Genomic DNA, 135,665 nt, shown 5'->3' with positions numbered 1-135,665 from the left:
TGGCCTGGACATTGGGGGAATCGGTGCTGGAGGCTCTGGGGTTTGTGAGTGCACTAATTGTAAATATTGTGAAAATAAACGTGTGTTGGGTGGGAACTATGTTGTCCGTCTGTGTGTGTCCGGGCCAGCGTTCACAATATATAAGACTTTACACTGTACCCAGTGAAGGGCACAGACAAGTAGTGTGTACGGGTAGAATAATTTCAGAGAGAGTATAGAGAAGTATTGAGGTGCCAGCCAGGTCGTCCGTTTTAATCCTTTTAGAAGGTCAAACCAAACAAGTGAATGAAGCGATTAAATATCAGAAATAATAGTAACCTCCTCAGGCTTCAAAAGCTATTGGCTTGTAAGAGCAGGTATAGAATGTGGATCTATTGGTCTCCAACCTGAAGGGGCAGAATCAGTTGCACTCAATGGGTGTCTTCTTGGTGGTGTGAGGAAGAGAACAGATGGTACCGTTTGTGACAGCCCCCTCTCAACCTGCCCACCTTAAATAAGCCTGGAAAGCGATCCTTTGATGCGCATGTGTGACAGTAGATAGATATGAAAGACATTTTAATGTAAAAGATGAAAGGTACAGATATATGGAAAGAGTAGAATGATATGAAAGGCACTATATAACATGAAGAGTGTAGGTAGATAAAAACGAAAGGTTTCATATAGTTTAAAATGAAGAGTACAGATACATAGATTCATACTGTAGACAGATACAACAGATATGAAGGGCACTATATAGTATAACAAAAAGGTTACAGATACTGTATAAAGAGTAAAATATAAATGGGATGATAAAGTATACATTGAAGGGATAGATAGATCCTAAATCCTTCCCCTTTGTAACATTCAAATTAGTCCCAGTAAAAGGCACACTGTGCTTAAACATCTTAAGAATTGCATTGTTCCAAGCTATCAGCAGCTAGAATTAAATCTTTCAAAGTAGCATCAGCAACCAAACAAACCACCACCCGGTTAACGAGAGCAATTAAAAGCAGTCCCTGTTTTGAGTTGTCCTCGGTGTCATTGAAGTTTCTCATTATGTCATCAGCGGGCCCCTCTGGCCAGATGTTGACTCTTTTGTCTCGATCTTTTAATGAGGTGCGGCTTTCTAATTTAAGCTGTTTGCTACATCAGATGCCAGCTGGTCTGAGGCACAGAAATGTTATAGAAGTTTCTGTACTTGAGGTCTCAATAACAGCAAATGTTCATTCAGTGGATTCAAAAAGTATTCAAAAATAGATACATTTGCCACTTTTATACCTCAATCTACACTCAACAACCCATAGTCACAAAATGAAAAAAAACATTTTTTCAGGAAGGTTTGCAAATTTGTTACAAAATCAAAAATGGATGTTTCTCATTCCTAGAAGTAATCAGACTCTCTGCACTCCAAATTGTACTCAGGTGCCTCTTGTTTGCTTTAATTCTCCTTGAGATGTTTCTAGAACTGGATTGGAGTCCACCTGTGACTGCACATCCTTTAGAAAGGCACACACGTACCTGTATATAGAAGGTTGCACACCTCACCTGGCATGTGTGGGACAAAAACCAAGCAATGAAGTCCAAGGAACTCTCTGTAGACCTCCGTGATCACGGTATGGGAAGACAAAGATCAGGGCAAGGCGATCAAAACAATTTGTGAAGTTTTGGGTGTTCCTAGGAGCACAGTGGCCCCTAGAAGTGAGACACGAAAGACGTTTGGAGCCACCAGGACTCTTCCTAGAGTTGGTAGTTGGGACAAACTGAGTAACTGGTCAGGAACAGCCATGGTTAGGAAGGTTACCGAGAACTGAATGGTCTCTCTAAAAGAACTTCAAAAAGTCCTCTGCTGAGATGGGAGAGCACACCTCATGAGAAGGATTTAGGAGTCGTAGTGGACTCTAAGATATCGACTTCCAGACAGTGTTCAGAAACCATTAAGACGGCTAACAGAATGTCAGGTTATATAGCGCCTTGATGTGTGGAGTACAAGTCACAGGAGGTTCTGCTCAAGCTTTATAACACACTGTTGAGGCCTCATCTGGAGTCCTGTTTGGGTCTCCAGGCTACAAAAAGGACATATCAGCACTACAGAAGATCCAGAGAAGAGAAACTAGGTTGATTCAGGGCTCCAGCTATACCCTGGAGAAGTGGGTACAGAAAGTGGATGGATGGACATTTTTCAGGTTCATGGCAAAATTTGAGCTCCCTGTCCGTTTGCCACCATTGGGCCAGTGTTTTGGAGCCAAAGTTGCCCCGATATGCAAATCACAATTGGGTGATTGTTGGTTGCCCACATACAGGGCCACTACATTTGCCCATACTGGGTACACACTTTGTTTCTTGGGACTGTCTTCCCCAGTCCATCTTTTATTCTTTCACCCTGACTCGCATAAGAGATGAAAACAATCCTGGCTGGGTTGGCATCCTTCCGTTTCAGCACTCCCTGGTTGGGATGCCAGTCCAACCGTTATGTCATTCACATACGTGGTATTGACATCAAAGACTGAAGGATGAGTGGCGTAACTGTTGAAAGAGCCAAAGTTAGAAAGTTAATGCTAGGGTGTTGTACTGTGTTAGCCATTATGAATGTAGTGAGAAGTCAAGCAAAATGGCTCCTTTTATTGGCTAACCAGTGATGGCGCACTGCATGATAATGTGCAGTGAATAAACTTAACTTTTAGTTTTCATGCTCTTTCTCTGTACGTTTACCATTCGTTTGCTCAGAGGTTGATGAGCTTGCTGCTTCTTGAGCAGCTCTTCTTTTCTCCAACCTAGCAGCCTGCTTCTTCTCTTCTCTCGTTGGCATCTTTTCGCGTTTAAACTGATTAAGTCCGTGCTTGTGTTGCAATTACTTAGTACGTTTTCCTTTATTTTTCACTTAAGCTGGCACTTAAGTCTTCAATCTGCCTCAAGAGTGATTTAAGATAAGAGGCGGTAGGGGAAGTGACGGTGAAGGTGGTAGGGATGAGAACAGCACCCATACGCATGTGCCACACGGCCACCCTGCTGGCCCCTGCCAAGAGTTGATTCTACAATAAAATAAAATAAAAAGAGGAATAACCTTGGAGGTCAATCATCACCCAAAAAGCATACAGTCGACGTCACGTAGTATATCTGTACCACATTTCAGGTCAATCAGTCAAACGGTTTGAGAGCTACAGGTGATTTCAAATTCTGGACAGACAAACGAACAGCCATGTTAGCGTATTATATGAGAAGACTAGAAAGATTTCAACATGCCAGCTTTTGAGGCACCTCAGGCCCCTACAGAAACTGGAGTTCTCTGTGTTTATATACAGGTTGTGACAGATAAGGGGCGCTATCGCTCCCTTGAACCCTCGGACAATATGTCAGACACCAGATAAAAGTCCAAATATAAGTTATTTTTGAACTATACAGTGCAAAAAGCACCCTCCTCTCCACAATACTCATAAATAATAAACAATACACTACAATAAACCAATCCACCACTCCCAGACGCGTTGCCACCCTTCCACCCAGCTCAGCTCAACTCTGGGATCTCCCACGGTCCTTTTATAGTCCGGGACCTGGAAGTGCTTCTGAACCTGCAGTCCTTGTGACTTCCTAGCACTTCCGGGTCAAATCAAAACTCTTTTTTTCTTCGTCAGCCCGGAAGCACTTTATTTCTTCCGTCCGGGCTGTATGAAAACCAAACGTCTCTGTGTCTCCCTGCAGCGTCCCCTGGTGGCCCCGACATTATCCAGATTTTGGGGCATCTCCACGTTGCAGGGAGGGCTCCATCTGGCGACTTGGGGGTCTTGGCCGGGATAAGCAGCCGGCCATAGTCCACAAGGTAGACACTAGGACAGGTACAGCACTGGAAAACGTTTAAGTCAGACATCTTAACAGGGAACTCCAGTTTCTGTATTACATCTTCCCTGAAAAAGGGGGTGGAGTTGCCTCGAAAGCTGGCATATTGTAATCTTTTCTTTCAATAAAAGGTGTTGTTCTGCTTGACTTGTCACTAAAGTTAATGCTTTAAGTTAAACTCATAATAGTTATTTGCTTAATTTGAATAGAATACAATTATCCCTCCTAGCTATAGATTATGGTATAGCCTTTTACCCCCCTGTAAATTAACATAAGATTGAATCTTCTCAGCCATATCAATGATTACAGTGTGTTAAGTCAGTTTTTTAGTATTAGTCTCATTGCTAGCCTGAAAGACCCGGTAGTGGTTTGTAAGTGGGACAGGCAAACAGTTTTTGGACCGTTTAGAAAGGGTTTAGCTGAATTAGAAGAGGGGTCACCAACCCCAGTCCTAGAGGACCACCGCGGCTGCAGGTTTTCATTCTAACCCTTTTCTCAATAAGTGCCCTATTTGTTCTGCTAATTAACTTCTTGCAAATTCATTTTAATTGAATTGCTTTCATCAAATTTGTTCCCCTGAATTTCTTCATTTCTTTCTTTACATGGCACCCAAACAGAAATGAAATGTGAAGTGAGCGAGCCAACAGAAGACCAACTAAGTCAGAGTCTCAATCTCCAACCAATTTCACTCCAACCAGCTGCTTAATGAGGTGTTGATTCCTGCCATTAGTTAAACCCGTTCTTTAATTCCATGGTTTGTTGCTGCTCTCGTGGTGCTTCAGCAGAAATTGTTGATTTTCTCTTTTCTGTTAAAATGTTTTGGGGGACCTGAGCAGATCCACATTCCTGAGAACTTCATCTTTCCTTATTTTCAGATATTGTATGATAAACACAGTTTGCTGGTCCTGTTTTGGCTCATTTTGTATCACATCATTGCTTTGCAGCTAATTAAGGAAAAAGAAACATTAAGGAGTCAAATTCTTCAAGAGCAAGTCAGATAAAATCAGTTCAAAAGAAGTTAATTAGCAGCAAAAACAGGTCACTCATTAAGAAAAGGGTTAGAATGAAAACCTGCAGCCAAGGTGGTCCTCCAAGACTGGAGTTGGCGACCCCTATATTAGAAAACTTCTAGAAACAAACAAGATATATAAGCCTTAAACAGAACTTTTCTTTACTTTGCAATATCATCCATCCATCCTCTTCCTCATCCGAGATCGGGTTGCGGGGGCAGCAACTTGTGCAGAGATGCCCACACTTCCCTCTCCCTGGCCACTTCTTCTAGCTCTTCCGGGGGAATCCCGAGGCATCCCCAGGCCAGCCAAGAGACATAGCCCCTCCAACGTGTCCTGGGTCTTCCCTGGGGCCTCCTCCCGGTTGGACGTGCCCGGAACACCTCACCAGGAAGGCATCCTGATCAGATGCCCGCGCCACCTCATCTGACTCCTCTCGATGCGGAGGAGCAGCGGCTCTACTCTGAGCTCCTCCCGGATGACTGAGCTCCTCACCCTATCTTTAAGGGATAGCCCAGACACCCTGCGGAGGAAACTCATTTCGGCCACTTGTATTTGCGATCTCGTTCTTTCGGTCACTACCCATAGCTCATGACCATAGGTGAGGGTATGAACGTAGATCGACTGGTAAATTGAAAGCTTTGCTTTACGGCTCAGCTCCTTTTTCACCACAACAGACTGATGCAGAGCCCGCTTCACTGAGGATGCCGCACCGATCCGCCTGTCGATCTCCCTCTCCATTCTTCCCTCACTCGTGAACAAGACCCCGAGATACTTGAACTCCTCTACTTGGGGCAGGATCTCTCCCCCAACCCTGAGAGGGCACTCCACCCTTTTCCGGCTGAGGACCATGGTCTCGGATTTGGAGGTGCTGATTCCCATCCCAGCCGTGAACCGTTCCAGAGAGAGCTGAAGATCACAGCATGATGAAGCAAACAGGACAACATCATCTACAAAAAGCAGTGACCCAATTTTGTGCCCACCAAACCGGACCCCCTCAACACCCTGGCTGTGCCTAGAAATTCTGTCCATAAAAGTTATGAATGCAATATCAATTTTTTCTCTATTTTTCTGTGAACTATTTTACCTTGACTTTTTTACTAAAGCTTTTAAAAACAAAAATATTTTGCCTGTGAAATCATTTCAACGTGTCAAGCTATTGCTAGAATCTCACAAAGCAAACTAAAGCAGCAGAACTTTGATCATTTTCGGTAAACGCAGCTACAACTGTAATACGAGCTCAGCGCTCTGTTAAGTTTCGGCACAACCAACAGAATAACTTAAATGTAATCCGACAGTAGCATGAGAGGTAAATCTGAGCTGAAGCACTCGCTCTTCATATCTCTGCATGGGTCAGACCTCCTCACCGTCTCACGTTGTTTCGTGTTTATTGAAAACTGTCACGAACAAGCAACCCAGAATCTGACTGTTGAAAAAATTAAAAAGACTTTACCACAGAAACTAAAAGGGTAAATTAGGTAACAAAAAACAGGAAATGTTTTTAGGCTTCAAAGTGGGACAGAGCAGGAACCAGATGAGGGAGACGGGTTCAATCAGTGAAGAAAAAATAAAAAACAACAACAAGAAAAAAGTCATCTGCTCCGCATAGCTAACAAAAAAAAAAAAAAAATAATAAAGTGCCGGTCATTCCATTGAGGAATTTTGTGCAGCCGCGGTCATCAAAATTGGACCAGTCTGGAGTGAATGGCAGAGACGTCTGAGCACAGCAAGAACAAGAGGCCTAATAATTAATAATGGAGGGAGGTGGGCTCACTCACCGAAATAAATCACGTTTTGCACTCTCCTTCAGATGAGCTTATCACAGAAATCTCTATTACAAAAAAAAAAATCTTGGGACGAGACTTTTTTTCCTACGACGAGATGTGATCTTTTGAAGAGAGACACTTTCACGTCCTGCAAGACAGTCAAGTCACGTCACACTTACAACCATTTTCAAACAAAGACCACAGTCATCTAACCTCTCGGTCCTGTGAATGCTTTTTGGCAGGCACACTTCCTCTGTGCTCTCAGCTCTTGAATATTTTATAAAGCAGAACGTCGTAAAGAATTTAAAAAACGTTGGCATGATACACATGCGGAGCAGGTTAGAGATAATGGAAGCAGGAAAATTCCTAAGTCTCAAAAAAATTACAGTAAAGATCGCATTAGCGCAGGAGTCTCCAACCTTTTTCCCCCCATGAGAGCTACTTTTACAAAATGAAAATGGCCGAGAGCTACTCATGTTTTCTAACGTTTCTTCTCATAGCTTATTTCAAACCAAACACAAACTGAATAAGTTTCTTTTGCCTAAACATTTACAAAATATTGGGTGTCCACAACTCACATTTTGCATTAAAACATCACAGAAAATATTGTGTTCACCTGCAAGTGCATTTTGTACGTCTGTATGCATTTTCTAGTGTATCTCACACTATAGGATTAAAACACGAAGGCTGTCAAAACAAAACAATATAATTCCAAATCCATAGATCTGACTTATTCATTTGTCATTGTGTTCCATGTCACTGTGTCACTTTATTCACAGGTCCAGTCGCATGTGTGAAGTGCTTTAGTTAGTCAGTTGACTGGCACCAAGGTGTATGGTGGAGTGGAGCCACTGAGGTTCACTCTCATGGAGTCATTTCAATGTCTGTCTGTCAGTCCTGTTCTGAGCTTTGATTTCACGCCATTCACGTCACAGACTCACTGAGGTGTGGAGACCCAAACAAAGCAGACATTTTCAGAGCTGCTTGGTGAAGATTCTTATAGTTATCAGGCTCTACTAAACTCGAGAGATGCTAAAAATGCTGTTGAGACTTTAACTGCACATTATTTTGAAGGTTTACTAATATATATGTGTATTTAATAATAATAATAATTATAATATATATGTGTATACTAATATATTATGTGAATTTCCCCTTGGGATTAATAAAGTATCTATCTATCTATCTATCTATATAATACTAGCCAACCCGCAGCGTACCATACGACGCATAATTAGGCCGGTTTTTTGATGATTTTTAAGCACAGGGAGAAAATTAACATTAGAAAAATCGGTAATGTAATAAATCAGCAAGGAAAGCAACATTGTAACAATGCATGGAACGAACCAACACACAATCAGGCGCGGAGGGTGGAACTGGAGGAGAATAGAAGGACGTCCACTCCGCTCCCTCCGTCATGCTAGTCTGCCGATTTCTCGTTCAGTATGCACTGCCTGCTCATGTGCCCACCTCCAACTCGTCACTCGAGTCGTTGTCGTCTTGGCACAGTCCAGATGCACCTGTGACACACGTAGACTTTTCATTGCTCTGCGCGGTCTTGGCTGCCTTTCTATATATAATCCACCATGACACCCGACCACGGTAGTAGTGAGGTGGGAGGTGGGTGTGTACAAAGTGCAGGAGTATCTAAGAAGACGCATGTTTGTCGCGGATGCGAATTTCTGTATGTAGCATGTAAAATGTTTGATCACAGTAACCCACTCTCACCTCGGAGTACTGCATCCTCCTGCTGATACCAGCATAGGTGAGACATCCCCACCCACAATTACAGCAGCCCATGTGAGCAGAGAGCTGAAAAGACTTCGTGCCAGCAAAGCAGTGGTCCAGATGGTGTATCGCCACGAGTGCTGAAGACCTGTGCGTTGGAACTGGGGAGTCCTCTACAGCGCATCTTCAACCTGAGCCTGGAACAGGGGAGAGTCCCAAGGCTTTGGAAAACATCTTGTATCACCCCTGTCCCAAAGGTATCATGTCCTAGTGAGCTGAATGACTTCCGACCTGTTGCTCTGACGTCACATCTGATGAAGACCATGGAGGGCTGCTGCTTCACCACCTGAGGCCACAGGTCCGCCATGCCCTCGACCCTCTGCAGTTCGCATACCAGGAGAAGGTGGGAGCGGAGGATGCCATCATCTATATGCTACACCGATCCCTCTCCCACCTGGACAGAGGCAGTGGTGCTGTAAGAATTATGTTTTTGGACTTCTCTACCGCCTTCAACACCATCCAACCTCTGCTCCTTAGAGACAAGCTGACTGAGAAGGGAGTAGACTCACACCTGGTGGCATGGATTGTGGACTATCTTACAGACAGACCTCAATATGTGCGTCTTGGGAACTGCAGGTCTGACATTGTGTTCAGCAATACAGGGGCGCTGCAGGGGACTGTACTTTCTCCGGTCCTGTTCAATCTATATACATCAGACTTCCAATATGACTCGGAGTCCTGCCACGTGCAAAAGTTCGCTGAGGACACTGCTATGGTGGGCTGCATCAGGTGTGGGCAGGAGGAGTACAGAAAGTTAATCAAAGACTTTGTTAAATGGTGCGACTCAAACCACTTACATCTTAACACCAGCAAGACCAAGGAGCTGGTGGTGGATTTTAGGAGGCCCAGGCCCCTCATGGACCCCGTGATCATCAGAGGTGACTGTGCAGAGGGTGCAGTCCTATACATATCTGGGAGTGCAGCTGGATGACAAATTGGACTGGACTGCCAATACTGATGCTCTATGTAAGAAAGGTCAGAGCAGACTATACTTTCTGAGAAAGTTGGCATCCTTCAACATCTGCAGTAAGATGCTGCAGATGTTCTACCAGACGGTTGTGGTGAGTGCCCTCTTCTACGCAGTGGTGTGCTGGGGTGGATGAAGGACGCCTCACGCCTGGACAAACTTGTTAGGAAGGCAGGCTCTATTGTAGGAGTAAAGTTGGACAGTTTAACATCTGTGGCAAAGCGACGGGCATTAAGCAAATTCCTCTCAATCATGAAGAATCCACTGCATCCACTTAACAGTGTCATCTCCAGGCAGAGGAGTAGCTTCAGTGACAGACTTTTCTCACTGTCCTGCTCCACTGACAGACTGAGCAGATCGTTCCTCCCCCACATTATGCGACTCTTCAATTCCACCCGGGGGAGTAAATGCTAACATTAATTTTATTTTTATTTTTTTTCATTTTTCATTTTATTACTATTTAATTTAATATTGTTTCTTTGTATCAGTATACTGCTGCTGGATTATGTGAATTTCCCCTTGGGATTAATAAAGTATCTATCTATCTATCTATCTAAAACAGTTTGCTATGGTGCACGCGGTCGTGCGTCGTAACCGACAACTCGTTTTTTAAAGACTGCTCACTTCATTGTGTTTTAACCTCAGTTGTAAAGGAATGTTTTAAGGATCCCATGAGATACCCCTCGCAAACTGTTTTACACGCTGCATATGGCGACTCACCTCCGCGAGAAACATGCCTCTATGAAACAGTCAAGGTGGCTCGGAGGTACATGAGGCCTCTACGACAGACGAATATAAATGACAGAGTCCTCTGCTGAAATGGGAGAACCGGTCAGAAGATGATCATCTCAGTAGCCCTACATCAATCAGGCATTAATAGCAGAGTGTCGAGATGGAAGTCATTCTCAAGTGAAAGGCAAATGACAGATTAAAGGACTCTTAAAGCGTGAGGGAAATACTGAACTCTTTGGGCAGAACTCCAAGCACTGTGTCTGGCAAAGACCAGGCACCACTCATCACCTGCCTAATACGATGAAGCATGGTGGTGGGAACATCATGCCACAGGGAGCAGGGTCTGTGAGACTGATCGGAAACATGGGAAGGATGAATGAGGCCAAATAAATAGAGGTCCCTGATGAAAACCTGCTCCAGAGTGCACACCATCTCAGACGGCGGGACTGGGTGACAGTTCACTTTTCAGTACAAGACAACACTGGATGTCTCTGAATGTCCTTGACTGGCCCAGTAAATGCTCAGACTTAAATGGCATAGAACATGTGTGGAGAGACCTGACAGACACCAATCTAATGGGGCTTGAGCGAATTTGCTAGGAAGAATGGGATCACCTGCCCAAATCCAGGTGTGCAAAGCATACCATATACAGTATCTTCTAGTAGTGGCCGGCTTCTTATTGATGCCCGTTTCCAATAAACGCTGGGTTTGAAGAGATGTTGCGACAAATAGACGCCGATCTCTAATAGTAGCCGGTCTCTAGTAAACACCGATTTCCAATGACCCACTGCCTTTTTCGTGCGCTAATCCTCTTTTCGTACCACCTGGGCTACCGTCCTCCTGCAGTGAATCATACAGTAAGTACCTTATCGTGTCAGAAATGTTTTGTCGTCGGATGCTATTGAGGAAGGGAGAAGGTCAAAAAGAAATTTCTTTGTGTACATTTTGGCCTCTCGTCTCCACGTCAATCATAACCCCACAGGGAGGGCAGAGGTGGCGGGAAGAACATTAAAATGCCATCTTCGACACGTTAATCCTCTCCTTTGACCAGGGAAGAAGAGGCTGTATTGTGGCCGGACAGACAGTACAAGATCACGTGAAAAACTCTGCGCCCTCTTCCTCGGTGACCTGTTAACCTTTACCTCCACTGACACTTTTGCCTTCGGAAGGGTCGTGTGGGTGTCTGTTCGTGTCACTGTGTTCTTGTGGCCCGTGTTTGTAGTGTGAGCGATGGGAAGGAAATGGTCATTTGATTTAGCATTCAAACTCCATATACATATACATAACATATGCAAAAGAACATTCAGGCGAAGAAGCTGCACAACATTTTGGGGTGGATCCAAAACGTATCCGAGAATGGCGCAAGCAGATGACTGATATTGAGAAAATGGCGGCAGAAAAAGGTGCCGGAAGTAAATGATTGCCTGGTGGAGGAGCTAAGAAAGTGAGCGAAGAATTAGATGAACTGGTGTTAACATGGATTATTGAACAAAGACTGAAAGGAGCTTATTGCATTTCCTCATGTTCCGCAGGAGACTTGTCGGGTTAATGAGCGCTTTCGTGCGAAATTTGGACTGGTGCAGGCCAGTACTGGTGGCATCATTGGCAAGAAAGTTAACGTCTACCGTACCTGTTTTTCATGCTTACGGTAATACCATATACTGCTTAATAAGACCGTACTGCTGTACTGATAATTTCATTAAATCCTGAAATGTTCATCCGGTGTTGTTGCCTACATTCTGTGGCCGTAAATACGGTACCATACCGTATTCTACTGCCAAATGAACCCTGTTTACCCATCACTATTCCGTCTGCGAGGAGAATAATAGCCGGTCTCCAACAACCGCCGGTCTCTTTTAAACGCCCGGCCGTCCGAATAATTTTTTGAATAAACGCCGGGGCTACTATTGGAAGATATACGGTATATGGATTTACTAAGAAAACTCAAAGCTGGAACTGTTGAGAAAGAAGCTTCTACAAAGTAACTGAATGAAGGGTCTGAATACGTCTACGGAATGAGAGATTTCATTTTTTTGATTTGTAATACATTTGCAAAACCTTTTTGAAAAACAAGTCTTCACTTTGTCATTTTGGTTCAGAGGTGGGCAACGCCGATCCTGGAGAGCCACCCTGGATCCAGATTTTCATTCTAACCATTTTCTTAATTGGCGACTAGTTTTTTGCTAATTAACTACATTTATTTGCTATTTAAGACTCAGACCCTTTAAATCGGGACAGAGCAACGTCTGTCCTTGAATTAAAGCTGAAAGATAACACTTCAATCACGTAATTATGTCTTCATTTCAAATCCACCGCAGTGACATTTAGAGCCGACATTGTGAAAATTGTGTCACTGTCTAAATACTTATGGACAGGACTGTAAGGGCAGCCTAGCAGTTATTTTGAGATGCTTCATAAATACGGGATTTCACACATGTGACATTTTTAACAGACATTCCCAAATAAGATTTAAAATCTCTGTTAAAGTCTCAAGGAAAATGTGACATTTTCTAAATTTCTTTCCTTTTGGATTCATTTTGAGACTCCTGGACTATTTTTTTTTTCTTTTAATGTTATGGTTAACAATATTTCAAGCAGCAGGAGATGCTTGACTCACTCATATGGTGGATTCAGTATAATAAGAACATTAGAATATAAGAACTTCTACAAACGAGAGGAGACCATTCACCATCAATCTCATTTGTTTAGATAACAGCTAAGCTGTCCCAATATTTTATCCAGATGCACCATATAGCCAGCATTTTGTGCACTCCTGACCATTTAACCAATATGAGCTTGTTGGACATCCCATTCTCAAATTGTGGGCATTAATTTGAAGTTGACCTCCCCTTTGATGCTATAACACCCTCCACTAGCCTTTCCACATGGTTTTGGAGAGTCTGCGGGAACTTGCAGCCATTCAGCCAATTTGTGTGGCGAAGTACTGATGTTGGACGAGAAGATGGGTGTTCCGATTCATCCCAAAAGTGTTCAATATGATTTAGGTCAAGACTCTGTAAAGGCCAATTAAGCTCCTTTAACTTTTTGAGGCCTGAATATTTTTTATAAAAATCTCAGTTCTCTACAAAGCACAAAAAGCAAAGGTTTCACACATAAAATGTCTGTTACTGCACTTGTTTTGGCATCTCTGCCAGCAGCAGCGGCTGTGTGGGGCAGCTTGATGGTCAGCAGGAATACGCAGTGTGACACAATCTGGTTTGTACCTCTTGTCATCTGTTTTGTCTTGGTAGAGTATTATATTCCTCTACTTTCCCCTATTGTGTTATGAATATGTAGCAGAACACCTCCAATCTCACAGACGTACCACTGTTTATAAGGTACTATAGTAAATAACTTCTCTCCACCTTCCCTTCTACATGTAACTTTGGGCATTTAGGTGTACTAAAAGACAAGCAGGAGTTAAGTTACACATAAAACAATGTTTATTGATAATATTCATAAATAATAACAATATGCAAAGTACATTCAAATACTGGAAACCATACAACCTGATAAATGGCGATGTGTAGTTTCAGATGGCACACAGACTTGTTGGTTACTTAAAATGTCTCCAGTTAAGGCCTCATTTGTGGTCAGCTTTCTTCAGAACAGGCCGCATGCCTGTCTCAATATGGCTGCCGAGCTGTGCCCTCCATTGTGTTGTCCTTTTCAGTTCATGCTGGGTGTGAGATACTTCATCAGTTTGGTAAGAGAGGAAGTATGAGGTTAAGCAAGCAAATTTATAGATTCTCTGTCCAACCCCTAGAGCCAATAGGACGTTATGGTACTTAAAGGCTTCTGATACAAGCCAATTCCAAGCAGCCATACTTCAGACCAATGGGGGAATAGAACATCTTCACATCTGCTGTCTCCCAAAACCATATGTTAAGGTAAAGCTTGGCAGTTAGGCATCCTGGCTTTCCTGCGGGGGGGTTGAGAGAGACTTTAGCAGAGACACACTTGCCAAACTGGTTTAAGGCACGCCCCCCAAATCCTGTTGTAAAATTCAAAAAGAGACCATTCCCAAAAGGCAGGGGCAAACATGAATGCTTCTCACTAATGTAACACTAATATTACATTGCTTTGCCTAAATTACAAATAAAGACATACAAAATATGTATCAACTTGAATGCAAAATCTCACATCTCAACATCATCGTAAGTGGTGGTCCTCCTAGTTGCATCAGCTACACGAGCGTGTTCAGCACTTCGATCAGTTGATGCTGGTACCTCACTTTCGTTTTCGATCTCCAGATCACTTGTAGCGATATCTGAGTCTGACAAATCCGAGTCTGATTCAGCGATAATACGCAAAACGTCATCCACAGAGTACTTCACTCTGCGCATTAGTTTTGGTCTCTCACCAGATCTCGATGCCACTTTAGAGGTTACTTCACTACTCACTCACGCACGCACATGGAATCGAGGTCAAATCAACGAAAACTAACTTTCCTTCTAGCAAAGAGAGTCGAACTAAAACGTAAGGCGTGTTTTGTCTCAGCTGATTACCCTCCTCTACCCCCTGAATTTCGACAAAAGTCGACATCCGCCCTGAAAGTGTTAAGTCTTTAAGGACCAGAAGGGCAAAACCATGCTGGAATAGAAGAGGGCCTTCCACAAAGTTGGAAACAAGTTGTCTAAAATGTCTATTATAGCATTCACAGTACCCTTCACTAGAACCAAGCCTGAAACCCTGTCATTTTCCTTTCTCCACTAAAGTTTATCACACAGTCCAGAATGTAGCACTCTCCTGGTATTCACCAAACAAAGCTTGGTCCATCAGACTGCCATGCATTGAAGAGTGATTCAGGGCAGTGTCGCACCGTGGTTAAGGCTTTGGACTTCAAACTCTGAGGTTGCGAGTTCAAATCCCACCACTGACACCATTGTGTAACCCTGAGCAAGTCACTTGACCTGTGTGTGTGTTCCAACTGGAAAAAAGAAAAGAAATGGAACCAGTTGTGTCTCAAATGTTGAAAGTCACTTTGGATAAAGGCGTCAGCCAAATAAACAAATGGAAATGGAATTCATCACTTCATGTTTGCACTGTTTCACAGTTTAATGGTGGTGTGCTTTACGCCACTTCAGCTAAGCTTGGCATTGCTCATCGTGATCTTATGCTCAGTCCTGGAAACCCATTTCATGAAGCACTCGACACTCCTTTCTTATGCTGATGTTGCTCTCAGAGGCAGTTTGGACCTCTGTTTTGAGTGATAAATAATACATTTATACAAGGTGCCTTACTAAGAACTCAAGGACACCGAACAAACAATTAAAAAAAAAAAAACATTCTAAACAGCAGAAAATATAAAAATTAAAACCAAACAAAGCCACTGTAATCATAGAGAAACAGCCATTTTAAACAGACGGGTTTTAAGTTTAACATTTGAAGGTTGAGAACAACCACTGATGCGACTTCCTTCTTGCGCACGCAGTCTGCTGGAGTTTCATTGACTTGCACGGGGAATCTTTTTGCCGGCTCTAGCGGCTATCAGATGACAAATACACAGGGTAATTATGCAGATCCAGAACGTCTTGATGACTTTGATTTATGCGGGGACTATTCCAGTTCGGCGCGAAGACAATTCTTCATGTCATCATTTCGCACACTTCTCGATGGTCCGAGATTTTTGGGGTGATTTTTCTAAGCTCAGTAGGCAATAAGTTCCAGAATGGCTGAATGCTCTGCTCCTCATGGTGGTTAGACGGGTGACAGGGACGGTCAGATAGATGAAGGAAGAGGATCTAAGGTTACGGGAGGGAATGGCAACATGGACAGATATGGAGGGGAGAGGTTATGAATGGCCTTAAATGTTAACAGCAGAATTTTAAAATTAATTTGAAACTTAATCGGGAGCCAATGAAGCTGCTGCAAGACCCGAGTAATATGGTGAATAGATGGGGTTCGAGTAATGATGCAAGCAGCAGAATTCTGGACTAGCTGAAGCTTATGGAGAGATTTATTAGAGAGGAGTCCAGACGAGAAGTCACAAGACTGTGAGAAAGAATGGCGGTGGTATGGGGAGTGAGGGAGAAGCGGATTAATATTACGTAGGTGGAAGTAAGCAGACCGGGTGACATTATTAGTGTGAGCCAGGAAAGATAAGGAATATTGTCAAAGATGACACCCAGACTCTTGACCTGAGGTGAAGTGGAAACAAAGGAGTTATCAATACCAACAACAACATTTATTTATATAGCACATTTTCATAGAAAAAAAATGTAGCTCAAAGTGCTTTACATAATGAAGAATAGAAAAATAAGAGACACAGTAAGAAAATAAAATAAGTCAACATTAATTAACATAAAATAAGAGTAAGGTCCAATGGCCAGGGGGGACAGAAAAACAAAAAAACTCCAGACAGCCGGAGAAAAAAAATAAAATCTGCAGAGATTCCAGGCCATGAGACCACAGTCCCTCTGGGCAATCTACCTAACATAAATGAAACAGTCCTCTTTGTATTTATGGTTTTCACGGAAGGATTTGATGATGATGATGATGATACGTGGACTTCTGGCTTTTAGTCCATCAATGCTGGGGCATCATGGTGCTTTGAGTAGGTTGGTGGTGGCGCAGGTCGCCACCACAGAGAAACCGGAAAAAGAAACAGAAGAGAGAGTAGGGGTCAGTACGGATTTTAGAGCCACCATGAGTAATTATTATGATGCATTGAACATATAGAGTATCAGGATTAAGATAAAGTGAAGTTATAAAAAGGCCATGTTACAGTAATGTGTTTTCAGCAGTGTTTTAAACTGCTCCACTGTATCAGCCTGGTGAATTCCTACTGCCAGGCTATTCCAGATTTGAGGTGCATAACAGCAGAAGGCCGCCTCACCACTTCTTTTAAGTTTAGCTTTTGGAATTCTAAGGAGACACTCATTTGAAGATCTAAGGTTACGATTTGGAATATAAGGTGTCAGACATTCCGATATATAAGATGGAGCGAGATTATTTAAGGCTTTGGTACCATGTGAAAGATTATTAGCTTTGGATAATGAGGATCTTGTACTAATGAGGAGAACCTCCGTTTTGTCACTCACTGTTTAAGAAAATTTGAAGAAAATCAGGATTTAATTTCAGCAATGCAGTCAATAAGTGAAGATGGTGGAAAAGAAGAGATGGGTTTACCAGCAAGGTAGAGCTGGGTGTCATCAGCAAAAGAGTGAAAATAAATGTTATATATACAAAAGATATCGCCAAGGGTAAGAAGGTAAATAATAAAAAGAAGGGACCCCGGGACAGAGACCACTTGAAGTAACAGCGGTGGGTTGGGATGTGAGTTTTAAGCTGAATGAGCCGAGTGCGGCCTGAGAGGTCAGATCTTAACCAATCTAGTGGTGCGTGGGTAATGCAAATCAAAGATAATCTATTAAGGAGAGCAGTATGACAAATAGTATCAAAGGCCGCACTCAGATCAAGGAGGATGAGAAATAGAGGTTAGACCAGATTTTCAGCTATGCAGTTATAACAAATGTTAGGGAATAACAAAAGCAAAACGCAAACTACTACAGTGAGTGTCCATTTTAGATATCAGCTGAATGAGGCACTATGATGGTAAATTACAGGGTGACCAGATTTTCAAAGTGCAAAACCGGGACACTTGTGTAGCTTGTAAGCCCACACATAAAACATTTGTTCAATGCATGATTTACTGTATCTCATCATCATTAGATAGAAATGATCAAGGCACAGAAGAACAAAACACTTTCACAAATAAACACAAATATTTCCACACGGTGCTTGAAGCAGAAACAAATACATGACAGCGCTGCCTGTCTTTATCTGCTTCTTGGTCGTCTTGGTGATGCTCCTCAAATTTAACACAAGTTGTTAATTAAGCTTTTCCCGAGTTTTGACCTCGGTATCACTCATATTGTGACATAGTATGAAATTATGGAAAAAACATATTATGAAATAAAAAACAAAAACACTTCTACTTTTTTTCTTTACAACAAGTAGCATCATGCATCCAAATAAGTCAGACAACCAATACAAACAGCCATATTTACATTAGGCCTACCTTCTTTTGTCACTAGATCAGGACACACGCAGCAGGCGTCATCAGTTAGTGGAGGCAGGCAAATTCAACAACCTCCACGCCCCCCAAACAACATACACAAACTTCAATAGAACACTCTCATTGCCAAAACTTCAACACAACATACTGTTTAATTTAAATTATAATTAAAAGCCTAGTTTTAGGTGCAGCGCTGCAGAGCGTCCTGGGATGTCAAAGCCTTCCATCACTACAGTATATTACATCACTTTGGGAGCTGGGGCATGAGGCAGACCCATTTGGAATTTCATATGCAAGGTCCTAAATATATGGGGAGGATATTTGTTTCAACAGAGTAATTATTTTATTAAATACTCAGCCTGTTAAAATGGGGATTTTGATATTTCTCTTCGTTTAGCCTGAAATCGAGACAGTCCCTTTGACCTGGTCATCTGGCCACACTAGTAAATTACACTGACAATGAAATAGTTAAGTTATTATACAGGGGTGGACAAAAGTAGGTTTATAGGTTTGAGTATGTGAAGTACGGAGTTTATTTTTGTGTTATTATTATTTATTAGTTATTGTATAATTTGTCTTCTTCTTAAACCTACTGAATTAATAAAGCTATAATAATAACCTGTATGTCTTTTCCCATACGAACAACCGTAAACCTACTTTTGCCCACCCCTGTAATCTGCAGATAATGGCGCTGTGAGGTTGGCTTAGTGTTAGGTAAACGGTCAAACAGGCCAGTCAATCCACTACACCAGAGATCCCCAACTCCGGTCCTGGAGGGCCACAGTGGCTGCAGGTTTCCATTTTAACCCTTTTCTTAATTAGTGACCTGTGTTTGCTGCTAATGAACTTCTTTTGTATTCATTTTACTTGACTTGCTCTTGAAGACTCAGACCCCTCAATTGTTTCTTTTTCCTTACTTAGCTTCCAAACAATAATAAGATACAAAATGAGCCAAAACAGGACCATCATACAGTATCTGAAAATAAAGAAAGATGAAGGTCTCGGAAATGTCGATCTGCTCAGATCCCCAAAACTTTTTAACTGAGCTGCACTTGGAAAAGACAACATCAATAATTTCAGAAATGTCTGCTCTGGTATAATGAGAGCAGCAACAAGCCATGGAATTAAAGAACAGGTTTAATTAACAACAAGAATCAGAGCCTAAGTAATAAGCTGGTTGGAGTTTGAGGTGCTGACTTAGTTGGTCTTCACTCACTTCACATTTCATTTCTGTTTGGGTGCCATTTAAGGAAAGAAATGAAGCAATTCAGAGGAACCATGAAGACATTCAGGGGATCAATTTTTTAAAAAGCAAGTCAATTTAAAATGAATTCAAAAGAAGTTAATTAGCAGCAAAAACAGGTCACTAATTAAGAAATGGGTTAGAATGAAAACCTGCAGCCACTGTGCTCCTCCAGGACCAGAACTGGGGACCTGCTATTTGAGTCAGTGGCGTTTATGAAACTCAACCTGCGCACGCTGTGTAATCCTCCTCAAAATGTCCCGTCCCATCCCATTTTCGTAAAGTGTATATCGGGAACAAAGGGAAGTTTTTCTAATAGTTAATTAAAGTCTAATGATATTGAATGCGCGATGACGACACCGTTTTGGTAACTCAAAGAGACGGGCGCTCCGGACGCCGCCTACAGAGCTCCATACGCACTTTAAATAGCACTAACTACGAGTTTATTTGCTCTGCGCACAGCGACTTTCTCGCCACAAGGCACATCATTAATATCCAGATAGAATTTTGTTCTCCTTGCATGTATTTTATACTTTTTACGGTTAGTAAGATCATCCCACTTACCTTTTTACGACTTGAAACAACAGACGGGCGGAAATGAATACAGAGGTTCGTGCCATCCCGCGCGCGCGTAAACAACCACTGACGCGACTTCCTTCTTGCGCACGTAGACGGCTGGAGTTTCCAAGAGCATCTGGCATCAGCCACTGTAGGTGTTGAGCGCCACAGCAAGCGGAAACGCGTGACCTGCATAGGTACATTGGAAACCGCGCAAGTGGATCGTAAAGGTTGGGATAGAGTCATTCATATACAAATGTGCTGTTAGTAATTAGTAATCAACTAGTCCGCTTACACTGATCATGTTGGCACTTTGTATGCGTTACAACATGGAAATATTTAAAACAAAGGCCTTTTTTAAACTTTTTTTTTTTTTTTATCATGCTCCATCAACAACAACAACAACAACAACATTTATTTCTATAGCACATTTTCATACAAACAGTAGCTCAAAGTGCTTTACATATTAAAGAATAGAAAAATGAAAGACACAATAAGAAAACAAAATAAATCAACATTAATTAACATCGAATAAGAGTAAGGTTCAATGGCCAGGGGGGACAGAAAAAACAAAAAAAAGTCCAGACGGTTGGAGAAAAAATAAAATCTGTAGGGATTCCAGACCATGAGACCACCCAGTCCCCTCTGGGCATTCTACCTAACATAAATGAAACAGTCCTCTTTGGATTTAGGATTCTCACGGAAGGGCTTGATGATGATGATGGTCACGTAGACTTCTGCCTTTTAATCCGTCCATCATTGTTAGAGCATCATGAAGCTTTGAGTAGGTGGTGGTGGCGCCACCACCACAAAGAAACCAGAGAAAGAAACAGAAAAGAGAGTAGGGGTCAGTACCGATTTTAGAGCCACCTTGAATAGTTATTTTGAGGAAATTGAACATATAGAGTATCAGGATTAAGGAAAATTAAGATTAAAATGAAGTTATAAAGAGGCCATGTTAAAGTAATGTGTTTTCAGCAGTGTTTTAAAGTGCTCCACCGTATCATCCTGGTGAATTCCTATTGGCAGGCTATTCCAGATTTTAGGTGCATAACAGCAGAAGGCCGCCTCACCACTTCTTTTAAGTTTTGTTCTTGGAATTCTAAGGAGACACTCATTTGAGGATCTGAGGTTACGATTTGGAATATAAGGTGTCAGACATTCCGATATATAAGATGGAGCAGATTATTTAAGGCTTTATAAACCATAAGCAGAATTTTAAAGTCAATTCTGAATGACACAGGTAACCAGTGTAGTGACATCAAAACTGGAGAAATGTGTTCGGATTTTCTTTTCCTAGTTAGGATTCTAGCAGCTGCCTCGTTGCAAACGATTTATATCTTTTTTGGGTAGTCCAGAGAGGAGTGCATTACAGTAATCTAGTCGACTGAAAACAAATGCGTGAACTAATTTCTCAGCATCTTTCAGTGATATAAGAGGTCTAACTTTACTTATGTTTCTTAAGTGAAAAATGCTGTCCTAGTGATCTGATTAATATGTGATTTAAAATTCAGATTACAGTCAACAATCACCCTAAGCTTTTTACCTCCGTCTTGACTTTTAATCCTAATGTATCCAGTTTATTTCTAATAGCCTCATTGTATCCATTATTGCCAATCACTAAGATTTCAGTTTTCTCTTTATTTAACTTGAGAAAGTTACTATTCATCCATTCTGAGATACAAGTCAGACATTGCGTTAGTGAATCAAGAGAATCAGGGTCATCAGGTGCTATTGATAAGTACAGCTGTGTGTCATCAGCATAGCTGTGGTAGCTCACGTTGTAACCTGAGATAATCTGACCTAACGGAAGCATGTAGATTGAGAAGAGCAGCGGACCCAGGATAGAGCCTTGTGGACCACCATATTGGATATCATGTGTCTTCGAGTTGTAATTCCCACAACTAACAAAATATTTTCTCCCTGTCAGGTAGGATTCAAGCCAATTTAAGACCCTGCCAGAGAGGCCCACCCATTGACTAAGGTGATTTCTAAGAATGTTGTGATCAATGGTGTCAAATGCAGCACTCAGATCTAAGAGGATGAGAACAGATAAATGGCCTCTGTCTGCATTTACCCGCAAATCATTTACTACTTTAACAAGTGCAGTTTCTGTGCTGTGATTTGTTCTAAAACCCGACTGAAATTTATCAAACAGATATGTTTGTTTCCTGGCCCAGGTTTAAGTAAGAGAGCTGGATTAAGGGCTTCTGTGGGACAAAAATAGTCTCTAAACCACATTTTGCATTAGAATATGATTTATTGTTGGCATATAGTGGTCAGTTTTAAATGTATTTGTTTTTTGCTTCTTATTGAACAAATTCACTTCACTACTTTTCACTATCTGTAACATCAGTGTACATTGTTCCATTTACTGCATATTGCACTTTATTTATGTCTCTCATTCCACCTGCATCAACATTGTAAAGTTCTTCACAAAGAGATTTATGTATTTATAAATACTTCTATTCTCTGTTCTATTCTCTACTGCTTTTTTATTGCCCAGTTTTTAGCTAGCCTTTGTTAAATTGTATGTCAATACGTACAGTACTGTGCAAAAGTTTCAGGCAGGTGTGAAAAAATGCTCAGTCTCTCTCCCACTGCACTCTTTTATTCCAATATATTGCAATACGGGATACAACACAAAAACAACATTCTGTGTGCAACGTAACTGTGTTCAGATTTGATGTCACGTGTTCATGTGTTTCTGCCTACTGTGGAGGTCACGTGTTTTCGCTTACTGTGGAGCTCAACACCTTACAGTTTCATTGACTTGCATGGGGAATCTTTTTGCCGGCGCTAGCGGCTATCGGATGACAAATATACAGGGTGGTCCCGATCTAATTATGCAGATCCAGATCGTCTGGATGACTTTGATTTATGCAGGGACTATTCCAGTTTGGCGCGAAGACGATTCTTCTCGATGGTCCGGGATTTTTCGGGTGATTTTTCTATGTAATAAACTTAATAAGTCACAGCGTAATAAAAATTGCATAATTAGACCACCCTATACAAGTTGGCGTAACCTGCTGCGAAGGTAAAATTGAAACCGTAAACTAACGTGTAGTTGCAGTCATACAGAATGTTTCTCTGTTTTAAGTCAGGCGAGTTCACAAACTTTACTGATGCTTTTCAACGGGGGATTTTGACATTTTAAAACTGTGTACAGCGCGATCTGTTTAAGGTACGTCTACGGAAATTAAATTGTCTCGACAGATTACCTTGAAGAATAAGTGGGCCACATTTCAGCAAAACTGGTCCAAGGGGGGGGCCAAGTTGTTTCATGGGGACTGACAGACTGATGGACGGACAGACATCATTAACGGAATGCACCAAAAAAAAATAAAAAAGAACCTGTGAGGTTAGCTGGTACCTATCATGTTAGGTGAATGTCACCAGTGGTCTGATAACACAAACAGGAGGGATTAACACAGGGAAACTTACACAAGGTGAGTATAGGCCAGAGTGGTGGCTCAGAGGCTAAGGATCCGGGGTGGTATCTGGAAGGTTGCCGGTTCAAAACCTGTTTCTGAAGTGATCCTACTCCGTTGGGCCCTTGACAAAACTCTTGACGTTCTGAACTCCAAGGTCATGTGGAAAATGGACAATTTCCCCCCATTGATTAATAAAGTACACTGCTCAGAAAAATCAAGTGGAAACTTAAATCACACATCCGATCCTGAATGAATGAAATATTCAAGTGGAAAATCTTTACTGAGCAATTCTGTGTAATTCATTGAGAACAAAATAATGCAACAATAGTCAATGGAAATCGAAATCACCAACCCGTTAAGGGTTGATTCAACATCACACCGAAAATCAAAGTCAAAAATTGAAATCACATGCTGATCCAACTTGTGTGAATTTCATCATGGCAACTCAGTAGTGTGTGTGGCCCCCGAGTGACAGTATGCACTCCTGATGAGACTGCAGGTCTGGTGTCCTGGGGGATCTCCTCCCAGACCGGAATCAGGGAATCAGTGAGCTCTTGGATAGTCGGTGGCGCTACTTGGTGTCATTGGATGCACCGATACATAGCATCCCAGAGATTCTCAATCAGATTCAGGTTTGGGGAATTTGTGGGCCAGTTATTGGCATCAATGCTTTTGTCATCCAGGAACTTCCATACTCACTCTGACTACATGAGACCAGACATTGTCCTGCACCAGGAGGTACCCAGGGCCCACTGCACTGGCGTAAGGTCTGACAATGGCTCTGAGGATTTCATCCTGGTACTTAACAGCAATCAGGGTATCGTTGCCTAGCATGTGGACCCACCAAGGATATGCCTACCCAGACCATCACTGACCTGCCGCCAAACCGGTAATGCTGGTGATGTTGTGGGCTGCATAGTATTCACCATGGCTTCTTCCGGACTCTTTCACGTCTGTCACATGTGCTCAGTGTGAACCTGCTCTGTGAAAAGAATGGGGCACCAATTGCAGAGCTGCCAATTGTGATGGGCTGTGAGCACAGGTCCCACAAGAGGACATGAGGCCCTCATGTCACCCTCATGGAGTCTGTTTCTGATAGTTGGGTCAGAAACATGCACACCAGTAGCTATCTCGGGGGTCAATTTGTGGGGCTTTGGCAGTGCTCTTCCTGTTCCTCCTCACACAAAGGAGCAGATACCAGTCCTGCTGCTGTGTTGATGTCCTTCTATGGCCCTGTCCAGCTGTCTTCATGTAATGGTCCATCTCCTGGTATCTTCTCAGTGCACTTGAGACTGTGCTGGAAGACACAGCAAACCTTGTGATGATCCTGGAGGAGTGGGACTACCTGTGCAACCTGCAAAACTAGGGAAAAAGTAACAAAGGATTAGGAGAGAGCAATTGTCTGTGGCCATCATTCCTTTTATGGGGGTGTCTTGCTGTTGCCGCTCCAGGTCACCTATTGTCACTTTCATTTTGCACCAAAACAGGTGAAGTTGATTCACATTCACTTGTGCTTCCTAACTCGTCATATCGATATCCCAGAAGCTTCACTGACTTGCTGTTAGACTGGATTGTTTAAGTGTTCCCTTCATTTTTTTGAGCAGTGTATATCAAAAATAAAGTCATAACTCCAACTATTTCAAACAGGAATACGCAAGAAAAAAATAAGAAACCACAAATCTGTTACATCACAGCCAGAGGTTGGCACCACTTACAGCAGCGTATGACATTTTGGAAAGTGGAAGGTAACAAAGGGCGGGGTCGAGTTCAGCTATTGGCTAGAAGGATAACGAGGCACCTCCCATTAAAGCTGAACGGCATCATCTGGATCAAATCCAGTGGGCTGAAAAAGTATTTGACCCCCTAGACAAAGTTTAAATCTCCTGTAATACTTTTCTTTGAAAATGCATGTTTAGTTTCATACTGTTCATATAAATGAGGGCCTCTTGGACAATAAATTTTCACTAAACAAATCCTGACAATCAAATTATGCTGCAACGATAAAGAACATATCAGTGAAATCTGCTGTTGAATAAGTATTCGACCCCTAATAGAGATTCCGAAGGGTTAGAAAATGGCAAATATCATCCCATTATATAAAAAGAGTGACAGGGCAGATCTAAGCAACTATAGGCCAGTAAGCTTAATGTTCATCGCAGGGAAATTAATGGAAGGAATTATTAAGGATAAGACTGAGCAACACATGGCAAGGACAGGAGTTTAACTGAACAGTCAGCGTGGGTTCAGAAGAGGGAGGTCGTGTTTTACTAACATGCTGGAATTCTATGAGGAGGCAACAAAAGGATGCGACCAGAGTGGAGCAGATGAGATGATTGATCTGGACTTCCAGAAAGCATTTGATGAGGTGCCACATGAGAGGGTGGGCATAAACTAAAAGAAGTGGGCATTCAGGGTGATGTTTTTAATTGGCTCAGACGCAGAAAACAGAGGGTGATGGTGCCAGGAACCTCATCAGAATTGACTGATGTTAAGAGTGGTGACCAGCAGGGGGCAGTGCGGGGGCCGTGCTATTGTTCATATCTATAAATGATTTAGATAGGCGTATAAATAACAAGTTGGTTAAGTTTGCAGATGATACCAAGATAGGTGAATTAGCAGATAATTTGGAATCCATTATATCATCAGAGAAGGACTTGGATGGTTGACAGGCTCGGGCAGATTTGTGGCAGATGAAATTTAATGTCAATAAATGTAAAGAAATACAGATAGGAAGTAATAATGTGAGATTTGAATACACAATGGACGGTCTGAAAATTGAGATTCCACCTTATGAGAAGGTTTTAGGAGTCATAGTGGACTCTAAGCTATTGATTGCCAGATGGTGTGCAGAAGCCAGAAGTAGATCCAGATTTTGGAAGCAAACCTTCAAAACATTCATCCATCCATTTTCCAACCCATTGAATCTGAACACAGGGTCACGGGGGTCTGCTGGAGCCAATCCCAGCCAACACAGGGCGCAAGGCAGGAACCAATCCCGGGCAGGGCGCCAACCCACCGCAGGACACCCACACACCAAGCACACATTAGGGACAATTCAGAATCACCAATCCACCTAACCTGCATGTCTTTGGAGGTGGGAGGAAATCGGAGTACCTGGAGGAAACCCACACAGACACGGGGAGAACATGCAAACTCCACGCAGGGAGGACCCGGAAAGCAAACCCTGGCCTTCAAAACATCAGCCATGAAATTGGGACTTGGACGACGCTGCCACTTACAGCAAGACAATGACCCGAATCACGGTGCAAAAGTAACCAAAGCAGGGTTTGACAAAACGAAGATTTGGGTTTTGCAGTGGCCTAGCCAGAGTCTGGTTGAAAATCTGTGGCATGATCTCAAAGTTGCAGTTCCCAAACAAAAGCCTTCAAACTTTGCCCAGTTTGAGCAGTTCTGCAAGGAAGAATGGGGAAAAATGGCCTCCACCCAGGTGTGCTAAGCTACCCAAAGTGATTTGCACGCAGTTATCAGGTACTGCTGCCATGTATTGACAGGGTGTCATGTGAAGGGGCCCGTTACTTTTTCAACAGCATTTTTCACAACATCAATGTCAATTTGCATTTCTTTAGTTCACCAAGCTCTAAATGTGTCAAAATATGGACACAGAGAAATAAAAGATCACTGTGATACTCTGCATGTGTGATTTTTATAGGTTGTAATGATGTAAGATAGAAATCCGGTGGCTTTCTTGGTCGAGTACTTTTTCAACCCACTGTAAAGGGAGGTAGCCAGCACGGAATTTGGACAAGAAGTTGAAAGGAGTGGCGGAAAAGTAGAAGATGGCCAGGTAAGGGTTAAAGGGAGCAGTACGAAAAGCGCTATATAAATGCAAAGAATTATTATTATTTTTAAAGGGACCTGCTTGTCTTACTTGTTAGTTGCATTTTCTTTTCTTATCGAAGTGACTTGCTCATGGTCACACAGGGTCAGTAGTGGGATCAGAACACACAATCCACAAGCCTTAAGCACTACAGCAGCCATTGTATGCTATGTGTCAACATAGAGGAGGAAAAAAGTAACTCGGTGGCAGTTTTTAATTTTTCAACAAATTGCGCCATTTTGGTGACTCAAAGAGACGGGCACTCCGGACGCCGCCTACAGAGCTCTGTATGCACTTTAAACGGCACTAACTTACAGTGACCAGATTTTTCTGGGGGCAACCTGGGACACCAGGCGGGGGGCCCGGGGGGCAGAACCCCCCAGAAGCCAGATAGACTTTAATAATGGAAATGCTTATTCTGTACAAGTTTCTTCCATTTGAAACAATCATATTATTAAACCACAAACATATACCCATTTTCAAAGTAGGGTTCTATACCATTGTATGCTATTTTTCGTGAAATTACAGGCTAGATCTTGCCAAAAACAGTTTGTGAAAATTGACTGAAAGACACGCTTTCCTGAAGAGCAAATAAACTCATTAGTGTACATTATTAGGTCAGTTACACTTGCACGATAAACGTGCTTCATTCACAATATTGCATCCCAAGTACATGTGCTACTGCTAGTGCAGGTCCCGACTTCAAAAGAAGAAACAGCAAACCAAATTCCAAGGAGGCAAGGGAAGAAGCAATGTCACTCTGCACGTTAAACTAAAGGAAAACAAAGTAAAATACAGCTGTAAGTGTAAGGAACGGGCAAGCATCCGCAAATGGTGTTGTGACTTGTGTCAAATATTCATTCATTATTAATACAGCATATAAATTAATATCAGATTCACAACTATGACGAAATGTACAGAGTACAGTCTGCAGACTTGAGACTATACAGTAAAGTGTGTACAGCAGTACTTACTTAAAGAATAAAGAGCTAAAATTAAAGTTAAAAAAAAAAAAACTGTCAGCACTTTCAATTTTGTCCTACAAAATAAATTGGCAATTTTAACTCTTTTAAGTTTAAGCTTTAACTTCAGTGAAAACGGCTCACCTCAAACGCTGTATTGACGAGTGAATGACTGAATCAGGCATCAGCTCTTATATAAGGCTCAGAGCAGGAGAAATAAGATAATTCCTGGCTGAGTGTAGCATAACCAAAAAATGTGTCGTATCACAAGGCACGGCCGATATCATCCGACGATGCGTCCGCTTCCGCCTTCTCGCCTTCCGTGCGTTTCCATACTGCAAACAATGGCCACTCAGAAGAAGGTCGACTAACTGTCTGACGTCATGATGGGTAGAAAGTCCATCCATCCATTTCCTAACCCGCTGAATCCGAATACAGGGTCACGGGGGTCTGCTGGAGCCAATCCCAGCCAACACAGGGCACAAGGCAGGAACCAATCCTGGGCAGGGTGCCAACCCACCGCAGGACACACACAAACACACCCAGCGGCCAATTTAGGAACGCCAATTCACCCAACCTGCATGTCTTTGGATTGTGGGAGGAAACCGGAGTGCCCGGAGGAAACCCACACAGACACGGGGAGACCATGCAAACTCCACGCAGGGAGCGAGGTCCCCTAACTGCGAGGCAGCAGCGCTACCACTGCGCCACTGCGCCACCGTGCCGCCCCCTGGGTAGAAAGTATGATTTGTAATCAAAAAGACTGAAAGGGGTCTAGACTTCTAGGGAAAAGTACGCATTTTGTTGGAAAACGCCACAGGCCGGGACATTTCCTGATCTTTCGGGGTGATCCAAAAAATAGGGACTGTCCCGGGTAAACCGGGACTTCTGGTCACTGTAAGCCTAACTACAAGTTTATTTGCTCTGTGAACAACGACTTACACGCCACAAGGTACATCATTTATATCCAGATAAAGCTTTGTTCCTTCGTGTATTTTGTACTTTTTACAGTTAGTAAGATCCCACTTAACCTTTAACGACTTGAAGCAGTGGACGAGTGGAAATGAATACAGAGGTTTCCGGCACGCATTAGCGGGTCCTGCCGTTCCACGTGTGCAAACAGCCAGTGAGGCGACTTCCTTCTCGCGCACGCAGTCTGCTGGAGTTTTCATTGACTTCCATATGGGGATCTTTTTGCCGGCACTAGCGGATCTCGGATGGGAAAAGAACAAAATATACAAGTTGGCGTAACCCGCTGCGAAGGCAAAATTGAAACCGTAAAGTAATGTGTAGTTGCAGTCCTACAGAATGTTTCTCTGTTTTAAGTCAGTCGAGTTGACAAACTCACCAATGCTTTTCAATGGGAGATTGTGACATTTTAAAACTGCGTACAGCACGATCTGTTTAAGATATTTCTACAGAAATTAACTTGTCTCGTCGAATTACCTCAAAGGGCTACATTTCAGCAAATCTGGTCCAAAGGGGGGCCAAATTGTTTCATGTGGACTGACCGACTGATGGACAGATGGACATCACTAACGCAAAGGGGTTAACCTCTTAGGTTCTTATCATGTTAGTTGAATGTCACCGGTGATCTGATAACAGAATTGAACAAGAGGGATGAACACAGGGTGACATACATAAGGATGACAGTAAGGTGGACTGGTGGCTCTGAGGTTAAGGATCAGGGGTGGTATCTGGAAGGTTCAAAACCCGTTACTGAAGGGATCCTACTCCGTTAGGCACTTGAACAAGGCCCTTAACCAGAAAATCACTCCAGGGTGTAAATTTAAATTTTCTAAAGCTTCTTCCATGGCTTTCTGTCTCTATGTAAGACACAACCATCCATCCAAGACTGAGCTAAACTTACCCAGTTCAGGGTCCCCAGGGTGGGGATGATTGTATTGCGGTCGAATGACTTGTTGAGCTCTATCCATCCTCCAGCAGGGGGTGGTGTGCTCCACCCCTTTTAGTCCCACCAGCCCCTGCTGACTGTGGAATTCAGTGAGTAATAGCTGGAAAACATTTTCATTGTGAAAAAAACACAATTCCCCATTCGAATAGGAATGCTTTTTCGAAAGTGCTTGTCATTCTTGATGCATTTGTCTTTGTGGTGAATCATCCAACACTGTATTATCGATGTCACATTCTTTTGGGCCAACTAGAAGACCTATGAACACTTTAAAATGTATTTTTTTTACTAGTAAACAGTTACTGGAAAACTGATTTTAAAAACCACCCCAGACGTACTTCAGGAGCTAAGCCAGTTGGCTGTGTGGAGCGCCGTGGGACAGAAATGATCTACGGGGTGTCACACGCCTTCTGTGTGAATGGGCGTGAGGCTGAAGGAGATCAAAAAAATGACCACTAAATACTCAAGGGCCGTGAGTGCAGGCAAGCCCCTCAAGACTGAATGTTCTGAAGATGAGGACGGGGAGCAGCGGCCTTAACATGCTTGTCTGTCTGCCAGGGCTGGATTAACCATTAAGCACTAGAAGCAAGTGCCTAGGGTGTCCAAGGGTACCACAGAAATTTTACATTGCTGGATTTAATGTGGACTATATGGTGCAAAACTGCAAACGGTGCAGCTGAACCAGGTTCCACAAAAAAGGGGCTCCCACATTAAATGAAAAAAATATATTCATATATCTATATATACTGTATATATACAGTATACACATATAAAATCCAACATCCGTCCATCTGTCTCTCTGTCTGCTTTTCACTAGAGAACTACTTCACGGATTTAGATCGGGTTTTTCTCTAGAATTTGCTTGAACGTTCCGGTTGATTTTACGACTCTGTCATCGTGCTAAGAATTAGAGTTTGCTTGCAGGAGCGAGTTATTCACGCAAATCCGAGAGAGAGGCTGCGGGCCGAGGGGATTGGGAAGCATGACATCAGGAGTGGGGAGCCTGGCAGGGGCCTCCTCACTGTCCTGTCTCACAACTACGTGGGCAAAGCCGCAGGGGACGGCTAGTGTACAATAATAATAATAATTGAGGTTAATGATATATATTAATCTTGGGGACACAACAAAGTTAGAATCTGGTAACTGCCACGCGGTCCATCAAGGTTCACGTGATCATTCTTGTCTTGGTCATGTCGGCTGTCCAGTTCAGTCATCTGCTGAGAGTGAGTGCAGCTCATATACAGTATATTGGGGGCACCAAAATCTTTTAAGTGCTTAGGGCTTCTAAAGGTCTTAATCTGGATCTGCTGTTACTGACATCCAGTGTAGACCTTTGGGAACTGTCTGTGGCTTAACATCTGCAGTACCGAGGAACTGCTTAATGGCCCACATGTCCGATCACTACACACAGTTACTTCACATCTTCTACAACTCTGTGAGGACCAGTGAGTGAGGTGTGTAGGGCTAAGAGAGGCCCACTGAAGCAAAAGCCTGATTAAATGTGCAGGTTCAGTTATGGGACACCCTCTGGCACTAAGAGTAGAGAATGAGAGAATAAAGACAATAGTGAGAGGCATTAGAAACAACGCTGCACATCCTCTCTGTGACACACCAACAACTGAGGACTTTCAGCCAACTATTCATTCAGCAGAGTGTGTCAGGAAAATCCACAGGGTCTCCTTTATACCAACGGCGATACGCCTGATCGATCTATCTATTATATAGTGCCTTATCTATCTATCTATCTATCTATCTATCTATCTATCTATCTATCTATCTATCTATCTATCTATCTATATATTGTCACACACGTGCGAATGGGAGGCAGCTAAAGGGCTTGAATAACAACAATTCCACCCTAGTCCAGGGGTGGCGAGGTGCACTGACTGTTTCTCTCAATTCACTGCAGACCATTTCTGGGAACTCCCACAGGGTTCTGGTGCCTACGAAGACATCACTTCTGGTCCAGGTGTCCATGAAAACATCACTTCTGGTTCTGGCGCCTATGATGACGTCATTTCCGGTAGCAGCTTTGAAAGCCACTGTCTTAACTCACTCAAATCAGTTCTGTTTTCGACTTGAACCTGAACACAACTCGGCAAATAATATCCATTTTGCAGCCAAGGCATAACAAATGGGTGGCTGCCTCAAACCTTTTTTGATGTCTCGTGTCAATCCTTGTCACATTGACATAGTCATAGGTGCCAGAATCCTGTGGGATTTCCCGGGAATGGTCTGCAGAGGATCAAGAGAAACAGTCAGCGCACCTTGCCAACCATTGGACTGGTGTGTAATTGTTGTTATTCCACCTTGCTTTTTTTTAACTTGCACTGCACTGTTATCACTCTTTAATTTAGTATTGTTTTTTATCAGTATGCTTCTGCTGGAGTATGGGAATTTCCCCTTGGGATTAATAAAGTATCTATCTATCTATCTATCTATCTATCTATCTATCTATCTATCTATCTATCTATCTATCCATTAGTGCCTTTCATATCTATCTGTCCATCTTTATATAGTGCCTTTCATATCTATCTATCTATCTATCTATCTATCCATTTTATATAGTGCCTTTCATATCTATCTATCTATCTATCTATCAATTATATAGTGCCTTTCTCTATCTATCTATCTATCTATTATATAGTGCCTTTCAAATCTATCTATCTATCTATCTATCTATCTATCTATCTATCTATCCATTCATTAGTGCCTTTCATATCTATCTATCTTTATATAGTGCCTTTAATATCTATCTATCTATCTATCAATCGTTGGACACTATACCTCCACACAAGGAATCACACAGAAATATTTCCCTCTTAATATTTGAGATTTTATTTCAATAAGAACATTTTATTCAGTGACCATTAATATACAGGCCATTTGTTTAAAAATCCCCAAGAGCTGCCCCAGTCAGCAATTACCATTGAACAATCCATGTTAGGCCCACATGTTGTCCATCCTTCATTTAAAACTTAAATCTAATGGCAGACACAATCTGTCCCATACTGAGTTGGCCTTTTGTCCCCTTAATGTCTGGTTGTGGGGTGGCCTGCCATCACTGACATCGCTTGAGCCTCATCAGGGCATCCCTTCACTGTAGTATCGTCATCTTTATCTGCACCGTCCAATCATTAACAGTCTCCGCCTCTGTTCCGGGTCTTTCTTCACTCCTCACACTTAATTCCAGAGTGCTAAGGTGACCCACCAATCGTTTTGCACTTATTTTCGTTGGCCACTACCACCAACTGGATGGAGGCGCCTTGTGTTTGACTGGCATATTTCAATGTCACCAGTTCTTCTGCCTTTTAAAGTATTCTCACACAAGGTGATGGTGTGGAGGGTGAAGTCCGTCTCCTCCCAGCTTCCAACTCAACTCCTCTGCTCCTACTTCACCATCCATTGACTGAGCTGATTCATAAATTCATAAGTCATATGGTGATATAAGCTGGCAGAGTGGGGTGCAATGCAGAAACTAATCCTTAAGGAGGCACTGTTGGCTCCTCAGTTTGGTTTGGAGTTATCACTTAATCCGTAGTGACACCTTTTGGATGTGGAGAATTAAAACCAGTCAGCCGAAGATGTCAAGCAGCAGAGCTAACCACTTTGTCATGCTGTCACCTCTCCACAATGCTTCTGTTGATTTCCATTGCTCACATTTTCAAGATTCTATTGTAGTAAATCTTTCCATTCAGTATATTGGCCATTTTTGGGTAAAAAAATCCCTCCAGAGTTTGACCCCCATCTGCTTAGGCAGCCATTAACCGGTCCTACATGCCATCCAGCCTGCTGCATTACTAAAATGCTTGAAACTGATTTAGTAATGATACATAAAATCTTTCCCAGACGGAAACTTCCTGTCATTAAAAATACAGCTGGTGAGTCTGGTCCCATGGGAGACTGGCGCCAATCGGGGTGTCAACCTGTGAACAAGACTTGGCATGACGGGTCCACTGAGGGCAACAGGATTGTAATTCTCATAATATCTGTCTGCCCCTTACATTTCCACCACTCTGTACTGGAATAATTGCCATTTGAGCCAACTTCATGCCAACACATACAAACAGAGTGACTGATGGCATCTCAGCTATGATGAACCTTTGCCCCGGTGCAGTGAGAGGGACAACTCTAAACTCCTCTAAGTAACTGCTGAATATACAAATACCAGCAAATCTATAAATAGGCTTCATTTTATACATTGTCATGCTCAGTGAGTGCCTTCTAAAATATCAAACCGTACGTAATAATTCAGATAAAAGAGAACAGGGCTGTTCAGCATGGAAGGAGTTAAACACCCTTTAGATATTCATCACGCAACATTCACGTTTTTTCCTTTCTCACTTCCGGATTATGTAACTTGGAGTAAATTTCTCCTTAAGTACATCAAAATGAATTTTGCCCAAAGAAATCAGAATTCATTTTCATTTGAAAACTGGATATGTGTATGTACAATTTCACATTTTGGTCACTTTATACGTGACAAAAGCGTACAGGTAAACTTTTCACTTCCTAAATGGAAGTCCAATTTTTTGAAGTGTTTGTGTGTTTTTTTTTAATACAATGAAGAAATGACCTCCTTTTATGTAATAATTTCACAGTTTAGCTCTCGTTTTTTGATATCATTTTACCATAAATTGATGCACAATGAAGAAGAATTTTTCTCCAACAAAGTTTTTGCCCAAAAAAAATGTGAATTTACCGTCACTTAAAAATAATTACCAATCCCCTTTTTTTTTTACTGGTATTAACCTTCCTTTCTGCAATAAAGGAAAGACATATGTTTGTGTAACAATTTTTCAGGATAATGCCAATTTTGTCCAATCCTTATATATAATCTGATACTATCCGTATGTATGGTGTTCACATCAATACCTCGACTCAATACAAGTTAGAACCACGCAATCGGACTCTGCCTCTGTAGTTAGAACATCACGTGGCAAACGTGGACGCAGTATTGCATGATTGGCTAAGAATGTTCGAATGCTTCAGTGACGCCACTGGACGGCTGAGTATAGCAAGTCGCTGTTGGTTCGAGCAGATAACAGTAAGTTCGGTTGGTTTATGGGACGTTGGTTTGGTGGGGCGCACTTTCCAGGACTAACATCGTCGACTGACTTAAACCCTTCGACAGCCGTAAGTAATTTAGAACGTATCGCCATTTGCTTGGTATGTCGAAATCTATCTTTGGGCAGTTCGGTTTTGGCATCCGTCCTTCTGACATCTATTGGCAAACTGAGTAAATAGTATTTTTAAATAGTATTTCTTAAATATATATATATCTCCACACATACCGCTTAGAATTAAGGCCAAAAAGTTCTATCTTGGTCTCATCAGACCAGAGAATCTTATTTCTCACCATCTCAGATTCCTACAGGTGTCTTTTAGCAAACTCCATGTGGGTTGTCATGTGTCTTGCCTCTCCTCAGTGTGTGGAGACAACCAGGCACTGCTCATCACTTGTCCAATACAGTCCCCACAGTGAAGCATGGCGGTGGCAGCATCGTGCTGTGGGGGTGTTTTTCAGCTGCAGGGACAGGACGACTGGTTGCAATCGAGGGAAAGATGAATGCGGCCAAGTACAGGGATATCCTGGACAAAAACCTTCTCCAGAGTGCTAAGGACCTCAGACTGGGCGAAGGTTTACCTTCCAATGAGACAATGACCCTAAAAACACAGCTAAAATAACGAAGGAGTGGCTTCACAACAACTCTGTGACTGTTCTTGAATGGCCCAGCCAGAGCCCTGACTTAAACCCAATTGAGCACCTCTGGAGAGACCTAAAAATGGCCGTCCACCAACGTTTACCATCCAACCTGACAGAACTGGAGAGGATCTGCAAGGAGGAATGGCAGAGGATCCCCAAATCCAGGTGTGAAAAACTTGTTGCATCTTTCCCAAGAAGACTCCTGGCTGTATGAGCTCAAAAGGGGGCTTCTACTAAATACTGAGGGTTCAAAGGGTCTGAATACTTAGGACCAGGTGATATTTCATCCATTCATCCATCCATTTTCTAACCCGCTGAATCCGAATACAGGGTCATGGGGGTTCAGTTTTTCTTTTTTAATAAATCTGCAACAATTTAAAAAATTCTTTTTTTTGTCTGTCAATATGGGGTGCTGTGTGTACATTAATGAGGAAAAAATTAATTTAAATGATTTTAGCAAATGGCTGCAATATAACAAAGAGTGAAAAATTGAAGGGGGTCTGAATACTTTCTGTACCCACTGTGTATATATATATATATATATATATATATATATATATATATATATATATATATATATATATATATACTCAGCAAAAAGAAACGTCCCTTTTCAGGACTGTGTATTTCAACAATAATGTTTTAAAATCCAAATAACTTTACAGATCTTCATTGTAAAGGGTTTAAACAATGTTTTCCATGCATGTTCAATTAACCATAATAAATGAATTAACATGCACCTGTGGAATGGTCGTTAAGACCTTCACAGCTTACAGAAAGTAGGCATTTAAGGTGACAGTTCTATAAACGCAGGACACTAAAGAGACTTGTCTACCGACTGTGAAAGATGCCCAGGGTCCCTGCTCATCTGCGTGAACGTGCATTAGGACTGCTGATGTGGCTAGGACAATAAATTGCCATGTCCGCACTGTGAGACGCCTAAGACAGCGCTACAGGGAGACAGGAAGGACAGCTGATCATCCTCGCAGTGGAAGACCACGTGTAACAACACCTGCACAGGATCGGTACATCCGAATATCACACCTGCGTGACAGGTACAGGATGGCCACAACAACTGCCCGAGTCACACCAGGAACACACAATCCCTCCATCGGTGCTCAGACTGTCCACAATAGGCTGAGAGAGGCTGGACTGAGAGGGCTTGTAGGCCTGTTGTAAGGCAGGTCCTTACCAGACATCACCAGCAACAACGCCTATGGGCACAAACCCACCTTCGCTGGACCAGACAGGAGTGGCAAAAAGTGCTCTTCACTGATGAGTCACGGTTTTGTCTCACCAGAGGTGATGGATGGATTTGTGTTTATCGTCGAAGGAATTGAGCACGTCTGGGACCTGTTGGATCGCAGGGTGAGGGCTAGGGCCATTCCCCGAGAAATGTCCAGGAACTTGCAGGTGCCTTGGTGGAAGAGTGGGGTAACATCTCACAGCAAGAACTGACAAATCTGGTCCAGTCCATGAGGAGGAGATGCACTGCAGTACTTCAAGCAGCTGGTGGCCACACCACATACTGACTGGTACTTTTGATTTTGAGCCTCCTTCATTCAGGGACACATTGTGAAACATTTTTAGTTCATGTCTTATGGTGTTGACTCTTTTAGTGTTCATACAAATATTTACACATTAAGTTTACTGAAAGTAAAACAGTTGAAAGTCAGAGGACGTGTCTTTTTTGCTGAGTATATATATATATATATATATATATATATATATATATATATTTAAGAAATACTATTTAAAACTACGCTTATATTAAGTTAAAAAGTGTACTAAAAAAGTAAAAATAAGTCTCTCTATGCATCACTTGTAAAATAAAAGTGTGGGTGCTTTTCATCAATTGACATTCAAAAAACACTTCTTAAAATCTTAACAAAAGCGCCCACCTTTCATTTGTTTTATGAGTGATGTATGAGAGACTTATTTTTACTTTTTAGTGCACTTTTTAATGTAATATAAGTGTGGTTTTTTAAAAAAAGTATTTTTTATATGTGTATTTAATACTGAAGGAATAGCTAGTGACCTTGCATATTCATTTCACACCGCAGTGGGCATTTTTTTTACTTCTACCGTAAATTGAGGCATCACAAGGGTGTGAGTCTGATTAAGTGAATTTTGCCTAAAATACTGTATTAGAAATCATTTCCAATTGAAAACCTTCTGAGATGGGATTTGTGTCTTATTACAATAAAAGAATGGCATTCTTTTATGGACTAATTTCACAGTATTAAAGCAGTTTTCATTGCCTGCTACCCTAGATTGCTGCATACCGAAGACTAAGCTGTATCCTTGAATCTAACAAAATGACTTTTGTTCAAAAATTCAAAATTTGTTTTCACTTGAAAATCTGTAACCTTTATGCCCAATTTCACATTCTGGGTATGTTATACGTGACAGTGGCGTACAAATAGACTTTTGTATTCTAAAATGGAAATCCGAACTCCTAGAAGTTTCCTGTCCTTTATTTTTACACCGAAAGAGTGGCTACCTTGATACTCATTTCACACCGTACTGGTAATTTCTTTGCTTTCTGATGACTAAAAGGGGGTTTGAGTCCGATGAAATGACTTTTGCCCAGAAATACCAGAAATCATTTCCACTTGAAAATGTGAAATTCCAGTTCTAGAAGGGGTTTGTGTCCTTCCTTTCTGCAATAAAAAAATTGCCTCCTTTTAGGTAATATTTTCATAGTATAAAAATCAATTTTGGGCCAACTGTTACCGTAAATTGATGCATAACAACGACTAAAACCTATTCTCATGAAATAACTTTTGCTCAAAAATTCAGAATAGTTTCTTTTCACTTGAAAATTAGGAACATGTATGCACAATTTTCCATTCTGGGTATGTTATATGTGACAGTGATGCAGAAGGAAATCTGTGTGTTTCAAGGCTTGGTTTCCTTTCTTTTCAAGATGAAGTGGCTTTGTTTTACACAATAATTTCACAGTATATTGCCAATTTTTTGCATAGTTTTTCTGTCGGTTGAAGCGTTGCCTTCCCTCTTCATGGTAGACAGAGCCGACAGCTCACAAGTATTCTCTTTTTGGCTCACCAGTATCCTCTTTTTTTTCCTCTAAGAACCCACCAGAACTCGTTCCCCTCTGGCTTGACTTCCATTCCCGACCCGTCGTTCAGTTCATGCCAGCACGGACTCTTGGGTCAGTTTCCTCCGTAGTGACGTGGTGAGGGTCGGATATAACGTCATGATGGAGGAACGTGAAATTCCGATTTTGGGGTAAATCCTTTTGAGGACTGATCTTCTGAAAAGAATGTACACCCAGGGGTCCAAGATTTGGTTCCAGGTGGCAATTCGAAGGTAGATGAGAAGGAAACGGATCTGTACAGGCCTGTTAGATAGGACAGTCTGTGCAATAAAGATCTAAAGAGATAGAAATGGGAGATTACATTAGTGCTGACGATTTCAATTATTGTCACCAAATCTCAACACAATGTATTTCACTTTCATTTCCTTAATCAGACAAAAATGTGTTTATTGGGAGCCTTTCCCTTTTGTGCTAACTAAACAATTCCCAAAACACACATGTTCAGGATTATTCAGCTGGCAAAGTCAAACGAACTTTATTGTTATCTCGACCATATAAAAGTAGACAGATAGACGAAACTGCGAAGCTCAGGGTCCACAGTGTAACAACATGAAGTGCAAATAAAAAATTTAAAAAAACAGAATTAAAATTAAAACACAAACAACACAAGACATTGTGCAAAGACAAGACAAAGAAGTAGCAGCAATATTAACGTGTAGTACGCAATATGAACATTGATGCAATGTATGGTACTTGCAATCTAGAAACATAACGATAATCAATAAATATTAAATATCATCTTCTTCTTTCAGCTGCTCCTGTTAGGGTCACCATAGCGGATCATCTTCTTCCATATCTTTCTGTCCTCGTCATCTTGTTCTGTCACACCCATCGCCTGCATGTCCTCTCTCACCACATCCATAAACCTTCTCTCAGTCCTTCCTCTTCTCCTCTTCCCTGGCAGCTCTATCCTTAGCACCTTTCTCTCATTATACCCAGCATCTCTCCTCTGCACACGTCTAAACCAACACAATCTCTCCTCTCTGACTTTGTCTCCCAACCGTTCCACTTGAGCTGACCCTCCAATGTCCTCATTTCTAATCCTGTCCATCCTCGTCACACCCAATGCAAATCTCTGCCACCTCCAGCTCTGTCTCCTGCTTTCTTGTGAGTGCCACCGTCTCCAGCCCATATAACATAGCTGGTCTCACTACCGTCCTGTAGACCTTCCCTGTCACACTTGCTGATACCCGTCTATCACAAATCACTCCTGACACTCTTCTCCACCCACTCCACCCTGCCTGCACTCTCTTCTTCACTTCTCTTCCACAATCCCTGTTACTCTGTACTGTTGATCCCAAGTATTTAAACTCATCCACCTTTGCCAACTCTACTCCCCTCATCCTGACCATTCCACTGACCTCCCTCTCATTCACACACACGTATTCTGTCTTGGTGGTCCTGATCTTCATTCCTCTCCTCTCTTCTCATATCTCCACCTCTCCAGGGTCTCCTCAACCTGCTCACTACTCTCTCTACAGATCACAATGTCATCAGCAAACATCACAGTCCACGGGGACTCCTGTCTAATCTCGTCTGTCAGCCTGTCCATCACCATTGCCAATAAGAAAGGGCTCAGAGCCGATCCCTGATGTAATCCCACCTCCGTCACTCCTACCGCAGACCTCACCACGGTCACACTTCCCTCGTACATATCCTGGACCACTCTCACATACTTCCCTGCCACTCCCGATTTCCTCATCCAATACCACAGCTCCTCTCAGTCACCCTGTCATATGCTTTCTCCAGGTCCACAAAGACGCAATGCAACTCCTTAATGAGTAAATAATAGATATAGATAATACAGAAATGATCAGTGTATGATAATAGTTGTTTGAGACGTGTGTACACAATGACAAGTCCTCTGTTTGTTTAGGGGTTTTATTCTAACTGACACCTTCCATTGTATTATTCCAGGTGGGATGGGACGCCATGATCACACCCTTAACTGTTAAAATGATGTTTTCCTCTTTTCACCAATGCCAGGCTCAGTAATTAGCAACCCTCCCTCACACCTCCAGGGACCTGGGGTTCAGATGTCAGCCTGGGTGTGATTCTTCTGAAGGTCTCATTCATCAAGTAAGAAATATTCTTGTGTGCACTCAGAACAATGAAATTTGAATGTGTGTGTGTCTGTGTGTGTGTCTGCTCAGGATCACTAACAAAAATACAATGCAAAAAAAAAAGAAAAACAAAACCTTCTGAAAGTCTTCATACCCTGTTCTGTTTAGATTAAATTTGAATTATTTTGCTCAAATGAATCAGGATGAACTGAATTTACGGGACTTCAGTTACCGACATTGCAAGCATCCTTTCCTGTATATTCTTCTTGTATTGTAAAAGTAATTTATCCATTGTCACAAGAACGAGACATGGACAGATAAAGAGTTGGGGCAGCCACCGTATAATGTAGTATCCTGGCTGCTAAAGGTTGTTTTGTCAAAATAATCAGCACTGAAGTGCATTCAACCGAGTCCAGTACAAGACTGAGGAAACAAAGGAAAAGGGGCAGGTTTTAAAGGGGGAGACAGGAAGTGAGGTCATATGGATCTGGCACGTGGTCTTCCACCATTGGTTCGTAGCCGGAGGTGACATCAGAGGGACTGGAGCTGGTGTGGCCGACTTCCATTGGCTCAGTCCCGGAAGTGATGTCAGGAGAGCCAGGTGAAATCCCCCGGGGATGGTCTACAGGCAAGGGAGAAAAAGAGTCAGTGCACTCTGCCACACCCGGCATGCCTCCGAACTGCTTTCACTCAAGCCCTTTAGCTGCCTCCCATGCACACGTGTGTGACACCATCTATTCCAGTCTGTTTCTTTGTCAATTAGTTTATGACCCTAGAATGGGAAATAAGCACAGAGGCCAACAAAACCTGTTATTATGAACTCTTTGAAGGCGGATGTCGACTTTTGTTGACACGAGTTGTTCAGGGCGGATGTCAAGTTGTGGTCAGTCCTCACAAGGCAGGTGGATAAACAAAAACCCACCAATTCTGACCAACTCCAAGCATTGATGATGCAAGAATGGGCTGCCATCAGTTAGGACTGAGCCCAGAAGTTGATTGCCAGCCAGCCTGCCAGGGCGAATTGCCGAGGTCTTGAAAAAGAAAGAAGGGACAACACTGAAAATATGGCCTCTGTGCATAAACTTCATGTCATTGCCAATAAAAGCCTTTGAAACTTCTGAAATGCTTGTAATTCTACTTCAGTACACCAGAGGAACATCTGACACAAAGATCTAAAAAGACTGAAGCAGCAAACTTTATCAAAATTCATATTTGTGTCTCAAAACTTTTGGCCACTGCTGTAATTTTGGAAAAATGAAGTCAATAGGACTGGTGAGTATTGTTGGGCTGAATGGCCTGTTCTCGTCCAGATTGTCCTAATGGTCTAATGTTCAATTCTGATAAGGCTCCTCGCACCATCACCTTCTGTTTCCTGTGTTTTATCCAATTCTGCATGCACCTTCACACTCACACTCTGAATTCCCACGTCTTTTAGTTTGATGCCCAACCTGCAGAGGTGGGTAAGAGTAGCCAAAAATTGTACTTGAGTAAGAGTAGCGTTACTTCAAAACAATATGTAGAAGTAAAAGAAGTAGAAGTAAAAAGTAGTCATCCAAAAAAATGACTCAAGTAAGAGTAGAAAAGTATTTGGTGAAAAGACTGAGTAACTGATTGATCATAGCAAATGATTTATTTTTTAAAAATGTTGTAATAAGACAGACAAAAATATAAAATAATGTGCACATTCTGCTATTTCCAAATAACAAAATAAAAAATCAGTAAAAATAAATAACATCTTTACAAAATAAAGATGCACAAATAACACAAAGTTCCAAATCTCAGTTTTTCACAACAAAGCTTTTGAAGTTGATACCTACAGTAGGTGACACGTGTGTCTGAACAGTGCAAACTACTTACAGTGACGAGATCTCCTGTAAACTGACCGTATAATACTGCAGATTCACTCGCCCTCCAAACAGCACAGCTGATAGAAAATAACATCAGAACAAGGCAGCTTCCGCACGTCCAAGAAGTCTCACTTTACCAGGACTGTCTGTGTCTGCGCATGTTTGGCTAAAACGTGCGCGTTCTTCACTCAGCGAAGTGATGGTTAAGCTTCAGGAGGAGTTGGCTCTCAATTTTCATGTATTTCTTCTTTCCCTGTTCGCTGTTTGTGGGGAGTATTGTATCTCTATGCCGCCACAGTTCGTGTGTGGTCATGTGACTGCATGGCTACGTCTGATTGGTGAAACGGAGTCTTGTGATTATCGTTACTTCGTCCGATTGGTGAAATGGAGTCTTGTGATTATTGTTACTATGTCTGATTGGTGAAACGGAGTCTTGTGATTATTGTTACTGCGTCTGATTGGTGAAACGGAGTCTTGTGATTATCGTTGCTACGTCCGATTGGTGAAACGGAGTCTTGTGATTATTGTTACTACATTTGATTGGTGAAACGGAGTCTTGTGATTATCGTTGTTTTGTCTGATTGGTGAAACGGAGTCTTGTGATTATTATTACTACATCTGCTTGGTGAAACAGTCATACAGTAGATCCACTGGCGGCTTGTCTCTGGCAAAAATATAGCGTATCTAATGTGTAAATGGGAAAAAAAGTAACGATTCGAGTGTTGCCCAATGTAGCGGAGTAAGAGTAGCGTTTCTTCTTCACAAATGTACTCAAGTAAAAGTAAAACGTATGGTGCAATAAAACTACTCTTAGAAGTACATTTTTTTTAAAAAGTTACTCAAGTAAATGTAATGAAGTAAATGTAACTCGTTACTACCCACCTCTGCCAACCTGTCAGGTGTGATCTTATCAAATGATTTCTGAACTTGCCTTAACTTGATATAGGAGACCTCAGAAGAATTACACAGAGGCAGTGACCAGGCTGAGATTTGAACCCAGGTCTTTGGTGCTGTGCGGGAGGGTTGCTAACTACTGAGCCAGATATTTATGAATATAATAAAGCAATACTCTTATGGTGTGAGGAAATGGGGAAAAATACTCCTTTGTTGCTAATGGCTCATTAGCGTGTGTGCATTATTTATGACTTCCTAATTACGAGTCGGCATCTTGTAGCCGGCAGACGCTCAGGTTGAGGTTCCTCACTCAACATAACAGGCTGTGGGTGCAAAAGAGGTCATTGACGTAATTGCTCTGGAAACCTCTTAACATAAAAGACAAACATCAACTCAATTATGTTGGCAATTAAAGGTAGGAACAGCGGAGGGATTAAGGCTGATAATGAGCAGCGGGTCAGCCTCCAGACGACTCCTGATGTGCTGTGCCTCCTAAAAGCCTAAAAGCCAAAATATCAGAAATTGATCTCTAACCTCCCCAGAGTCTGGCGCATTGTTTGGAGGATGAAAATCTTTGAGTGCGTTTGCGCGATTCCAAAATTGCGTGTGTGTAACCTGAGTTGAAAAATGAAAATTGATTTGTGAGCACGGTTTTTGTTACTTATCTTTAGCATATGTGCATTTCTTAAACTGAAAGAACATTTCTTTTGTAGCAAACTACAACATGGGCTGTAAATGAAGGCTAGTGATCAAAACAGGTGCACTGCTCCAATCTGACAGGAAAAGGCAGAATGTTCTCAGAGAGCCTAATCCATACGTGGCCATCAACCTTCAACTAGATCAATGAACTGTGCTAAATTAGACCCCCAATTGGTACAGCGTGGAAAGCGTGTGTATAAAAAGTGTGCCAGGCAGCCTCAGAAGCCCCACTGGCACAGATGCTTTTGTGCTCCTGCTGAACGATGGAACTTCACTCGTCCAAATACCCCACTGAAGAACTTCAAGACAATTGCACCGATTCCAGTGGCTTCTCTTTGGTTGTATTTGAATGTATGGATATACTGCAAGGTATATTAGGAGATTCTTCTTCTTTTTCTTCTTCTATGTAATCTTTTCCCACTTCTACGTGGAGGTCGATGTGCTTGTTCAACCTTCTCCAAGTAGCTCGGTCCTACACCTCCTCCTCCTTACTAGTCAGACCCTTTTCCTTCAGATCATCTTTTACTTTATCCATCCACCTCCTCTTTGGCCTCCCTCACTTTCTCTTTTCCTGGACTTCCATTCCCATCACTCTTTTGCCCTCACATTCCTTGTCTCTCATCATCACATGTCTATACCACCTCAACCTTCTTTCCTGTACTATCTTAGACATCTCTGCCACTTTTGTTGTACCTCTGGTGGTCTCATTTCTTGTTCTTGTCCTTTTTTGTAACTCCACACATCCATCTCAACATTCTCATTTCTGCCACCTCCACCTTCTTCTTCTGTGCCCCTTAACTGCCTGTGCCTCAGCTCCATACATCATTGCTGGTCTTTAAAAACTTTGCCTTTAAACATTCCTTTTAATTCTTTAATCACACAATACTCCTGATACCTTCTTCCAATTGTTCCATCCACACTGCACTCTATGGGTTATCTCTACAAGTAGTTTTCCATCCCGCGCTATTACTGATCCGAGGTATTTAAATTTATCCAGTCTTTCCAGTTACTCTCCCTGAAGACTAACTTCTGAATCCTGATCATCATTAAACCTCATCTCTTCTGTCATGTTCTTCCTATTTATCTTCAACTCTCTATCTTCCAAAGCCCTTCTCCATTCTTCTAACTTATTCTCTACCTTCTCCTTTCTTGTGCTACACAATGCAAAAAGCCTGCACTATGTGGGGACTGGTCTATCATCTCATTACTCAACACATCCATTAGCAGATCAAAGGCAGACAGGGACTACAAGAAGATCCCCGGTGCAGACCTCCTCTAACTGGGATCTTGTCTGTTACCCCAACACTGCATTTAACCCAAGTCCTCACTCCCTCATACACATCCTGGACAAATCTTCACATTCTTCTCTGGTCCTCCTTTGTCCCTCTTGTACCTTCAGATCTCTTGACATGGCAGTCTAGCATAAGTGTTCTCCACATCGATAAACACCACGTGCAATCCTTTCTCTTTTTCTCGAAGCTTCTTTAATGGGCTGTCTAAATGCGAACACTGCTCCCTTATGGTGGTCTCTTTCCTAAGCCTTGTCTCTAAAACCCATACCCAGATTTTCATTGTGTGTATCGTCAGCTTTATCCCACTATAGTTTCCACAATCCTGACGATCTCCCTTCTCCTTATAAATGGGTACAATTCCACTGTTCCTCCACTCCTTTGGTATTCTCTCCTGTTCATAGATCTTCTGCATTAGATCCTTCAACACATCTTCTCCTTCTTCTCCTAAACTCTTCCCCGCTTCTGCTGGTCATGTTAGCTTTTCACTTTTCATTCTTTTTAGTGCCCCCTTTATTTCCTCCCTCTTTATTCTCAGTACTAGCCCTTCATGTGGGTCTCCATTCCCAAATGCAATCCTTGGATTTTCTTCATTCAACAGCTTTTCAAAGTACTCCTTCCATCTCTTCTTGGTCCTATCATACTCACTCATGACCACACCTTGCTCATTTGCTCAACTTTCATCTGCTTGATCGGTTCCCCGCCAATAAAAGTTCAGGGAAGGGGGTTTGGGGGGGGACGAACCTTCACCCCGATCCCAAAGAACATCCAAAGGGGCTTGCGGGGAATGGGAAACTTACCTGCTTCGGGCTGCATGGGAGTTAGAGGGTATCCATCTACCCCTGCAGTCCCTCTTTCAGGTTTTTCAGGCTCTGCAGGAGGCCAAGGAAAGGCAGGAGAAGAAACTCGGCGCAGCGTTAGAGCTCATTCATGAGTGGCTGAAGCGGTGCGGCGCTGAATTCTCTAGCCTGCAGGATATGGCGGTACAGGTGAGTGACGCCTGTGCCGTACAGGAAAAGGGAGGGCTGACCAAAGGGAATGCGGTATTGATTGGATCCGCGAGCCAAGTAGCCACGCCTCCAACACAGGACGGCGCGGTGATGACTGAGTATGCGGCTGGGGCGGGGCTGACAGAGGAGCGTGCAGGATGCTGGCTGTCAAACCGAGTCAGTCCGCATGCCGGCATCGGTCTTGTGGGCGTCCATAAGGAGATCCAGACCGTCGGTACGTCCCAGAGCAAGAGGAGGACCCAGAAAAAGAAACGTGAGACTCCTATCAGTGTGCAGCTTGAGGCCATCTGCTTGAAGGCAGTGGAGTGCTGCGCTGCGACAAGGGAGCAGGACTTTCCATCCTTCTTCTGATCCCGCAGAGGTCGACTTGGAGTGGGGCGGCGTTGCTATAACTGCGGCAGCTGTGGTCACGGCTGGCGATATTGTCCAGAGAGGACATTCGAAGTGTGTGGACATCGGGGCAACACCCCCAGACCTGTTGCTTCTGTTTCCACAGGGCAAAGCCCCAGACTCAAAGACACCAACTCCCCAACCTGGAGAAGACCAGCCCTCGCGGGACAAGCCGCTGACCCCTATGGGGCTCATCTGAGGGAAGAGCACTGTGATGGATGGCTGGGGCCAATGCCCAGCCTGGACACCCCTGCAGCATATGTTCCACAATATCTCCCCCTGGACGCCAGATGGTAGCCTCCCTGGGTTGCAGTGGTGCCTCTGACTGCCGCAGGGCTTCATGGGAGTTGGAGTTTGGTGCAGCCCTGTTGGGTTCTGCAGGTGCGCTGCTAGCCCCTTTTGGGCACTAGTTTCACCACACCCAGAAGTACAGCAGAATGTCGGCAATCCTGGTGCCTAATAACAGGAGTCAGCAACCACCATTCTTTGGCCAGAGTCGTGTGGGTGAGGACGAAGCTTACAGGAGGAGTAGTGCTACCGGAAGAGAGGAGTGTGCTGTGTTTGTACACTTAGGACTGTGTTGTGCCTGTGGGGATTACGGGGAAGACGTACCCCACAGGTGGAGAACAAAAAAAGTTTCTGGGTTTTTATACATGCCTCCATGTCCATCTGTGTCGGGTCAGGTGCCTATATAGCGCCTTTGTTACACCTTCAATTCTTTATCTCTTACAAATGAGATTTTCTACACATCAAAATGTCTATTTGGCTTTCCCTCCCCACACTACTCTAAGTCACAAGCTGATTTACCTTTTCAAAAAATGTCTCAACTTTTGCCAAATTAAATGCTAGGGCAAAATCTGCCAACCTCTCCCCTTCACTATCTCTCTTCCCCTGCTCCCCATTCTCCATGTCCTCTCTTTGTCATCTCTCTACTCTTTTCCACATTCCAATTTAGATCTCCACCAACAATAATCTAATGTCCCTCTTGTAACTCACTAAGTTCTTCACCCATTTGTGACCCGAAAACGTCCTTCTCTTCTTCCTCATGGCCCACTTCAGGAGCAGAACTGTGCCAAGAAATACGACCACGATGGCGGATCTTTCATACCAACAGCAATACGCCGCATAGCACCTCATTGTGACTGGGAGAGCCAAGTCAGAAGTTTACTTTCTTTTAAATTTTCTTCCTTCTTAGTCATTCTGGTGTGTTTTCAGACCAAAGTGTGAGGGTGAATATCTATCTATCTATCTATCATATAGTGTCTTTCTATCTATCTATCTATCTATTATATAGTGCCTTTCATATCTATCTATCTATCTATCTATCTATCTATCTATCTATTATATAGTGCCTTTCATATCTATTTATCTATCTATCTATTATATAGTGCCTTTCATATCTATCTATCTATCTATTATATAGTGCCTTTCATATCTATCTATCTATCTATTATATAGTGCCTTTCATATCTATGTATCTATCTATCTATCTATCTATCTATCATATAGTGCCTTTCATATCTATCTATCTATCAGGTGAGGGGACACCAGAAGCAGAGATGGCATCGCCTATCATTATCGTGAAGCCAAATGTCACAGACCACACAGACAGACCTAGACGCCTTCTCAAGTTTGGTACTCTGGTTGAGAAAGACTTTGAACTGTTTGATAAAAAAGAGCTGTATAAACTGTGTGTCAAAGTGACATTTTATAATCAGTTAAAAGAGTTGCCAGATACACAGTGGAGGAAAGAACTGCAGGTCTCCGAGAACGTCACACCATCATGAAGAGCTTTCTATAAACTCCCATTGCAGAAAAGACTTGGGGATCTGCAGTGGAGGATAATGCACTCGGCCTTAGCCACAAACTCATTTTTGAATATAATTAAAGCTTCAGAGACTGACCAGTGCCCATTCTGCTACACGAGGGAAACCATCTTTCACCTCTTTATTCAATGTGAAAAGCTGAGTCCACTGTTTATGTCCTTAGCAGATCTTATTAGTGGTTTTGGGTTTGAGTTCTCAAAAAATTGCTTTGTCTTTGGTATTAAATATGATCAAAAAAATAGGAATAAATGTGTTATTGGGAATTACCTCTTAGGACAGGCCAAGTTGGCAATCTTAAAAAAGAGGAGAAATAAAGAGAAAAACCTCATGGGGACTAACGCTCTGCTGCTCTTCAAAATTTTAATTAAAAGTCGACGGAAACTTGAATTCATGTACCACAAGCTAACAAACAATTTAGAAATGTTCAGCGACATGTGGGGGAAACGACAGGTACTGTGTGCTGTGGAGGGGGGTGAACTGGTGCTCAACTGGGAATGAAAAGTAGTTGGTGGGCATCAACAATATGTTCTTATTAATGTGCGGAGTAGGAGGAGTGGAAAGGGGGAGTAGTGGGGGTCTGATATATGGCTCTTTTGTTTTATGCTGAACATTAGGCTTGTTTGTCATTTGACTGTGTATATTGTTAATATTTTCTTTTATGTTCACAATAAAAGTCATTTTAAAAATGGTCTATCTATCTATCTACTCCTGCCAGCTACAATATCTATCTATCTATCTATCTATTGTGGTGTACAGCCTGGACACAGACAGGTAGACATGTTCTTTCTCCACACACACGTTTATTTACAGCTATTATTTACAATAGTTCAGTGCACATTCCCAGTGCCTCAGCACCAACCACCCCATTAAGTCCTGGCCAACACAATGCCTTGCTCAGTTCTCAGACCGCCTCCACTCCTCTCCTCCGAGCTCTGTCCTCTTCCACCCGAATCCAGCCTTAGAATGGAGGGAGGCGGCCCCTTTTATACACCCCTGGATGGGCTCCAGGTGCTTCCTGAGGAGCCTCCACCGACACACCCTGTCTGTCAGAAGCACCAGCTGTGTAGCCAGAAGCCCTCTGGGTGTCCCTGATCCTCTTCCCCCCAGCATTTCCTGATGTGGCGGAAGTGCTGAGGTCCAAAGCTCCCAGGGGCGCCCCCTGGTGGAGACCACGGACCCCTACAGGGTTGGGCTTCCAAGCCCTCTACCCGTGGCCCCCAACACAACCAGGGTGGTCATCCCCTCGGGGTCTGGAGGAGGCACAAGCCCTCCTCCGGTCCTCCTGAGCGTCCCGGCCGGGTACCACCCCCAGCTGTGTGCCACACTATCTATCTATCTATCATATAGTGCCTTTCATATCTATCTATCTATCTACATGATATATCGTGCCTATCTATCTATCTATCTATCTATGTATCTATCTATCTATCATATAGTGCCTTTCATATATCTATCTATCTATCATATAGTGCCTTTCATATCTATCTATCTATCATATAGTGCCTAGATTTGCTGCAAGATGAACATTTTCCTGATGATAACAGTGACTGAGGTAGTGACAATCAATTGGGTGACGTGGAACCTGTAGACTCTGGTGATGATGCGGGTCACTGACTGAAGTGGTACAAAAAAATAAGCCATTTTAAAGTTCCAAACTCACACTATTGACCTTTCCTTTAATCAACATTTAAAATTAAAAAATGGACTTCAAAAAAGGAACTTGTAATGTAAACTCTGTGAGCTAACCTGCCAACAATAAGAACACCTGAGTGAACAGCTAGGCATTAGAAAACCTTTGGACTTGATTTGAACAATTGGAGTCTCCTTGGACTTTTTAACTCTGGACTCTTTAATTCCATGTCCCGTAACGGGAGCAGCCGAAAGAAGAAGAACATTAGAAGACTCTCGACGAGTAAGCACTTTGAGCTACATTTTTTTGTATGAAAATGTGCTATATAAATAAATGTTGTTGTTGACAAGAAAAGGCCATTCAGCCCAACAAAGCTCGCCAGTCCTCTCCACTTATTTCTTCCAAAATAACAGTTGAGTTTTGAATGTCCCTAAAGTCCTCCTGTCCACCACACTACTTGGTCGCTTATTCCAAGTGTCTATGGTTCTCTATGTAAAGAAAAACCTCCTAATGTTTGTGTGAAATTTCCCTTCACAAGTTTCCAACTGTGTCCCTGTGATCTGATGAACTCATTTTAAAGTCACCATTTCGATCCGCTGCACTCATTCCCTTCATCGTTTTAAACACTTCAGTCAGGTCTCCTCCTGATCTCCTGTAAAGGCTCAGCTCTTTTCATCTTCCCTCATAACTCACTCGTCGCTCTTCTCTGGAGTTTTTTTTTATTTTTGTTTTTTCTGTCCTCCATGGCCATCGGCCCTCACTTAATTCTTTGTTACTTAGCATTTCCTAATCTTCTTTTTATATTTTTCTTTTTTCTTCTCTTCATCTTGTAAAGCACTTTGAGCTCCAGCATTTGTATGAAAACGTGCTTTATAAATAAATGTTGTTAATACATTTCTCTACATTGTTTGCCACTGCAGCGTCCTGTTACAGGAGGGAGGTGTGTGCCTGGCCTCAGGTGACATTATTTAACACACCGGCCCTGCTTGTCAGTTACTAAAAGTTTCAAAAGCCCACACATAATTTTTTGTTTGTAATTGTCTAAGCTACAGCAGTGGTCTTCTATTGTTTGTGTGTGTGTGTGTGTGTGTGTGTGTGGGGGTTAGGGATGGGGGTCCTACTTCCACACTTACCATACGATCTTAAAAATCAACCCCTCTTAAGTATTTGTTGATTGGCAGAGCTCAAAGCGTTTCCAGTTTCTTCAGGGGGATCCTGCTGAATTTTAACTGAGTATCATCAGAGTTCATCTTTCCTGCCTATTCATAGAAATCATATTGGTGTGTGTGCTGCTTGTTAAAAATGGATGCCATATGTTGTCAGTTTGATTATTTTCTTGCATCTGTGCAACAAAGTCCTTTGTTTTGTGCTTTCCCACTGCAAACAAATTTCCCCTTTGGGGTAACAAAAATGTCCACCTAAGTCTGCTGTCTCTCTTTCTCTCTCACGCACACATACGGCTTTAACAGGATTAACCTCGGCTGCCAAGCACTGCTATGCCAAATGCCTTTGAATTGCACTACATAATTAAAAAAAAATATATATATAACTTATGATTACATGGCAATACATTTTCAGACAAAAGTAAAATACAAACATGCTGTGGGATGGATCGGGAAAGATCAATCAAGATGAACCTTTCGCCCAACCGGACCCATCCGTAGCTATGCCCCCGGCATAAAGTACGAAGATTTAAGCAAATAAGAACAGATACATGGTAGAGCGGAAAACGAAATTGGATGCAATGGAAAAAAACATTTTGATGGGAAAATCTCAAAGAGCGAATAGTCATGGGACAGAGAGCGATGTGACGTAAACATAGCGAGGATTACAGAGAATCAACTGGAAGGAGTTCAAACCAGAGGTGGATGTGAACCGCAAACAGAATGGAGAACAGATGGTGAGCACAATCGATAACATCGAGAGAAAGAAGTAACATTCCAGAAAGTGTCCAAGAACTTGGCGACCCTAAAGCAAAAGAGAAAAAGAGAAAGAGGGACGAAACAATGGAGCGCGTGGATGAGGCAGGAGTGCGAGAAACGGAGTACGGTGGAGAGGGTGGACTCACAGAACCGAATGTCCCTCAAACTTGGTCTCTGCAAGCAGACCATTGCTACCACCACGCCAACGATCATCACATGAGCTGCTCCATCGAGCCCACAACATACGGGGTACTGCAGGGTCTCCAGTCTGCCCACTGAGCTCTGAGTGAGGCACATTCTGAACAGCTGCTCCAAAGAACTTATTGTGGTGTGAAATTTTGTATAAAAGTTGTGCCACACACGTGCGATTGGGAGGCAGCTAGAGGGCCTGAATAATAGTAGTGCCACGCCAGACCAGGGGGTGGCGAGCTGCACTCGACTTTCTCTCTCTCAATCCTCTGCAGACCATCCGTGGGAAATCCCGCTTGCTACCGGCACCTATGATGATGTCACTTCCAGTACAGGCACCTATGATGACGTCACTTCTGGTCCCGATGACATCACTTCCGATTCCGGCACCGTTGATGACGTCAACCGATAAATATTTTGTATGTCTTTATTTGTAACTTAGACAAAGCAAATCTTATATTAGTGTTACATTATTGATAAGAATGGTTAAGACCCCCCACCCCACTGTAATTTTATGACAGGGTCAGGGGAAGGGCCTAAAACCAGTTTGGCCAGTGATTCTCTCTCAATCAAACCCTGCATGGAGGCCAACTACCCAGCTGGCAAGCTTCACCTTAATGAATGGTATTGGGGAGGGCAGGTGTGAAACCCATCTGTGTCACACCAGAATTCTATTGGTCTAAAGCTGCCTGAAGCCATTCAGTACATTCGCCCTATTGGCTGTAGGGTTTGGACTGAGAGTCTATAAATCTGCTTGCTTTACCTCTGCCTCCCTCCCTCCCTTCCTCTCACACACCATCACCATGAAGAAGAATCTCTCTGTCACACCATTGACTGAAAAGGACGACACAATGAAGAGCACGGGCAATCGTAGCACAGAGAAATGACGAAGTCAAACAAATTAATGTGAAAATTGTCAATCGGTTACACAGCAAATTGGTGAAATGCGTATCAATAGACTCTGTTGAAACAGTTGGTGGTGATGGTGAGGAAGATGAAGACATAAACATCAACTTACAATATCTGTTAGAATATCTACAACTGTTAACACCGTCCGGTCTCCCCCCGGCCGCATTACTGTTGAAAGAAGGATGTATCGTGATGTTAATATGTAATTTATGTCTGAGTGATGGGCTATGCAATTTCACCATGTTGGTAAAACACAACCTCCCTCGTCTGAACCCATGCTTAATGTTCCTGCCCCGTGTTGCTCGATCTTCTTCTTAATAATTCCTTGAAATTCATTTACCTGTGAAGATACAGATGGTGACATGACCAAGTCTTGAAGGAAGTCGCTGACACTATTAGTGCAGGAATCACGTCCACCAAGCATTTCCAGATCTCTAAACAGATGATTTTATATATTTACTAGCAAAATACCCGCGCTTTGCAGCGGCGAAGTACTGCCTTAAAATTTTTAGTAATAAGAAAAGTAAATCTTTTTAAACTGAGGGAAAATATACCAATAATTATTTGTTAAGGATCTCTTTGTATACCACATTGTGAGTTCGGCCCTCCGGTTGTAATATGACCAAGCTGTGCGCTGAACTTACTCTTGAGCATGTAACGTACAGTTGGCCGTGTGAACAGTAATCTTGTGTCAAATCTCACAGCTTGGATTGCTGCTGTCATAATCGGTTTGAGTTTCATGGTTTGTTTCAATTACGACAGTATTTGTAGGACTTGTGTTGAAGAGACATTCGGCATCTGTCAAGCGTTGTAAGCACTCAACCGGTTTCATCGATAAAATCACATCCAAATTTTAAGAGTTTAAAAATTCATTAACATCAAAATGTCCACTATTGAAATCGTCACCTGTCAATCTAAGATGTTTAAGAGGCATTGGCGGTTGTCAAAAAGTTGTAAAATATTTGGGTATTTCGGTACACTTGAAAGTGACAACCGAACAATTCAGCGGCAGCCATCAACTCACATGCAGATCCATAGGTGAAGGGCTTAAGCATTTCACTCTTCTAGTGCTCCTGTGTAGTCTAATTATCTCCTGTACCGTCATCAGTCCACACCTTGAACCTGTCCAGTCATTCAATACATAAGACACAATGTTTCTCCAGATATCAAGAGTGAGCCTGATATGGCTGTGCAATATGTAACAAAGAGAACGGAAAAGGCAGGTGCCATCTCCGGGCATGGAAACCACTCAGTAAGTGACAGTTCTTTGATTGATGGTGATCACCTCGATAGACATGTTAATGGGGGTACGGTTGGAATGATAAAGGAAATGGGTACCTGAACAATGTAAAGTAAGTCTAAAATACCTACACAATAACTATAATCGTAATAAATGAACAATAAAACAGCAGAGAAGCCGTGGATTAAATAAAAAGGCTGTAGTTATCAGCAGGGAGATGTGAATCCTGTGGCGAAGCAAGGAAGGGAATGAAGAGACCGGAGCGACGGACGGCCTTATATAGGCAGGCAGCCAACAACGTGGGAGGCGTTGAGATGGGGGACCCAACGCCACCTCACACGGTGACCGAGCTGCAGGCTATGGACGTATATATGTACGTAAGTAGGATTCAGTTAGCGTTGGGAACCCGCATACCAAATTTCTTGAAGATGGGCCCATAAGTAACAAAGACTGTTGGAAAGTTCAATATGGCATCATACCACTGAAATAAGTATGTACATTGGTTTCGTTTAGCACAGGGAAGCCTCCTACCAAATTTTGTGAAGATGGGGCCATAAATAAGAAAGTTTAACATGGTGGACGTTGTCAACCGTTATGCATAGAATTTCAAAATGAAACCTGCCCAACTTTTGTAAGTAAGCTGTAAGGAATGAGCCTGCCAAATGTCAGCCTTCTACCTACACGGGAAGTTGGAGAATTAGTGATGAGTCAGTCAGTGAGTCTGACGTTGAAAAGTTCAATATGGCGGCCGACAGTGGCGTCATACCACCGAAATAAGTACGTATATCGGTTTCGGTTAGTGCAGGGGAGCCGCCTACCAATTTCGTGAAGGTGGGGGCCATAAATAAGAAAGTTCAACGTGGCGGACGTTGTCGACCGTTATGACTGTTACGCATAGAATTTCGAAATGAAACCTTCTTAACTGTTGTAAGTAAGCTGTAAGGAATGAACCTGCCAAATTTCAGCCGTCTACCAACACGGGAAGTTGGAGAATTAGTGAGAAGTCAGTCAGTCAGTGAGTGAGGGATTTGCCTTTTATTAGTATAGACTAGCAAAATACCCGCGCTTCGCAGCGGAGAAGTAGTGTGTTAAAGAAGTTATGAAAAAGTAAAGGAAACATTTTAAAAATAACGTAACATGATTGTCAATGTAATTGTTTTGTCACTGTTATGAGTGTTGCTGTCATATATATAAATACACACACACACACGCTCACACATATAAACATATCTACATATACACATATCTACACATACACATATCTATATATATATATATATATATATATATATACATATACACATCTACATATATATACATATATAAACACATACATATACATACATACACACACACATATACTGTACATATATATACAGTACATATCTACATACACTCACCTAAAGGATTATTAGGAACACCTGTTCAATTTCTCATTAATGCAATTATCTAATCAACCAATCACATGGCAGTTACTTCAATGCATTTAGTGGTGTGGTCCTGGTCAAGACAATCTCCTGAACTCCAAACTGAATGTCAGAATGGCAAAGAAAGGTGATTTAAGCAATTCTGAGCGTGGCATGGTTGTTGGTGCCAGACGGGCCGGTCTGAGTATTTCACAATCTGCTCAGTTACTGGGATTTTCACGCACAACCATTTCTAGGGTTTACAAAGAATGGTGTGAAAAGGGAGAAACATCCAGTATGCGGCAGTCCTGTGGGCGAAAATGCCTTGTTGATGCTAGAGGTCAGAGGAGAATGGGCCGACTGATTCAAGCTGATAGAAGAGCAACTTTGACTGAAATAACCACTCGTTACAACCGAGGTATGCAGCAAAGCATTTGTGAAGCCACAACACGCACAACCTTGAGGCGGATGGGCTACAACAGCAGAAGACCCCACCAGGCACCACTCATCTCCACTACAAATAGGAAAAAGAGGCTACAATTTGCACAAGCTCACCAAAATTAGACAGTTGAAGACTGGAAAAATGTTGCCTGGTCTGATGAGTCTCGATTGCTGTTGAGTCAGAATTTGGCGTAAACAGAATGAGAACATGGATCCATCATGCCTCGTTACCATTGTGCAGGCTGGTGGTGGTGGTGTAATGGTGTGGGGGATGTTTTCTTGGCACACTTTAGGCCCCTTAGTGCCAATTGGGCATCGTTTAAATGCCACGGGCTACCTGAGCATTGTTTCTGACCATGTCCATCCCTTCATGACCACCATGTACCCATCCTCTGATGGCTACTTCCAGCAGGATAATGCACCATGTCACAAAGCTCGAATCATTTCAAATTGGTTTCTTGAACATGACAATGAGTTCACTGTACTAAAATGGCCCCACAGTCACCAGATCTCAACCCAATAGAGCATCTTTGGGATGTGGTGGAACGGGAGCTTCGTGCCCTGGATGTGCATCCCACAAATCTCCATCAACTGCAAGATGCTATCCTATCAATATGGGCCAACATTTCTAAAGAATGCTTTCAGCACCTTGTTGAATCAATGCCACGTAGAATTAAGACAGTTCTGAAGGCTAAAGGGGGTCAAACACCATATTAGTATGGTGGTCCTAATAATCCTTTAGGTGAGTGTATATACACACACATATATATATATATATATATATATATATATATATATATATATATATATATATATATATATATATATATATATATATATATACAGTATACACATACATGCATACATACATACATACATACATATATATCTACATATATATATACTGTATATAGCAAAATCCCCGCAGCGACAAAGAACTGCTTTTAAATTTTTATTAAGAAGAAAAAAAAACCTTTTTAAACTGAGGGAAAATATACCTTAAGGATCTCTTTGTATATCACGTTGTCAGTTCAGCACTCCGGTTGTAATATGACCAAGTTGAGCACTGAGATTACTTTTGAGAATGCAACGTCTAGTTTTGTCCAGGAGGAAAGCAATCTTGCCTCAAATCAATGGCAACCTTTTGTAGAGTGTGTCCCTGAGACTTATTACTTGTCATCACGCAGCAGAGCCTTACTGGAAATTGGAGGCATCTGAATTGAAATGGGAGATCAGAGGGTGTAACGGGGATGCGAGGAATACATTGAGTGTGGAGAAACTCTAGAGACAGCGTGTGCATTAACTTGTGGATTTTTCTGTGAGTATTTGGTGGCAGCGTGACAAAGTTGGTTCCGCAAGACCACATTAGCTGTGGAGCTCAGCTCGGAGCATATTCTTTTCCTACCTTGTCAATTGTGTTTTTTGAACAGGTTTGATGCATGGAAGTGATCACTTGTACTGCGTTCAGTCAGTTCACGTGAGCTACTCTCTTGTGTGATGTTGCGATGTCCACAGCTTTATTTAATGTTAGCTAAGACCCGGCACTTAAAAGTTTCTCGCTACAGCAATTTTAACTCCGTTACAAAGTGATCCAAAGTCTTGTTTATACCTCGTGTCTTTGCATTAAACTTGTATCTCGTGAATGAAGTATTCGGCATTTTTCTTCAGCGCTCTTTGGGAGCTCTTCCTTCTTTTCTACGTACTGCAGTCACAGTCAGTTCACGTGATTACGTGGGAGGCGTGATGATGTCACACGAAGCTCCGCCCCCCACAGCCATCGAGCTAACGTCCATTACAGTATATGGAGAAAAATAGGTTCCAGTTATGACTATTACGCATAGAATTTCGAAATGAAACCTGCCCAACTTTTGTAAGTAAGCTGTAAGGAATGAGCCTGCCATCTACATGGTAAGTCGGAGAATTAGTGATGAGTGAGTGAGTGAGTGAGTGAGTCAGTGAGGGCTTTGCCTTTTATTATATATATATATATATATATATATATATATATATATATATATATATATATATATATATATATATATACTGCTCAAAAGAATTAAAGGAACACTTTTAATCAGAGTATAGCATAAAGTCAATGAAACTTATGGGATATTAATCTGGTCAGTTGAGTAGCAGAGGGGGTTGTTAATCAGTTTCAGCTGCTGTGGTGTTAATGAAATTAACAGCAGATGCACTAGAGGGGAACAATGAGATGACCCCCAAAACAGGAATGGTTTAACAGGTGGAGGCCACTGACATTTTCCCTCCTCATCTTTTCTGACTGTTTCTTCACTAGTTTTGCATTTGGCTACAGTCAGTGTCACTACTGGTGTCACATGAGGCGATACCTGGACCCTACAGAGGTTGCACAGGTAGTCCAACTTCTCCAGGATGGCACATCAATACGTGTCATTGCCAGAAGGTTTGCTGTGTCTCCCTACACAGTCTCAAGGGCATGGAGGAGATTCTAGGAGACAAGCAGTTACTCTAGGAGAGCTGGAGAGGGCCATAGAAGGTCCATAACCCATCAGCAGGACCAGTATCTGCTCCTTTAGGCAAGGAGGAACAGGATGAGCACTGCCAGAGCCCTACAAAATGACCTCCAGCAGGCCACTGGTGTGAATGTCTCTGACCAAACAACCAGAAAGACTTCATGAGGGTGACCCAAGGGCCCCATGTCCTCTAATGGGCCCTGAGCTCACTGCCAGCAGCATGCAGCTCGATTGGCATTAGCCATAGAATACCAGAATTGGCAGATGCACCACTGGTGCCCTGTGCTTTTTACAGATGAGAGCAGGTTCACCCTGAGCACGTGACAGAAATGAAAGGGTCTGGAGAAGCCATGGAGAACATTATGCTGCCTGTAACATCATTCAGCATGAGCAGTTTGGTGGTGGGTTAATGATTGTCTGGGGAGGCATATCCATGGAGGGTCACACAGACCACTACAGGCTTGACAAAGGCACCTTGGCTGCCATTAGGTATCAGGATGAAATCCTTGGACCCATTGTCAGATCCTATGCTGGTGCAGTGGCTCCTGGTGCACGACAATTCCTGGCCTCATGTGGTGAGAGTATGCAGGCAGTTCCTGGAGGATGAAGGAATTGATACCATTGACTGGCCACCACACTTTCCTGACCTAAATCCAATAGAACACCTCTGGGACATTATGTTTTGGTCCATCCAATGCCACCAGGTTGCACCTCAGACTGTCCAGGAGCTCAGTGATGCCCTGGTCCAGATCTGGGAGGAGATCCCCCACAACACCATCTGTCATCTCATTAGAAGCATGCACCGATGTTGTCAGGCATGTATACAAGAACACAGGGGCCATACAAAGTGCTGCATACAATTTGGAGTTGCTGCAGTTCAATTTGGGCAAAATGGACTAGCCTGCCACATCATTTTTTCACTCTGATTTTTGGGCGTCTTTGAATTCAGGGCTCTGTAGGTTGATCATTTTCATTTCCATCAATCGATGTGGCATCCTTTCCTTCCTAACACATTACCCAGTCTATATCAGTATAGATATCCAGGAGGATTTCTTTTTCCCATTGAGATCTGATGTGTTTTCAAAGTGTTCCTTTAATTTTTTTGAGCAGTTATATATATATATATATACTAGCAGAATACCCGCGCTTCGCAGCGGAGAAGTAGTGTGTTAAAGAAGTTATGAAAAGAAAAGCAAACATTTTAAAATAACGTAAGATGATTGTTAATGTAATTGTTTTGTCATTGATATGAGTGTTGCTGGCATATATATATATATATATATATATATATATACACATATACACACACATATATATACATACTGTATATACAACATATACATATCTACATATATACTGTATATACACATATATATATACAAATCTACATATATATATCTACATATATATATATTAGGGTGGGACTCGGTTAAAAAAATTAATCCAATTAATTAGAGGCTGTGTAAGAATTAATCTTGATTAATCGTATGTAATCGACACGTAAATTTGCCCCAAATCGCAAATGTTTTTTTTTTTTATTTAAAACGGTTTTAGTGGGCTTACAGAATCAAATAATAGACATGGACATGAATATTGTAAACTGAAGCTGTTTTAATTTCTGAAAAAAAGCCTTTAAACTGCATTTGAATTCAAAACAGAAACAAAAATATCATCCCTGGTTAAAATTGGGCAGACTTAAAAATAAAGTGGTAGTTTAAGTACTTTAAGTACATTTTCAGAATAGTATTGTCTTTAAATAATAATAACCAAAATTTCAACATAAAGTGCAGTTTTTCTTCTTAAAAAAATAAGTCAGAAACATAAAAGGTAATTTGACCAGCTTACTCTTTAAACTCTGAGTAACATTAGCCAAAATTATTTTGTACATTAGGCTAAAACAGTGTGATCATTGAACATTTTGTAATTAGATGTATTTAGAATTACTAACGGTCACGGAAGTCCGCTTTCTGTAATGCATCTAATTTTGCTTGCTTTTCAGTGTGCACAAAACCACGCTTTTATCAAGGCTTCGCTCGGGAAGTCGAAATGATCAGTCGTAGGAACGCGCTTTATTCCGACTCTAACATTTTTGTAGCTGTGATGTGTGCATCAGTGTAATGGATGTACCAGGAAATCATGCATTGACAAAAGTTCCCGTTTGCTTGGAATTGAAAGTGTGATTAAATGCGTTATTTTTTAACGCGTTATGGAGTACATGCATCGAAGCTTCTCAGCTGTGCTTGTGCTAAGAAAGGGAAAATTTTAAAAATAACGTAACATGATTCTGCGTTAACCTAATATTTTTCATACGTCCCAAACCAAGGAGATGTGAAGGTAAAATGAATCGGTAGCGCATACATAGTCAGTACATCCCTCTCGGGAATCGAACCTCGAATGTCGGCGTTAGAGGCTTAAGACTCTACAATTGCACAGTGTGGCTTGTCTATGCTAAAGTATGTATTGTAGATCGGGTATATATATACATTTATATATATACCCGTGTATCGCAGTGGAGAAGTAGAAGTTATGAAAAAGAAAAGGGAACATTTTAAAAATAACGTAACATGATTGTCAATATACAGTAATTGTTTTGTGAGTGTTATTGAATGTTGCTGTCATCAAGGATTTGATTATCATTATTTCTTTCAATCAGGCTCGTATTTGTAGGATGTGTTCAAGTTACATTCCGTGTTTGTCAATCGTTGTAAAGATAAGAGGTTTCATTCATCGATTAGTTCCTTACTGCATCAATAAACAGCTCGTCTTCCTTTTATCTGTGATGTGACAAACTGCATGCACGGTTTTTTTTTTTACACTGTCTTCCTTTAGCAGGACATTCACTTTTTCCACCGTGTGCTTTGTTTCCGCAGTAGCTGCACTTATGAATATGATTCTATGTATAAGACGCTTCATATTTTTTTGCTGCCTTCTCAATTGTGTAATTCGGTTTTGTTCAGCACTCTTTGGAACTGTTGCTTTTGTCTGTGCACTGCGCCAGTTCACGTGAGCCGCTTGGTGTTCTTGCATCGAAGGTTCCCAGCTGTACTGGTGCCATCTCGTAATGTCAGCTAAGACCCGCACTTAAAACTTTCTCTCGCAGTTTCAATGAGTTTGTGCCAAACACCACCCTGACCATCTCATCTTCCTCTGCATAAGCACAGTCCTTCACACGTGAATATTTACCGGCAGTGTTTGTATTGGATTGCCGCTGATGGACGGCCTTATATGGGCAGGCACTAAATTACAAACGCTAGTGGTAGCCTATGAACTTAATTTAATATAAACTTACGGTTCACGCCGTGCTTTGTTTCCGCAGTAGCTGTACTTATGAATATGCTTGTATGCATCATTTGCTTCATAATGTTTTTCTGCCTTCTCAATTGTGAAATGGCGTTTTGTGCTGATCGCTGTTTGGAGTTCTTCCTTGTGCTCTACGTACTTACGTAGGAGGCGTGATGATGTCACACGAAACTCCCCCACGCCATCTCCAACTCAAGACTCCATTACATTATATGGGGAAAAATAGCTTCCAGTTATGACCCTTATGCGTAGAATTTCGAAATGAAACCTGCCCAACTTTTGTAAGTAAGCTGTAAGGAATAAGCCTGCCAAATTTCAGCCTTCTACCTACACGGAAGTTGGAGAATTAGTGATGAGTGAGTGAGTGAGTGAGTGAGTGAGTGAGTGAGTGAGTGAGTGAGTGAGTTGAGGGCTTTGCCTTTTATTAGTATATATATATATATATATATATATATATATATATATATATATATATATATATATATATATATATATATATATACAGTGGTGTGAAAAACTATTTGCCCCCTTCCTGATTTCTTATTCTTTTGCATTTTGTCACACAAAATGTTTCTGATCATCAAACACATTTAACCATTAGTCAAATATAACACAAGTAAAAACAAAATGCAGTTTTTAAATGATGATTTTATTATTTAGGGAGAAAAAAAAAATCCAAATCAGGAAGGGGCAAAAAGTTTTTCACACCTCTGTATATATATACACACATATATGGAAGAGAAGGTCTGTGATGCGGTTTACATATTTGCAGCTGGAGATCCACAAAGGGAGAAAATGAATCACGTATCATAAAGTAGTTTTTATTCCTGAGCTTTCAGCCCCTGCCAGGAGCCGTCATCAGAGGATAATGCTTAGACTTACAAGAATCAAAGGCAATATACAGCAAAAACGTAAGTGTAAACCCCACGTCAATTTTTGCTATATATGTACGGAGGACGGCAGTTGAGTTTGGAGGCAGTGGCCCTAGTGTGCTGACCATTGCACACAAGAATAAACACAAAATTCGACATCAGCAGGACTGTTTTGCAAACGAAGGGAGCAGGTGGGCCCAGGAGTGTGCATGCCGATGCCAGCACAGCATTTGTGGCAAATGCCTTTCAAAGTTGGGTTCTTCTTCAGGCGTGTATCGATCTGGATGGTGCATTGGTGGACCACGCCATGGAGAAGAGGGGATGAAAAAACATTTAAGGTTCTTAATGTTCATATTCCATTATGTTACTTGATAATAACATTGGTAGTTTCCTGACAGTAACGCCTTTTCAATCATTTACATAAATATGGGCCAGCCTGTATATACACATATATAAAAGTACAATTTTTTTGTCATGCGCCATTTGTTTTGAATAATTACTATAACGCATTTGGCTCTGTTATGTACCATTTGGTATGGAATTCATAAAAGCATTGTTAATGTTTTGTGATGTTCTTTCTGTCGGAATGACAAATGCAATAAATTTTGTTACTGCAAATGTTTGTGACGCACCACCTGTTGGAATGCCAGAGACATAGCAACATACACAGATAGTAAGACATATATCCTTTTATTAAAGTGGATTATTTCTTTATAAAAGTATGTTTTTGCTTTGTTTTGCTGAATTGCAACATATTAACATTTCTGTGTCAGTGTCTTTGCACCTTCTTTATCCTTTGCCTTACATACAAGAAGGTGGACTACATTTAGTGATTTGCACTGGAGCTGGATGGCAGTTCTCCTCCTCTTTGTTGTCACAACGTTTCTCTTTCTGTCATCACTCCAGTCACCCAGTGAGGTCCTAAACTGAGTACAATAAAACTGCTTTGTTTCCCAGCATGGCGTGTTCCTCCCGAACCACAAAGCAATTTGAGGCTCATGATTTGCTTCTGTAAAAAACATGTTTTTAGTTATAAAATTTTAACACTTTAAAAAAAATAAATTATACCATATGGGCCATACCCAAGACGGCACAGCGGTTAGCCACTGTCTGTGTGGAGTTCAAGTGTCTGCTTGACACAAACAATATAAAGTGACAACATGAAGATGGCATCCCAGCCCGGGATGAATTTTGATCTTGTGAGGATGGGCCTCATGGCCCAGTAAAGAACAGAAATTCTACAAATAAGGGTGGTGAGGTTCGGGATGGCAGCAGCCTGTATATCCCATCCTGGAGGGGAGGCCATTTGGATCAATTCCTGGTAGGGATGTCACGTGTGGAAATGTCAGAAGGATCCACACAAGTATAGCCATTCCAGGTGCTCCACTCCCTTGGAATTATCAGGACGTTAAACGATTATACGCCTTCACCCCTCAGAGCAACAGCAAAAAACGGGCAATACATAGAGGCTCATTCAAACATCTGAGCTTCCAGAAAATGACACGTCTTAGGGACTGGGGATGTAACGCATTTCCCAAAATCCCTCCGACAGCTGTTGGATTGCAAGGACTCCGATGATTGACTGCTGTATCAAGTGCAGGACGAGAAGTGTCCCTGTGCTGAATGGAAAAGTCACCGTGTGTGCGTTCATCTCCTCGCTCTGGAACGACCATCAGACTCTTTAGTTCCTGTGCCAGCCACGTCACTTAATGAAGAATCAAGTTCGGAGAGAAATCTACAAAGACTCTCTCTACAAGCCACTGGGTTGGACAAGGCATGTATAATAAGTTTAGACAATAAATATTTGAAAGTAGTATAAGAGGGGCACAGGGGTATGAGGACGGGCATAATTAATAACTAACGATATTGAATCATAAAACCAAAGGGGAACAGAACATCCCATAGTGAAGTTGGGGAGGATAAAATATGGCAGAATGTTTTCTCTCTAAAAAGTATGTAATAACACCAATAGAGAATCGTCTCACTATGCCACCAACATTCCTCTCTGCTGGATGGGACATCCGTATGTCAGCGTTCTCCCACTTGGCTGCGATGTCCCTTTGCTTCTCACAGGCCTCAATATGTCTGTATACAGGATTACGCATTATATTCTGGGAATGAATGTTACCTTTTAAAGCAAGTTTAATACATATACAGGTAGTCCCCAGGTTACAGACATCCGACCGACTTACGAACGGGGCCGCAGCATGCGCCTCAGTAAATGCCGCTCCATCATCTTTGGCCTGGGGACGCTGCAAGCGGTGGCTGGAGGGGCGCGATTTCGCCACTCGCACAGTGTAGTGTCCCTCGGGTGGCTCCCGGCAGCAAGCGGTTTCACTGCCCGCCCACCACACACGGCTTCCCCATTCGTTCTCGGTGGGCGGCTGGTGATGCTGCAAGCGGTTACCCGGTTGTGGCTGAACGGAGGCCATTGAGGGTGAACGGGGCGGCGGGGGGTAGCATTGTAGTGTGCATCGGATGGCTGCCTGTTGAATGGGGGCGATTCACTACCCGCCTTTGGCTGCACCATGTTCGTTCTCGGTGGGCGGATGCTGCAGGCAGCATACTATAGTGGAGGTGACTGTGTGGTGGGCTGGTGGTGAATCGCCCCTCGTCGCCCCAAGTCATTCTCAATAGCAAGCCTGCTTGTACTGTTACGTACATAGCAGGAAGTTGTCTCTCCTCAGTACGCCAGACGTGTTGACGACGGGTGCCTTCCTGCTGTGATTGCGTGTACGGTGCTGTGCAGAAGAGCTCCTCTTAACCTTTTGTCTTCACCCTTCAACAATGTCTCTGAAACACAAATCTGATGCAAGTGCTGGTAATACAGTAAAGAAAAGAAAAACCATCACCATGGAAAATAAAGTAGAAATAATATAAAGGTCAGAGAGACGTGAAACTCTATCATTCATTGGCAGAGCACTTGGTTACAGTCAGTCAACAACAGCATTTATTAAAATAATGGACCTGCTCCGACTTACATACAAATTCAACTTAAGTACAAACCTACCGTCCCCATCTCGTACGTAACCCGGGAACTGCCTGGATCTCTTTTTGTAACCTATTTCTCTCTTGTATTTATTATCCGCCATGGATACAAACGGGATTGGTATTGATTCTAGTCAGTTCTGCATCAAGAAACACATCCCCTGGGGGGATGTAAATGTAAATGTAAATTACTTGCGGGTGAATGCAGACAGAGGCCATTTATCTGTTCTCATCCTCTTAGATCTGAGGGCCGCATTTGACACCATTGATCACAATATTCTTAGAAATCGCCTTAGTCAGTGGGTGGGCCTCTCTGGCAGGGTCTTAAATTGGTTTGAATCCTACCTGGCAGGGAGAAAATTCTTTGTGATTTGTTGTAATTATACTTCAAAGACACATGATATCCGATATGGTGTTCCACGAGGCTCTATCCTGGTCCGCTGCTCTTCTCAATCTACATGCTTCCGTTAGGTCAGATTATCTCAGGTTACAACGTGAGCTACCACAGCTATGCTGATGACACACAGCTGTACTTATCAATAGCACCTGATGACCCCGACTCTTTCGATACACTAACACAATGTCTTACTGGTATTTCTGAATGGATGAATAGTAATTTTCTCAAACTAAATAAAGAGAAAACTGAAATCTTAGTAATTGGCAACAATGGATTCAATGAGGTTATCAGAAATAAACTTGATGCACTAGGATTAAAAGTTAAGACGGAAGTAAAAAACTTAGGGGTAACCGTTGACTGTAATCTGAATTTTAAATCGCCTATTAATCAGATCACTAGGACAGCATTTTTTCACTTAAGAAACATAAGTAAAGTTAGACCTCTTATATCACTGAAAGATGCTGAGAAATTAGTTCACGCGTTTGTTTTCAGTCGACTAGATTACTGTAACGCACTCCTCTCAGGACCACCCAAAAAAGACATAAATCACTTGCAACAAGTGCAGAATGCAGCTGCTAGAATCCTAACTGGGAAAAGAAAATCTGAACACATTTCTCCAGTTTTGATGTCACTACACTGGTTACCTGTGTCATTCAGAATTGACTTTAAAATTCTGCATATGGTTTATAAAGCCTTAAATAATCTCGCCCCATCTTATATATCGGAATGTCTGACACATTATATTCCAAATCGTAACCTCAGATCCTCAAATGAGTGTCTCCTAAGAATTCCAAAAGCTAAACTTAAAAGAAGTGGTGAGGCGGGCGGCCTTCTGCTGTTATGCACCTAAAATCTGGAATAGCCTGCCAATAGGAATTCGCCAGGCTGATACAGTAGAGCAGTTTAAAACACTGCTGACAACACATTACTTTAACATGGCCTTTTTATAACTTCACTTTAACTTAATTCTGATACTCTGTATGTTCAATTCATCACAATAACTATTCATAGAGGCTCTACAATCCATACTGACCCCTACTCTCTCTTCTGTTTCTTTTTCCGGTTTCTTTGTGGTGGCGGCCTGCTCCACCTCCACCTACTCAAAGCATCCTGATGCTCCAACATTGATGGACTGAAAGCCAGAAGTCTACGTGACCATCATCATCAAGTCCTTCCATGAAAACCCTAAATACAAAGAGGACTGTTTGACTTATGTTAGGTAGATTGTCCAGAGGGGACTTGGCGGTTTCGTGGTCTGGAACCCCTACAGATTTTATTTTTTTCTCCAGCTTTTGGAGTTTTTTTTTGTTTTTTCTGTCCATCCTGGCCATCAGACCTTACTCTTATTCTATGTTAGTTAATGTTGACTTATGTTTATTTTTTATTGTGTCTTCTATTTTTCTATTCTTCATTTTGTAAAGCACTTTGAGCTACATTTTTTTGTATGAATATGTGCTATATAAATAAATGTTGATTGATTGATTGATTGAAAGAGCGCCCTCTGCTGGATAAACCCTCTTATGCAGTGGAATAGTTTTTTTTTTACTGTCTCATATACGAAGTAGGGCGGCACGGTGGCGCAGTGGTAGCGCAGCTGCCTTGCAGTTAGGAGACTCGGGTTCACTTCCCGGGTCCTCCCTGCGTGGAGTTTGCATGTTCTCCCCGTGTCTGCGTGGGTTTCCTCCCACAGTCCAAAGACATGCAGGTTGGGTGGATTGGCGATTCTAAATTGGCCTTAGTGTGTGCTTGGTGGGTGGGTGTGTTTGTGTGTGTCCTGTGGTGGGTTGGCACCCTGCCCAGGATTGGTCCCTGCCTTGTATTGGTAGACCCCCGTGACCCTGTGTTCGGATTCAGTGGGTTGGAAAATGGATGGATGGATATACGAAGTATAGTGAAAATATTGTAATCATCCAAAGATTCGATGTCGAGATTTTGATGAATCTCGACGGTTTAGACCTCCTTGCATTTCTCATATGTGAAGTACAGGAAAAGTATGGGAATCCTCCAAAAATTACATTTCGAGATTTTGATGAATCGCGACATTTTAGACATCCCTGAGTCTGAAAATACCATTTTGGAATTATGTCTGTGTGTTTATGTGTGTGTGTGTGAACACGATAACCTGAGTATGCTTTCACTTAAGTCAACCAAATTTTGCATTTGAGTATTGGGTACAAAATGGAGATTTCTATCAACTTTTGGGCTATTTCTGTTAACCGGTAGTGGTACTATTATTCATGCAGCTGCAGAGTCCGATTTACTCAACTTTACTTTTATAATAATTGTTCAATATATTATTAACTAGCAAAATACCCGCGCTTCACAGCAGAGAAGTGTGTTAAAGAAGTTATGAAAAAGAAAAGGAAACATTTTAAAAATAACGTAACATTTGCTTTCTATTCGTTTGCATAGGCACAGTGCCAGCGGCAGCCTGTCTATAAACTTAATTTAAACTTACGGTTTACACCGTGTGCTTTGTTTCCGCAGTAGCTGCACTTATGAATATGCTTGTATGCGTCACTCGCTTCATATTCTTTTGCTGCCTTCTCAATTGTGTGATGCGTTTCTTGTTCAGCGCTCTTTGGAGCTCTTCCTCGTTCTCTACTTACTGCGTTCAGAGTCAGTTCACGTGAGCCGCTCTCTTGTGTGATCTTGCGATGTCCACGGCTTTATTTAATTTTAGCTAAGACCCGGCACTTAAAAGTTTCTCTAGCACTTTCGCTGAGTTTGTGCCAAACACTAGACCATCTCACCTTCGTTTGCATAAGCACAGTCCTTCACCCGCGAATATTTACCTTATATGGGCAGGCACTCGATTACGTGGGAGGCGTGATGATGCGGGACGCAACTCTGCCTCACACGGCGACTGAACTGCAGGCTATGGCCGTATATATGCACGTAAGTAGGTTCCAGTCATGACTGTTACGCATAGAATTTCGTAATGAAACCTGCTTAACTTTTGTAAGTAAGCTGTAAGGAATGAGCCTGCCAAATTTCAGCCTTCTACCTAACGGGAAGTTGGAGAATTAGTGATGAGTGAGTGAGTCAGTGAGTGAGTGAGTGAGTCAGTCAGTCAGTCAGTCAGTCAGTCAGTCAGTCATTCAGTCAGTGAGTGAGTGAGTGAGTGAGTCAGTCAGTCAGTCAGTCAGTCAGTGAGTTAGTGAGTGAGTGAGGGCTTTGCCTTTTATTAGTATAGATTTGATTTGATTTGATTTGTTGTTGATGATTCTTTAATGTGCATAATATAAACTATAATGATCGTTCTTGCGGTTTACTCCTCAAATATCCGTCCCCATATCTGAGTATATGAGAAAGTCGGGACTTTCTCACGATTTGTTGAATAGTATTGGTTACCGGACCCCTAAACTGTGGAGTGGTCTGCCTGCTACTATAAGAGACGCCCCTTCAGTCTCAGCTTTCAAGACTCACTACTTCAGTTTAGCACACCCTGACTAGAGCTGCTGACCAACTGTACAGACTGCACCTCTGCTGTTAGTCATTAGCACTGAAACATAAGTAACATGACAGCTAGAATTTGTTACTAACCCTCACCTATTCTGTTTCTCTTCTCGGTTATCAAATGTGGTACTTGGTGCCACTGCCTACCAGCCACCTGCCACCTAAAGTCATCTCTGATTTAATTTATTTGACTCAGACCCTTTAAATTAGGGCTGATTGAAAATTGAAAAACAATTAGTGACAGGCCCTGCACCACTAACTGAAGTCCTGGAGGGCTGCAGTGGCTGCTGGTTTTTGTTCAAACCCAGTGGCTTAATTGGAGGCCAATCCTCCCCAGTAACAGATCTTATTTAATTTTATGGCTTGTTAGTGTTTTAACTCTACCATGTCAGTTCATTTTTAAATCAGAGATATTTTTTTCCTTTCTAATGATTCATGTATCATCATACAAGTCATTTGAACCCTAAAACGGATGAGTAATTTACAGTTGTTCACATTCTCTTCAGTTTCCAAATCCAAATAGCGAGTGATGAATATACGCGGGTGGAAATGGAGAAATGCCAGTTCCTTTGTCATTTGCTTCTTTTTGCTAATAAGGAGCCATTAAATCAATGCATGCAGCTGTTTAAGACCAAAATTAGTGATTAAGCATTCAAAATCTCAACCAGCGAGACCACTAAAACGACACAGGAAAATATCACTTGAGCAATAAGGGCCTCATCAGCAATGAATGATTTCTCAGAAAGCAACTGAGTTGGAATGAAAACCTGAAGCCACTGCAGTCCTCCAGGACCACCAACATTGCTCAGCCCTGATTTAAAGGGTCTGCGCATTAAACAGCAAATAAATTAAATGAAGTTAATTAATATCTGGGCGGCATGGTGGCGCAGTGGGTAGCGCTGCTGTCTCGCAGTACGGAGACCTGTGGGTTTGCTTCCTGAGTCCTCCTTGCATGGAGTTTGCATGTTCTCCCCGGGGTTTCCTCCCACAGTCCAAAGACATGCAGGTGAAGCACATTGGTGATCCTACATTGTCCCTAGTGTGTGCTTGGTGTGTGGGTGCCTGGGGTTTGTTTCCTGCCTTGCGGCCTGTGTTGGCTGATATTGGCTCAAGCTGAACCCCATGACCCTGTAGTTAGGATTGCACTATATATAAAAAAGATGCATAGTTCTAAAATGGGACTAAACTAGGAATAGACAGTGTAAAAGGAGACAAAGGGTTAGGAGACCACCCTGGTGTCCCTAGTGTGTGCTTGGTGTGTGCTTGGTGTGTGTGTGCCCTGCGGTGGGCTGGCACCCTGCCTGGGGTTTGTTTTCTGCCTTTTGCCCTGTGTTGGCTGGGATTGGCTCCAGCAGACCCCAGTGACCCTGTAGTTAGAATATAACGGGTTGGATAATGGATGGATAATTAGTATCCAAAACTAGTCACTAATTAAGAAAATGGTTGGAATGAAAACCAGTACCCACCTGTAGCCACTGGTTCCTCAGGATCAGCATTGGCCACCCCCGGCTTCATACATTCTGGGTCTGATACGATATAACAGAGTTCAGAATTCCCCGTAAGAGAGACGGATGTGGTAACAGCTTCCTGCTTGCAACGTGCGGATCTCATGTCTCTTGTATACAAAGCGATTGTGCTGCCAGCACTCTACTGTATTTTCTATTGTTATTTTAATGTGAACTTTCCCGACTTACAAATAAATAATTTTGTGAATTTCCCCTTGGGATTAATAAAGTATCTATCTATCTATCTATCTATCTATCTATCTAAAAAGAGTTTACCGTATAACAATGCTGGTGTTGTAGGAAGTATTTTAAGACAGAGCAGCTTTTATCTGTGGCACCTCTGCTTGAGAGCCACCTTTTCCCACCGTCTCAAACGTACGCAGTTTTTAATGTCTGGAAAACACTTAAATCACTCAGAGATCTGCACACAGACAACGTCTTTGCATCCTGCGAATGATTACTCTGCAAATTGAACACATTTCTTTCACTACCTTCAAATTCGAAACTGCTCAATTTCCCTCACCTTCCACCTCCCTCTATGCCTGCAAAAATATCGATCAGTCTCGAGGACTCAGACAGCATCTCTGTAATATATTAAACTATTTTACAGTCCCTTCCCTTTCAAAAATCCCAGAGGACAGTCAACATCTCAGAAAAGGAGTGGAAGGCAGCAATGCAGAGAATTCACTCGAGCTCCAAATGCGCAAAGCATACAATTATTCATCTCAAAATGATATATCGAGCACATCTCTCTCGTTTCAAATTGTCCAAAATGTTTCCAGGACGAGAGCTGACCTGCAAACGTTGCAATCGAGCTCCAGCCTCACTGGGCCGCATGTTTTGGGCCTGCGCCAAATTAAGATCATTCTGGACCAAAATCTTTAAATGCCAGTCAGACAGCCTTGGGGTCTGGTGAGCTCACAGAGGGGCTTAAAGTGGAGAGGGACATACAAACTGTAATGGCCTTTACCACACTACTGGTACGTAGACTTGTCTCTCGCAACTGGAAGAATCCTAACTCACCTCTTTCAAGTCAGTGGGTCACTGATGTTATATATGATCTAAAATTGGAAAAAATCTAATTCTCACTTAGAGGATCTGTGCAGAACTGTTTCAAAACCTGGAAGGCTCTAATCAATAACATTTTACAATAAGCATTTAAATTGAGGAAGTGGATTCTCTCCCCTCTTCTTTTATTCTATTTATTTTTATTCACTTATTTATTTACGCATCTCTCTATTATAATAAAAAAAATCTTGGAAGGAGACGAGACGTGATTTTCTCAGAGAGATACTTTCATATCCCGCAAGATGAGACTGGGGACAGAAATAAAAGACAAAGAGTAGATGACAAAGTAGAATGTCGTAAAAAATTCAAAAACATTGGCGGGCTACACATGCAGAGCAGGTCAGAGATACTGGAAGCACAAAAATTCTAAAGTCTCAAAAAGAGAATAGTAAAGATCGCATTAGCGCAAACATATGGAAATTCTTACTCGGTGAAATAATGGAGTAGTGAAGAGAGATCGAATCTATTGTTTGGATTTAAACTTTAAGTCGTGTAATTCGTGTTGCCATCGGGGAAAAGTAATGTTTCTTCCTAATGAAGAGGCGTATCTGAGAGAAATAAAAGATTTGTTGTTTGGTGAAAGTGAAATCCACATACGTGAGCGGCGGAAGTTGCTGGCGCGTACTGCAGGCTGGGGGGTTGGGGAGCGAAGCAAGCAGGGGCCAAAGCCCCCAAGTTTTTACTATCATTAAAGTTTTATTCTACTGGCGTAGCTCTTTCTCATGGGTGGGGGCTGATTTATTTCAAACCTAGTTTTGTTAAACTTGACTTGCTTTTATGGAATGTTTTAATAAAATGAATACAATTTAAAATAAAATGTAGGTGTCGACTTGTATGCAGCTGCAGCTCCTAATTTAGTGTATCGTGCGTCTCTGGAACATTGCAGGGTTATCTCTCTGTATTTAGGTTCACTACAGCAACCCATATAGCTTTACTAAGTGCAGCATATAATAAGGTGTTCGCACAACGTCCAAATCAAAAAAACATCCCATTTTTACAGAGCACGGGTCCTAATTTAGGATCCTGGGGTGGTCCATCTTGTAGTGGGTATGGCAACGCACCGACCTTGAACTCTCCAACTTGCATATTTTAACTTGCACTGCACTTTTATCACTCTTTAATTAATATTGTTTTAATCAGTATGCTGCTGCTGGAGTATGTGAATTTCCCCTTGGGATTAATAAAGTATCTATCTATCTATCTATCTATCTATCTATCTATCTATCTATCTATCTATCTATCTATCTATCTATCTATCTATCTATCTATCTATCTATCTAATATAGTGCCTTTCATGTCTATCTATCTATTATATAGTGCCTTTCATGTCTATCTATCTATCTATTATATAGTGCCTTTCATATCTATCTATCTATCTATCTATCTATCTATCTATCTATCTATCTATCTATCTATCTATCTATCTATCTATCTATCTATCTATCTATCTATATAATATAGTGCCTTTCAAGTCTATCTATCTATTATATAGTGCCTTTCATGTCCATCTATCTATCTATCTATCTATCTATCTATCTATCTATCTATCTATCTATCTATCTATCTATCATATAGTGCCTTTCATATCTATCTATCTATCTATCTATCTATCTATCTATCTATCTATCTATCTATCTATCTATCTATCTATCTATCTATCTATCTATCTATCATATAGTGCCTAGATTTTCTGCAAGATGAACATTTTCCTGATGATAACAGTGACTGAGGTAGTGACAATCAATTGGGTGATGTGGAACCTGTAGACTCTGGTGATGATGCGATATAGTTCCATTTCATATCTATTGATCTATCTATTAAATAGTGCCTTTGATATCTATCTATCTATCATATAGTGCCTTTGATATCTATCTATCTATCTATCTATCTATCTATCTATCTATCTATCTATCTATCTATCTATCTATCTATCTATCTATCTATCTATCTATCAGTTATATAGTGGCTTTCATATCCATCTATCTATCTATCTATCTATTATATAGTGCCTTTGTAGCTGTGATGTCTTTCACTTGGATGTTAGAGATTGAACTGAGTAAGTAAAGCTGGAAAAAATATTGGCTTGTGTGTTTTCATTTAAGGTTGTAAAGCAAAATAAATGGGAATTTTTCGAAGGGCGGATTCATTTCTATACCCACTGTATATGTACTAGTAATAGGATATCAGGGCTAAAAGGGTTAACTTGGGTTATGCTGCATTGATTATGAAATATAAGAAGCCCTGCCTGTGGACTAAGCCCAACAGGTGAACCGATTCTGGGTTCACATGTGCAGCAAGAACAGGAGATGCAAGTTGTAATGAGAATGTGTATTAAAGCAGTCGAAGTGCAAATGAACACACGGCAACCCCTCCACCCCGACACACAACAGCAAGCCACACTCACAGCACTTGGAGAGCCACACACTTCCCAGGAGACTTCAGGAATTTTGCTGGCAGAGTGCTGGGGTTATACACACGAGATATTTTTACACCAACTTATTATTCTGACTGCTGTTTTATGGCCGTCTGAGAAAGTTCAGAGACAGAGTGTCACAAAGTAGGAGTTCCAAAGACTGTGAGTCTCAAAACCACTTTCCAAAAAGGTCATTTGATAGATAGATAGATAGATAGATAGATAGATAGATAGATAGATAGATAGATAGATAGATAGATAGATAGATAGATAGATAGATAGATAGATAGATAGATAGATCTGGGGATATATTTGCGTTCAAATTAAATTCAATAAAAAAAGTGCAAGATCAGAAAATATCACATCAACTCACCAAGCACTCCTAAGGTCAAAACATCAGAAGTTCGCACAAATATTAAGCCACAAAGGACTCACCAACTCCGGAGCGCACTGGAAATGAACCACTGGGAACTGTGATAGACCCTCAGGATTTAAAGGACAGGGGGTGGTACCTGGCAGTGATTGGCAGGTGGCCCCGCCTCTTGGGGGGACCACCCATTAAGCACAGATACACAGAATACTGTTACTCATAATCAAAAGAACAATAACCCATACAAATAAATCAGAAATGTACAACAAAGACTCATTTGAAAGAGACACCTCACTGAGAGATGACGCAGAAGACGGACACCCCCGCATTTGGCGGAGGCCCGGGTGAGCTGCAGCTCCCTTTCCAAAAACTCAGGCATCTGCAGTTGTTCCAGACCAAATGTCGGAAACATTTGGCAGAATTGAAGGTTTTGATTGAAGAGCTGTGCAGGTCTGCAGTCTCAATTTATAAAAATGTCAGTTGTTTTGAGCGCTAAGAATACAGAGACGCCAACAAGACAAATCTGATTTATAAAGTCTGGCACGTCACCCTCTACAAGAAATCACAATCATATGGTAACATGTGTATTAGCCGCTGTTTTTTCTCGGTAGATTTCTCTGTTCCTCTGCTTTTCCCTTGTGTATTATTAACGTGTAGCCTTTATCAGAATGCCTCATATCTCCCAGACTTCCCACTGTTCATCAGGTACCATATAACAATATAATGTACCATATAACGTCTCCCCACCTTTCCCTTCTACATTTATAACCTCAGGCAAATAGGTGTCGTAAAAGACAAGCAGGAGTTAAGTTACGACTTTAAATAATGTATTATTGATAATATTCATAAATAATAACAATATGAAAAGTACAAGTGAATATTAGCAACCATACAACCTGATAAATGGTGATGAGTCGTTTCAGGCAGCACAGCACTTGGACAGAGGCAGTGATGCTGTAAGAATTATGTTCCTGGACTTCTCTAGCGCCTTCAACACCATCCAACCTCTGCTCCTTAGGGACAAGCTGACAGAGATGGGAGTAGATTCACACCTGGTGTCATGGATCATGGAGTATCTTACAGACAGACCTCAGTACGTGCGTCTCGGGAACTGCAGGTCTGACATTGTGGTCAGCAGCACAGGAGTGCCGCACGGGACTGGACTTTCTCCGGTCCTGTTCAGCCAACACACATCAGACTTCCAATACAACTCGGAGTCCTGCCACGTGCAAAAGTTCACTGACAACACTGTGGGCGGCATCAGGAGTGGGCAGGAAGAGGAGTACAGGAACCTAATCAAGGACTTTGTTAAATGGTGCGTCTCAAACCACCTACACCTGAACACCAGCAAGACCAAGGAGCTGGTGGTGGATTTTAGGAGGCCCAGGCCCCTCATGGACCCTGTGATCATCAGAGGTGACTGTGCAGAGGGTGCAGACCTATAAATACCTGGGAGTGCAGCTGGATGACAAATTGAACTGGACTGCCAATACTGATGCTCTGTGCAAGAGAGGACAGAGCCGACTATACTTCCTTAGAAGACTGGCGTCCTTCAACATCTCCAATAAGATGCTGCAGATGTTCTATCAGACGGTTGTGGCGAGCGCCCTCTTCTACGCGGTGGTGTGCTGGGGAGGCAGCATAAAGAAGAGACGCCTCACGCCTGGACAAACTGGTGAGGAAGGCAGGCTCTATTGTAGGCACAGAGCTGGACAGTCTGACATCCGTGGCAGAGCGACGGGCGCTGAGCAGACTCCTGTCAATCATGGAGAATCCACTGAACAGGATCATCTCCAGACAGAGGAGCAGCTTCAGTGACAGACTGCTGCCACCGTCCTGCTCCACTGACAGACTGAGGAGACCCCACACTATGCGACTCTTCAATTCCAGATAAACGTTAACATTATACAAAGTTACTGTCTGTTATACCTGCATTGTTATCACTCTTTAATTTAATATTGTTATTATCAGTATGCTGCTGCTGGAGTATGGGAATGTCCCCTTGGGGATTAATAAAGTATCTATCTATCTATCTATCTATCTATTATATAGTGCCTTTCATATCTATCTATCTATCTATCTATCTATCTATCTATCTATTATATAGTGCCTTTCATATCTATCTATCTATTATATAGTGCTTTTCCTATCTATCTATCTATCTATCTATCTATCTATCTATCTATCTATCTATCTATCTATCTATCTATCTATCTATCTATCTATCTATCATATAGTGCCTTTCCTATCTATCTATTATATAGTGCCTTTCATATCTATCTATCTATCTATCTATCTATCTATCTATCTATCATATACTGTCGAAGATATCTTGGGAAAAGAAGATGGATTTTCAGATGTCTGTCATTTTAACACACAGTTTCAGAAACGCATTTCCATTTATTTTAAACTGCACTCTCAGAGATCTCTACTTAGTCCTTCATCCTGCTGTAAAACCCACCACATTGCAAACACGTCAGTGCAAAATCACAGCTATTGCGGACCCTCCATGATGACTTTTTCCAGCTCACGACACACTCCTGGGGTGTTTATTGTGACTTTCTTTCTGTTTGTAAGTTTGAGCTGTGATTTCTATCTTTAATGCACACAAGAAACCCGCTTTCTGACTCATCAAATTCACCAAACGCAGACTTTCTTTTTCCCAGCTGCGCTTCTTTTTGCTTCTCTGGACCAGAAGACCAGCTGTCCCTCGACGTCACTCCTTAAACTGAGGTGCTGTGAGTCACTGCGTGTTTTGCAAATGAAACAACCGAATGCACTCAATGCTAAGGTCTTCAAGTATTTCCTCCTCATTATTTTTATTTATTTAGTAGACAGTTTCACTCAAAACAACTTCTAAAAATGTACAGAGAGTTGGAGTGTTTATCAGGAAACTGCTAAATTAACAAACAATTACAGAACGACATTTAAAGTAAAGTCCCAGAAGATGGGAGCTGCAGCTGTGAGCAAACGGGCAGCTAATAACCAACCACCTGTTTAAAATACAAGTAAACTGGTTTTATTTATTTATTTATTACACCTCAGTGTTATAAGGAATGTATGGCTTATTGCTTTAAAAATAAACAAATAAATAAACCAATAAATAAATAATAGCATTATGATATGTGAGTAAAAATGATTAAATATATTACGTGTGTGTGGGGGGGTTATTGCTATATTATAATTTACTTGTGTGCTGTCTGTCGTTATTGTTCATGATCTTCACTTCACTAATACAAAAAAATAAAAAAATAAATAAATGTGTCAGAAAATGGGCATTTTGTTGCTAGTGTCTTTATATATTTAATTCTTTCTTAGTTTAAATTAATTTATTTCAGTTACACAGCAAAGAACATGAAATACAACTTGAAATCTATCAAAGTTTGGGGGTGGGCTCTAGCAGGTAACGCGTTTTAATTGGTAAATCCTTGGCAGAGTGGGTGTAGATCATTGGCTGTGTTGTGTGAAGTACCCACCAGTCATATCTGAGTAAAAAATAGAGTTACCTGTCTGGAAAGTGGCTTGAGTAAAAGGAAAATAGGACCATGTGAAGAGAACTCAAGTAAAAGTTATATTATAAGAATGGATGGAAAATAGAAATATGGCGGGTACTTATTATTGTTCTTTAATGAGAAAGAAAACCAAACTTTGGTTTCCGTGGTGAATGCTGTCACACCTTCTAAAGGGCTCAGGTAACTTGAACGATACCACTGTTGGGCAGGAGGGGGCACTACCACCGGCTATCTCTTTGGTTTCCTCCACAGCAAAGACCCATCACTGGGAGATGACACCGAGCCTGGCCCTATCTATCTATCTATCTATCTATCTATCTATCTATCTATCTATTATATAGTGCCTTTCATATCTATCTATCTATCTATCTATCTATCTATCTATCTATCTATCTATCTATCTATCTATCTATCTATCTATCTATCTATCTATCTCTTATATTATATAGCACCTTTCACATCTGTCTATTTATTATATAGCATCTTTCAGATCTATCTATTATATAGTGCCTTTCACATCTATCTATCTATTATATTATATAGTGCCTTTCACATCTATCTATCTATTATATTATACTAGCCCACCCGCGGCGTACCATACGCTGCATAATCAGGGCAGTTTTTTAATGATTTTTAAGCACAGGGGGAAAACTAACATTTGAAAAATCTGTAATGTAATAAATCAGCAAGAAAAGCAACATTGTAACAATGCACGGAACGAACCAACACACAATCGTCTGAATTGACTGAAAACTGGCAGACCACTATCGCTCATATGCCCACCTCCAACTCATCACTCGAGTCGTTGTCATCTTTGCACAGTCCAGATGCACCTGTGACTCACGTAGACTTTCCGTGTTCCTGCAGGAGCATCTAAGAAGATGCACATTTGTCGTGGATGCGAATTGCTGTATGTAGCGTGTAAAACAATTTGCTATGGTGCATGCGGTCGTGCGTCATAACCGAAAACTCGGTTTTTAAAGACTGCTTACTTCATTGTGTTTTAATCTCAGTTGTAAAGGATTGTTTTAAGGATCCCATGAGATACCCCTCGCAAACTGATTCACCTCCACGAGAAACATGCCTCTATGAACAGTCAACGTGGCTCAGAGGTGCCAGGAGTTGGTGGGCGTGGCTCCTTCCTGCATGCATCATAGGTGTCTTACTTGTCGCCGGCTCAGTGAATTCACGCCCCTTCCAGCATGCTTTCCATGGTTGTCTTGCCTTAGTGAATTATATATATAGATAGTGCCTTTCACATCTATTTATTATATAGTGCCTTTCACATCTATCTATATATTATATTATATTATATAGTGCCTTTCACATCTATTTATTATATAGTGCCTTTCACATCTATCTATCTATTATATTATAAAGTGCCTTTCACATCTATTTATTATATAGTGCCTTTCACATCTATCTATATATTATATTATATAGTGCCTTTCACATCTATTTATTATATAGTGCCTTTCACATCTATCTATATATTATATTATATAGTGCCTTTCCCATCTATTTATATACAGTAATCATGTTTGTTAATATCAAAGTAATTGAATAATCTGAAACAGCACCCAAGGGTTGTTAGCATCTTTGGAGATAACCATTTCAAACTCAGATTAAACAGTTCACACACAGCAGTACACAAGTCAACGTAAATTTTAACAGAACATCTGAAGCATGAGTGGATGCCATCACTAATTGTCTCTCAGCCTCATATACGCTTGGAGACATTTAAATGACACATGCATGTCTGACTCGGTCGCCTCTGATTGAAGGTTAAGGTCAAACCAGCTCACACTAAGCTGAAGAAAGACTGGGGAGTGAGGGGTTAAGCGATCCCACCACACTCTGCTCAGCTCAGATAAAGGGGCAGCCTCACGGTTATCAGTGGGGCCCAAGCAGGCCGTGTTCCTTGAAACAAAGTGGCGAGGAGGCTGTAAGGCTCACATCTCTGTCATGAGATGTTCCGGTCAGGAAGGAAATCTAAGGAGATGAAGCTGCTGTGACGTCCTAATTTTAGCCTGAAACTCAAACAATGGCCTGCAGCTTCACCTCACGAGTGAAAAAAATTTTACAAACTGTCCTGCTACTGTATGTTTTATATAATGCTATCTATCTATCTATCTATCTATCTATCTATCTATCTATCTATCTATCTATCTATCTATCTATCTATTTATCTATCTATCTATTATATAGTGCCTTTCTTATCTATCTATCTATCTATCTATCTATTATATAGTGCCTTTCACATCTATCTATCTGTCTATCTATCTATCATATAGCGCCTTTCACATCTATCTATCTACCTAATTTCCAAACCTCACATTAAAACCTCTTTTCCATTTGAGGTCTTTCCGTCCCACCCCCTGTTTGCCCTTCCTTTTGTTTCTGTAACTTGTTATGTTCTTGTTGTTTATTCTCGTTATTGCCCCCATCGTTCACACCTGATGCTATCCCCTCCCGTTGTTCCCACCAGTCCCTATCTATATCACTGCAGTCTGAGATCAGAGGTCTGTAGAATGACTGGAGAACCTGAAACATCAGGTTACCAAATTAGCTTGATGAACCGAGTGGGTTTGCACACACAACTCTGCTGCATCCTGGTCTCAAGTGATCACCAACATGGACAGCACTCACCAGCATTGGACTCCAGCAGACGGATGCAATCACCATGATTCCCACGAGCTGCACCATCATCTCGACCTCGTGATCGCGTCTCCTCTGCACTGTGTCACGATTGCAGCACACCCTGAAGAGCGTCACCACACTGATTGTGTTAAGGATGAAGGACATCACGACAGAGAGGAGCCCCACCATGGAGAACGTTAAGGAGAAGGCCAAATCCGTAGCCTCAGATGCAATGCGGAAAAAGCACCATGATTTCGGGTAGTGCAGTTCATAGCGGCCCAATCCAAATATAGGCAGGAGGCCAATGAAGAGGGCGAAAGCCCAAACCAGAGCCACAGTAAGCACAGCACGCTGCTTCGAGGTGCTGGTCGACCTGGAGAACGGTCGGTTAATTCCCATGTAGCGCTCCACTGCCATGGTGGCTCCCAAAAGCAGTGGGCTCAACCCAAAAAAGACCATCGAGATGCCCATATAGTTGCAGAGATTGCACCAGGGATCCACTATTTCCCAACTAAAGTGCATAAAGTGGTACGTCACAACAATTGCTCCGGTCACCAGCAGGCCCAAGAAATCCGTCACCACAAGACCAGAAAGAAAGATGAGGAACGAAGATCGGGAGCTGCTCTGGGTCCGTTGGTAGGCATTCAGAAGGACGAACAATGCAAAGAGATTGGAGCTGAGGCCAATGATGCAGAAAATGGTGGAGAACCAGGGAGACGTGATGCTGCTGGTGGAATTGGTCTTCGGCAACGGCGGTAAATTAACCAGGAAACACCAGCTGAGACTGGACACGTTCATGGTGGTGGGTGGAGAGGAAGAGGTGCTTGGGATGGGAAATCTTGAAATTGATTTAACCTAAAAGAAGAGCAGGATACAAAATTACAATGGAATTCTGAATGAATAAAAAAAAAAACATCTTTAGATACTCACTACTGGATCAGGAAGAAAAAGATGACACACTGCTAGAATACATCTGTCTATTAATGACATAATGCCTTATCTATCTATCTATCTATCTTACAGTGCCTTTAAAATCTATCATTATTATATATCTATCCATCCATCCATTATCCAACCCGCTATATCCTAACTACAGTGTCACAGGGGTCTGCTGGAGCCAATCCCAGCCAACACAGGGTGCAAGGCAGGAAGTACACCCTGGGCAGAGCACCAGCCCACCGCAGGGCACACACACACACACACACCAAGCACACACTAGGGACATTTTAGAATCTCCAATACACCTAACCTGCATGTCTTTGGATTGTTGGAGGAAACTCATGCAGATAAGGGGAGAACATGCAAACTTCACGCAGGGAGGACCTGGGATGCGAACCCAAGTCTCCTTACTGCGAGGCAGCAGCGCTCATTATCATATAATGGCATGCATATTGTGGCATTCCGGCTGGGGCTGGAGACTGGCTGGGACGCGAGGGGGTGACCGCCCTGGTTATGTTGGGGGCCACGGGTAAAGGGCTTGGAAGCCCAGTCCTGTAGGGACCCGTGGCCACCGCCAGGCGGTGCCCCGGTGCCTGTAGAAACCTGGAGCCCAGCACTTCCGCTACACCAGGAAGCGCTGGGGGGAAGAAGACAGGGGACACCCGGAGGGCTTTCTGGTGCGCAGCCGGCACTTCCGCCACACTGGGTCGTGTCTGTGGAGGAATCCTGGGAAGCAGCTGGAGCCCATCCGGTTTCCTATATAAGGGGCCGCCTCCCTTCATTCAGTAGCGGAACTCGGGTGGAAGAAAGACGGAGCTGGAGAGAGGACTGGAGGCAGCCAGAAGGCTATTGGACTGTGTGCCCTGGACATTGGGGGAACGGTGCAGGAGGCACTGGGGAGTGCACGAACTGTAAATATTACTGTAAATAAACGTGTGTTGGGTGAACATACGATGTCCGTCTGTGTGTGTCCGGGCCATCCTCCACAATATCTATATCTATAGTGCCTTTTATATCTACCTATTTACCTATTTTTATATAGCGACTTTCATATCTATCTATCTATCTATCTATCTATCTATCTATCTATCTATCTATCTATCTATCTATCTATCTATCTATCTATCTATCTATCTATCTATCTATCTATCTATCTATCTATCTATCTATCTATCTATCTATCTATCTATCTATCTATCTATCTATCTATCTATCTATCTATCTATCTATCTATCTATCTATCACCACACGTGTTCTTGTGAGGCAGCTTAAGAGCTCTGGTGCCTGGGCTTGGTGCCTTTTCTCTGCAGAATGGAAGCCTGACAGCCATTCCAACTCTGGTATCATTTTTAATGTCTGCCTTCCTGGACCCGCCCCTTCCTGCCTGGAAGTCATAAGACCAGAGTTCAGTTTGAACTCCTGTCTGGAACTTGTTGCACGCACAAACCTTCAATTGCACAGGGACACCAGGGTGGTCTCCTAACCCTTTGTCTCCTTTTACACTGTCTATTCCTAGTTTAGTCCCATTTTAGAACTATGCATCTTTTTTTATATATAGTGCAATCCTAACTACAGGGTCATGGGGTTCAGCTGGAGCCAATATCAGCCAATACAGGTCGCAAGGCAGGAAACAAACCCCGGGCACCCACACACCAAGCACACACTAGGGACAATTAGGATCACCAATGCGCTTCACCTGCATGTCTTTGGACTGTGGGAGGACACCCACGCAGACACGAGGAGAACATGCAAACTCCACGCAGGGAGGACTCAGGAAGCAAATCCAGGTCTCCTAACTGCGAGGCAGAAGCGCTATCACTGTGCCACATTGCTGCCCTGTACGGTATTATGCAATCTAGATACATAAATATAATCAATAAATATGTAATATAATAAATAAATAATAGATATTGATAATACAGAAATGATCAGTGCATGATGATAGTTGTTGAAGACGTGTGTAATCAATGACAGGTCAGAATGTTTCACAGCAGAAGGATATCAAGAGTGTCAAAATCCTTAAAGGTCAGTATGAGATTTTCAGTTCTTCTCTCCCTGCACACTCGTCTTTACAGGTCAGTGGCTTGATGTACAAAAGTTCTGTTTCTAGAGGTGGTTGAGGCCGTGTGGCAGATCCCAAGGGGCAGCCTGGTGTTAAGGAGTCTGACAGCTTGGGGGTAAAAACTATCCGGCAGCCTGGCAGATCTGACTCTGATGCTGCAGTATTTAATCTTGGATGGCAGAAGTGTGAAAAGTCCACGTGAGGGGTGTAAGGGGGTCCTGCTCAATGCTGCAGGCCTTGTGGACACTGCGTTTGTAAAATATGTCCTGTAGTGAAGGGAGAGGCACCCCAATGATGTTCTCTGCTGTCTTCACTATCCTTTGTGGTCAGATATGTCGCAGTTGCCATACCAGACAGTGATGCGGCTGGTCAGAACACTCTCAATGGTGCCTCTGTAGAACGTGGTGAAGATGGAAGGGGGAATTCTTGCTCGCTTCAGCCGCCTCAGGAAGTGTAGTCTCTGCTGGGCTTTCTTGATTAGTGATGAGGTGTTGTGTGTTGTTACACTGAATGCTGTGGAAATGAATTAGAAAATGGATGGATGCTTCTAAAAAAATTTAGGAAAAGCTACTCTATCCAGGGATCCTTCCACTCACCCATCCTTTATTCTGAGTGTCCCAATAGCTCCCCTTTTCAAGAAGCCCACGCTGGACCCATCTCAAGAAGGGAATCACAGAGAAAAGTCTCGCTCCTCTCCTTTCTATCCATCTCGACACAAGGCTCTACCTTACCAGACTGTTTGGTGGTAATCAGTCAGGCATCACGGTTGCTACCAACATGTCATCTGTCCTCATCCTTCTAGATCTTTCCTCTGCCTTCATGTCTGGTGATGCCACCCTGGTCTGGTATTAAAATCTCAGTCCAGACCCTTTTCTTGTGTGGCGCATAGCGGGTGGAACAGGCTGCCTACTTCCATTCAAACTGCTGACCCCCTCCATGTGCTTAAGAAGCGTTTTGAAGACCCTCTTGTTCTGTGAATTTCTGGCTACCTGATAAAGGCTTTGAGTAGTTCCTCTGATTAATGAAGCGTAACACGCGGGTATTTTCATCACTCAGTTTTGGACCCTTGCCCTGTCAGCCCCCCAGGCTGATGTTGTTCTGTTTTGCAAGTCGCTTTGGATAAATAGAAATGGAAATGGAGATGGGCTTACTCGGGTATCACGGGAAGCTGGGCAGCATCAGGCACCAGGTATGCACAAGATGCCAGTCCAACATTGGGTATGCTTACTGAGATGCCAGTTAGCCTCATTTGCATGGTTTTAGGAGAAAAGCCACACAGACACCTGGAGGAGGTGCCGGTGCCACACAGAGAACTGAACCCAGGTCCTCAGAGGTGTGAGGCGGGTTTGTCACGCTCTACCACCTCAGCCAATAAGTAAAGAGTCTGGAAGCCACAGGACGTTTATTTTGGAGCTGCCAGGTTTTGCTTTACGCAAGTGGCCTGAACTTGACAAGGCGCCCCCATTTCGGAGGACTTGTTTGTTTTGGATTTTGAACTTTTGAGTAAACACTCGAGCTCTTAGGCCAGACTCGCCTGATGAAGAAGTGCACTGAAAAAGGCGACTTTCTTTGGATTTTTTTTTTCCACCACACTGAAGACGCAAACCCAATTCCAAAATCCTCAGCTGGCAACAACCTGGTAAGCCACTCAGTTTATTTGGCGGGGCGCCTGGAATGCAGAGCTGCTGATGCCTAACAAGCTGTAATCGCCATCGCTAATTACGTTACATTTGGGGCCTGTTTACATGCTTCGGCTGCAGAATGTGATCTCAGGTCCAAAACGTCTGTTTATCTGCCACTAAACCAAACGGTAAGAGACGGCACCCGGTGGTGAGTGCTGTCTCCTTGTGCAAAGGGGTCTCTGCGGGATCCAAATGCTTGCTGCATGTCGGCTCTGCCATCCTGCCACATCTACAGGGGTGCTTTAGGGTCAGGGGCAAATCTAAATCTGTGCCAAGTGGGAGCATAACCCTGCGGTGGACTGGCATGCCATCCCGTGGCGTAGCTGGAGTTCATGTCACTCGGGGCTGGGCGCTGCTTCAATTTGCCACCCTCCAACATATCTGAATATGTTAACCTATTCAAACAGAAAATTAACATGTCTAGAGAAAAATTAAGATACATTTTGCATAGATTTAATCATATATAGAGAAACCACAATCATTTTGAAAATATAATAATTTATAAGCATCAGCTAGAGAAGAATATAGTATAGACGCACTGATAAGCCGTGTTCTAATTATTAGTTTAATATAATTACGCTGCGAAAACCAGAACCAGTGTAGTGTACAAGTGATAGGTGAGGATGAGCAAGAACGCCTTCGGATTGATAATGAAACAAAATTATAAATTGAAAATGAGTTGTTTATCTTCCTAGAAATTCTGATGGTGTAATGTTTATGTTTATTTTCTTTTTGCCTCATAAATTTCAACTGCTGTGTCTGATGCCTTCACAAAAAAAATTTCTCGAAGCATTTGTGGATAAAAATTACAGAATTTTACTATTTTCACTTATGAGTGATATTATTTTTCCGAACCCTGCTGCTTACACACGAATTGTACTGAGCCTTTTGGCCAATAATGCCACCCCCAAAAATGTGCCACCCTGTGCAAACTGCCCCCTCTGTCCACCCTTAGCTACGTCACTGATGCCATCTATTGCTTAGCTCTCTGAACAGGCTCAAGTGCTCCATGCCCCAGTGAAATGAACCCAGATCCTGATGGACAGAGAAAATTGCATTCCTCTTATTCAAATAACAATAATAATAATAATAATAATAATAATAATAATAATAATGTGTACCCTCTTTTTCATTTTGTCCTGTTTAACGTTGGTTTATTTGAGGGCTGAAGGACTTGTATGAAGCTACTTGCACAAAGTAGGATATTATTATTATTATTATTATTATCTCTCTGCTATATTAAAAAAGGTTTCCATTGTGTCCGTATTATTTAGCCTTGACCACGCCCCTCCACATCGCTCGCCCAATCGTTACTCTCGCTGCGCACACATCCTCCCTCAATGTCCCACCCCCGCGACACTCTCAGTTCTGCTAACTGGCCCTTCAACGCAGTCGCTTGTTATGGCAAAGCAGAAAGGCAAATTATCGACTCACGAACATTGAATTTTAGATCGTGATAGAAAATGAGCGCCAAGTCGAAAAAGAGAAAGTGAACAAAAGAAGAGGTGCACATAATAAAAATCAACAACAAAGAGAATCGTCCAATAAACGAGAAAGAGAAAACATCCCGAACAATATGCGTACAGAAATGTGAAAAAAGCAACGTTTATAGAAGTTAGAGGATAAAGTCATTCATGATATTGTTTTTAATATAATTACATTTTTTTAATGTACTTTTTAATACGTTTTACTTCTTTACTTCTACTTTTTCACTTTACTTTTTATTACGTTTCATTATTCATTAACATTTAAAATAGGCAGCTACAGTGAATTACTCAATTAATTGATTTTCGCTTTGTAATAACTAAGGACCAAACCGTCTTCCTCCCGCGCCCCGCATACTCTCCTATATTCTCTCTCATCTCTTTAAATGCAATTGCTTTCTCTAACGGAGGGGCGCCCTGACGACCTTCGAGAGGCTCTGCTGTGAGATAGCGGGCACCCAGCGGGCACCCCCGGGTGTTGGCTGGCAAAGCCCTCTAGTTATAATAATAATATCATTATTATTATTAATAGTAATATCTTTCTTAATTATCTGTCCTGCTCTATTCACTCATGAAACCAAGTCCATCCCTTGAGCTTAGGGCTGCCACGAGGGTCTGAGGGTTCACTTGATTATTGAAGTCCTCCTCAGTATATGAGCAGCACCAAGGAGGATGATCTTCTGACCCTCGTGTATCTTGATACTAACAGGGAGTGTGTTGGTGTAGTTTTTCCATCCCACCAGCGCTACTGGTGTTATTGTGGTTTTCATAACCCACATTTTCTCAATTTCTATTTCTTGATCTTCACTTGCCTATTGGGGGGCTGGGTGGTCTTGTGGCCTCAGAAACCCCTGCAGATTTTGTTTTTTTTTTCTTCCGCCCTCTTGAGTTTATTTTTGTTGTTTTTTTTTTTCTGTCCTCCCTGGCCATCGGACCTCATTTTATTCTTTGTTAATTAAGTAAAATTTGCAATAAGATGCTGCAGATGTTCTATCAGACGGTTGTGGCGAGCGCCCTCTTCTACGCGGTGGTGTGCTGGGGATAGGCAGCAGAAAGAAGAGGGATGCCTCACGTCTGGACAAACTGGTGAGGAAGGCAGGCTCTATTGTAGGCACGGAGCTGCACAGTTTGACATCCGTGGCAGAGCGACGGGCACTGAGCAGGCTCCTGTCAATCATGGAGAATCCACTGAATCCACTGAACAGGATCATCTCCAGACAGAGGAGCAGCTTCAGCGACAGACTGACAGACTGAGGAGACCCCACACTATGTGACTCTTCAATTCCACTCAGGGGGGTAAACGTTAACATTATACAAAGCTATTGTCTGTTATACCTGCATTGTTATCACTCTTTAATTTAATATTGTTTTTTCCTATCAGTATGCTGCTGCTGGAGTATGTGAATTTCCCCTTGGGATTAATAAAGTATATACTGTATCTATCTATCAATTAGTACTGCGAAATTTTTATAAATTTTGACTTTTTTCTTTCTTCATCCTGTAAAGCACTTTGAGCTCCATCATTTGTATGAAAATGTGCCATAGAAATAAATGTTGTTGTTGTTCATATTTGGAGACTCAGTGTTTCTGTAGTTTTTCTGGAGGTGTTTCTTTCAGTGGGGACAGACATGTCAATGAGCAGATGTCTCCTTCTAGTCCTTCACTGCCGTATCACGTCTGTTAGTCCTGATTTCTGTATCAGGTTTTATTGGCATATCCCATAATATAGTCACCTCACCATTTTCAGTTAGCATTGATGGCTCGTGTTTGTAACATTTGCCTTATTGTGTTTTCATATTGCACATTGGAGCTATGCTGCTGCTTTGTTACATCTTTGTGCATATTCCGTTTTGAGCAGCCAGAGACTATAGACGGCCCATTGTCTGTTCTTGTATTGTTGCACATCTTTCAAGATCTTATTTCGGTGGTCTTGATGCATTGGTCTTGAGTGTCAGGGATGAGCCCTTCAGTTTCTGACTGTAGGCCTGCTGTTGGTTTAGGTTTGGTCCACGTCTTTGTCATTTATTCTTTTTGGAGGCTGTCCTTGGAAAGCTTTTACTTCCCGTTTGCTCTTTAGTTACTCCAGGGCTTGATGTTTGACTTCCATTTTTATTGTTTGAGCACAGTTAATAATGAGCTTGTTTTCCGCTATTTGGATCTCTGGCATGTTGAGCTCTCTGCTGAATCTGGCAGCTTCATGGTGTATGGATGACGTTTTCTTAGTTTCATGTTCTCCAGCGATCTTAAAGAGACTGTCTTTGTTTTCAACGTATGTATGCAGAGCAATTGTTATTATTTTAAGAGTGGTCTCATAATGTGAATTTCCCCTTGGGATTAATAAAGTATCTAATCTATCTATCTATCTATCTATCTATCTATCTATCTATCTATCTATCTATCTATCTATCTATCTATCTATCTATCTAATAGTGCCTTCCATATTCTATCTATCTATCTATCTATCATATAGTGCCTTCCATATTCTATCTATCTATCTATCTATCTATCTATCTATCTATCTATCTATCTATCTATCTATCTATCTATCTATCTATCATTATTATTATCATTATATATCCATCCATCCATTATCCAACCTGCTATATCCTAACTACAGGGTCACGGGGGTCTGCAGGAGCCAATCCCAGCCAACACAGGGCACAAGGCAGGAAACAAACCCCAGGCATGGCGCCAGCCCACAGCAGGGCACACACACACACCCCCACACACCAAACACACACCAAGGACAATTTAGGATTGCCAGTGCACCTAACCTGCATGTCTTTGGACTGTGGGAGGAAACCGGAGCACCCGGAGGAAACCCATGCAGACACGGGGAGAACATGAAAACTCCACGCAGGGAAGCAAACCCAGGTCTCTTTACTGCGAGGCAGCAACGCTACCACTGCGCCACCGTGCCACCCACTGGATGTTCAAACTGTTCTTTATTCAGCCTCCAGTTAATCCAAAATGCTGCTACAAGAATTATTAGAAGAACAAGAAAATATGAACACATCACTCCAGTTCTTAAATCCTTACACTGGCTCCCGGTTAGGTTTAGGGCTGATTTCAAAATCCTCCTTTTAACATATAAAGCCTTAAATGGTCGAGGTCTGGCTTACTTATCTGAACTTATCATGACTTACAAAGCAGAGCGCACATTAAGATCTCAAGATGCTGGTCTGCTTATGATTAATAAAATAACAGTGGGAGGTCGAGCTTTTAGTTACAGGGCCCCTAAACTGTGGACTGGTCTGCCTGCTACTATAAGAGATGCCCCTTCGTTCTCAGCTTTCAAATCTCACAACTTCAGTTTAGCACACCCTGACTAGAGCTGCTGATTAACTGTACAGACTGCATCTCTGTTGTCGGTCATTAGCACTAAAACATAAGTAACATGATAATTAGAATATGTTACTAACCCTCACCTATTCTGTTTCTCTTCTTGATACTCACGTGTGGCACTTGGTGCCACGGCCCACCTGCCAAGTTGTTTTGTCTGCCTAAGGTAAAGTCATCTCTGATGGAGGATCACAGAATCATCGGGTAGAGGGGTCCTGTCATCGGATTAGCTGTCTCAGTTGTGGAATGGCTAATAGGGAGAGGCAACTTGATGGCTGAGGTCTCCAGGACTCTAAACAAATCCAAACCCTACTATGTGATATCAGCTACTGTTGAATTCTGCTCGGTACTTGTAATATTTCTGTTGTACGATGATCCCTCGAGATATCCAGCTATCGCTCCCCTGCTATATCGTGGATTGTTCTGTGGAACATATCTAACATTTAAGCAATACAGTAAATCATTAAATATACGTTCATTGTACACTACGGTAGACAAAGAGTTTCGCGTTGCAGTACCCAGATGATTTCTTACAAGGCCCCTTATTAGCTGAAAGAGGAGACTCAGCCAATCAGAGCAGGATTTTCATTCCCTTGGGCTCTGATTGGCTGCTGCTAATGTGGTGTAATCTCGCAAGAACAGCAAGAGCGGGGTCCCCGGCGCATCTCAGTTCTCTGCGTATCGAGTACCTTGCTTGTTGTTGTGAGCAAACTTTTTGTGAACGTTTCGTTTTGTATTAAGCCCTACGATGGCTCCCAAGCGTCCTGCATCTTCTGAGCCTTCTGGTAGTAGTGAGCGTAAGCGCCGGAGGAAGACCTTGACCATTCAGGAGAATGTAGAAGTCCTGTATATGCTTTGGGAAGGAAAGTGTTATGTGGACATCGCTCGCCATTACGGCTTGAATGAATCGACAGTAAGCTACATTATTATTATTACTGTATATTATTATTATTATTATTACTAGCGACTGGGATCCTGATCGAATCGGGCTACAAATTCTATGTTTGTGAAATCCATATTTTCTCTGCAAAAAGTATTTGTTTTTTTAAGTCCTTGAAATGATTTTGTTATCATGGCACTGATTTGCGACCTTTTCGGCCGATGTAATGAAGAGCTTCCTGTTTAAACGGGGCAGCGAGACATGAACTCAGCTCTTCGGCGCACCTCATTTGAATTTTTCCGGCAAACAAATTTTCAACACAAACCGTATTTTACGACTCCAATCAGAGTCGGAGTAATAATTATGTTGGCGTGGTCATTTTAGATCTGAGATTGGCTAAAATTTAAACAATGACCGTTGTTAATACCCAGCCGTCATTACTCAGTTTGCCAATAGATGTCAGGAGGACGGATGCCAAAACCGAACTGCCCAAAGATAGATTTCGACGTACCAAACAAATGGCGATACGTTCTAAATTACTTACGGTTCCAGTGCTGTTGAAGGGTTTAAGTCAGTTCACGATGTTAATCCTGGAAAGTACACCCCACCAAAACAACGTTCTAAAAACCAACCGAACTTACTGTTATCTGCTCGAACCAACAGCGACTTACTATACTATACGTCCAGCGGCGTCACTGAAGCATTCGAAAATTCTTAGCCAATCATGCAATACTGCTTCCGCGTTTGCCACGTGATGTTCTAACTACAGAGGCAGAGTCCCATTATAGGGTTCTAACGTGTATTGAGTCGAGATATTGACGCGGACACCATACATACTGATAGTATCAAATTATATATTAGGATTATTATATTACTCATATCCTTCGGCCCCGACATCCACATATCATATGTGTTTACAAAGTGTGTTTTAACAAGTTTAAATGTATTTAAAGCATGTGGGAGGGGTATTATAAGGCTTAATCTATAAAAAAATGCTTATTTATATGGCCTTTCTATATTGTGGATTTTCACCTATCGCTTATGGGTCTGGAACGTAACTTCCGCGATAGGCAGGGGATCACTGTAATATTATATTGAATTGAGGATTACTTCTGTTCTGTTCTGTGTATTGTATTATATTGACCCCTGTTTTTTTGACACCCACCCAACCAACCTGGAAAGGGGTCTCTCTTTGAAATGCCTTTCTCGAGGTTTCCCAAAAAAAAGGGAACAAATGTTTTTCCTTGTCGTCTTAGAGCAGCGGTTCTCAAACTGTGGGGTGCGACCCCCTGGAGTGGCGCTGAAGCTGTAGAAGGGGGGCGTCGAATAAATAAACAAGACATCAAAATTCATTTTTTACATTTTTATTTCAAAGTTAAATTTGCAAGCATATCATCACAACGAATGCATTATAACTAAAATTAAAATAAAGCATTTATAAGGCATAGATCTAATGACTAATATGTGCCAGCTTTAAAGTACACGGCCTGTCCAGGTTTGGTTTGATATTCGAGATATCGAGACACTCTGAGCTCCTTTTCTATTTGAAGTTTGTTTCTATGACGAGCGGCGCCGCTGCTGCTGCTTTTATAGTCGCGTATTTTCAATCCAGAAAGTTCGAGACGTATCGGTGTCTGTCGCGAACATCCGGGTAACAGTAGATCAGGTGATAACGCGCCGCGACTGCACCACACTGGCAGCGTAGCCAACATTGTCAAATTGAGTTCAATAATTTACTGCGTGTTGGGTTATTTTCATGATACAACTAACAGCGGTATAATATTTTTTGGACGAAAATACGCTCGTCTCGCGCAGATTGACTTCATGGATGTACTCGTTTACGAGATTTTTAAAAATTAAAACATATTTAATCGTTTCTTTACATAAAAAAATAATTAAATACGAATAAATAATTTATTCTTTGTTTTTGGGATTAGAATTACTACCAAAAACCACACAAGGCATTTTAACACTTACTAAAGCACTTAAAAAAAAAATTCAAATATTTCACCGAAGTTAGCCGAACACATGCAAATCTTATGGAAGTAAAAATGATAGGATACCGCGGCACCGCACGAGTGTCATACCTGTGTTAGTTGTATCGGTGTTTATTCTCATCTATCTTATATTATGCAGGGGGCGCAGATTTTTTCCAGGTAGAAAAAGGGGGTCAGGTTGGGGTTGCAAAATACGAAAGTTTGAGAACCGCCGCCTTAGAGAGTCAAGGCTGGGGGGCTGTCAAGAGGCAGGGCCAGTTAAAGCCCATCCTGGCACTCCTTGTGTGATTTTGGGCTACACACAAATAAACTGTATTGTATTGACTGTGCTGTGCAGGTGACGAACGGGAGAAAGTTTTGCCCGCGCAGAAAAGAAGAAAATAAAAGTGTGCGTGCTGAACAGTAACTGTAACCGCCGGTCCGTGTCGGGTAAGGTGGCTGGTATGCCCCCCCGGTGGTCCACACTCAGCATAATTCTGCTGGTCTTAAATTGTTTCATACTTTACAAGTGTATTAACTATAACAACATGAAATATATGACTGCCTTGAATGGCACAGAAGCTTTTTAATCAACAATAATAACATCGGCAGCAGCTTTCTTTGTTTTTATATAGCGCCTTGACATGGAGTCAAGTCCTACTTAAGAGCCCCCGTCTGTTTTCACTTACTGCCGCTGTGCTTATCGCTCGCTCACCGCGGTCGAGTCTGCGCCTTTATCTCCAGCCTTCAGGAGCCATAAAAATCCATTTTCCTTTGGCAGCGGGCCTTTGGGTGACGGATGACTTTTTATTTCCAAAATACCTCATTGAACTCTGCGTGATACAAGTTGCTGTTTCAGATGCTTGATTGGTAACCTTGCAATATGAAACAGCTGATGAATAATGGAAACTAAAAGGAAAATGTCGCAAGTGCGTATATATTACGGCTCACATAAGTAGGCAGTACCAGCAGAGCTTCTCTCTGTAACCCTAAAATAATCACAAAAAACAATCAAAAACATAAGGGACTGATGTTGGGAGCAAACGCTAATTACAGAGCACTGCTGTATTCACCAAACAACCAACCACTGGGATTGGGATGATGGAGAGATTTTAAAATATCATCCATCCATCCAGCTATATATCCTAACTACAGGGTCATGGGGGTCTGCTGGAGCCAATCCCAGGGCACAAGGCAGGAAACAAACCCCAGGCATGGCACCAACCCACCGCAGGGCACACACACACACACACACACACACTAGGGACAATTTAGAATCGCCAATCCACCTAACCTGCATGTCTTTGGACTGTGGGAGGAAACCTACGCAGACACGGGGAGAACATGCAAACTCCACGCAAGGAGGACCCAGAAAGCGAACCCAGGTCTCCTTACTGCAAGGCAGCAACGCTACCCACTGTGCCACCGTGCCGCCCGTTTAAAATGTCATCTTTATCTTAATTCAAATACATGTTTTCCTTTTATAAAATGAATACAAACATTGTCACACGTATGCCTTGGAGGACCTCCTCACAGGTTTAGCCAAGGTATGTAATAACCCGCTCAGACAAGAGGGGGCGCTGCCACTAACACGGTCATCTCCTGCTTTCCCCACAGCCACTCCTTCTGGTTCAGCCGTCATAAAACCCCTGGAGTCCTGGAAGGAGGCGTCTGTCATGAAATTGCCAGAGTTCGAAAGAAAAAAATAAAAGCAATTCCAAGGTTGTCCACTAGAGGGGGGAAACACAGTCAAAATACCCTGACTAGAAACAAAAAGGGCCAAGACGAACCTTAATAAATTAAAAGGTTTATTTTCACAGTAAACTGCTGCTCCCATTAGGAGTTGCCATAGCAGAACATCCTCTTCCATATCTTTCTGTCCTCGTCATCTTGTTCTGTCACACCCATCACCTTCATCATCCATAAACCTTCTGTTTGGTCTTCCTCTTCTCCTCTTGACTGGCAGCTCTATCCTTAGCACCCTTCTCCCTATATACCCAGCATGCACCTCTCCTCTGCACATCTCCAAACCAACGCAATCTCTCCTCTCTGACTTTGTCTCCCAAGCGTCCCGCCTGAGCTGACCCTCTAATGTCCTCATTTCTAATCCTGTCCATCCTCGTCACACCCAATGCAAATCTTAGCATCTTTAACTCTGTCACCTCCAGGTCTGTCTCCTGTGCCACCGTCCCCAGCCCATATAACATAGCTGGTCTCACTACCGTCCTGTAGACCTTCTCTGTCACTCTTGCTGATACCCGCCTGTCACAAATCACTCCTGACACTCTTCTCCACCCACTCCACCCTGCCTGCACTCTCTTCTTCACTTCTCTTCCACACTCCCCTGTACTGTTGATCCCAAGCATTTAAACTCATCCACCTTCACCAACTCTACTCCCCTCATCCTCACCATTCACACATATGTATTCTGTCTTGGTGGTCCTACTGACCTTCATTCCTCTCCCCTCATATCTCCACCTCTCCAGGGTCTCCTCAGTCTGCTCCCTACTCTCTCTACAGATCATAATGTCATCAGCAGACATTACAGTCCACGGGGACTCCTGTCTAATCTCGTCTGTCAACCTGTCCTTCACCATTACAAATAAGAAAGGCCTCAGAGCCGATCCCTGATGTAATTCCACCTCCGTCACTCCTACCACAGACCTCACCACGGTCACACTTCCCTCCTACATATCCTGTACAACTCTTACGTACTTCTCTGAAACTCCCGACTTCCTCATACAAGACCACAGCTTCTCTCAGTCACCCTGTCATTTGCTTTCTTGAGGTCCACAAAGACGCAATGCAACTCCTTCTGTTCTTCTCTAAACTTCTCCATCAACATCCTCAGAGCAAACATCACATCTGTGGTGCTCTTTCCTGGCATGAAACCACACTGCTGCTCACTAATCATCACCTCTACTCTTTCCCATAACTTCATGCTGTAGCTCATCAGTTTTATCCGCCTGTAGTTACTTCAGTCCTGCACATCCCCCTTATTCTTAAATATCGGCACCAGTCCACTTCTTCTCCACTCCTCATCATCCTCTCACTTTCCAAGATTCCATTAAACAATCTGGTTAAAAACTCCACTGCCATCTCTCCTAAACACCTCCATGCTTCCTCAGGTATGTCATCTGGACCAACGGCCTTTCCATTTTTCATCCTCTTCATCACTGTCCTTACTTCCTCCTTGCTAATCCGTTGCACTTCCTGATTCACTATCTCCACATCGTCCAACCTCTTCTCTCTCGCGTTCTCTTCATTCATCAGCCTCTCCATGTCCTCTTTCCATCTGCTCATCACACTTTCCTTGCTTGTGAGTACGTTTCCATCTTTATCCTTTATCACCCTAACCTGCTGCTCATCTTTCCCAGCTCGGCCCCTCTGGTCCCTCTGTCTGTCTATCTAGAAAAGATCCTAAATCATTGAATTTGAGTGATTTTTTCAAACTTGCCATTTTTGTATCACACACACATGTCTCCAATCGTGCAAGCAGTCATTCAGCTTATTTAAATGGAGAAAAGTCATCAAATCGTGTGGTGGGCTGGCAACCTGCCCGGGGTTTGTGCCCTGTGTTGGCTGGGATTGACTCCAGCAGACCCCCTGTGACCCTGTAGTTAGGATATAGCGGGTTGGATAATGGATGGATGGATGGAAAGTTGTCACTCTTCTGTTTGGGGTCATCATGTGTCCCACGCTGAACTTGGAACAAAGCTAATAAAGGAAAGAGTGAGGAGATCAGAAAGAAAATGACAGACAAGCATGTTGTAGCGGGGCTACAGAATAATAAGGCTTTGTTTTTTTTTTGGCTGTGCTGAGTGCGTTTTGTTTTCTTTGCCCCGTTTGCTATACTCTATGTGTGTAAGTACTGAAACAGCACTTATAAAAATAACCAATGATCTCCTTATGGCAGCTGACTCCGGTTTACTTTCTATTCTTATTCTTTTGGATCTGAGTGCAGCTTTTGACACTATTTCTCACCCCATTCTACTTAGTAGGTTAGTCTCAATCGGTCTCTCTCATACTCCTCTAGCCTGGTTCAAATCATACTTGTCTGATCGTACTCAGTTTATTCGATTGAAATCATTCACTTCTCAGTCCTTTCCTCTGGTTACTGGCGTCCCCCAGGGATCTGTCTTGGGGCCCCTTCTTTTCATGATCTACCTTCTCCCGCTTGGATATATGTTTCGTAAATATAATATTCAGTTTCACTGTTATGCTGATGACACCCAGCTTTATCTGTCCACCAAACCTGATTCTGCTCTCCCCCCATCCTCCCTCACTCTCTGTTTAGTTGAACTAAATACATGGTTCTCTTCTAACTTTCTGAAACTCAACAGCAATAAATCAGAGCTTCTCCTGCTAGGCTCTAAATCAACATTATCCAGAACTAATAGTTTTTCTATTGCTATCAATAACTTGCCGGTCTCTGTTTCCCCATGTGTGAAAAGTTTGGGTGTCATCCTTGACAGTACTCTGTCTTTTAATTCACACATCAATAATGTCACTCGGTCTGCTTATTTCCAGTTGCGTAACATCAATCGTCTCCGTTCCTTTCTTACTCCACAGGCCACTGCCATTCTTGTTCACAGCCTTGTTACTTCTCGGCTTGACTATTGTAATTCACTTCTTTTTGGTCTTTCTCAAAAATCAATTCATAAGCTTCAACGTGTTCAGAACTCTGCTGCCCGTATTATCACCAGGACCCTTTCTATTCACCACATCACCCCTGTTCTCCAGCAGCTCCATTGGCTTCTGGTCAAATATCGCATTCGTTTTAAAATACTTCTGTATACATTTAAGGCTATTCATCATCTCTCTCCTCCATATCTCTCTGATTTGGTACAGATCATCATCCCATCTCGGTGTCTCAGATCCTCTTCTTCTCTTTCTCTCTCTGTCCCTGTCCCCCGTCTTGCCACTATGGGGAGCAGGGCTTTCAGTTGCTCTGATCCTCGACTTTGGAATTCCCTACCTCCTGAAATAAGAAACATCACCTCTTTCTCTCTTTTTAAGTCTAGACTAAAAACTCACCTATTCAAAATAGCTTATCCCACATAACTTTCTCCATTTTCCTATCTTGGAACTGTTTTTATGTTTTATGTTTTATGATCTTGTAAATTACTTGCTCTTTTGCCTGCTTTTTATTTTCTTACTTTTATTATTATTTTTACTGTGTACAGTGTCCTTGAGTGTTCTGAAAGGCGCTTTCAAATAAAATGTATTATTATTATTATTATTATTATTATCAGTAAATGTCGGCCCTGTAAGTTAAAAGGGGAAGGATGATGAAGGGAGACCGCAACCCCAAGATGGAAATTACCAGTTGAATCCACCAGTTACATCCGGAACATTCTGTATTTAAACAAGAGGAGCGAAAGGCAGGAGAGGAAGGAGAGAGAGAGAGAAGAAAAAGAATCATTTTACGCATCCATACTTCAACTCATTTCCGATCATCGTACAAGTCCATTACTTGCTTCTTAAGGATCCGGATCATTATCACGACTGCCAGCACCGAGAAACCCTGAGGTTTGGATTCTTATAGACCATTGCTGAGGACACTTATGGTATTGTCGGGAGGAAGCAAAATATCACATCAGCCAAAATTAACTTCTCACCGGACTTTATGGGCGGCATGGTGGCGCAGTGGGTAGTGTTGCTGCCTTGCAGTAAGGAGACCCGGGTTCACTTCCTGCATGGAGTTGGCATGTTCTCCCCAAGTCAGTGTGGGTTTCCTCCCACAGTCCAAGGACATGAAGGTTAGATGGATTGCCGATCCTAAATTGTGTGGTGGGCTGGCGCCCTGCTTGGGGATTTGTTTCTGCCTTGCACCCTGTGTTGGCTGGGATTCTCTCCAGTGGACCCCCCTGTGACCCAGTAGTAAGGATATAGCGGGTTAGAATAGAATGACTGACTTGTTAATAATTTGGCGTGTTGGGAAAAATAGGACAATCTTTAAGGAGTGACAATGTCAATTTATTTATATGGCACATATTAAACAACATAGGAATGCTGTGGCCAAAGTGCTTTACAATAATAGAATAAAAGAAAAACACAATTAACATAAATAACATAAATAGAAATAAAATAAATGAATATAAATTAAATAATAAATAGACGTAATGTTATATAATCACAATGAGGAAACCATCAGTATTACTGAAGGTCATGGAAAGCAAGTGACTAGAAATGAGTCTTTAATGTCGTTCTGAATTGTCGACGACTCCTTTATGTGACGAGGTAAAGAGGAGCAGCAGCTGCACAAGTCCTGTCTGTCCCCCTTAGTTTGACACTCAGTATGAGGGACAACAAGAGACAACTGACCAGAAGATCTAAGCACTCTGGATGGCTGGTGTAAAGCACACAATTCAGATAAATAGGCAGCAACGAGCCCATGTAAAGATTTAAAAACTAGCAACAAGACTTTAAAATCAATTTGAAAACTGACAGGCAGCCAGCGTAAAGAAGCTAAGATTGGAGAAACAGAATCAGACTTTCCCTAACCCTAACCCTAACCCTAACCCTAACCCCAACCAGAAAGCGAGCGGTAGCATTCTGGACCAACTGTAACCTGCGTATCAGAGATTTGCTAATCCCAGAATACAGCAAGTTGCAGTAATCGAGGCGAGAGAAGATAAAAGCAGGAGTAGCTTTCTCAAGATCCCTAGAAGATAATAAAGGTTTGATCTTACCTAAAAGACGAAGCTGGAAAAAGCAACTCTTGACTACAGAATGAATCTGTTTCTCAAAAGAGAGGTTACTGTCAAGGATAACACGAATATTGGGGACTTCAGGTTTGCAAAAGACAGAGAAAGAGCCGAGAAGTCCAGGACCGATTTGGGTTTTAGCTGATGGACCCGCTATAAGCACCTCCATTTTATTTTGATTCAGATCAATAGAATTATTAGCCATCTAGAATCTTAGTTCAGACAGACAGTTGTGCAGTTGATTTATTGCAGAGTTGCAGACGGGAATATAAACCTGAGTATCATCAGCATAGCAGTGAAAAGAAATGTGGCGTTTCCTAAAAATTGCTCCAATAGGGTGAAGGTGTATAGAGAATACGATAGGACCAAAAATGGATCCCTGAGAGTGCAGCTTGTTATCGTCTCGAGAGTCTTCAGGCTAGTCCAAGGAGATAGTCTTGGTAGTGTAGTGGCCGGTCTGGGTAAGGGGTTAGCCATTACAATGTGAAAGACCACAGCTAGAAGACCACCATCTCCAAGCAGCTTGATGTCCCTGTGACAACAAATGCAAATATTATGAAGAAGTTGAAGGTCCATAGGGCTGTTAGGCCAGAGGTCACCAACTCCAGTCCTGGAGGACCACCGTGGCTGGAGGTTTTCGGTCTAACCCTTTTATTAATGAGTGCCCTATTTGTGCTGATAATTAACTTCTTGTGAGTTCATTTTAATTGACTTGTTTTTTAAGATTTGTTCTTGTGAATTTCTTCATCATTCCTCTTAGTTGCTTCATTTCTTTCCTTAAATGGCACCCAAACAGAAATGGAATATGAAGTGAGGGAGTCAACAGAAGACCAACTAATTAAGGCCTCAAACACTAACCAATTTCACTCCAACCAGTTGCTTAATGAGGCGCTGATTCTTGTCGTTGATTAAACCCGTTCTTTAATTCTGTGGGTTGTTGCTGCTGCTCTCGTGGTGCATTAGCAGACTTTTCCAAAAATGTTGATTTTCTCTTTCTAAGTCAAGTCAAGTTGGGTAGCGTGCACTGGTATAGTGCGTTGCCGCACCCACTACATGAGGAAACAACTCGGGATTCCGGTGGGCAACCACCCAGGCAGACGCACGCTCCACTCCCACCATCCGGAAATGACCCTCTATCTGCCGCAGCCTGGTGTTACGTGGGTGACCCCTTGGGCTGGTCCAGCCACTCGGGTCCTCAACATTTAGGGTCCTGCGAGCCGGATCACACTCGGGGAAACGCGCCACATGGCCGTAGTGCTGCAACTGACGCTCCCTCACAATGTAGGCCTCATTCAGGACTCTATGAGCAACACAAAGTCAAACCAAGGATTTTTCGGAGAGACACACATGAAGGAGTCCAGTCTTCGTCTCAGGTCACTGGATAACGTCCATGTCTCACAAACCATATAGCAAGACAGGAAGCACCAGGACTCTAAAGACTTGGACCTTCGTCCTTTTGAAGATATCAGGAGCACCACACAGCCCTTTCCAGCGACCTCATAACCCCCCATGCTCTCCCAATCCGTCTACTGACTTTATAGGAAGAGTCACCAGAGTCACATGAATGTCACTGCCGAGGTCAGTAAACCTCTCGACGAGGTTGACACTCTCACCACAGACAGACCCCCTGCTGATGGCTGTGCCCAAGAGGTCATTAAACACCTGGCTCTTGGATTTTATCAGGACCCACACAAGCCCAGACACTCAGACTCCTCACTCAGTCTCTCGAGACCCCCGATCAGAGCCTCCATTGACACACAGCATCATCAGCAAAGTCAAGATCCGTGAATCTCTATTCACCAACAGATGCCCCACAGCCACTGGACCCCATGACCTTGCCCAACACCCTGTCCATAAAAGCATTGAACAAGAGTAGGAGCAGAACAGACCCCTGAAGGACCCCAGAATCAACTGGAACAACTAAGAGCAACTGTTAAAATGTGTTGGGGACCTGAGCGGATCGACATTCCTGAGACCTTCACCTTTCTTTATTTTCAGATATTGTGTGATGGACACCAGTTGTTTTGGCTCATTTTGTATCTCCTTATTGTTTGGCTGCCAATTAAGAAAAAAGAAACAATTAAGGGGTCTGAGCCTTCAAGTGCAAATCAATTAAAATGAATTCATAAGAAGTTAATTAGCAGCAAAAACAGGTCACTCATTAAGAAAAAGGGTTGGAATGAAAACCTGCAGCCACTGCGGCCCTCCAGGACAGGAGTTGGTGACCCCTGTGTTAGGCAACCTCCCTGAACGCGGCCGCAAGAGGAAAATCAAACCATGAATGGACAGAAGGAAAGTGAGAATGGAAGAAAAAAAAAAAAAAGGACAACTTCCAAAGAGGTCCAAGCTGAACTCCAAGGTCGAGGTCCATCAGGGTCTGATCACACCATCTGTCACATGTTGAGTGACAGGGGGCTCAATGGAAGAAGGCCCAGACTGGAATTTACTTAAATGCGTATTGACAAGTCACAATGCTTCTGGGAGAAGGCCCTTTGGACAGATGAGACAAAACTGTAAGTCACATCAGCTGTGTGTCCACAGATGACATCAATGAAGCTTTCAAAGAAAAGAACAGCAGACCTACTGTGAAACATGGAGGAAGCTTGATTTGGTTGTGGGGCTGCTTTGCTGCATCTGGCATGGAGGGCCTTGAGTCTGTGCAGGGAACAATGAAATCTCAAGACCGTCAAGACATTCTGGAGTGAAACGTCCTGCCCGGTGTCAGAAAGCTCGGTCTCAGTCACAGCTCATGGACCCTCCAACAGGATAAGGAGACAAAACACACAGCGAAAAGCACCAAAGAATGGCTAAGAATGAAACACTGGACTGTTCTGAAGCGGCCTTCGATGAGCTCTGATTTGAATCCCATCAAACATCTATGTGTGCCATCTGGAGAAGACCACCCTTCAAACCTGACCCAGCTGGAGCAGTTTGCTCAGGACGAGTGGGCCGCACAACCTGTGGGCAGGTGGCAGAAGTCTCATGGGGAGCTCCTGCTATCGCTTGTGGGAAGAGATGGCAAACTCTAAAGGTTGTGCAAGAAAACATTAAGTTAAGGGTCCGTGCCGTTTTCATTTGAGTTGTTATTTGGAATATTCTGTTGAATCTAAACTCTAAGGCAGAGTCTGATTTTTGTTGAATACGGAATGAACGACGATGTCAGTTTGAAGTTATTACAGACACGATTCGGAGTTCTTCTTTTTTCATGGAGGGGTACTAACGAATTTGTCCACATTTGGAGTTATGAACTGCTAAATGAAATCACACAATTAGTGAAATCCCGTCAGCTTCCTCACCACATTAAGACTTCTTGTAATACAAAATGGGTCTCGCTCCTGCCATATTGATGGATGGGTGGATTTTCTGGGAGGGATGACGTCCTGCAGGAAGCCCGATATGCCGAGGTAGAAAGGTCAGGCATGAATAAAACAGGATTTATCGGAATATGGCCTCGCAGCTCAGAAATCAATGCCTGGAGAAATGAAAAATGTAACTTTTGCATAATTGAAGAAGTTACAGGAAATGTTTCAATTATCCAAAGCTGGCGGTTCAGGAAAAAAAAAGGGATTTTTGAGTTAGTTTGTCTAGCGTTGCAGTTTAAAGTAATTATATCCATCCACCCAGTGGTGGATTTAGGACTGAGTGACATGGGCAGGGTGACATCTTGCAGGGGGTGGCACAGGGCACTTGAACCAAAAAAAAAAAAATTAGGAAAGTTAAAGGGCACACACTCCATAATGCACAGAGAGGGGCACCATTAATGTAACTGAAGGGGTGCTCGCCCGACACTGAGGGGGACAGTGGTCTACATCTAATAATACAGACTGCCCAGTATGGGCACTGAAGGGCGCCATCTCCCCACAGGGCTCCAAATGGGCTTTGACTGGCACTTCATCCACCCTTTCAGTGATCAAGTACACTCTTTAAAAATGAATGTGCCATGGTGGCTCTTCAGAGCGATGCCATAGGGAAACCATGGTGGACATGAAGGGCAAGTGAATTTAAAACTAATGCCAGGAAGCTCTTCTTTACGCAAAGAGTTGTGGGACTCGGGAACAAACTACCGAGACATGGAGTTGAAGGAGAAACTTTAACAACCTTTAAGAAGGATGAGGATGAGATGTTGGGACAACTGAGCTATTAGCTAAACAAACGGGCTCGATGGACTGAAAGGTCTCCTCTCGTTGGTCACATTTCTTATGTTTCTTAGGACTCTCACAGCAGACATATAATAGCACAGGCTAAGTTCAGATTTTCTCCATCTTTTAGTGTCCTGCCAGTTGGCCAACCATAAACGGAGGATTTCAGTTTGTTTTCTATGAGGGACATTCAAAAAGTTTCCGCACTTTTATATTTTCGTTGGAAACGGGGGAGGCGGGAATGAGGAGTAGTAACTGGGCATTAAAAAGTTGGTACGACGCTGGGAAAATGACATTTCATAGGAAGGAAAGGGATATCATTTGTTTTTGTAGCGAGAAGTCAAGCAAAATGTCACCTTTTATTGGCTAACTAAAAGATTACAATATACGAGCTTTCGAGGCAACTCAGGCCCCTTCTTCAGCCGAGTTGTAATACAGAAACTGGAGTTCCCTTTGCTTGTATAGACACCAGGACAAATAACAGCATTGGCAAATCTTTAAGTGAGACATCTTAAATGTAAAAAATGAATAGACCTCTTCAGGCTAAGATTCATTTAACAAGAGAGGAGAACAATGTATGGTCAAGATCTTTGGATCTTCAACACAATCTGTAAGAGCCATTTTCTATAGTTTTCATAGTTCTAGAAGATTCATGAATATTTCACTAGAGGGCAATGCATAATCTATGGGAGGTTCCTAAAACCCCCAAAAGTAGAATTATATTAGTATATTCTTGCCATTTGTAACAGCTCTGGGTAAACATTATTCTTCAGTTAGTGACCAGCCTTGCCATGTGTAAGGTGTAGAGGGCATAAGGTGTTAAACCGTGCCTACGCATGTGTCTACGGGCCCTTTGAGTGTGTGAAGTTACTCGTAAAACAGCACCTATTTAAGTGTTGAACCATATGCTTAAGGCATACAGAAGAAGAAATTAAGATCCTTTAGGTATTGAAAGAAGAAGCTAAGAATCCTTAAGTAAAGAAGAAGGAGTAAAGAACTTTCAAGTACAGAAATAACTGAAGTTTCTCAAGAAGAGCTAAGTTTAGAGAAGATACATTTTTCCTTTTTTTTTTTTGCCTTTTATTCTACATGTTGTGGACAATGGCTGGCAGTTTATCATGGCCAATAACCCCAAACCCTCCCAGCAACGTGGAGATGCCCCGAATTCCAGCAGGGCATCATGGACCTTGGAGTTTTCCTTCACAGCCCTGCTGGATACCAGGATGCTGCATGGAGGCTCAAGGACTCGTATGTTCCGTACAGCCCGGAAGTACTTCACAGTCACGAGGACGGAAGAAATAAAGTACTTCCGGGCTGAAGAAAATGAAGAGTTTTCACCTGACCCGGAAGTGCTGGGGAATCACGTGGACTGGGGGATCAGAAGCACTTCTGGGTTGAGGACTTTAAAAGGACTATCGGAAACCCCAGCGAGTGGGGCCGAGTTGGGAGGAAGGGTGACTGAGCTGTTGGGAGGTGTGGAGGATTATTGTATTGTGTATTAATATTGTATTATAGCGAATAGTGGAGGTGGAGGTGTTTTGTGCACTTTATTATTGTAAAAATTCATTTATTGGGACTTTTATCTGGTGTCTGGCATCTGGTCTGAGGGTTCAAGGGGACGACAGCGCTCCCTATCTGTCACAATGTGTAAGTATTTTTTATTTTATTCTTGTGTGGATTATTTGCATTTAAGTTTCACTAAATATTTTTAAAAAGCAAACTTTTGGACTGAGAGATTTCTTTCGCCCCGCATTTTACCTGTGCTTGACCTTGCCTTACACTTCGGCGGCTACACAATAATCTCTCAAAAGCTGGTTGTGAAACTGAACAGGATGGGCCTAAACACCACCCTCTGCAATTGGATCCTGGACTTCTTGACAGAGAGGCCCCAGTCAGTTCAGTCAGTGGACTGCAACACCTCCAGCAACATCGCACTGAGCGCAGGCGCGCCGCAGGGCTGTGTGCTTAGTCCACTGCTCTTCACCCTGCTGACTCACGACCGCACAACAACAACAACAACATTTATTTATATAGCAAATTTTCATACAAAAAGTAGCTCAAAGTGCTTTACATAATGAAGAAAAGAAAAATTAAAGACACAGTAAGAAAATAAAATAAGTTAACATTAATTAACATAGAATAAGAGTAAGGTCCAATGGCCAGGGTGGACAGAAAAAAACCAAAAAAAAATCCAGACGGCTGCAGGAAAAAATAAAGTCTGTAGGGATTCCAGACCATGAGACCGCCCAGTCCCCTCTGGGCATTCTACCTCACATAAATGAAACAGTGCTCTTTGGATTTAGGCACAGCCACGCACAACGCCAACCACATCATCAAGTATGCGGACGATACAACGGTGCTGGGACTGATAAGCAGGGATGATGAAACAGCATACAGAGATGAGGTGGAATGGATGTGTACATGGTACAAAAGAGACAATCGTGGACTTCAGAAAATCACATCAAGCTCACATCCCACTCAGCATCAACGGTTTAGATGTGGAGACTGTTAGGAGTACCAAGTTCCTCTGTGTGCACATAACTGAGAAATCTATGTGGACGAATAACACCTCATCACTAATCAAGAAAGCCCAGCAGAGACTTCACTTCCTGAGGCGACTGAAGCGAGAAAGTCTTCCCCCTTCCATCCTCACCACGTTCTACAGTGGCACCATTGAGAGTGTGCTGACCAGCTGCATCACTGTCTGGTATGGAAACTGCGACATATCCGACCATAAAGGATAGTGAAGACAGCAGAGAACATCATTGGGGCGCCTCTCCCTTCACTACAGGACACATTTTACAAACGCAGTGTCCGCAAGGCCTGCAGCATTGAGCAGGACCCCCTTACACCCCTCACACGGACTTTTAACACTTCTGCCATCCAAGAGAAGATACTGCAGCATCAGAGCCAGATCTGCCAGGCTGTCGGATAGTTTTTACCCCCAAGCTGTCAGACTCCTTAACACCAGGCTGCCCCTTGAGATCTGCCACACGGCCTCAACCACCTCTAAAAGCAGAACTTTTATACATCAAGTCACTTTCCTGTAAAAACGAGTGTGCAAGTAGAAAAGACAAAAAAATCTCATACTGACCTTTAAGGATTTTACAAACTGCACTTTGGTATTCTGTGAAACATTCTGACCTGTCATTGTTTACACATCTTAGACAACTATTATCATCCACTGATCATTTCTGTATTACCTACACCTATTATTTATTTATTATATTACATACTAGCAAAATATCCGCGCTTTGCAGCGGTGAAGTACTGCCTTAAAATTTTTATTAAGAAGAAAATTAAACCTTTTTAAACTGAGGGAAAATATACCAATAATTATTTGTTAAGGATCTCTTTGTATACCACATTGTGAGTTCGGCCCTCCGGTTGTAATATGACCAGGCTGTGCGCTGAGCTTACTCTTGAGCATGTAACGTACAGTCGGCCATGTGAACAGTAATCTTGTCTCAAATCTCACAGCTTGGATTGCTGCTGACATAATCGGTTTGAGTTTCATGATTTGTTTCAATGACGACAGTATTTGTAGGACTTGTTGTGTTGAAGTGACATTCGGCATCTGTCAAGCGTTGTAAGTATACAACCAGTTTCATCAATAACTTCACATCCAGCTTTTAAGAGCTGAAACATTCATAAACATCAAAGTGTCCACTACTGAAATCGTCACCTGTGAATCTAAGATGTTTAAGAGGCACTGGCGGTTGTCAAAAGGTGTAAAATATTTGGCCATTTCGGTACACTTGAAAGTGACAACCGAAAAATTCACCGGCAGCCATCAACTCACATGCAGAACCACAGGTGAAAGGCTTAAGCATTTCACTCTTCTAGTGCTCCTGTGTAGTCTAATTATCTCCTGTGCCATCATCAGTCCACACCTTGAACCTGTCCCAGTCATAAGACATAATGGATATCAAGAGTGAGCCTGATATGGCCGTGCAATACGTAACAAAGAGAATGGAAAAGGTAGGCGCCATCTCTGGGCATGGAAATCACTCGGTAAGTGACAGTTCTTTGATCGATGGTGATCACCTTGATAGACATGTTAATGGGGGTACGGTTGGAACGATAAATAAAATGAGTACCTGAACAATGTAAAGTAAGTCTAAAATACCTACACAATAACTATAATCGTAATAAATGAACAATAAAACAGCGGAGAAGCCGTGGATTAAATAAAAAGGCTGCAGTTATCAGCAGTGAGACGTGAATCCCGTGGCGAAGCAAGGAAGGGAATGTAGAGACTGGAGCGACGGACGGCCTTATATAGGCAGGCAGCCAACAACGTGGGAGGCGTTGGGATTGGAGACCCAACGCTGCCTCACACGGTGACCGAGCTGCAGGCTATGGACGTATATATGCGTAAGTAGGATTCAGTTAGCGTTGGGAACCCACGTACCAAATTTCTTGAAGATGGGCCCATAAGTAACAAAGACCGTTGAAAAGTTCAATATGGCGGCCGACAGTGGCATCATACCACCGAAATAAGTATGTACATCGGTGAAGTACATTGTGAAGATGGGGCCATAAATAAGAAAGTTCAACATGGCAGACGTTGTTGACCGTTATGACCGTTACGTGTAGAATTTCGAAATTAAACCTGCTTAACTTTTGTAAGTAAGCTGTAAGGAATAAGCCTGCCAAATTTCAGCCTTCTACCTACACGGGAATTTGAAGAATTAGTGATGAGTGTGTGAGAGAGTGAGTGAGTGAGTCAGTCATTGAGGGCTTTACCTTTTATTAGTATAGATTTATTGACTATACTTATGTACAGTGGAACATCGAGATACAAGTTTAATTTGTTCCAGCACTGAGCTTGTATAGCAAATTTCTCGTATCTAGAACAAACTTCCCCATTGAAAATAATGGAAATCCAGTTAATCCGTTCCGCACCCCCAAAAATATCATAACATAAAAATCAATTTTCCTAACAAATAAAACTGATAAATAATAAATACAAGTGGAAACTCGGTTTGCAAGTACAGTAACTTGGTTTAAGGGTGTTTTGCAAGACGAGCACACGTTTTTCTCTCTCTCTCTCCTTATCTCTCTCGCTCGCGCGCGCCTCCCTCTCTCTCTGTCTCTCTCCTTATCTCTCTCGCGCATGCGTCTCTCTCTCTCTCTCTCTCTCCTTATCTCTATCGCTCGCTCGCTCGCTCGCGCTCGCACCTCTCTCTCTCTCTCTCTCTCCTCTTGAGGGCAATCGTCTCCTATTCTCCATCTGCATGTCCGCAATATTTTTGGATATGCTTATACAGCGAACTGCTACAGCAAAACAATGAAATCACAAGCGCACTAACGCGTAGATCCTCACGCTCAACAAGGAACACTGAGTGAGCTGACGGGCTGGCAGCGTTAGCTTGGGTGAATCCCCGAGTCAAAGCAGATCGGTAAACGCGTCACACATAACCACAGCCTGGCTCTTGGCTCCTTACGCGAGCCAATGCTTGTATTTAGATCCGAATTTTTCGCTCATACTTTCCTCTTATCTTGAATTTCTCGTATACAGAGGTGATCGTATCTAGAGGTTCCACTGTATCAAGATTGCATAATACCATACATTGCATCAATCTTGTCTTTGCACAATGTCTTGTTTGTGCTTTAATTTTAAATTTAAATTTTAATTCTGTTTTTAATGTAATTTTATTTTTTTATTTGCACTTTATATTGTTACACTGTGGACCCTGAGCTTGTATACTTGTATATGGTTGTGATGACAATAAAGTTCGCTTTGACTTTGACAACTATCCAACAAAGTCTTTGGAGGTTTTTGATGAGTTTTTCCATACAATGTGGATCTGTAGTCAGGTTGTCTGGGTCAGTCTGAGAGATGCAAACAATCCTCATATCTGGCCGTAAGACCCATGTCTCTATTCAAACCATGTTGTAAACATTTTAGCCTGAGTTCTACTTCCAATTCCTTTCTCTCTTGCTGTGTTCTGAAGTTGCCCATAAGCATTGGGACTTTAAAGTCCCTCTCACAGTGTCCATGGCTGTTGATGTGAGCTGCTACAGGAACATCTGTGTTGCCAGGCTTGATGTGGCACCTGTGTAAGATCATTCTCTGGCGGAGTGTTTGTCCAGTTTCTCTCAAATAGAGTGCAGTGTCAGGACATTTCATGCAGAGAATTAAGTAGACCACATTAGATGATCTGCGGTGGGATGGCACCCTACCCGGGGTTTGTTTCTGCCTTGTGCCCTGTGCTGGCTGGGATTTGCGCCAGCAGACCCCCCCGTGACCCTGTGTTAGGATATAGCGGGTTGGATAATGGATGCAGGATGGACATTAGATGATCAGCAGGAAAATTTATGCGATGTTCTAGTCGGCAGTGTGGCATAATTATACGGTCTGTATTATAGATGTAAGCACACATTTTACATCTTTATTGTATGAAATTCTTAATAAACAGAGTTAAAAAAAAGTATGGAAACTTCTTGAACATCCACTCGTACATATTAAGATGTTCTCCAATGCATAAAGACTCAACTTCATATATGCTAAGAACCCTTCCTAGAATTAAATGGTGCAAATCAAGCCAAAGTTCTACCAGGAACCACAGAACCCTGTAAAGAAGCATAAAGTGCCATTAAAAAACCAGAGGGCATGTTTAGTTCAGCTTAAAAAGATGCTGAGGGATGCACTGTTTTCTGGCAACTTTAGACATAAGGCAGGAACCATCCCATAATTCTTAAAAATGCCATAGGGGAACCAACCTGACCGAACTTGAGAAGATCAGCAGAGAAGAATGGCAGACAAATCCTCAAATCCAGGTGGGTGAAGTTTGTCTGGCACAGAAATCGATTCTAGACCTTCGCCCTTTCTGTGGATCACTGCAACGACCAAATTCCATTCTCTTCGAAAAAATAAAAGTTATTCAACTGTACGAACGCTTCGCTTGCCATGAGGAACCCACAAGAAGGCGCATTTCTGGGGCTCATTCAGGTGTGACAATTGTGCGTGTGGTGATCAAATCTTTTCAAATCATACAATGGGAGCAACAGCTAATAATAAAAGGCCCACAAACGACGTCCGTCACACTGCAAGACACCGACTGCACCAGCACAAATTTGGACGACGCACCTCACTCGGTTAAGCTGAATTGCGACGCAGCCTTCCTCTTTGTCACGCCCAGTGAAATGCCATCTCGCACCCCGGGTTGAGGAACCCCAGCTATAAAACTATTTCTACTTCTGTTTGTTTTAAATTTTGTCAGTACATATCGGCTCCATATGGAATGAACTATCCAAGCACCTTTTACTCTTTTATCCTGTTTTCATTTTGCCCTTTTGCTCTAACATTCCTGAAGCCCTAATTGTCCACAAACCAATAGACCCATTTTAGGATATTTTCCTAATTTTATTTTTAGTAGTCAACTGTGTGATGTATGGCCGGCTGTTCATCCCGACCAATACCCCCACGCCGCCAGGTGGAGCCCTCCCTGCAGTATGGAGGTGCCCCAAAGACCAGCTGGGCATCATGGACATTGGAGTCTTTATGCACAGCCCTGCTGGATACCATGGAGGCCACTAGGAGATGCTGCAGGGAGGAACAACGAGTATTTCCCCTACGCCTCGGAAGTACATCCGAGTCACATGGACAAGGGGAATGACGTGCTTCCGGGTTGAAGAAAAGGACTTTTGATCTGACCCGGAAGTGATAGGAGATCACATGAACTGGGGGTTGGAACACTTCCGGGTCAGGGAATATAAAAGGATTGTGGGAGCTCCCAGACGGCGTGCTGAGCTGGGTGGAAGGGTGGCAATGCGTCTGGGAGTGGAGGATTGTTTATTGAGAATTATTGTAGTGTATTGGTGTAATTATATCAGTATTGTGAAAAGAAGGGTGCTTGGTGCACGTTATTCTCCAAATAAAATAAGTTATTATGTCTGGAGTCTTGGACAAGGGTTCAAGGGAGTGTTAGCGGACCCAATCTGTCACAACTAACAGACCCCCAAACCAGACCAGAAAGGAAAAAGTTAAAATGCTCTCAATATGGCACGTAAAGAGCTAGAGCTAAACTTAAAAGAAGCGGTGAGGCGGGCAGCCTTCTGCTGTTATGCACCTCAAATCTGGAATAGCCTGCCAATAGGAATTCACCAGACTGATATGGTGGAGCACTTTAAAAAACTGCTGAAAACACAGTAGTTTAATATGGCTTTCTCATAACTTCATTTTAATTTAATCCTGATGCTCTGCATATTCAATTAATTATTATTACTATTCATGGTGGCTCCAAAATCCGTACTCACCTGCACCACCACCACCTGATCAAAGCACCGTGATGTCCCTCCATTGACGGATTAAAGGCCAGAAGTCCACGTGACCCTCATTATCAAGTTCTTCCAAGTGAACCCTGAATACAATGAGGACTGTTTGAGGTCATTTATGTTAGGTAGAATGCCTAGAGGGGGCTGGGTGGTCTCGTGGCCTCGGACCCCCTGCAGATTTCATTTTCTCTCCAGCAGTTTTTTTTTTGTTTTTTCTCTCCTCCCTGGCCATCGGACCTTACTTTTATTCTATGTTAATTAGTGTTGTCTTATTCTAATTCTTACTTTGTCTTTTATTTCTCTTTTCTTCATCATGTAAAGCACTTTGAGCTACATTATTTGTATGAAAATGTGCTATAGAAATGAATGTTGTTGTTGTACACTGGGTCTGTAGGATGCCAGCTGAGATGTTTATTTTCCTCAGCCTTTTTAATCAACAGCTGTGATGTTGGGAGTATTGAGTGTTTTCATTAAACTTCAATCTGTTATCCAATATGGTCTCCAGGTACTTGAAGCTATGGACTCTCTTAACTTGTTCTCCATCGAGGACCAGCGGTTGCACTTTGTTTGGCATCCCCCCTAAAGTCAATGAGCAGCTCTTTTGCCTTCCTCACATTTAGTTGGCACCACCTCAGTTTAACAGCCTACCCACTCATCCAGAATGGCAGCGACACCACCAAGACCTGTGGCCTGGCAAACTGGGGAAATGTTAGACCAGTCAAGCCGTACTTCTTCCAAATAACTTCCCCCAATCGACGGTTAAAGAATCAAAAAGCAAACAGTATATAAAATAATAATGCAATCAATGCAAACTATAACATCCAAGTGAAAGATATCACAGCTACAGTTAGGAAGAATTTTAAAAAATCAAAAACAAGAAATCCTGATCCCCAATGTCAATGTCATTTTGTTGACACCCCTTTTGCTTTAATGACAGCCCTAAATGTAAAATAATCTGATCACAGCCATATATATATACACATACAGTCTGATCACAATCTGATATTTAGGTGGGCAGCCTGTCAAATAAGTTAGCCAGCCGTCAACGTCTGAGGCGCTGATGTCGGAGGTTCAATCCCTGGGGAGAGAAGCAAATGTGCAAACACCTAAAAATCTCCAATTAAGGCAGATCATATGTCGTGTACTCTTTGTATTATTTGCCAGGCACGCTTATATGTTATATATATATATACTTATATGTTATATATATCTATCTTAAATATAATAAATTTACTTTACATTATTTAAGTTATAATATATTTGCCGGGGTTTGTTTCCTGCCTTGCACCCTGTGTTGGCTGGGATTGACTCCTGCAGACCCCTGTAACCCTGTAGTTAGGATATAGCGGGTTGGATAATGAATGGATGGATGGATGAATGGATATATTTGCATAAATATATATATATATATATATATATATATATATATATATATATATATATATATATATATATATATATATATATATATATATAAATGGGGCGGCATGGTGGCATAGTGGGTAGCTCTGCCACCTCACAGTTAGGAGACCCGGGTTCGTCCCCGTGTCTGCGTGGGTTTCCTCTGGGTGCTCCGGTTTCCTCCCACAGTCCAAAGACATTTGGTGCATTGGCGATCCTAAATTGTCCCTAGTGTGTGGGTGTGTGTGTGCCATGCCGTGGGCTGGCGCCCTGCCCGGGGTTTGTTTCCTGCCTTGCGCCCTGTGTTGGCCGGGATTGGCTCCAGCAGACCCCCCTGACCCTGTAGTTAGGATATAGCGGGTTGGATAATGGATGGATGGATGGATATATATAAACCAAGCTTAACATTGATAAGTGGATTGACTCTAATGGATTGACCGGCTCAAACTGTAATCATCATTCCAAATTTTTTGGCGCCGGCGCCCAATGGCGCCCACGGCCACATGCCGTTCATCACGTCTCCTAAACCTAAACTTGCCATTCGAGTAACTGGATGAAGTTAATTCAACACTAAAGAGATGATCCTTTTTCGGACCCGTCACTTCTTTTCGGAGGTGGCTCGAGCGAAATTCAAAAAAACAAATAAAAAGATCAAACACCTCAGATTTAAGTACGCGGGCACTACTGAGAATCCTATGTGAGAGGACAACAACGTGACATGCGCGCGACATCAAGTGGGTTGGGTTGGATTTAGAAGGCTTTCGAAACCATAAGCCTTTTTAATATTTTTTATAAATATTAAACAAAAAATATTTTTTTAATAAAAAAAAAAACTCTTTTGCTGACCGAAGTCGAGTTTCAGGTGAGGTTGGAGATTCCGCTGACATTTTTGAGCAACGCCATTCATGACTGATCTCAGGTTCCCGGAGGTCGAGCAGTTCAAACGATGGCCAACTGACGATTAATACAAATCCCAAAGAGACGTGTGGCCTGGAAGCTTCGTCTCTGCTTTGATGCCAGGAGTCAGCGACCCACTGGGGACCTGATGATGATGAAGATTCTCTCAATAAATTTGCAGAATAGTATGCAGTGCGCTTTGTATTTCAAGAATCCTGGCGTGTCACAGTCTAATGTGGTTATAAAGTTGATCATTTGTGAGGCTAAAACATATTAGTATAAATTCATTTTGCTTGGCAACAAAATCATAATGTAAGTCTTTAAAGACTGATATGGTCAGATGGCCGCGAGGGCAAATAAATAAATAAATAAAATCCAGTTTAGCAGGAGCAAGACGCACAAATACGTTTTGGTAGGAAGCAGTAGCTCACAAAGGGGCATTTTTACCGAAGAGGATTTTCTTACATTTCATTTTAATCGTGGACACAAATTAGCACCTGCCTTTAATTGTTTTTAATTTACTTAACTAATGTTTTTAACTTCACTGGAAATTTGGATGCACTGCCAGAGGTATTGGCAAAAATAAGTGCCCGTGATTACGTCAGATTATCAGAAACGACGCTCCATCCCGTTCACTTTATTTTCCTAATATAATGCCTCTTAAATAAGACAAAAGAGCAAATAAAGGAATTCCAATCAAGTTACACGAAATATCAACTGAACTTTATGAGCGTCAGCTCACATCATAGCTCACCATTAGAGGGTAAATGCTATGCGATAAACTCTTTCATTTTATGCTGCATGATGTGTAACAAAGGCAGAACGAACACGACGTTAGCGGACACCATCGCTGTCCGAGTCCTCTGAATGTAGCCCCGTTTTTGTTACCGCACTGGCCCCGCGCATGCGCTTCACGGAATTTCCGAAGCGCTTTATTTCACAGCGTTATACAATTCTGCTCAGATGATTCTTCAGCGACTATGAGCTTTATTAGAAATGATTACTAGCCTGTCATTAATAGAAAGAAATGCGTTACAGCAAAACACAACTGCACTTAACACTTCACCGCTTAATACTAACAAGTGCTTTTATAATCCTGACGGCGTACCACCGGAGTTTCTGTCTGACTTTTTCGCGGCTCATCCTCCTGACATGTGAAAGAAATACATAAAACACGAACTAAGGCAGCGATATCCACATAAGGCACGATTTGAAATGCCCGCCAACTGTCTCTTCACTCAAAAAATGAACTAACGGGGGTGTTCACTTTATGTATTTAATTTATGTTACTTTTAACTTAAAATAATTTTGACTGAAATTACTTAACTTTTTCTATTTACATTCACCAAAATATGTTTCATGTCACACTAGTACAATTAATCAGTGCTGAAATAAAGAAATCAGATTTATTTTTCTTTCAACGATCGTCTCAGGGAGTGCTGTCATTGCTCACTTTGTATGTTAATCTTACTTAAAAGTATTATTTTGAATCCCCAAAACAGGGTTTCTTTATATTCCCTCACAAATTAATTAGATTGATTTAGTTAAAAAAAAAAAGTTTAATGTACGTGACTATCCCATATTTGCATAAAGTACGATATTTTGCATAAGACCTGCCCCTCCTGTTGACAACCCATTCTAAAGACCCCCAAAGCTTTGTACAGTTGGAAAGAAAGGTCAGAACTTTTAGCAAATTGAAGTTTTTTCCAAGTGCTGTGCGGATGTAGAAGACGATTTTTTAATAACAGAATATATATCTCCATTCATCATCAAACCCGCTATATCCTAACTACAGGGTCACGGGGGTCTGCTGGAGCCAATCCCAGCCAACATAGGGCGCAAGGCAGGAAACAAACCCCGGGCAGGGCGCCAGCCAACCGCATTAGAATATATATGTGTGTATAAAATTAATAAGTATATACATATCTACATACACATATATACATAATTAATAATATATGCATATATTGTTTTTATTTATTTTATTTTTATTTTTTGATACCTACAAGTCGCACCCCCAACATCAGGAAAACACTAGTTTCTTTGTTTCTAATACAGCAGTGCAATTAGTTCTAAGTTTAAATAAAAAGTTCAATGAACCAAAATCAAGCTTGTTTATTTTACGTGGTATTTTTTAACGAAAGTAAATGTTATTTACACATTATAAAGCAATGCGCCTTTTTCCTGTTCAAATGTCCTCCACTCCTTCTATCAGCGCTTTCCAGTGAATTACAGCTGCGCAGCCCGTTCCGTCATACTGTAAACGCTTGAACCCTTGCACACTTAAACCGAATTCACGTTTTAAGTTTAATTGATGTGTGTAGCGAGCTTGAATTCAACGTCAACGTCAATGGAGTCTTCTACTTGTGATTTAATTTTGTAACGCGTCATGTTATTTTTAAATAAGATGGACTTAATTTAGATGGAAAAACTTGACACGTTTTGACAACATTGATTTTCTGAGTATATACTTTTTAGACTCACTTCAGACAAGTAAATAGTACCAGCTTGGAATTTTAAGCTACACTGTAAAAATTTCACTGTAAATTTACAGTAAATTACTGGCTACTAGTTGCATTACTTTTACAGTATTTTACTGTATCATATTACAGTACATTACAATAAAATTACCATACCACACTGTGACTTCACAGTAAACTGGGCAAGAAAATTACTGTGATGTAGCAGTATGTTACTGTTGAATTACAATAATTAACCATTTTCAATTTACATTAATCTACTGTATTTTTACATGCTAACTGTAAAAGTAATGCAACTCAGTAGCCAGTAATTTACTGTAAATTTACAGGTGCAATAACAACATTAAATACTGTAAAGGACATTAAAACAACCTTGATCACCCATCCTATTTACCAAATTTTCCCAAATTTACATCAAGTTAAGTTCTGAAGGTCTCTAAAGTCCCCTTGTCCATCTCACTACTTGTTCACTTGTTCCTTGCATTTGTGGTTTTCTGTATGATGTTTGTACAAAATGTTTCCATCAGTGTCCCTGTAGTCAGGATTAGACTTTTATCAGTCACTTTACAACACATATAATCTTTAAATTATTGAAAATTAATAAAGTTAAACAAAAATAAAAACAAAAACACATTACTGTATGTGTTTTGCATATTTATTCAGCAGTGTTTCTTCAAACGTTAAATGCACAGAATACCTCAAGTATACACTTTTAAATTCAATAAAAGTCTTAACAGGCAGTTCAACTTTTTTTTTTTTTAAATTGCACAAACAAAATTATCTAAACCTCACATACAGTAAGTATATGTACAAGAAACAAAAACACATTTTTTACTGTACTGTATATCTAAAATCCTCTGTAGTAAACAACTTGCACATACTGTACCTCAGTGCCCGCAGTTATTATGGGCTGTCTAGTAGTCAACAGTGTATTATTTGTAAATATGTGCTACTTTTTCCAGATATGCAGACATCTGAAAGGGTCAAGTGAAAAGCAATCAATAATTCTGAAAGCATTTCCCTTTTAAAAGGTATATTTTAAGAAATTAAATTAAAGATATAAACTCCAGTGTTTAACATTTAAACGATAATGTTAAAAAACAAAAATGTAATTATAAAGCAGTGTAACATTTTTAAAGACAGCAAGATAGAAATTAAACTGAGGCAAAACAGGGGATTAAAACACTTTAAATCAATTTGAATTATTAGGAGTCCTTTCTGAAAATGTCTACATTGACATCCATTCAAAATCAATTAGTTTCCTCAAAAGTGTGCAGACTTGTTGGTTGATGTGTCCGTGTTTCTTTTTTGATTTTGAGCCCGACTCTGGGTTAATACCCAAAAAAAACCTGTAAACAAAATATAGAAGCTATTAGTTTTATTTGAGCTATTTCACACTGTTTTCAAAAGACATTAAGTGCTGTTCCTTTCTACAGAATACTGATGCCTAACACTCCTCCTAAGTAGGAAAGCCAAACACAATTTCTCTGCCATTTTAACAATGTTGTGGTGATTTACTAGTCTCACTATTACCCTGGCTAGTGTTATCTACAATGTCAGTGTGTTAGTTTACCTTTGGATAAACTCCAATGTGGATGAGGCATCTTCAGGATACTGCAAGTTAAAGTTGTAATAACTTGCAAAGATTGTAGCAATACCATTGACAAAATCATGATGTGGTCCCATGACCACTTGTCCTTCAATTGACAACATCCAGGCTTTAGGCTTCATCATGTCATCTGAAATAAAAAAGATATTCATCACGTACTTATGCAAAGAAGTGGAATTCTTAATGAACAACAGTGTGAAAGGAATGGGTCGCTAACACAGGGTCTTAGATTACAACTATTAAAGGTCTGCACGCTGTTCTTCTGGTCTTTGCAAAGTAAAGAGCAGCTGCACAGACCTTCAAAACATATATGAGAAGGTAATACAGGTTTACATACTACTAAAGTTGCTGACACTATAAGCTACATGTGTTGTTAACATTACCTTGTATAATCAAGCGGGGTGTGCTTGGTAGCATCATTGTCCTCTGAACATCAGCACCTGTGGCACATGTCTGTAAAATACAGTAATACATAACTTTAAAATATGCTGGATATATGTACAGTACAGTGTGTACTGTATATCCCTTACTGAAGAGTAAAAATGATGGCAGAAGAAAATCCTTTGACCCCAGTGATTCACAATTCTACAGTAGATTTAGCAAGGTGTGTATTTTACTAAAATTCAGTAGTCAGAGAACTGTGTGTCTACATGGGAGATTAAGAGTGTATGAATACAAGTATGAAGGTTAATATACTGTATTGTCTACCCGAGTTCCAGCATTGGCACCTACCTTTTTTACTCTTAGTCAGGTTGAGTTGAGCCATCATATTCATCTTATTGTTTCTATCAAACTAGTTCTTCATATAGAATACTGAACATTTACTGCTATATAAAAAATCAAGCACATCCAGCACTCCTCAAGATACCATATTAATTTTCTAAAATTTCAAGGCATTAATTTTTAGAAAAATATAAAAAATAAATTCAACTCTAAAGCATTTTCAATGCCAGTTGGGTTCCTGGTCTATTGTAAGCAAAACTCAGTTTTCTATCTGTAAAACAATTACTTACATCTGCTTGAAGTAGGATTGCATCCTTGGGCTCCTTAAAGTATGCCATCAGGAGGAGAATCAGACACATGCAGCCTTAACTGAAACCTCTGGTTCAAACTTAGACAGCACATCCTGAATTCCTGAATGATGGCTTAGTTCCTGGCAGAACTTTATAATTGTACTGCCTTTATTGTCCAGTGCCTCTTGCAGCTTGCTGAGGATAGATATGTCTGTTAGAAGCCTAAAGTGGGAGTAAAGACATCTTTGAGAGAAAAGGAAAGGCCATTCCTTCTGAACTTGTGCAATGTGTGGTGCAGGCACTCCATTAAGGTATCGGCTGGTGGATATAGGTCTTCTCCATAAGAGGTTCAGCTTTCTCTGCTCCACTCATCCCTAACTCGGAGAATATTTTAAGTAGCTGCATTTTCATGTCATCTAATGATGCCTCCGTTTCTCCAGCTGGCAGTTCTACAGGACACCACCTCACACATCCATACTGATCTACAGGGCCTCTTGCCTCCCCTGCTGCATTAGTGTGGGACCTTCTCTCTCTGCGTCGCCTTGCAAGAGTATTTGTTCTGTTTTTATATTCCACTCTTGTTTTAATTTGCTGAAGAAGAGAGTGGCAGCCCTCTCCAACCATGTCTCCTTTTTTTCCAACATCCAAAAACTTTTGGGTGTTCCCTTACAATTCCTCGGACTACGCTGTGACACATTGCTCTAGTTGGGTTAAGATCATGTTCAAGCATCTGATCTACCACTGCTTTCACCATATCTTTTCTGTCTCCTGGTGATGGTCTTGTTTGATTTGCCACTGCTTTTTGAATTGCTGCTGGCATCCTATTCCAATTGACTTTGAACTCTGCATACCATGGCCTGCCAGGATGTGGGGACGAAGAAACAGAGGAGTTTGAACTGCTTGAGGAGTTAGAAGATAGGATGAGTGGAGTGCTCATGGGGCTTGATGAGAGGGATGAAGAGGCAGCAGCATCCAGTTCACTTTGAACTGTTACAAGTCCTAGAGATGATAGCAAAAAAGATCAATGGAAAAAAAACAAAAAAGCAGCACACTAAATTAATTTATGATAAATTACATTCTTCCTGTTCAATATATTATATTGGTAGCCACTGAAAAGAAACAGAATGAAGGACACTAGTAAGAGAAAGACATGATTTTTCAGGTCAATGAGTTCGCCCTTCAATAATCTTTGAACTTCAGTGTTAATTGTTCAGCTTACCAATGGCAGTTATCAAAATATATATTTACCTTCATTTTTAATGCTGTTTAACAGTTTGCGACACTGGATTGGCCTAATGTGTTTCTCCAGATCCTTCTCTTGTACAAAAGCAAGGTCTTCTCTGCTTTCCACACCAAGCTCTTCTAACCGTTCAAGAAGAGATGTTAAGGATTCATTTGAGAGGCTTGGCAAAATAGATAGCACCACTTCCCTTATGTCTTGACTCATTTTCTAAAAGAGAGTTGGGAGCAGACAGTCAAATATCAACCAATTAATTCATAAAACCCTTGATTATTTGTTTATTATCAGTAATGCGTTATTTGCTACAATTGTATCTCTGTATGATTTTATGTTTTATTCAGGCACTAGTGAGTACTCCAAGAAGTGAAAGCATTCACAAACTACAGACTATCCCTATCTCAGTTTGATTTCAATTGAATTAGAAAATTTAACTCTTCATTTATAGGTAAATGTGCTGGAATCTTCAAAGGCAATTTCTGAATCATATCCTTCTATAATACTTTCACCACAATACAAAGATGTTATTTAAAAGACATATATATACAAAGTCCTATATACATATATGTGTTCTTTAAAAGAACCTCACAGACTCTTCCTACTCCATTATTTATCTATCCTTTCTACTTACACAATTTCTAAAAAAGAATGATGAAGAACAATTAGCAGTAGGTCACACACATTATAAGCCGGAAGTGGGTAGTAGTCAAGCAAATCATCTTGCTTTATACAAACATAATCCTTTTGGACTACTCCTAATTTACAATAGACACCTATATCTCTCAACTTCACAAAGGTATGCTTCTCTGTAACAAAGTATGCAGAATCGTGGACAGTAAGGACCAGAATAATCTTCCCAACATAAAGTTCTTCATCTCTACTTCCAAGCAAAACAAACATTCCTTTCCTGTATGCTGTGCCTTTCACAGTCACTTCATTGCCTGCCACTGTAGACTGTGACTCAAAATTATAACTGGCAACAGATTCTCTGATTTTGTCATTATAATCATTCACAAAAAACTGTGTACCCCTGTGTACCTGTACAACTGGAGGGAACAGGCTGCCTGCACTCAAGTAAGCCTGAAGAAGCTGATGTCTTTCTGCCAGTGTTTTGCACAGATTTTTAAAGTTGTGTAGCTTTCTGGCACATGTTTTGAAAAATGAGTGCTTACTTTCAAACCTTAATGTCCAAAGGCGAATAAGTGGACCAAAGTGGAGTATAAGTTCAGGATAATGGCACATATAATGATGCTTAGGCCTTAAAGGGTGATTAGGGAAAAGCTTTTTCCTACTGTGTAGATATTCTTCAATTATGACTTTGAGATATGCTACTTGGCCTGCTGCAATAGCTGGTGCACAGACAAGCTCCACTACCTCTCTTAGTTGTAAAAGGAGTTGCCATACCTCGTTTTCACAGGGATCTTGAATTCTGTCACCTATCAAGAGAGGTAACAATCTAAGAAAACACCAATTTTGAACTGCATGTCCATTTAGTCGTTCACTACCAGGGGAAACATCTGCAGGTTTGTCATTGCCATCATTTCCTGATATTTGAATTGGTTCTTACATCTGTTTAATTGCAAGTAAGTGAAGTGCTTCTCATGTATTAAATGACCAACAAACAAAGCGAGGTCATACGACACAATACCTTCAAACAAGTCATGGGCTAGACACGGTGGGAGCCCAGGCTGGCAAACATGGAAATAAGAAAGTTGGTTAAAAGGAGAGTCACACTTGATACCTGATACAGCAGGGTCTAAACCCTGAACATGACATTTATATGACTGTATTGTCCTCACAGCACCACACAAGTATGGTTCTTTAATAAATTTTGCTTTATCTATTTCACAGTAGCGGCAAAAACGATCAGCCCGACTGAAGTTTTCCAGAAAACCTCCAATACAATGGGATCCCAAGTTGTCTCCTGAAATGGCAATCAGAGTGCCTTTTACAAATCTGCCATCACTTATCAAAATCCCTCTCTCTTCTAGAAATTTGAGGTCCTTGATCAAAGATTCAAAAATTTTGGTCACTCCAAAGTATTTTAAGTTCTGCTCCCTACATAAGAGAACAAGTTGCATGTGAGCTGTAGTGGATCTATTATGTGGCAAAATTTCAGCCAGGGTTAAGTATACAGCTAAAACTTTATGTTTTTTTCTCCCTGAACCAAGTGGGTTTACAACCTCAAAGGCATCCTGATATAAAATCAAACCAATAGAAGAAGGTTCTATTTTCAATAGTGGATTACTTCGAACTCCCTCTCCATCTCCAACATCCTTATAGACATTTTCAGTGGATGCTTGAGAATGTGCTAAGGCATACTGTTCTCTTACAGACTCGCTTTTGAACAATGCAAGTAAAGTCTCTTGTATTGGTACATACTGGGCAAAGCATTCTTTGCCATTTTCATCAGTGCCGAGAAACAAGGGTACGGGCTCAACATAGTTAAAATTCTTTTTAAATACAGTCTTTCTCTTTTGTTCTGTACTTAGAAGTTCCTTGTTATACATCTTAAGGAGATCCCCCCTGTTCATTTCATCAATTATGTCACTTATAGTGGCCTCTGGAATTCCAAGTGCCTTCAATTTCTCAATCAGAATCTTAAGTAAATGTGAAAGTCCAATGTCATGGGCATTTTGAAAGTCCTCAATGATTGTCTGTATGGTACTTGCTGGTAACAATACCTTAGCTTGTAATTTCAGATAAAGAAGTGTAATGTTTTGTAAAACAAAGTTTCATCCACAGCCAGTGGCCTTTCTGGTTCACAATCATCCTCATCAAAAATATTTGAATCTGTCTGACTAGGAACACCAAAGGGATCCATGGGAACAGATGTATCTAGAATTGAATCATCTAGGTCCTCTGAGCCTCTATGTTTCCTTGAAATATGCGAGGCTAAACTTGACTTAACTGTAAAATGCTCTCACAACCTCTGAATGGGCATTTGATTTTCAGTCCTTGTTTTATGTGTGATTTTAAATGCTTTATGAAAGAGGTCAAAGCGTCACACTTAACTTCACATGACTGAACCACACAGTTTAAAGGTGTAATGAACTGCCTGTAGTGCCGCAGTAGGAACTGCTTCCTTATGGTCTCTATATATGTGTGTTTTCAGAACACTGGCTTTGCGGTACATCCGAGAACACGTAGGCACACCACACTGATAATGATAATTGGGAGTGTTACTGTGCAGCTTTGTGTGTTGAATAAACTGAGTAACATTACTACAGATATACTGGCACTTACTAAATTTACAATGGAACATTGTGAATTGATAGGCAATTTTATTTAATGGCTAATAGAGTCAAAAATACCTTGCTAAGACTGCCTTTTCTAACACAGACCAGCTAACAATAACTAAAAAATGTGGAAAATGCAATATGGTTTGGATCCCAAAGGGAAATGTTAACACACACACAAAAAAACTACACTATGTATCTACAAAAAAGTTAAACCAGTAAGAATCCATTAAAATACCATTTGAAGTCAAATTTCTATCAACCGTGCTTAAATCAATACATTTGCTTCCATGTATTACTTTTGCCTGTGGAGTTTACCATAAATTAATTTATTTATATTTATATATATATATTTATGCTATTCCTGAGCTAACATCTTTAATCACAGTTGAAAACAAAAGCACATAAACTTAATCAAAATGCACAAATTAAAACTGTTTAAAAATACATGAACTAAAACTACATGAAAAAGCTGACATTGAAACAATATGAAAACGCTTTCCTGAAGCTATAAGATAAGACACGAGTTAAAAAAATGCACAAAATGAAACGGTTTGAAAATGCTAGAACTTAAATTTTATGAAAGAAATCACTAATTACAGCTGTAAACATTAATATATATTGAAAGGCATGATTTAAAGTAGATTGAGAAATGCACAAACTGAAATTAAACGAAACTGCACGTACTCAAACAATGTGAGAAAGTACAAACTGAAAGCGCGCAGTATGTAAGTTTTCTAATACACTCCGTGGTAAAGTCTTAAAATGACTGCATAACTTCCTCTCTAACAATACAAAACAGAAATTATTATAATGATAATGGAGAAAGGCAATGAATGTTAAGTTAATTACCGTTTGTATAAGTAACAAGCACACTACAACGCCATTTTATTACTTTCTTCCACTCTCTGAGCATGTAATATCCCACAGTGCAACGGGGTCTTCTCCAAATACAATTTTACAGTAATTTGCTGTCTTTTGACAGACGACAGCGTATCTTACTGTGATTACAACAAAATTCTGAATACAGTATTTTATTGTGAAAACTTACAGTTAACACCTGTGAAATCCTGGCAATTTTTACAGTGTATATGTGCTTAAAAATAAGTGCACAAAACATTGCTGAAATTTAACTTCTCACTACATTCATAATGGCTAACACAGTACAGCGCCCTAGTATATAGTGTATATACCATACACCATATCACAGACCTTCTCTTCCATATATATATATATATATATATATATATATATATATATATATATATATTTTTTTTTTTTCATGGCATTCGTAGTCTGGATCACAATCTGATTGTATGGTAACGCTTGTGTTTGGTCTGCGAGCCTGCAAACATCCGCCACGGTGCCCTCCTTCAGTTGCGAGAAGCAGATCATAGAATGGTTAAATAGTTTTACTATCAAATAATGCAAAGAGTACTCGACACGTGTTTCGCCCTAATTCTGAGCTCATCAGGCGTACACACTCACTGCACCCCCTCTCGGGAATCGAACCTCGGACGCAGCGCTAGAGGTGAAGCATTGCGCAGCTACGTGTGGTTCGTTTATTTAACAGTATGTAGATCGGGGTAGTTACATTTATGGCATTCGTAGTCTGAATCACATGAATGCCATGAATGTAACTACCCCGATCTACAGGACAAGGTTGAGGTATGGCACTTGCCTCGGGTGAACAGGAAAAGGCGGTAATTTGATGAAAAATGAAAATTAATAAAATGCAAAATAAAAAGAAAAAAGCCAAATATATGTTGCAATTTTCATCAAATACCTTAATAAGGAAACTGACGATATGCATTAGACGTTGTCGCTCGATACACTCGTATGATATCGTCCTAGTGGTATAGTAGAAACATGCCCAAAAGAAGGTATTACTTTAAATACGTTAAATTTAAGGTAAGTTCTCTATTATATACATTTAAATTATATACATTTGTAAACATATTTTATTGTATGTTACATTATATTACGATGGGAATATTATTTTACATTTTTATTTGGATGTAATAGTTTCAAGAAGCAGGCAATGACGTTAATTCCAGACCTTAAAGCAGCTACAAGTTTAGCTGTTTTAAAAAACGATTCATGAATGTAGATACGTTCATCCATCCATTTTCTAACCCGCTGAATCCGAATACAGGGTCACGGGGGCCTGCTGGAGCCAATCCCAGCCAACACAGGCACAAGGCAGGAACCAATCCTGGGCAGGGTGCCAACCCACCGCAGGACACACACAAACACCAAGCACACACTAGGGCCAATTTTAGAATCGCCAATCCACCTAACCTGCATGTTTTAGGATTGTGGGAGGAAACCCACGCAGACACGGGGTGAACATGCAAACTCCACTCCTAACTGCGAGGCAGCAGCACTACCACTGCGCCACCGTGCCTAGATACGTTCAGTCCTATATACAAATTTAGAAGTTGCACTGAGAATATTCCTAACGCTACCTGTTACTGGTGAAAGAAGCTTTAGTAAACGAAAAATGATCAAAACATATTTAAGATCGTCATATGATAATATGACAATTTTAGCAATCGAACAGGAATTGACAAAACAAATTAATTTTGATAAAATAATTGATGAATTTGCTTCACTAAAAAGCACTTTGAAAAAACAGTTTATATTGGAAATTTATTTAATTATTTATTCATTGTAATTATATTAATTGTTGCTTTGTCTAAAGTATTATTGATATTATTTTGTCTCTATTATTAAATTAAATTACTGAATAATTTGTAATATTCTAATTCATCTTATGTGTAATACTTAATTTGTTTTACTTTTGTTAATGTTGGTGTGATTTTATTTTTAATACATACAATTTTATGTTCCTATTACTATTGTACTAATGCGTTCTGTGATTTATAATTTAAAAATTAATAAATTTATTTTGTTCTCAAAATCATTTATTTTTCTTTAATACTTGTTAGTAATAAAAAAACTATAAACATAGGGGCGCAAATTTATCCTCCTGCCTCGGCTCTGCATAACACAACCACACAAACTTCACAGCGTTTGAAAAAAATCAGTCAGTCAGTGTTCAACCCGCCATAACCTAACACAGGGTCACGGGGGTTTGCTGGAGCCAATCCCAACCAACACATGGCATAAGGCAGGAAACAAACCCTGGGCAGGGCGCACACCCACACACCAAACACACACTAGGGACAATATAGGATCGCCAATGCACCTAACCTGCATGTCTTTGGACTGTGGGAGGAAACCCACGCGAACACGGGGAGAACATGCAAACTCCACGCAGGGAGGACCCGGGAAGTGAACTCACATCTCGTTACTTTAAAAATCAGTTAACTAAAAGTCTTTACCTTTCGTTCCAACTGTGCAAAGCTACGGGGATCTGATTGAAGACAACATGTGGTCAACAATAAGAGGTGGTACGTTATGCAAAATAGCGCACTTTATGCAAATACAGGACACTGCACTCAAGACGTGTTTATTTTAAGTTGAATTACTTTAAATTAGACATGTGATGATGATGATGATGATGATATAAAGAAAACAGTTATTTCTGAGTGATTTGGCAAAGTGAGTCGTTATCACAATAACGAATATAAAAAATGTCATATTTTCAAACCAAAAATGGCATTGATAGCTTCATTAGGAGTTGAGACATTTTTTGAAGACGCATACCAAAACAATGTATGAATAAATGAAATCTGTTCTAAAATATTGAAGGTAGCTTTGTGTTTAACTGAAACCCGAAGACTTTCCGATATGTGCTCTCCTCTTGATGTTCGCGGGCTCAGCGGCTTCTGCAGAATGTCGCAAGGGTGAAACTGCTTTGGCGTTTGGCGTGAGCGTGTGGCCAAATCGCGACACGTGACAACTTACAAAATGCGGACGGCACGGACGACAACCCTTTTCTATTATCTTGACGCAAATCGGATTTTCGTTTTTAGCATTAGGCACCCATTAACATTACCGATAGGCAACTATGCTTCACCCCCATTAACTTTAAGGTTAGTGTTTGTGGTGTAGGTCAGTCTAATAATTTAAACTCCAAACATTAAGCAACTGGGGTGCTTCCCCCATGGAGCCCAACTCTAGAATGGGTAGGAACTGCAGTGCGTGCCATCCGTTTAGTACACAAGTACCCCGTTGGGCTTACACCAGATTTTTCGTTCATGTTATGTGCTCCTTCACTGGTTAATCCACCTTTTGTGTTGAACTTCTACATCTTAAATAATTCCGAAAGGTGATTTTTATTAAGTCAAATAAACAGGGCCTGTTACAGTCCACTGAGGCTTTCCTTGAGTGAGTATGGGATATAAAAGAGACAAAATGTTATTGTTGTGCTATAAAGAATCATATTTTTTCAGTGATACTGGACATTCAAAGTTCCTGTTTACATTAGGAACCTTTTGAAAAGCCCACTTCACAAGCAAAGACCTCCTCGCAGAATAAAATGAAGCCAGACAACCCAGTAAAGTGTCATTTTAGAACCCGCATTTCAAGAGTGAGAGGGTAGCGTATACTACACGTTAAAGGTTTCGGCTTTGACCACACATGAGGGACATGTCCAGAGTCCAAAGACACAACTTAAGGAAGCCTTCGCAGAATTAAAGTCTTCTTTACAAGCAATGGCTCGACGGGGAGACAAACAACTCAGTACAGTGACATCTTAGAACCGGCGGTTTTAAGCGTATCACTACTACTACTAATAATAATCTGCGGTGGGTTGGGGCCCTGCCAAGGGTTGGTTTCCTGCCTTTCGCTCTGTATTGGCTGGGATTGGCTCCAGCAGACCCCCGTGACCCTTAGGACATAGCGGGTTGGATAACGGATGGATGAATTATAATAATAAAAAAAAAAATAATAATAATAATAATAATAATAATAATAATAATTAGTGCACTATATATATTCATATAGTACTTTTCTCGCTACTCGGAGCGCTCCACTCAGACACAGAAGAACCACGTCAATTGCCATCATTGTGTTGCACCCACGGACGATGCGCGGGCAGCCATTCTTGCACTAGTACGCTCACCACACATGAGCTATTAGGTGGTGACAGGCCAAGAGATATAGCCGATTAGAAACGGGAAATGATTAGGGGGTCAGAATGACTACGTGGTAGGCAATCTTGCCAGAACATCGTGGGACCAAAGTGTTGACCCGTGCATGGCGCGCGTATTCACACACAACGGTTGTGTGGCGTTATTATAAAGCACTTCCAACAAACTCTTCAGCTATGAATTGTGAATTTCCCATTAGGATTAATAAAGTATCTATCTATCTATCTATCTATCTATCTATCTATCTATCTATCTATCTATCTATCTATCTATCGCATAGTGCCGTTCATATCTATCTATCTGTCTCATAGTGCCGTTCATATCTATCTATCTGTCTCATAGTGCCGTTCATATCTATCTATCTATCTATCTATCTATCTATCTATCTATCTATCTATCTATCTATCTATTGCATAGTGCCGTTCATATCTATCTATCTATCTATCTAGGTACCTTCTGATCGGGCGTACTGATTGCGGCTTTAGATCTCAAATTCCGCGGTTGTGGGTTCAAATCATACGGTGTGACCCTGAGCAAGTCACTTTTCCTGCCTGTGTTCCACCTGACCCCCAAAAAAGGAGGACCAATTCTGTCTCAAATATTGAAAGTCGCCTTGGATAATGACGCCAACCAAATATGCAAATATAATTCAAATCTCCTTCCAGAAGATTTGAACCCCGAGGCTCCGGACAAGTTTTACGATCGCGCTAGCTTGCCCCATAAGAATATGAGTGCAGTAGTATAGTAAATTCTACTTTAGTGGCAACACAACTAAAGCTTCGAATAAAATTAATAAAAACAATATATAATACATATTTAACAGAAATTTTAAAAAATGATTAGCTAAAAGTCTTTAAAGAAGAAATACAAAAAGTTTCCATTGAAACCGCACCAAACCTGTCAAACCCGGAAAGTCCCTCCGCGGTCCTCCCAGTCATTCGAGTGCCCGTCCGCTACTTCACCATCACCGCTTAACAGACTGACAAGAAAGCGCCGCCGCTGAGACTTCAGCGTAACCACCCAGGAAATCGCGTGAGAGCAACAAGAAAGTCGAAAGGAGCAGCCGCCGCAGCCGCCGAAGGTGAACTTACCTGTCATGGAGAGTGAGTACTGTGCGAATGAAGTACAGAACAGACGGCGAGGCGGGTGTTCAAGGGGTGTCGGCGGCCGATAGTCTCCTCAGCCAGCAGACCCGCTTTAGAAGCTGAAAAGGAAAGCCGCCGTTTGACCTCCTTCGCATTTCTGGGCTGCCCCCCCTCCTTCCTCCATCTCACTCTTCAACAAGCACACCACAGACTTCCTCATGGAGATGTCGGGCTCGTGGTGTGTGTGTGCGCACAAACATCAAGGGGACACACAATCGCCAATGTTTTAAACTTCATTGTATTATTCGTAGTCACGCATTTCAGTTTATTACCGTCCTAAGAAAAAAAACAAAAAAAAAACGAAGTTACCAGTTAGAAACCACATAATGGCCGGGGTGAGCCGACTTCACAAACTCGTAACTCGGTGCTGTATTCAAACACGAGTCGTGTGCGTGCGTGTGCTGCGCTCTCAGAACCTGCGGCTAGCCCACACTGGCAGACGTGCCAGCCACGACACGGGCGGCACGAAGAGAGGGCGTTGACGTGGTTTGCCTTGTAAATTTATTAGGCTCTTTAGTTAAAAAGAAAACTCGGTGGGCACAGCTGCCTCGCACTACAAGAGCGGCGTTTGAGGGTTGCAAGTAGAGCGACCGCCCCAGGACCCGTGCCTTTGAGGTCCGTTCGAGTGAGTTTGTCAGGTTATATGCATCCATCCATCCATTATTCAACCCACTATATCCTTACAGGGTCACGGGGGGTCTGCTGGAGCCAATCCCAGCCAACACAGGGCGCAAGGCAGGAGACAAACCCCGGGCAGGGCGCCAGTCCACCGCAGGGCGTGTACACACACTAAGGAAAATTTAGGATTGCCAATGCACCTAACCTGCGTGTCTTCGGGAGGAAACCCACGCAGACATGGGGAGAACATGCAAACTCCACGCAGGGAGGACCCAGGAAGCGAACTTGGGTCTCCTAACTGCGAGGCAGCAGCGCTACCCACTGTGCCACCATGCCGCCCTTGTCAAGTTATATTCTCCAGTTATATTGTAATAAAGTCCACGTGTTATCTTGCAAAAATGTAGCTGAATACTGAAATGAGAAAATCCGGTATATGTTAACATTATTTTTATTAAATTTGCATGCAAGTTTATACAGTCCACACATAACGGTACCAACGTTTGACATAAGCGGCGCTGCGTGGGGTTTGGCCAGCCCTGGCCCTACACACCCCTAAGGCCTCCTCTGGCTCACTGCATGCAATCTGAACGTCCCGCACCCCGTGTTCGTGGATGTCTACAGTCCAAACACATGCAGGTTGGGCGCGGATTGGCGATGCCCAAAACTGGCCCCTGTTTATCCTGTGATGGGCTGGCACCTCACTGAAAAAAGTATAACATTGATGTTGTTCATTCATAGGGGTAACCGTTGACTGTAATCTGAATTTTAAATCGCATATTCATCAGACCACTAGGACAGCATTTTTTCACTTAAGAAACATAGCTAAAGTTAGAACTCTTATATCATTGAAAGATACTGAGAAATGAGTTCACACTTTTGTTTTCAGTCGACTAGATTACCGTAACGCACTCCTCTCAGGACTACCCAAAAAAGACATCAATCACTTGCAACGAGTGCAGAAGGCAGCTGCTAGAATCCTAACTAGGAAAAGAAAATCCGAGCACATTTCTCCAGTTTTGATGTCACTACACTGGTCACCTGTGTCATTCAGGATTGACTTTAAAATACTGCTTATGGTTTATAAAGCCTTAAATAATCTGCTCCATTTTATATATCGGAATGCCTGACACGTTATATTCCAAATCGTAACCTCAGATCCTCAAATGAGTGTCTCCTTAGAATTCCAAGAACAAAACTTAAAAGAAGTGGTGAGGCGGCCTTCTGCTGTTATGCACCTAAAATCTGGAATAGCCTGCCAATAGGAATTCACCAGGCTGATACAGTAGAGCACTTTAAAACACGGCTGACAACACATTACTTTAACATGGCCTTTCTATAACTTCACTTTAACTTAATCCTGATACTCTGTATGTTCAGTTCATCACAATAACTATTCATGGTGGCTCTAAAATCCGTACTGACCCCAACTCTCTCTTCTGTTTCTTTTCGGTTTCTTTGTGGTGGCGGCCTGCGCCACCACCACCTACTCAAAGCTTCATGATGCTCCAACATTGATGGACTGAAAGCTAGAAGTCTACGTGACCATCATCATCAGGTCCTTCCATGAAAACCCTAAATCCAAAGAGGACTGTTTCACTTATGTTAGGTAGATTGCACAGAGGGGACTGGGTGGTCTCGTGGTCTGGAACCCCCACAGATTTTATTTTTTTTCTCCAGCTTTTGGAGGTTTTTTTTTTTCTGTCCACCCTGGCTATCGGACTTTACTCTTATTCTATGTTAATTAATGTTGACTTATGTTTATCTTTTATTGTGTCTTCTATTTCTCTATTCATTTTGTAAAGCACTTTTTAGCTACATTTTTTTGTATGAATATGTGCTATATAAATAAATGTTGATTGATTGATTGATTGATTCAACGTAAATTTTCTCTTTCAAGCAACTTAAGATTAGTCATTTAGTGTTGCAGCTTGAAATATTTGGTTTCAGATCTCAATCAAAGTAAAAAAAATTGTTTGTACCAAATTAAGTTATGGTGGAGGGAATAAATGTAAAAATCCTATTTCATTTAACTTAATATTTTAGGTTGTTCATGTGCTGTGTTTGAGGGGCCGTTTGTATACAACAACAACAACATTTATTTCAATAGCACATTTTCATACAAACAGTAGCTCAAAGTGCTTTACAAAATGAAGAATAGAAAAATAAAAGACACAGTAAGAAAATAAAATAAGTCAACATTAATTAACATCGAATAAGTAAGGTCCGATGGCCAGGGGGGACAGAAAAAACAAAACAAAAAAAAAAACTCCAGACGGCTGGAGAAAAAAATAAAATCTGTAGGGGTTCCAGACCAAGAGACCACCCAGTCCCCTCTGGGCAATCTACCTAACATAAGTGAAACAGTCCTCTTTGGATTTAGGGTTTTCATGGAAGGACCTGATGATGATGGTCACGTAGACTTCTAGCTTTCAGTCCATCAATGTTGGAGCATCAGGATGCTTTGAGTAGGTGGAGGTGGCGCAGGCACCAAAAAGAAACCGGAAAAAGAAACAGAAGAGAGAGTTGGGGTCAGTATGGATTTTAGAGCCACCATGAATAGTTATTGTGATGAACTGAACATACAGAGTATCAGGATTAAGTTAAAGTGAAGTTATAGAAAGGCCATGTTAAAGTAATGTGTTTACAGCAGTGTTTTAAACTGCTCTACTGTATCAGCCTGGTGAATTCCTATTGGCAGGCTATTCCAGATTTTAGGTGCCTAACAGCAGAAGGCCGCCTGCCCGCCTCACCACTTCTTTTAAGTTTAGCTCTTAGAATTCTAAGGAGACACTCATTTGAAGATCTGAGGTTACGATTTGGAATATAAGGTGTCAGACACTCCGATATATAAGATGGAGCAGATTATTTAAGGCTTTATAAACCATAAGCAGAATTTTAAAGTCAATCCTGAATGGCACAGGCAACCAGTGTAGTGACATCAAAACTGGAGAGATGTGTTCGGATTTTCTTTTCCTAGTTAGGATTCTAGCAGCTGCCTTCTGCACTCGTTGCAAGTGATTGATGTCTTTTTTGGGTAGTCCTGAGAGGAGTGTGTTACAGTAATCTGGTTGACTGAAAACAAACGCGTGAACTAATTTCTTAACATCTTTCAGTGATATAAGAGGTCTAACTTTATTTATGTTTCTTAAGTGAAAAAATGCTGTCCTAGTGATCTGATGAATATGCAATTTAAAATTCAGATTACAGTCAACAGTTACCCGTAAGTTTTTTTAATTCTTTATGTTTTGTATATTCTTTTGGTCGAACTTTCCAGTTTGATGGCTTTCCTAACTGCCAAAAAAGAAGAACAACATAAAAAATAGATTTTCTTCAGTAAAAAAAAACAAACAAGTGAATTGCACCCAATAACTCTAAATGATTTGCCTCAACTTAAAAATTGTGGGATCAGTAAGCTAAAAAGAATTATATTGGTTCAGATTGAAAATATTAAGCGTGGATCATTCACATTTTTTTTTCAGTAAGCTAGAAATGTCCCTGCTTTGTTTTTGGATCTTGCTGGGGTTGGCTCCATCTTCCTTACAACCCTGCTCTGGATAGGCATGCAGGTTTAGAAAATGGATGGTAATTAGGATTATTGGTGAGTGTGTGACAGGGAGCCTTCATATAGGATTAATTCTTATACAATAATGGTGCACTGAAAAAAAGTATAACCTCCATTCAATTTAAAATAATTAAGGTAATGATTCACACTTAATATTTTCAATCTGCACCAAAATATTTTTTTTTATCTCAATGAACCCACAATTTCTATGTCGAGGCAAACCATTTAGAGTGATTGAGTGTAATTCACTTATTTTAAACTGAAGTAA

General features: G+C 41.7%; 1 protein-coding gene and 1 pseudogene across 2 annotated transcripts; both read right to left on the bottom strand.

The window, feature by feature from the left end:
* Positions 1–37,743: 37,743 nt before the first annotated feature.
* tbxa2r (thromboxane A2 receptor) lies at positions 37,744–131,922 on the bottom strand. 2 transcript variants are annotated; one of them, XM_039767108.1, is made up of 3 exons: positions 131,164–131,922; positions 81,649–82,494; positions 37,744–39,143 (listed from the first exon to the last, which is right to left on the bottom strand). In XM_039767108.1, exons 2-3 carry the CDS (start codon positions 82,435–82,437, stop codon positions 38,901–38,903), a joined length of 1,032 nt encoding a protein of 343 aa, XP_039623042.1. In that variant the 5' UTR covers positions 82,438–82,494; positions 131,164–131,922; the 3' UTR covers positions 37,744–38,900. The 2 variants fall into 2 exon arrangements, with proteins under 2 accessions (XP_039623042.1, XP_039623043.1); XM_039767109.1 differs by lacking the exon at positions 131,164–131,922 and adding an exon at positions 130,970–131,157.
* Positions 118,552–126,088, bottom strand: LOC120537864 (annotated as a pseudogene).
* Positions 131,923–135,665: the final 3,743 nt, after the last annotated feature.

The sequence above is a fragment of the Polypterus senegalus genome, chromosome 10 (genome assembly GCF_016835505.1).
Source record: "Polypterus senegalus isolate Bchr_013 chromosome 10, ASM1683550v1, whole genome shotgun sequence".
NCBI lineage: Eukaryota > Metazoa > Chordata > Cladistia > Polypteriformes > Polypteridae > Polypterus > Polypterus senegalus.
This window is presented reverse-complemented; position numbering and strand designations above follow the sequence as displayed.

Bases quoted from the DNA above. Each gene is read 5' to 3' on its own strand.
- tbxa2r (XM_039767108.1), bottom strand. From the start codon at position 82,437: ATGAACGTGTCCAGTCTCAGCTGGTGTTTCCTGGTTAATTTACCGCCG. The intron at 39,144-81,648 runs GTGAGTGCTGTC...CTATCTCTTTAG, and splicing joins TCTGCTGGAGTCCAATGCTG to ATCTTTATTGCACAGACTGT.